We start from the raw sequence: 143,136 nt of genomic DNA, 5'->3' as shown, positions 1-143,136 counted from the left end.
GATAATTTGTAAATTCATTGTTAGAAACGAAGTATAAATACAAAACGAATGGGGCTATACAGGGTTTCCCACGATTTATTGGTTGGTTCCCATCAATTTTTGGTGGGTTCCCATGTTTGTTTGGTGCGTTCCCACGGTTTTTGGTCGTTTCCCAGAATTTGTTGGTGCAATTGTATTGATATCCAATCGGAAAATACCAATAAATTATGGGAACGAACCAAAAATCTATGGGATACGACCAAAAAATCGTGGGAACGCACCAAAAAATCATGGGAACTGACCAATAAATCGTGGGAAAGCCTGTAAGCAAGCATAAACAGGTCAGCGATGAGAAGCAGACATTCGCTCACATAGGCGACTTCCCAACACGACCAACCTCGCATCGCGTCTAGGTAGGCCAACCCAAGAAACATCCCGAGACGATCCCTTTAGCCGGGAATCCTGGATCTCCTATACCACCCTCTCACATGCAACTTAGAACCACATAAACAGTTTCAGCTTAAACAGCGACTCTGCAAAACTAATTGACCTTGGCTTATTATTATAAAATTCAAATCCCGTAAAAATATGTAATTCATGGCCACAGATGAGTAATTCTTGGATCATGAGATAATAAAGAATTCTAGGATCACGAGCCTTCGAGTAAAATGACGATAGATATCAGATCCTCTGAACACTCTCATTTCCAGATAGTGTAGCAAGTTACCGTTGAGCAGTTTATTAAAAAAATCATAGTCTCGTAAACCTCTGCTTTATTGACATCCATTGCAAAATATCACTCATGACAATTGAGGGCGTTTACCATCCTATGTAGTTATTGTATTGTTTATGGCGTTGTAATCATGGAATGCAACATGTAATGCATGGAATGCCGTAGAAAATAAAAATAAAAATTAGAGAGGTTACATTTCGTTATGAAAATCATAAGATTAATGCACCAATTAGCGTGCCAATTTATTGTGGCACTGATGTGTTTTAATGCATCTATACCAGCGATCGGCACAGTCCGGCCCGCGGGCCAAATGCGGCCCGCCGCAACATTCAATCCGGTCCGCGAAAGGTTTTGACTGATTTTGAAAGTTGGAAAGAAACTATTCGTATACAAATTACTGAATAATCTTTTAGAATAACATTTTCTACCATCGTACTCTTTCAACTTTAATTAAAGTAATATGGAATGACGGATCGTTTGGTATGTTCGAACTCGTGATCAATATCCCCGTAACGTTTACATGGAAACAATAGCCTTTTTTCGGCTGGCTGTAGAACAAAAACTAGGAGAGATAATTTCGTTATATGTACATCATTTGAAAAGTTATGTAAGTTGAAGTTATTTAAGTTATTTAGTTATTTAAGCTTCCTTAGACAAATAAATCTAAGACTTTGGGAGTTGCTGTTCATCAATTATTCGAAATTTTCTCCACGATGGACGAATACATGCCTATAGGCATCCTAAGTTTTCGCGACAGAATTGTTAGAGTAGAGCTAGGGTTTCATGTCGAAATTTTGCCGAAACTCACCAAATACGAACGCATTAAGTTCTGGCGTCACTGTTTGCCATTGCGAAATCAGTGGACGCGATTTCTGCTTCCCTGATATATGTGTTTATGTTTCCCAAGTACTATTTCACTGTTTGGCGAGTTTCATCGATCTCCCGGCCCAGATAACCCAGTAATGTAGCCACTTGTACCTCTATCTTCATTTTTAGCGTTTTTGGAACCTCAAAAATTAACCTGGGCTCCCCTTGCGATGCTTTGATGGTTGCCTAATAGTGTCAAATGTTGGTAACCAAAACGCAGAAACGTTCTCATGCAACGAAAAACTTCTGTACGCAGTCCATTTAAGACGCTACGGGGTGTCATTCGTTCATCGCGCACGCTTCTAAGTTGGTTGGTTTACTTTTTGGTCATCATGGTTAGAGTTTGACTAGAGTTTCATGGGATACTACTATTCAAAGTGTAATCAACGATTTGTTAGAACATGTGAAAATAATCCTATGATAAATTTGTCAATTTTGTAAATGCAACCGTTAATTACATAACGGTTAACATTGTTTCAACACGACAATAAGACTTTCGGAATGAAGGAAATCGCACACTAAATTTTATATTAATGAGATGCACTAAAGACTGATGGCAATAAATGTATTTAAAGTTTTGCATGCGACTTTGCAATGGGAGAGCATTTGACTTTCGCCAACGCAAAACATGCAATAAAAAGTTTTAAATATAGTGAAATTACATTTTTAGATATTTTGTTGTTGTTATGATTTAATATTTCCTCTTAATTTCACACAAATCAGTTGGTTTCCCTTCAAATTAGTTTGGAGATATTTTCGATCGTATTTGAAAGCAAAAATAAATATTTAAAAACCCCTGTTGTTTGAACGAGAACGACGATTCTACACTATTGCTGTTTACGAGCACAACGATTATCAATGTGCTTTTTCATAAGGAATCAGTTATCAATTGATCTGACATGGCATGACTTGTCCGTAAAGCATTTTTATAATTACTGAATCTATGTTTACTTCGATAATCTTTCAGCCTTTCAGACTTTTGTATCATCCCCGGAATATCTTCAATATTTTTTTATGGCGTGGGAAGAAGGGGTCTTCAAGAAGCGATATTGATCCCTTTTTGTAGTTTTTTGACTGATCAAATTTGTATCCATCTATTGCTGATTCTTAAGTGATTAAAGATTACAATTAATTTTAAAGAAGGCATCTTTAATTTTGAACTATGCTTGGATCATATAATTACAGAAAAACAACAATAATACCTAAAATGTTTCTAAAAGATTAAAATGTAATAATTTAGGCGCTATAATAAAAAAAACCGCATTCTCCTGGCCCGCGGCACTCGATCATTTACTAAAGTTGGCCCATTGCCTCAAAAGATTTCCGACCGCTGATCTATACTGTCGATAAGGTAAATATATGAAAGTTTTAACAAAAAGATATTGATATATTATCTTCATGAACACAACAGTTCTTACCTTTAAACATAGCAAATTTGAAAAAATCCCCATTTTTCTTACGGCACCGTTGTATTCTTAATGGTGGTATGGTTCCTACAGTCATCGTATTGTGGTCCTATACTGGCGTTAGTCAATGATACCTGAAAAACTGTATGTAATATAAATAGAACTTAGTTTTTAAGCTGTTTTATATGAGGAGATAAAACTATTTTCATAATAATAATTTGTGTAATTTAGTCGAAATAAATATATGATTAATGAAAATATTAACTGTATTACCGTATCAACGACTGTAGACAATTCAGACCGAGTCAATTTTCTCTCAGCTAGATATGCATGTTTTATCCTTTTTTGTATATTACTTATCGGATATTTATTTCCGTTGCTTAGTTTAGTGAAAACAATACGACTAGTGGAAAACATTTTGAGAACTTGTATAGAATGTTCTGTTTGTAATGATTTTATGACCATAACCACTATAGGAACACGATATTTTGTGTACGTATAATGGCACTGGCCGAATGAAGTTAATGGTACTATGATAAAAAGAAACTCCTTAAAATGAGAATATATAGCCAAAAGACACAGAATTTAAGTAAATCAGTAACGTTTAAAGTTATGTTAAAACATAATAACCCCTTAGTTACGTAGTTATTTACAGAGCTCATACAAATACGAGTGCTGTTAGGAAATATGTTGACATATTTCAAAAAATAGTATAATTTGTGGCTGCTTTGTAATAAGAAAGGCACTCATTGTTGAACCAGAGAAAATTTCACGCTAACCAATGATTGCAGCAAAATGAATCACTTTTCACTTTTAAATCAATTTAAAGCTGTTATTAATATTTTATTTAAAACAAAAACAAAAACGTTACTTTGAATTTTGAACTTAACCGTGAACATTTTCGATGTTTGATGTTTGATGTTATCATACTTTATAGCATTATCGTAATATGAATCAAAACAATAAGAAACTGAAAACACATAAATCAAAGAATAAAACAAATAGTTTAACTCTCTCTTATAATTAATTGTGATCATTCAGTAAATCGATACTTTGCATAGCAATCACAGTTAGCGCTTTAAAATCATAATCCATCACAAGTAACCTTAACACACTCCCAATACAAAACAAAAACACAACAACAACGGTGATAATGCGCGCTGCTGAGATGATTAGTCCGTTGTCCAATTGTTGTTAGTTTTGTTTGATATTCTTTTCATTTGTGTGTTTTGTGATTCGTTTTTATTGTACTGATGATGTGCTAAAACTCAACCAAAAACAACAACAGCAACAGATTGCTACTGCACATTCAGGCTGTAATCAAATGTTTTTGGATTTAAAGAAGGGAGCAAAAAACAAATGCACATGTTACCGCTCGAAATGTCCGTGTCCATTGCTCGAAACGAGTCCTGAGAGGGAGGTGGTGGCGCTAAAGAGGATGTGGTTTTAATAATACACCACACCAAGCACTGAACAATGTAATGGTTGGATGGATGGAAAGGGAGAAGTGGTTTTATTTTTACTCTATGCCCGAACAGAAAGCGGAAATGAAAGCAATGAGATCTAAAATAAAAATATTAACTATGGTCAGCTTGTGTACCGGTTCCATGGCATTGCATCGGGGTGTGGGATATTCAGGAGTCCTCCATATGCAACAAGTCTGATTGAGAGGAAGGGCAAACAACGGGTGCAGGTTGCTTTTCATTGTAAAATCTAAGAATCAAACGAAACAACAGCACCGGAAGGCTTCCGTACATCAGAGGGGCGTAGTAAAATTACGCCTCAGGTGAGCCCGGTACTGGGTTGTCAACGGGCCGGTTGGGCTTCATCTATCAAATGCTGCTTGTACGGCAGATCGCAGGTAAACGAAACGAACAATGAAAGAAACTCCTTTCGCTGGGCCTGATTATCCAACCAGATGTATTTCTTTTGCGCTGTTTTACGACTGTTCAGACAATCATGCAGGTTTAGTTGGTTTAAAATAAAGCAATAGAGGCAAAAATGTCAAACTACATCCACCCAAAGCATACTGTGTTTCGTTTCCATGATTACACTATTTGGACAGTTTGATGAAAAGCATGACAAAGGATTGATTACATCTTTCATTTACTTCTGTTCCTGCAACCCAATCTATCTTTTATTCACTTTCAGCGTTTGTATCTCATAAAAATGTAACCTAAAATTTAATCATGCAGTAGATATGTTCCTCCATCCTACAACAACACGAAGATAACAGTCCAAAGCCTTTGGAGATTTACCTCCGGAAAGCAATCTGAAATCAATGGAACTCGTAGAACGCGAAAAGTTACACGCTGGCTCCAAGAAACACATCCCAAAAGGTGTCCATAACATTTTGAGAATCTCATCAGATTGTGTATTATCGCGCGTTGAAGTATCATCGTCTTCAAAATAATAAAATTTGACGATAGTTTATAGCAAGATGGTTGGAACATGGGTTAATCAAGCACTCTAAAAAGAAGTTAAGAAATGAAGTTTAAATCTCTTGGCACTATGGTAAATGATAAATTATTAGATAAAAAATATGCGATCAAATTATGTTGCTCTTCTCCAAATTCTCTAGAAAATACACTAATCAATCATTCACTTAACACAAGTCTCGCAGTTTACAACGACTGCATTCCTATGCCAATACCGACAATAATAAAAAAGCGCACAGTTTGCCGTGTTAAAGAGGAAACCAACCATTCCGCTCACTGCTGTATCGCTGAAAAAATAATGAACATGGAATTTCTATACAACCAGCGAAGACTTTGAGCGTACCGGGCCACCGGGAAGACGAAAATAAAAACAATCCTTCTGTCTACCCCACAAAGCATGACCACATAAAAAAGGAGGCAAAAAAACTATTGGCAAATAAGTAAGCAGCGGCGAAACAAAATTGGAAGCGAAGCATAAAGCGCCGTAACGAAACGAGCTGCATTTTATAGAGAGTGAGCACACACAGCAAACCATCGGAACGTCCAACAATAACCGAAATTCAAGGACGATCTGGGGGATGAAGGGATGGACACAAACGGATATCTGCCTTTTCGTCCTTAGATTGAACCAAGGTTTGGTGCTCAATGGCAAATGGCGCTGCTAACAAGCCACCCACCAAACACCAACGGAATCCTGTCCCAGCACAAGCTGGATATCGGGCGCAGAGGTGCAGGATTTGCAACCGAGACTTTATACAACCAGCAAGGGGAAGGTGACTCGACTGTGTGTGTGTCTGCATCTTCACCCCAAACCACTACAAAATGGACATTTACTAGCTTCATCTATAAACAGCACACCATCATCCCTTGCTGGGTTGAGTATAGGTGAAAAAGAAAAAAAAACAACCCAAAAAACAATCTCCCAACACAAGGTAATAGCAATGGTTTCGGTTTTCGATTTCCTTGTCCTGTGCGACTCGATCCACCGCTAAGACAAACACATTCCGAGTACGAGAAAACCAACCGAAGTCGTCGCGTGTTGAGGAATAAAATAGGTTTTTTCCGTTCTGTTTTGCTGCCCCGCACCTCATCTCGTCTGAGCAGCAGGAACGCGAGCTCCAAGATGCATCGAAAGTGCACTGCCGGAGTCTCCCCGCCAAGTCCAAGTCAAAGGGCGAGCATCCGCAAAATAAACATAAAACAACCACAACACTCCACAACATTGAACCGGGCAGGATTGTACGCTACTAAATTTGCTTCCTTCCGGTTGCTGGTTCGAAACACCCGGGACAACCGATGGGCACGGTTGTGCAGTCCTCCAGTACAGGTGCATATCCATAAAATGGAATAAAAAATAACCGTTGAATATTTAAAAATATTTTTAAATTCAACACGATCCCGGGACACCTTCGCGGCGATGCGGTGATCACATTGAGAACGATCCCTTTCTTAAAACGAACTTGGAAGCTGCTACCGGTGAACAGGCAAGACGCTGCAAACGCGAATGGAATGAGAGAGAGTTTAATGGACTCACGTTGCTCACGAGTACACATTTCCTGTGCGGTCACTATCAACCATTGGGTGCAGCACAGTAATCGGCCAATCTTTACGATGGTCTCTCGTTCGTGAGTGTTTACATCCCCGGTTGTGGGTGGAATTATTTTATCGCCATCGAATGACCTTCTGATGGCTGGGTGCCGTAAAACACATGTTAATTCATCTTGCCCGTTGCCGTTTCGAGCGATTAGATTAATTGTAGGGCGGGGATCGTGTTGTGAGGCAGATGCTTTTGTTGAAATTATATGAAACTATTTCATTCTAAAATAGTACAGTCATTTTGCTTATGTTTTCTACAACTACTACTACTAATACTACTTTAATACTCTAAATTTCTTCTCTTGTTCGGTGGTAGTTTTTATCTTTCGAATTTTCCACACTTGTTTGTGTGTATTTTTCAATCTGCAATCTTAATCTAAATTTAATATTCTTTCTCTATTCTATTTATCTACTCTTCTTTTTTTTACTTTTTTTCTTCTCTTATCTCTTATGTCTTTGCTCTTATCTTAGCTTCTAAAGGACTAGGCCACTTGGCCACTTATTCGACAAATTACGGTTCGTGAGTCACGTGCGAAACTATTCTGCTTACATTATGTTTTCCCGGTTCTTTTCTCACAACTTTGTTTTTTAAAACTATCATATGCATACGCGTCTGTTGTATGATGGCCTTCGGCAGCAAGACCCCTGGCCCGATTGGAGTCCATTCAGAGCATATTTACTCGCTTTGCTCTGCTGTCCTGAGGACTCCGTGGAAAATACGACAATCGCTACGCTTTACTGAGCTTAGAGACGCTCAAACAGCGCAACCTGCAACGCACAGCGTCTGTTTGTTGCTGGAATACCCGACCACCGGATTGACTCGCCAGCACTACTTTCTAGGCTCAACCTCTAAGGTCCGCCTCGACTCGAAGGAACTCGACTAGTATTGTTATAGCATCCTTTAGGTCGCAAAGTTTGCCCACAACTAGACTAAGCTGTCATAGGCTTCATTGTTTTACCTATAGCAGAAAACTGATTCTGTAAAACAAAGGTATTATATATTACATTCTACTAGCACATAAGTATTACAGTTTAATCTAATTCAATCGCAAAATTAACCGTTTCGGTACTTTCAATTTTTGCAGTGATAATGGAAGGTTTTACAGTAGTAATGCTGGGATAATGCAAAATGACAATACAGATCGTGGGAACGATTTGAAAATATGTAATAAACTATGGATAACTCATGGAATTTTGGCAAATATAATTAATAAAAAACAAAACACGAATCAGAAAGCAACATAAAATATCTATAAGAAAGCTGACTTTTATGTCAATCGATTTTATGCCTAAACATTGACCAAAACTAGTAATAGAAATGAATCTAACAAAAAGTAAACAATTCTTTCATAAAATTAGTAAAAATATAAATAAGCGAGAAGAGCAAAAATAAGTAATCAAGCAAAACAGAAAATTAATCTGTTTTGCTTGAGCATAAAATTTTCTGTTTTGCTTGATCACTTATTTTTGCTCTTCTCTCTTATTTATATATTTACTAAGTTTATTAAAGAATTGATTACTTTTTGTTAGTTTCATTTCTATTACTAGTTTTGGTCAATGTTTAGGTATAAAATAGATTGACATAAAATTTTTGTACATATTTTTATTCTTTGGTTGTTTTTTTTGTAGGGGAAAATCAAATTTTGAATATTTTCCTGGTTTCAAATATTTAAAAAAAAACAATGTTTTATATTGTTAAAATTTTTCATTTATATCTTTGTAACTATTACACTACATCTTTTAATTAACATTATAACGTTCTTTCATAGTACTTGTTTCTTATCTAACCAAATAGAAGACTTTACTTGCTAAATGAAAACTCAATTCAGACTTTCAGACAGGGGCTCTAGTCTAATCGCCCAACGATCAGGAAAGGAAATGTACTGGTAGATCAACAAAGTGCAAAACAGTTCGTAAATAAATAATGCTCGCCAAATGTTTAACCCATAACATTCAACCGGTTAAGCATTTCTTCTCACGTAGCGAGACATCATTCTGCAGACGTCTGGACGAGTTTGAGGTTACCCACCCAAAAAAGGAATGTATCAGAAGGCTTCGTAGCATAATAAATTGTCTTCTATCTTATTTGAAAACGGCAAACTGTAATCAATTTAATTCCAGATTCTTACAAATGTTCAAGGAATGAAATCTCCTAAAGTTTCAAATAAAATATAAAAATATTCCTGCTTCTTAAAACATGTATAAAAAGACCATATTATTTAACTAACACTCGTCTGAACTTCCAAACAGTCCAAAAACCAACAACTCAACGATGGAAATGAGAGAACACGTAAATTTCAAATAAAAATGTTTATGATCTCCGTCCACCGCACAAAGCGCTAGTGCCGGTCGGCGTGCGAGAAGTGCAGTTGTGCCGTGGCCCAACCATAACATAACATTCCTCCTAGGATGCGACCGCAAGTGATTATGCTCCACCCATTAGAAAGGACTTTTCTCACATGCCAACTGGACTAAATTGCACCGACGATGTCAGGCGGATGTCGGGTGGGTATGTGACTGCTGCTCTTGAAGTGACTCTATTAAATCTGCCAAGCGAAAAGAAGAAAGTCAGAAAAAATATGGAGTCACGAGCCGGTTTCGTGATTAAAAGTCGTCCTATGTGTTTTCTTAGCAGCAGCCAAAGCAAACCCTTCGTGCTCTGCATTGGAACCGCGTGAAAACTTAAACGCCATAGCAATAGCACAGAAGGCTCTTTCCAAGTGAAAAGAGAGAGAGGCGATAAGGTACAAACAAAAAATAAGCGCCTGGCTAGTTTCTTTTAAAACAATTATTTCCCCCCACCAGTTTTATGCAGTGGCATATTACAGCCAACCATTTGCCAACGAACGAAGCAACAAATATTTGATAGACATGCACACACATACACAAAAATGAAGCAAGCACACTTGCACTCAAAACAGCTGCAGCTGGCAGTGACTGCTTACGTGACGACCAAGGGTAGCTAATAGACGACACACCGAAACACACACAGGCAAGAAACACTCGCCATTTTGCCACCCCGGGGGAGCAGGACACCGAAAGCGCAATTTGAATATTTTTCTTGTGAGATGGTTTTTGTTAGAATTTTTAGCCACTTTCAAAAGCACTCGGTACATTTCTTATCGCATGCATGAGTTTAATGGAAGTTTGGCCCAATGCCGTTGCGGGGTCGTGTGCAGGACGAACGGTTGGAATTTAGTTGCTCACGTACCGCATAAACATGTGTAGCGCTTTGGTTGATTATTAATTTATATATTGCTAGCGAAAGGAACGAAGGAGGAATGAGATAGAGAGAGAGAGAGAAAAACACATATAAAGAGTTTTTTTAAACGATGATAGCGGCGTGATGTTTGTTTTAAAGTTTCAATACACTAATTCATACAGAATATTTAAGGTGTAGAGTAAAATTGGCTGAAAAAATGCGCAATAAATATAATTCTATTTGAATAGATTCGTTGCATCTTTCCGTATAGCGGTTAATTAGTCTAAGAACAAAAGAGAACATTCATAATTCAATACATAAGGGAAGATAGTTACAATAAATGTGGAGCCTTGAAAATTATGATATTCAATAGTTCAATATTTCATTATTTAATTTTACAAGATTGACAATGCCTTTTAATTTTATTTATTTATTACTTTATATGTTACAGTTTGTATCTATATCATTTTTATAATATTTTTGTTATATGCTACAAAAACTAAACAAAAACCTTCTGCAGAAACATGTTGGCAGATAAATATTTCTTCAATTACACACCTCCACTCTTGCTTCATTGAATAGAGCATAACCTTAGCACTACCCTTAGAACTACCCCTCTGAGAACTTTACTATAATGCACCACGGTTCGAATATGAAATTGAGCCCAAGACCAAACTGTCTGATGTCTCTCAGGATATGCGAGGTTCTTAAATTCCATGTTTATTGTCTACTTTACAGCATTGCCCAGCAAACTGTGGCATACAAGGGGAAGAAAACGGCTTTCTTCCGAATGACTGTCCTCCGGTCAGAACACATTAAACCTCGTGAGACCAAATGGTAGGAAGCGGTACCTTACGAAGGAAATCGAACGCGCTTCAACCCATCTCTAAGTAGCGTTGGTGACGAAAATTATTTACACCTCCCCTACACGATCATCAACCGCGTCCGGATCATTGCAACCGGAAATATACGATCTCATACCTTTCGTTCACGACGACATCGATGAAGACGATGATGATGATGATGATGATGATGATGAGAGTATCTAGAATGATATTACTACACATTGACCCCTGGAACCGTTTCGAGATAAACGTTGCAAAATGTGGGGACGACTGCTTACACGAGAAACAATGAAATTTTTCTTCTCCCAAAAACGACACTTCAGAATAAAAAAATAAGAAAAGGAAGCAGTTCCCTTGTGTTTCGGTCCATCAGGGAAGAGTGCTAAATTTCCTCCAGCTAGACCGGTGGGCTCACAAATCGGGAAATTGCATCTTCCATCGTGTATGGTGGTCGGCCAGGGCACGGATCCATTGCTGTCCCGAGAGGTTTTAACACGTCTCGCACGGACAACGGACGACAGATGCATTCGAAAATGGGCAACGAACAAACCCGCACGCGACCACCAACAGCCTGTAGCGGGCGAAAGCGACGGGCGGGGGAAAAGGGGGAAATATTTTTACGGTCAAGTTTTACTCGTCAGGTAGCCATAAAGTAACAAAATTTACGAGCATGAGCATCAGTTTCTTCTGTTTTCCAGTCATTTGCGGTGGCAGGCTTGCTTCCCTAGCAAGGGTTTGAGAAACCGACAAGGAGTTTGATCTTTCGGTCGGTTACATTTTGTGAGCTCGAAACAACTGGTCGCGCGAACGAGCCATCAGCGAACGGTTTGGTATTGATTTTGTTGTGTAATGGAACGAAGCGATGTAAGCAAAATCGGTTACCATCGGGAGCAATGATAACGTGCATTGCAAGAATAGTTATGAGTGCTCAGCAAACCAGGCGAATGAACTCAGTTTCGATTCGACGACAATTGTGTTATGTTTTCTCCTACCACCCTTCATTCAAACATTAATAATCCATTGCTTACATACTTTATCATATTTAGTGATGACGTTAATTTAGTAATTCAAGAAAAAAAATTAAATAGCTTGATAATATAAATATACTCAAACTAATTTCTTTATGTGTTCATAACGATAATTCGATCGCTGTATGCTTTACAACGGATAGATATAGTATACTTTCAGGCGTTTAGTACTAAATGCACATCTCAACTGATAGCACACTATCTTAGCACTGTAGGAGAAAGTAAATTGGTGACATTTCATTTCAATTTTTGATTTCAACGATCGATTCTGGTTCAAACGCAATTTACATTTGTAATTACTAATTTCCTGTATTTTAGTGAATAACTCTTCATTACAAAAACATGGTATAAAATTAATTTCAATTGAACACATGCTTCACATGTTCAATATTCAAAGGTTTACGTTTACTAAGGGATTACTTGTTGATGTAACACTAAAAGATTATCATCTTAGTGTTGTGTACAGAAACAGTGCAGTGTAACCGCGACTCGATGCTGTCGTGGAACTGACAGCATCCGACGGCCGAATGGTTAAGGGCTTCGGGAGCGATCGGGCTACCGAGGGTCCGCACTCGATCATAGGCTGCGACCCGACACACACAACGGTCTTGTAGCATATATATTATTTATATTAGAATATGGTGATTGATACAGAAGAGCCGCGTGTGTCCTTTAATATCCTCAATTGTGCACCAGTCCGAAACACAAAACTTAGTACCTGATTAAAAGTAAACAAATGAAAATACCGAAATCCCAGATGCATACCTAGCAGTTTTGCTTCAAACTCACTCCAGTGTTATTTCCTTGATAATTTCTATTGATCGCGTCCACGTGTATTGAAATACATAGGAATCTATTGAGGAAGTAATTATCAACGCGAAAACAACAGTGTTTTCTTATGTTGAGCTCTGAATTTCATTCAAACACTGTTTAGTTCTGTCTGGAAAATGAAGCAATTTTTTTATCTTGTTTTTAAATCCGAACAGCCGAAGTAAGTTGTGATACAGGGTTTCCCACGATTTATTGGTTGGTTCCCATCAATTTTTGGTGAGTTCTTATATTTTTTTGGTGCATTCCCACGATTTTTGGCCGTTTCCCAGAACTTGTTGGTCCAATTGTATTGATATCCAATCGAAAAATACCAATAAATTATGGGAACGAACCAAAAATCTATGGGATACGATAAAAAAATCGTGGGCACGCGCCAAAAAACATGGGAACTGACCAATAAATCGCGGAAACCCTGTAAATTGAAGAAAAAAAAAACAGCGATAATAACAAGATAACAACGACATTAGAAGATGTATATGACAAATGCATTGATAGCAATTATTTGCAACATGAGCTCGAAACTGTTCGGAATATGAAACAAAATATCGCAGCAGTTTTATTGAATACCAATCAAAATGTAATTATTATTAAAATATTAAATGTCAAAAATGCCTTAACACTAGAACCGCCGGACTTTACAACATTACTAGAAAATTTTTGTCTCATTCGTTATGTATACATATTTGTACGTGTTTATTATTACCTATGGGTTTCTTATAGTTAAATGAATAATAAACATCATAATTTGATATAATAAATCTTGAATAGCAAAAAACAAGCAATCAATGAAAAAAATCGAATTGAGATCATATCAACTGCATATAAAGGACATCAAGGCCAGTTTTCTTTAAAGGGGTTCTAGAGATAATATTACTATATCACATTACAGGGTTTCTAGAGATAATAAATCGTTACAGGGTCGATTAACAATAAATCTAGTCTTTTAGCTTTAAATTATGTCAACAAACAAGTTTTTTATTCTAAATTGTTTTGTTCTACGCAAACGTCTGTGGCTCCCTTTAGAAACATTACTAAAAGTTGATGTCAATACAGCTCTAAATGCCCAAAAGAAGGGGACAAAGCCTTTTTTCGAAAGCAAAAGGAACACATAGATAAATTATTTCAAGCATCTATAACACATCCTTAGGTTTCTTGACATCAGGACAACATATTACATTGCTTCATCAGACTCTGGCTCACATGAAACGCATAAGTACAAAACTCTTAAAGTACATTTTTTACATACTAATCTATTGCATGTGAAGCATTCGTTTACATGGCAGCGCTGACAAGAACCTTCAGCACCTGACACAGGCAAGTTATCACCACTAGATATCTTTTATTTTGTAATTTCTTTGTAAAAGATCCAAGTATTGATTCTCGCCAAATCCAAAATATAAAATAATGATTGAACAGTCCATCTTTAAACTTGCACTTTTCACGGAGTACTTTGTACCCAGTGCTGCCAGACTTTGCACATCCGTCACCCGTTGGCAGCAGGGATAACAGCCATCACAACGCATTTTGTTCCCATATGGTGGGTCCCATAGTTCTAGGATGGAAATGATTTTTTTAAAGAACCATATGGGATACACAATTTTTTAAGGGGAACACTCGAAAAATCGTTAGAAATAAATAAAGCGGAATAACACACTTGTTTTCGAGTGCGATGGAACAAAAAAGTCCCATTGGCGGTTCTAGTGTTAAGTGTCCACAATTCGAAGCAATACGGTACATTAAAACTTTATTTGGCTAACTTTATTCAATACTCTATTTTTTTATTTAATACAACTTTTGCAAGGCCTTTGGCCTTTGGACTTTGGCCTACGCAACATAAATGAACTATCTTAACACTATGCGGTAGTTAACGATCAGATATGGTTTGTGGTGAAGGGTGGTACATAAAGATAAAAGGTGTTTTTTTAAACGTATTGATAGAGATATTGTAGTCAAAGTATAAATAGAACGACATAAAACTACATTACATACACAATATAGGTTCATTATAGTTCTAAAGTCACCTCCCACAGTCAATACTCTAGTATTCGTAGTGTCTTCGAATCCTAGTTGGAATATTTATACTTAATCTTGCCAACAGATATTGATAATCAGTATTATGTGTTACGATTTTTGCCACCAAGACACTCTGAGCTACCATGCGGCTATATTTTAACATTTTTGAATCAATTATATTCAAACACTTTGATTTAAAAAAAACTTAATTGCAACACTTTCATACTCCCTATCGAAATTAACTAGCACTAATACACTCCACCAACCAACTCTCAAGCTAACCCAGCTCAACCATTTCACAGCTCGAATCAAACGTGCACTTAATTAAATTACCAGCATTGTTCCACCCATTACAGCAATGGAGTACACCCCCTGAGGCACCTAGTTCAACTCTAATTGCCAGCATCATTCAAATGCGATTTGTACTAATCCCATGACCTGCTTGCCATCCCTGTTTCCAATCCACCCCTTAGCCCTATCGATTCCGCATGGCATTACTGTGGCGGCACGAAACTTTGCACAACACTGCTGCTAGGAAAACGGCGTCGGTCTGCGGCGAACCTCTGCTTCACGCGGAATGAATGATGGATAAATTAATAATAACAATAAAAGCTAAACTACTCACGGCCGCGGTACAATACAGCGACACCATTTTACCCGTAATCGTCGTCGTCGTCGTCGTCGTGGTGTAGCAGAAGGTCCTGTAGGAGTTACAGTGGGGCCTGCTGGTTTCTTACAGCCATAACCGCTCTACTCCTTCCCGCAGTGCCATGCCACTGCGAACGTTTGCCCGTGCTTGGGACACAGGTGAGAAAATTTATACCCTCCTGGCGCACTGATTTATTCCGATATAAAAATAAATCACTCCGGAAAGTGGAAAAGTGGGACCGCGACTTTCTTCAGAGCTGCGTGAATTGCCGCTGATGATGCTGCTGCCACTGCTTACTACACGTCGATCCAGATGGATGGAGAGATGGTAGAGAAAGTTTGTGGCATCCCGGCAGGGTAGGGATTTTCTGCGCTTTTCCCCCGGGACAGGGCGGGTGTGTGCGAATGAAATGAAGGCAGTGGTTTCCATATTTTCCTTCCGTGGTACGCGTTTGACAATGTGGCGCGTGCGGTTAATTTTGTGTAGAATTGAATGAAAATGGACGCTTTAATTAAAAAGCCATGACTTAGGGCTGATCAAAACTGTACACAAAATGTTACAGGTGTGTGGCTTGATGTGTTTGTTTGTATGTGTGTGTGGGCAGGCATTTACTTACATTTCTTTGATGCGAGGATTTTAACGGGCTTGTGGGAGTTTTTCGTGGTAATTACGCAGCACAACCTGTTGAAGCACTTAATAAGGATAAAATCTAAATTATTTAATAACCGAGGTAAGGTTAATAACAAAATGATTCAATGTGGTGCAGGTTCTGGATGAACCTACACAATTATAAAAAAAGCGTTAGTTTTTTCTAAATATAATACGTAGGTTTTTCTTAAGAATTAAGATTGGCTAAGTTAAAAATTAGTTAGATTTAAGAAATGTGGAACCACTAGGATGACAACTTGAAATAAACTTGAATTGAATTATTATTTGTTGATTGTGCTTTATTATTTAATAACGTAATTCATTAAAAATAATTTAAACTCATATGTAACATAATGTAAATTCAAACCTATTTTAATTAAAACGAATAATTTGAAAAACAAACCCTTAATAACTACTGTATAAAACATTGAGTTATGAATTTAACAAAAGTGTTCGAATTCTGACTGTTACTCTGAAATGTAACATTCCTGTGGTAAATCATTATTCAACATAATGGAATTAAATCTGTGAGTAAGATTTTTCATGTGTTTTAATTCCTTTGGACAGTTTAAACTACAGTTTGTATATTCTGTTACATGTTGTAATGCCAAACATTTATTATTTCAATTTATGAATTTCTGAGTTGAAAAATATTATAAAACATATCTCTTTTTCATCTTTTGTTACTTTTTAGTACAGGTGAGTTGGTTCCAATACCAAACTTTAAATTGTATTGTTAAACAAATAATAATTGAATTCACAGACGATTCAATGGTTGAATTCAATTACATTTTCGAAGAGAAATAGGTTATCATGCAAAAAGTTTAACTAAACTAAACAAAAAATTACAAGATAATTTCAGAACAGAGTCTAAATTGAAAAGGTTCTATAAAATATAGAGCTAATATTATAACAAGTAAAAACTAACTGTAAAAACAAAACAAATGTAGACAAAATAGAACTTTCACAATTCTAACCACAAAGTATTAAAAAAATAATGTAAAGACATGAAAGCCTATTCAATAAAATATGCCTCAAATACGAGCACTTTTTTTAATCGGCTCTATCTCACTTAAACCCCCACGCATCGTAAACTCAGAAATATTTTATTAAGCAATCGGCTCTACCATTCACTTACAAGACAGTGCTGCAACAAACAACTCCCAGGCAGCTGGTGCCGCTCGTTCACATAAAAAGCAGGCAACAGTCTTAATTTCCTGTGGCTTTTCAATTGTATCGGAAACTTAATTTCCATCAACTCAGCTTCAGATCACAGCCAATGAACTGCACGACCTGAGAGACGTCGCACCCAGCACCAGCACGTGTACAAGGGCCGCACAAGGCGAAGCACACTTTTCGGTGCTGGTGAAAGAGCGATAGGCTTATCGCACCTTGGTATAATAGTTTAGCTCACTGAAAGAAGTTTAGCATTAATTAAGGCGTGCCCGGACGGTGCAGAGGGAAACGGGTTGAGTGGATTGGCATGATTCGTAACCGTTTCACGAAAATTATGAATGTCTATTTGGAGAAGGGTAAGCACGAAAATCCCGCCGTTTGAGTTTAATTTCCCTCGTTTTCTCTTTTCTGCAACATAATGCACCTGCGGAAATTTGGTCTCTTCCCGCCGAAACCGCTACTATGGATGAATGAACATCATTCTCCACCCAAATAGTAAACCGCGTCTCAATCGTGTATGACATTGTGTCTTAATCATTGGCAAGAGAACGAGAACGCAAGCGTTTGAACAAATGCTGTCACTATTGCTGAATCCGAGCTAGAAAGTTTCACTAAAAACCGTTTCACGAATTTGCAACAAAACATGACACTCGAAGGAGCCAATAGGACCAAAAAAAAGTCACTCGGAAGTCGTGTTGTTCGGCATAGAGTCGACCAGAGATGGTGAGGAGGGCGCAAAAAGGCGAAAAGTTGTTCGTTGCTTGTTCAAGATTTTAACACCGTTTTTATGCAAGGATAGACGACAGCTTGGTGCGAGCGGCAGACCGATTTGCCTGACGGTGGAGGACGTAACAACGCAGTATCATGTAGTGCTCTCGTGTACACGATAACAAGGCGAGGACAAAACTTTGCCACGAAAGTTCGTCGAAAGTTATTCAAATGAAAAACAAATTGATTATTGTGTTCAGCGCTACCCGTCGTACTCTTTTCTTCCACTCCTGTAAGGCTGCCCGGCTGTCTGTATGTCCCTGTCGAGCCCGATCCCATTGTTTATCACAGTTTATGGAGCAGACTTGCACTGATGACGACTACAGCGCCCACGCTACCAACCAAGTTCCATCTGCTATTTTTGGCTTGCGAGAAGAAAACTAACCCTTTTTACTATTCTTTTCGACATCGCTGACGCAAGACAGAGGGAAAGATTTCTACTCAAATCTGAAAACCGTACACGATTAGCTATGGTTGCTGTTACACTCTTAATGGAACGATAGATTGCTGGTTTGCTTTAAGAAAAGGTTAGCAAAGCGATCTTTCTTCCTAATAATTAGAATAATTTTAGAAATATAACTGTTGTACCCTGTTCTACTCCATTTGTTTCTCGTTGTACTTAATATTGTAAATTGGTTGGTTGTTTACGAATAATCAACGTATTGATGATTGACCAATTATGTGTGGAAGACCTGTAGGCCATAGATCGTTGTTCGAAGGTTTTTGTATCGTGCTGTGGTAAATCATGCTGTGGTGGGAGGTAGCACAAGCAGTTTTTGTAGCAAAATTAATAAAAGGCGAAATTGATGCTCCCGAGCTTCTTCTTAAAATAAATTTGTACGCCCCTGACCACGCGCTACGTCCTCGAAATTTTCTGATCAAAATAGACCGGGCCCGTACTTCCAGAGGAACTCATGATCCAATTATTTCAATGTGTAAAGCTTTCAACAAGTTCTACTGCTTTCTTTACTTCAACATTACAGTTGCCACGTTTAAATGTTCATGTCTGTTTTCAAATATATAGCAAGTAAGGTTATTTTAAGTATTACTTTATTTTAATATTGCAAAGGCCCCTGCGCGCGCCACGCAATAATCTTCAATAAATAAATAAATAAATAAAATGTAACAAAACCCCATGAACCAACCACTGTATCCAGGAATAAAACAATAGTAGCAATTACTGCTACATTGGATCCGACCCAAATGTCTGAGTAATTTCCAAGTTCTCTTTGAAGCAATACGACCGATTGTTGCACACTTTTCATGAGTAGAGTTTGAGCAATGTGACATAGAAAGCGTCATATGCTTAACACGATTTGCTAGTATACATTATTAGCAACAAATCTCTTACATTACGTATTCAGTGACTGATAACCGTTTATTTTTAATAGCCGTTACAACCATCTAAAAACCCCGTACATTTTGTTAATCTCTGCTTTCATATTAGCCAACAATATCGCCAAAGCTGTTTTCATAAACGTTTAACGTTTAACAGCAATAAATCACCAAAACACAAAACAAACACCCTATTACCATTTTTTTTTTCTTTCAACATTGTCACATAACCGCATTACAATATGTCTTATTTATGCTACATTTTTACGTTTTTAACTCGTTGCACGTCACTTCATCCACTATGTGGATGACGCTTTTTGCTTTTAAAAAAGATCATTTTCTCGGTTTTTGCTCAATTTTTTTAACGATCAATTGATGAGCTTTGTTGGATCTTTAATATGTTAACGTTTGGTTCTATTTGGAAGTAAAACATTATTTGATATATTTGTTTAGTTTAGTTTAGTTTATTAATCGATGGACTATGAAGCCCTCTCGAGTCAAAATTGGTTTACAATACACATTAGATAACGAACAGAACATTTATATATTGTTATTGTTGAACGCATTCCGAACACTTAAAAGCGAAGTCAGTTCCGTTATCGTCATTCCAGGCTCGTAAATATCGTCAGCTGAATTTAAAAGACGGCAAAGAAGGGGGTACAAACACATACAAAGAAGGGGGTTGCGAGAGCCAAATGTTGTTCGGGTTTCAGCGACTGCCAGCATTGGTCGGCGACGAAGTATTCTGGCAGGAACACAGAGGTGGATCCTTGAAAGTAGCTCGGGGCAGTCGATGGTTCCGTTTAAGATTCCCGTGATAAATGCCAGTCTGGCGTGCTCAACACGTTCGGCGAGAGGTGGGATCCCAAGCAGCAAACACCTAGTTCTGTAGTCGTGACGACGCGGCCAATCACGAAGGGCGAAGCGCGTTGCCTTCCGTTGGATGGACTCTAGCCGCGCAAGTGCCCGAGTAGATGCTGGCCACCAAACAATGCTAGCATATTCCAGCAGTGGTCTGATAAGTGCGCAGTACAGTGTCTTGAAACACATAGGATCACGAAGCTCGCGCGTCATGTTTATGACCAAGCCAAGTAGACGATTGGCACTAGCGACTACTTGGTCTATCTGTTCTTCGAAGGAGAGTTTAGCATCTAGGAGGACTCCTAGATCCTTTACACAGTTCAGTCTTTCGAGGTTCTGACCATCAAGCGTATAATTAAACAGCGCTGGAGCTCTTGAACGACTGAATGAGATTATGGCACATTTATCGATACAGACGCTTAGTGCGTTACGCTTGCACCAGGAGACAAATTCAGTCAAAGTGGCTTGAAGTTGAAGATGGTCCTCGGGCTCACGGATTTCACGATAGATTTCAGCATCATCTGCGTAGAGTAGGCAACTATTATCCGGGAGTGCCGTGCACAAGTCGTTTATGTAGAGCAGAAACAACAGAGGCCCCAGGTTGCTGCCCTGGGGTACGCCGGAAGAGGCACCGATAGATCTAGATTGGTGAGAGCCCATTCTAACTGCATATGAACGACATCATAAATACGATTTCATCAACTTTAGGGGTGGTGATAATCCAAGTCTATCAAGTTTTGCCAGAAGAATGTTGTGGGACACACTGTCAAAAGCCGCCTTAATGTCCGTGTAAATGGCATCAACCTGCATACCATCATCAATGGACTTATAACACCCGCTAACGAATTGCATCAGATTTGTCGTTGTTGATCTCTTAGGCATGAATCCATGTTGGTTGGTGCTGATGTATATTAACCTTAAACCTTAAATAAATAAATAAATAAGTAAGTAAAATGATTAAATAAGTAAATAAATAAATAAATAAATAAATAAATAAATAATTGAAAGAACAACTAAATTAATAAATAAATATTTAAATAAATAAATACTTGTTTATTGTTGTTCTTTCGTATAAAGTATCTCTTAGTAAATGAATTACAATATTCAAATGGTTTCTACGTCAAATAAATGTGTTTTACATTTTTGCAAGTCTCTGATTAATAGATGTCGTTCATCTTGTATGTATGACATCATTTACATGCGTGACTCAACACTTGACGGATAGTGACGGATGACTGAGACTACACTGCAAACACTTTTATACTAGTTTTAAAAATTATACAGTGTGTATCAATGGTTCTTGCCCCGCTTTTTGTGCTGATTCCAAATGGAGAATTATCTTCAAATGTGTTTTTTGTTGAATTTTTGTATGCTTTTATGAAACGTGGATAGTTTTAGTACAACAATCGACTGCGAAGCGACTGAGGCAAAGAAAATAATTGGTGAATATGAGTAAAAGAAGAAGAAGAAAAATATGAGTTTATAAGCAAACGCTTTGTAGAGCTAGTCGGTGATCTGGCTAACAATTCAATAGTACTGTGGAGCAGTACAACGCGTATTACCACAAGTACCACGACGTATTTTATTAGTCCCTTCTGTTTTCACGTAATATGTATTACCCTGGTTTATGGCACAATAGATGGAATCATTAAATGTTGAAATTTCATCTATACGCTAATTGTGCATTGTAAATTAAAGTTATGAATCAGCATGAACCAAAAGTACAATGAATGGGTTCAAAGCGGCAAACTACTTTTTTTTATTGCTAAGTCATCAATCAAGGCACTTGGCGACCAATTAAGCAATTTCTATAAGAAAAAGACTTGTAAAAATTAACAAAAGCACTCTACCAACAAGAATTAAAAACGCTAGCTTTCACAATTTTTGGCATATTGTGTCGAAAAAGTCAAACCCATCTTTAGGTATACTAAAGATAGAACATTATATTTCTGAAAAACGTTTAGAAATCAGATGAAATCAGATGTTAGCACAAGCACGTGTTACTTTTGATAAGATGTTACAAAGGATATCAAGCTTTCCATTAGGCATCCTACCAAGACCAATGTGATTAGATAAACAACAGGTGGGCTTATGACTCTGATTTTAGTCACCATAATGAATGAAGATTTCTATGGAGATTGGCAGAAAGGGAATACCGGGTACTAAGGACTTGTATGACACCTTGCACTACTCTGTAAAATGAAGATCTGAAGTGGACTGAACTGCCTGTTTTAATTTATAGATTTTAGACAGCATAAGTAGTAAGAATTTGCTACATCAATTCCAGCTCATAAATATTGATAATCAAAATTACACAAATATCAACTTAACTTTACAAAATTTTCTACTCTTTATTGGAACCAACGCGTTATTCATGGTTATTTTTGCATCAAATTTTAACTTTTGTGACATAACTATCGTAACTATGAGCTTGACATGGCTGATTTACACCATAAAATCGATCTCAACTTCACCATATAACATCAACACGATCATTGTACTGCTACTACTTTACGTTTCGTTCTAATCATATCAATAATAAATAAATTGAAGATTTTACATATGGTTCTAAATAATTAATTATATAAAAACTAAAAAGAGTAATGTGGAACAAGAAATTCCTATATTGCTGGAAAAAATTAACGGTCTTGTTATAGAATTTGTCAGTATATTATGATGAAAATTGCATCTTTATCAATTTATCTTGAGTTTATTAGTTTGTACCATTTGTTTAACGTTTGCTGCAAAAGCGTTGTTTACATTACTCACTATTGTTCCTAAATTGGCTGCCACATTCCCACATTTGCAGTATCACCATCGTTCATTCGCCCAATTGCGACCAATAGTTTGTGTTTATGTGTGGATTTGTGTGTCAATTTAACATCCTTTAAACGCTATTGCCAATTGATTATCACAACAAAACTCCATCCCATACAATGCCAAACGGTTGTTGAAACTGTATTCTACACCTCTCACCCTTTTCCCTTTAGTGTTTGCTTCCCCATAGTTCCCTAGTACCGTTCCACAACTTACTTCCGCCGGGAAGAATGTGCTGCTGAAAATCGAAATCCCATCCCCCAAATACAGAGTACACAAGCGAGGAAAGGAATGGCAAGCTTGCCAGCAAAGGCACTAAATCACAGCGGAAAATTGTACCGTGCAGTGCTCGAAATCCATTGAGAGATGAAACGAATCCCACACACACACACACACACACACACACACCCTTTTCCTCGCGCTGAACAGCAGAAGCGATAGTGGCAAACAAACGGACGCTCGAAAAGCTGACCAGCTGAGTTCGGGCCCGCGTACGAAGGACGAATTTGAAATTAAGCTGCTGGTGCTGCTAGAAAGTGCAACCGTTTGCGCGTGCTGCCCCATTGTTACTTTCCAGCTACACCGTACCCTCCCCGGAAAACCCTTCCCAGTGGTGTTCCGTTGCGGGTGAAAATCATGTACGAAGAAACGGCGAGAAACGTAGCGTAAGTTTCGCCCTGCTACATCGCAAGACATAGCTTTGCAAGGCGATAGAGTGTGTTGGGTTCGGAACAGAGAGAGCGAGAGAGTTGATTGAAGAAAAAAAGCGTAACAGATTGTAAATTATTTCATTACTTCAACACCTGTTGCAGTTTGGGGAAATAATATATATTTTCGCCGCCCGAGTGTGGTGTAGCGTTTCCCGCCAGGGGATTTAATCGTGTGGGAACAGTGAATTCTTCATCTGCTTTCTATTTCAATTTGTTGAGTGTGCAATGCTGCATAGGGAAGAATTAGTTGGTTGTAGGTATTTTTTTTAAGTAACACAATTGTTAGCTACCAAATTGGATGACTTTAAGCTTGACTAAATTTTAACAAATCTATATGAAGTAGATATTTGGTAATTTATTTTTTGTAGATTAAATATTTTTTTAAACATTTAATTCTGTACAATATGTTAAATATCACTTTCATAAAAAATAAATACAGCACATTTGACTAAATTTCACTGTAGTAAACCCTTCAAACTCAAGCCTCCAATGATCTCATACCAGCGTTCCCAGTCTCTAACTACAAACATTCGCTCTCCCTACCACGGCTTGCTTCGCTTGGCTTACACATTTTATTATGCACTTCGTACATGAACTGCTCTGAAAGGTCAATAAACTCCCCGTCGTAGTTCTTTTTTTTCTCGCTAAAATGTCTTTAGTTGAAATAATCTGCTTTTAAGCTGGAGCATCAAATCGAACCGTTCCACCTCCTCCAATGCCAGCCAGAAACGTCGGCGCCAAACGGTTACGAGAGCAGGCAGTGAGTGTAGTTGGCCGCAATGCAAATATTGCTCTTCACTGTCAAGCTTCACTGTCGAGAGCCAATATAATCGAACTCAAGTATGATGAATGACCAGTGTTCACGAAATGCACTCGAACGTGGTTATGCTACCGTGATTACGCGCGACAAACAGAGGAAGACTGAGCGGTGAGAGACGGCATTCATGTAAAAGTATGCTAAATTCGGCAGTCTATGAGACATTACTTTGGGTTGAATGTTATTTTAAAAATATTTATCAACTATTAAACAAAAAAATACGCATCAAATTCTAGAAAATTCCTCCATTGCGATCCTACACCCCGCGCATACGCGGCTCAGCGAATGACGATCGAGCCGATCTTACGTAACCGCACATTTACTTAAACACTCTCACCCTCCAGTGTGACACAAGCTCAAATCTGTTGGTGCCTTTTTTTTATTTTTTAAATATTTAACTCAACCCACCGTACAGCTGCATACCAATATTACAGTAACAACAACACTGTGACACATTCGCGATGATGTCAACATTATTATTTCGGTTTGCGGTACAGAATGCCAAGAAAGTACGCGTCAACAAGGGTGGGAAATTTCGCGCCGCCAAGTATCCTTGAAGTTGTTTAACGTTCGATCAGTTGGTGTCTATGAGTGTACGACAGTGTGAGGGCGTGTTGTTTGCATGAATGCATCGATTTGTTACAGGCCTAGGTGACGAAAGTGTTTTTAGCCGGCGTTAAGCTTTCGCAGACAGTAAGCGCCGGTACGGTAAATTTCGGATTGTTTGGTCGAGTAATTGATGGCAATGATGAACGAAAGAGGCTCCTTGGTCTGGATAATGATTAATATTAAAATAACGATCTTAACCATTAACTCCACGACCGGATACCCGGCTGTGATTTTCATTTTCAAATTTATATAACATTTTACTGAAAAATAATAGCTACTTAATTTTTCATGTATCTTTAGCAAATTTAATTTTTTATAAAAGTGAAATGATGATCTTATTCTTCAACAAAATCCTAAGATTTTTTTATATATTTTTTTCATACCCCTTATCTCTACGACCGGCATACTCGGGTATCCCATACATTTTATGATAGCTAATAGCTAATAGCAAAACCAGTAATAGCTTTTAACTTTAAAACATTAATAACTTGTGATGTAATGAATATTAATATGGGAATTGTTATGTTTCATTTACTATGAAAGCGATGACAACCGATTTTTACATGAGTAGACTTCAATGCTGCACCATATTAAATGTATTAGTATGTATGTATGTATTAATGTAATAATTGTGTTTAATAATTCCGACGTCCCCAAGGGGGCGGTCCCGTGGTACAGTCGACAACTCGAACGACTCAATAACATGCTCGGGTTCAAGCCCAGAATGGACCGTCCCCCCGTAGCAAGGATTGACTATCCGGCTGCGTGGTAATGAATTAAGTCTCAAAAGCTTGTATAGGCCGGCATGTCCGTGTAGGACATTACGCCAAATATAAGAAGAAGAATTCCAACGTATAAAATGCTTTGTTTATTATTCAAACATGAATTATGTTCTACATTTTCAACAAATGTGCTTTTTTTCTAATTATATTTCAATTATAAAACATATTATCATTGCATCACTGTAGAATTAGTATTCTTCATATATATTTATGATACTGTACTTAACAAGCATCTATACATATTTAAAATATTGGTTATGAAACAATAAAAAACATTAAAAGTGAATAATCAATTAAAAATCACCTGAAAAATTAATGGAAAAGGGTACTTTCCATATATTTTACATAGAACAGCAGAAAAAACCTTCAATTTGAAAGTTAAGTTGTCAAACTTAAAAAACACGAAAAAATAGTAGATAAGATTTAAAAATACAATTTTTCACTAAAGTAAATATTATAAGTAATTTGTAACAAATTTGAACAAGAGATATTTAAGTTTTAGTTTGTTCTTTTCCAATCTAACTTCCCATACAAAATATAAGGGATACCCAAGCATGCCGGTCGTCTAGAAGAGGTTCTAAAATTTTTCATTGAGACAACGGTTAAAACGAGAGAGTAATTCATTTAATTTGTTCTGAACAAATATTGCAAGCAGACAATTGACTCAAAAATCATTTTTTTAATGTTTAAAGCCTTTTTATTAAAATGTAGAATGTATCTTCACAAAAGAAGAAAAATATTTAGATTCATATCATTCAAAATAACTGTTTTTAGCATTAATTGAATTTTGGATGATTTCATATGGTTAAATTTTAAACAACTGAAAAGCTTAAACATAAATTATAGTAAATGAGAGTTTTAAGAATAGAAATAGGAGAAAAAGAGAGGGAGAGAAAGAGCGAGATAGAGAAAGTCATTTATTTTGAGTATGATATTTGGAATATAAATTGCAAATTCCGAAACAAACACCACGTGTTATAATTTTTAGTACATGAGGACTACACACTTGTTTTTTGTTTTCATTCGAGCTATTGAATGTTTCATTGAAGCATTAGAACTATTCGATGTTTAATAAAACATACCATAAAATGTTAAAAATGCATCTATTTAAATGTTAAAAATGCATATGTACTAAATAAGCTATTACTTAGCGATTAAATAAAAATTTGTCATTTTGATAAAACCACGCCAATCCATCATGTACTGAACTCATGATCGGTATGATTTTCACACACCCTCAATTGGACCCAAACATCCACCCACCAGCCTTTTCCAATCGCAACAATGACGTCAGTGTGCAAAATACCCAATCCCTCCGGTGATTCCAACCGGACGCGCAATGGTTTATTCAACGGCAAATGGAATTCGCACCAACACGCGCCCGTACGCACGCACGCACCGCCAGCAAGGGGGACGACGTGACGTCGCTTTAAAGGGGCGAGCTCACTACGGCCCCGTTTGTGACCAGCATTAGGAAACAGTTACTCAATATGTTTACCCCGTGCCGGTAGGCTTGTTTGTTTGGTTTCGTTTCGGTGTCGGTGTGGCAGGGTGTTTTGTTCCATGGCCATCGGGCGACAAAACAAACTGTGCCAGCAGCTTGCGACGCCATTCAACCAGCTCATTCCGGGATGTGAATGCTGGGCTGGGATTTTCCCAAGTAGTAGCGAGTAAGCAGCGGTGTACAAACGAACCAGCTGATCGATCGAGCGATCGATCGATAGAGAGAAAATTCCAGCGCTTTCTATTTTCCCACCCCGGCCGGCCGCTATTTCCGCAAGTTGCCGCTTGATTGCCCACTCGCACCGTTTGGTGACAGCCGGACAGTCGCCTGTCAACCACAAATCAATGTACACTAAATCCGGTGAAGCAATCGCTGAATGGCAACATCTAAAGGCCCCCGAAAACCGAAAGCGCATAATGTGATTCACCTCACAGTGTCCGGTCAACGGCCGGTGTGGTGACCGTGCAGCATACACCCATGTCCCAGCATATCCCACCCAAACAAACATGCCAAACGGTATGCCCCTACCCGCGTGTCGGTTCGTCGCTTGATGCAACGTTGCGATCGTTTGGTTTTGCGGTCGTACGAGCGTTGCAGTCACCGGGTGGAGGGAAGTGAAAGGGTAAGAGCAGAGCACTTCTCATACCGGTTTGTCAGGCGCGCGCGCGCGCTTTCGTGCTGTCGTCATCACTTTTTTTTCGTTTTGTTAAAAAGTGGGTGCTTTTGTTACAACCGTTACGCCGCAGCATCCGTGACGTGTGGTGTCGATCGCGAGCGCAAACAAATATAAGACCGCACGGCACGGACGGACACGAGCTCAGTAGCAAAAGTGAACCGTGCCCGAACGGAACGGAAAAGAAAACAAATCAGAAAAAAGTGCGCTTAAAGTGATTGTCGTGTGGAATTTCTCTGATCGGAAGTTCGCAGCAGAAATCGTAACGTGCAAAGAGGACGTGAACATTAATACAACCACTCAGTACAAAATGATGATGTGCCGGAAAAGAAACACCACCCAGCCACGGGTGTCACTCACAGTGGCCAGTGTCCTACTTTTCGTCAGTGTTGTGCTACTCTCCCTACTGCCCGAACCATCCGCCGCCCAACCGATCGATATGCTCGATCAAATCGGTTCAGAAAGTCGACGAATGTTCTACAAAATGCTCGAATATCTGGGCGACTACGACGAGCTGGAGGACGACGGTGGGCCCCAGGAGCGGGAGGAAAACGGTGGCTCGCTGCCGCTGCAAACGAGCAATCGGGTCGAGGTGGCCGGACGCGACGAGCAGTGCAAGCTACCGCCCCGCCGCGGCGTGTGCCGTGCGCTTCTGCCCCGCTTCAGGTAAGGATCGGTCTGGGAAAATCTTCCTATCGCTCGCCTTGTCACACTGAATGGGTGTCGCGTGCTGCGCTTTCTCTCGCACGGAAGCGCTCTGCGCAGTGCAGAAGTGCAAATGTTTATAGACGGATCATATAAACGCAAAACGAAACACGGTGGCGCGTGTGGAAATGATTGTAGTGAAAGTTGTGGCCCGTGATTTGCGACGTTCCACTCTCAAGCGAATGGTGCAAATTACAGCGCCCAAATGGCGTTCCATCACTACCCCCCCTCCCCCCCCTGACGGGTCATCGGTTCCCGCGCGAAGTGGTGTTACGTGTCGGTTTAATTTGATTTGTTTGCCCGATCGATCATCACATCGATCCGGTCGGTCGATAATAAAATCAGCCAGCTTTTCCTACCCAGCCCCGGGGAATGCAGCTCAGGCGGAAGAGGGGGGGGTTATTTAATCGTTGCCAGGAGCAGGACGATCGTAATCGTATGCTAATTGGGTATTGGGATACGTAAGAATTAAGGCCGTGTGAAATGAACAATGATTCAAATGAAACAAAGAGTTGAGGCAATGTTTGTAATTAAATTATTGTATATGTCTTTCTCCTCTAATATAGATACGACCCAGCGCAGAAGGAATGCATCGAGTTCAAATTCGGAGGCTGCGACGGCAATGCAAACAACTTTATGTCCTACAAGCAGTGCATGGAGGCCTGTAAAGGAGTCTAGGCAGTGTGAGAAAGATGCCATTAAACCGGTGTTTGTGCTCGGTTCTGGAACTTCTTCAATCTTCTAAGAACTACCCGTTCCCCCCCCACCAAGTGATATGTAGTGTGTTAAGAACAAGGCTGACCGACCCGCCGGCGTAAATAGAAAAGCTAACCGTAAGCTTTCCACAATCCAGTGGAAAGATGCATAGTGGTACGATAAGCTTCTCGATCAGCTCAATCCTCCTATTGTTAGTATTTATTCAGTCAACTGTTCGAAGCGTTACATTGTGGTAATAAAGTTTTCGAACGTTTTGCTTTTATAATGAATCGTGTGTTCTTTCATTTCCATAGCATCCCTTAGGTCATCATGGTTGAAGTGAAAAGTAAAAGAAGAAAAAGACAACAATCATTTTCTAGTATACCGGCAGATTAGTTGTCTTGCCTCGTTTGTGGTTAATAGTTTATCAATTTGTGTGTTTTGTAAATTTATAACGTTTAACTTTTCTCGCTTTGCCTTCTTGCCCGTCTCTTAAGCCTTCTATTTCGATTTTTCGGCACAGCAGTACCTTTGCAACGTCTTTCCGTGGTTTACCCGTGTTCAACCTCAAACACGCTTAAAATCCATCCAACACAGCAGTTGCGGTCAAGCTTTTCATCTAACTTCTCCCTCACTTACCACCGTGACTATTCTTTTCCAGCCCGATCGCGTCGCAATCAATGCGAGGAAAATCAATCAACCCTACGAAACTAGCCATTTTGCCATTTTGTATAACTCCCTAATGGTATTCCCTTCGCTCCGGCCTTCGCTTCCGAAAACAATACGTTTCGACGGGCTTTCGATTCGTATCACACACGTACCAACGCACGCACACGCACAGTAAAGTCATGATTCAACACTCTGCGTGTTTAGGCTAAGTAATAGCGTTAGAGCCGGAGCGTTGCTTTGTGTGCTTTACATTCGCTTACTGTTATTATTGCCTGTTTTTCGTAATTCATCGCATTCTATCGTCCTCCCTCAATATCGTGTTTTGCACCTTCTCATAATTGATAACGAAAGCTAACCGAATTGCTACACTCGTGGACTGAATGGCAACTAACTGTTTTAGGTTTTTGCTAAGCTAGTGCTATAAGGGTACAGTCCGAGTTGTTTATCAACAAAACAATTACAACCAAAAGGTTGTAGTACAGTAAACAAAAATCGAGACACTAGAAGAAAAAAAAACATAACACAAATCTTGAATGTTAATTAATAAATTATAGTGCTTTGTAAAAATAATATAGCATCTTCATAGGGGAATGCATCCTTCGGGAAGAAAAGCGAAAACTAGAAAGTTGATTAGTTTGGTAGCACAACAGTTACGAGCAAACGCGCTAAAGTACATTGGAAGAATGTATCATACACTTTTAACTGATCATGTACAGTAGAAGAAATATTGCAACATTTTACACCTCTCGTATTGTCTCATGTGTTAAACTGCCCGTCGCACATGCTGATGCCACACACGCGGGCCTTTATGTATAATTAGGGAAAGAGAAGCGAATTTAGCAACTTTACCGGAAAACGTAAATCTGGCAGAGTGTTCGTGGGAACAACGGAACGGTAACGTTAACAAACGATCTCGGCGCTGACGCCCTTTATCGTTTCGGAACTGAAATGTACACAGCCAGCCTTACACACCAGCGTCCAGACGTACGGGATGAAGAACTCTTCCGGTGCGTCTTCCTCGACGTACTTGAATTTTAGATCGGGGAATTTCTGTAGAATAAAAAGAGGCGCAAATGAATTAAAATACACATGCTACGGGTCTTTCAGCAGCTTCACTCAACGTACCCGCAATCGATCACTCGACCATTGGCTGGCGCCTTTCGAAATCACCTCTAGCACTTCGCTAACGCCCAACTCGCCCCGCTGCTCCTGCACCCGTTGCAGGCGGGAGGAAAAGAATCCAACCACCTAAACAAGAGGGAAAAAGTTCGTTAGCATCTAATTTCCTCACAACAATTGAAGTTTGCCTTTCTTACCATATCTATATTTTGTATGATATCCTGAAATGCCGAATGACTTCGGAAGGCCTCGAAGACGTTGCGTTTGTACAGCAGTGTGTACACCAGATTGGGACAGTAAACTAGTTGATGGGATAGACAGGAATTTAGAATTTCCAGCACCATTCGCAGCACCTCCTCCAGCACGGACAAATCCTGCAACTGTACACGGCAAAGAACAGAAAGCGCTCTTTTAGTGGGGGGAAAACAAACAAGAGATGATGCAATGGTGCTTACCATATCTTCCGACGTTAGTCCGCAACCGATTGGTATGGAAATGTCCGGTTCACCGTTCGGATCGTTCGGTTGCTTGAGCTGCTGATCCAATCGTGCATGCTTTTTCGCTAATGTTTCAAACAAACTAACCAACCGCTGGGCCACGTACGGATGGAGCGATTGAAACTGGCCGGACATGTTAGCCAACGCGGCGAGACAGTTGGTGTGCAGGTATTTGTCTCGCATCTTGAGCATGTTGTACTGAATCGTTCGAATGACGACCAATATCAGCAAACCACCGAGCGAGATCTCACTGATCGAGCGCTCCGTGTACCAGGTAATGTTTTTTAACATCTGTTCAAATTAAAAAAAGGTCCCACAGCGAATATTAATCAATCTGTAATGCGAACGGAGTGCCATATACTCACGATCTGATGGACGCTTTTGTTAAAGTTATCATCTTCACTCAAAATCAGCAACACTATCAGCGACATATAAATGTGATGTGAAGTACTGTCGGGTGCGTTGTAAAGTGTTTGCAGAATCGGAATAACCTAAAACAAAGAAAAAGAGTTTGTTTTTCTGTTCCATCAAATTTTACAAATATTTTATCTAGCTTACCAACTGCTGAAGGTTCTGCTGTGCCATCACGTACTTCTGGAATCTTTGGTTTCGGTAGAGCAGCAGATAGAGCAGTAGCGTGGCCTGATCGATCGTCACTATTCGGCACAGCGTGTTGTACAGGGAGGAAAAGTCGATCTTAAACGTTGCCGGATCCTCCTTAGGGGAATCTGTAACCATTCACACAACTCTATTAAACACAATTCGTCCCTGGTTTGCACAAACCCACCCCACTCACCTTGCGAGTCGGAGCATCCAAACAAACTAATCCGATACGGATTATCCTTGGTCGCGTGATGGTTGGTAAGGATCAGTATCAGCAGCAAGCTTTGGTTCGCCAGCGGATAGTGCTCCCGGAAGGCCGTCGGAAGATCGTGTGCCGTAAGTATATCCGGCTGCTTGCGGGCGAACGTCAGTATCGACCAAAGCGATTCGGCAATGCCGAACACAAACGAACCACCGGTACCGAAGCCAAACATGGTTTGCGGCGCTTGGCTCATGCGGCTGAGGAAATGTAGCAGCGCACTCATCAGCGTGTTTGCGTGCTGGCAGCGATAGATCGTCCGGTAGATGGTGGACTTTTCCATCGTTTGCTGGGAAAATAGGCTCACCGAGAGCAGAATAATCATGCAGTTTACCGCCTCCAGGTGCAGGTGATATGTGAATTCTCTAAAATGGTAAACGGTACGGTTCTAGCTTAGCAAGGTGGGTGGAAACCCAAAAACATACACAAATCGTTGCCAATTGACATACTTCACCGGTATCACGACGATAATGTTAACCAGTGCCTCTAGAAACGTTTCAAACTTTGAGCCATCGACCAGCTTTGCGACGGCCGCTTTCGTTTCCTCCACCGCTCGCATGTCGATCGGAATGGCCGTGCTGGTACCTGCTGCCGTTCCGTCGCTCGGTGTCTCAACGCTATCGGCCGCTTGAACCGGCAACGCTTCAAAGTGCTGCAGCAGTTGATACTCCGACCCAGTCTCGATCATGTACTTGACCAGGCAGCGAATAATGAACAGTGCATTGAACGCGTGCCATATGTGAACGTTGCTGAAAGCATTTTAAGAGGGACGAAATTAATCATTTTGGCCGCTTTTGCACCGCGCTGTGGGGTTAACTCACCTTTCGGTGTCGGATAGCGTCAGCAGCTCAGACACCTTCAGCAGAAAGACGTTTATCAACGAGCCAAAGTTGCCGGTGTGTAGATTGTGGCTGATAAAGCTCTGGCAGAGCGTTTCCAGCCGCGAATCAAGGCTTAGCTGTTCTTCGCTGTTTTGGGAAATGCGTCAACATTGATGCGTTATTAAAAAGGTACAGGTTCACCAGGTACAACCGAACAACTAACCTGTTTGTGGGTAGATTTATGTGATACTGCAGGAAATTGTTCCAGAAATCGTCATCGTAAGCAGGGACGTGCGTTTTGCCGACGAATCGCTGCAGATACTCATTCTCCGTGAGGTCCACCTGGCGGCTCACGTTCATACCCATCCTGTGCGTGGAGAATTTATGTACCGACCTATACTTAAACTTTTCCTCTACACGCAGACACTCGGCCCGGTTAAATAAAATCGGTTTTACAACCGTATAAAGTGTATTTCTTTTCACAAACGCAGCCGAAAGTGCCACCGCAAGCAAGCTGCTGGTAAATAACTCGTCTATTTATTGCATCCACAAAAGTGACACGACGAAGATTTTCATCTGACAGCTGCAGACGTCAACAAAAAGCGGCGATGACAGTTGAGCACAAAGCTACTATTGGACGGGTTCGTTCATTCACGTACTTGGGGTCACGAAATTTATTGGTTTTAATAAAATTATTTTTGCATCGCACTTTTTTTCGGAAGATGATACGCAAACAGCAAAAGCAACGCGGGAATCAGCTTTCGATACGAAGTAAAAAAATGAACAATCGAAAAAGGCACGAAGTTCCACCGTACTTGAACCTTTGGCATTTTTTTCTTGCCAGAGAAAAGCATATTTTTCTTATGAGCTGGAGACAACCGTATGAAAGGCCTTTGAGCACAAAATTAAGAGACCAAATGTTGCTGTTTATCTACACTTTACTTCCTCATTTCTCGTGGTGAAGTTTAAATTTCATGAAAAATAGTCCGTTGAAAAATTTCAGCTGTGACATTGCATTGATTTATTTCAACGACAACAATAAACCCTTCGGTGCCATATGGCTTTGTTTATTTGTTTACATTGCAACAGCTGTTCGTGTCGGGTTATTTTATCCCAACATTTCGTGAGTTTCGATGGTCGGAAAAGGCCGTGCAGTGTGTCGTTTGTGTCTCAGTGGAACTTCGCTAGAGGATGTATTTGAGGCAACGGATATGAACGATTTAATATCCAACTTGCTTGCCATCACGGTATACTCTGAACATCTCGGTGTCACCGTCGAATCTTTTGTACTCAATCGCTCTGTTTCTATTTTCAGATAACAAAATCGGACGCCCATCCATCGAAGATCTGCCAGGGATGCATTAAAACACTTTCCGACTTCAGAGACTATCGTGAAAGATGCCTAGAAGTATAGCATTTCTTCACCGGCCTGTCGGAAGCTGCTCTCCCGGAAGCGGTTACGGAGAAGGATGATTTTGTCTCTAAACATCTCCCGAGCAATGACGAAGGCGATGCAGCCTCTTCTCAGCCAATAACCAAAGCGATCCCAAAATCGCCCTCAATTGGTTCAACTAAAAGGTTCCAAGCTATTGTAACATCTTCCTCCGGCAAGAAGCGCTACGTTTACGACTGCAAGCAAACGTACCGGAAACAGCTTGTAGAATGTGCAATTTGTCACAAAAAGCTACCCAAAACACGCCTCGATGGTCACCGCAATGTGCATCTCGGACTGCGACCATGGAACTGTGAGCGAGGATGTGAGCAGCGTTTTCACTGCAAGCAACTGCTTCTGCATCACTACAGGAACGTCCACAATGGGGAGGCACACTGTTGCGATGTTTGTGGAAAGGTGTTACGCTCAAAACGTAGCCTCGGATACCATATGAAGGATAGCCATGGGGAAAAGACACATCCGTGCAGCTTTTGTGGTCAGCTCTTTGTTTCTAAGTAAATGCCACAATTTTGTTTTCTCTTGATGTGTTTTGTTTAATGTTACGTTTCCTTGCAGTGCTCGTCTTAATCAACATCTGAAGTACCATCGCGGCGAACGAATGTATCCTTGCGAGCAATGCAAAAAATCATTCTTTTCATGCAACGATCTAAAGAAACATTTAACTTCACACGACTTTCGAGAGGACACACGAGCGAACATTGTGCCATAAGATCGTAAATAGTGAAATAGCTCATGCGCTAAATTATTGCTTTCGGAGATAATGTTTTTGATAGTTAAAAAAGAAATGACACACGATCTCTTTAGTGCCTTGCTTCGCAAACATGATAGGAGTAGTTTCATTTAAAAATAAATCTCAAACGAAGCAGCTAGAACCTCAGAACCGCACAATCGTTACCAATTCCTGCCCTTCCAGAATCGTCCAGACATTGTCAAGTAGTACACGCACTGCGGTAGTCAACGAATTGTGGAAAACATTATCAACTGAATCAACCGCAAACTCGACAACAACTAGGTGTAGTGGATTGGCTTGATTTCCCCTAGCAGGCACAAGAACGAATCCATCATCCTGTCGATTAGCGTCTCGTTAGTCATCTTGTTGACCTATATAACCATGTACAACGGCGGGGTCAAGTGATAAGGAACGACCTGTACCATGACCGAATGTAAAGCCAGAGTCGTACACTATCGGTGAATGCCATCGGACATTTTTGGAAAGGGATGGCATCATCTTACGGACCGTTACGATCGTGCCTAACAGCATCCTGGTGACAAAATTCGTTATTTATGCGTCGATTCTGCTCGCTATTATGACGCCAATGCTCGATCCGTATCACGATGGAGTTTTTTATTATTTTATTTAAAAAAAAAACTGAAACAGATTAAGGTCTTATCGATAAGATTGGTTATTGTTCAAACAATGTTCCATAGGAGTTCTATTCAAAAATCACAAAAATACACAATTTTTGGTTGCATGTTGGTGTTCTGCCCTTAATAGAGCTACTACCAATACTGAAATAAAAGCTTAAAATTTGCTACAAATACAGTTTTTCACTCAAAAATCAATTTTTCGAAGATGACCATGTACTCACCGGCATTCAGATCCATGTACAGACCGATAACCGATCCTCAACACTTGGAACGCGAACGAAGATTACTCAATCGAAGCATCGGGCAGCATTCTCTAAAACGGCCTCGACAGTCACAAGAAAATTTGTTCGAAAGCAAATATGATTACCAAAAAAAAACTTAAAGCCAAGGGGTTGAGGGCATGTGTCCCCCTTGACGTCGCACTCATTGACAGTTTCGTAATCCACAGCGATAACCACCAATCTGATGTGGGGCGGTTGACCAAACCACTGGACCAAACGATCAACAAGTATGATCGCTAAGCTTGGGTTCTGTTCTCTTCCCTTTTTTGTTCTTCTCCTTCCCCTCATCTTGAAAACCGTCGATTTCTGATTAGCAGCGTTCTTTTGATTTGGATTGGATGGAAATCCCTGCCTGCTTGCCTAGAAGTTTCCCGTCCCGGCGGGCACATCGGGAAGCTGCGTTCGAACTAATTGATCCCGGCGACAGTTCAGTAACGAATTGCGGGTCGTAGCAAGATCACGCATTTTTCTCAGCTCGTCTCTGGTTGCTGGTGCCTGCGTTTGGTTCTGTCTGTGCTGGCAATGGGACGGCTTTTAACCGTCTCTCCCAGACAGATCCCCCGGTTCGGGGGTCTGTGCTCTTGGTGTCTGGTTTTGGTGGGAGTTCAGCTGCTAGTACCCTGCTCGGTGTCGGCCGTTGAAAAGCTATGCTACGAGGAGGAAAAGTATGTGCCGTTTGCATGAGCGTGGAGGTTTTTTACACGATCGGGTTTAACCTCTTGGCGGTTGTGTTTGCTTACTATGAATTACAGAGTGCCCAAGCTGGTGGAAAACAAAACCAAAATCATCAACTACGGTGAAGGAACGTACTACTGTATGTTCAGTGAGCATCAGATGCGAATTCCGATCATGGTCGATGCGTTGAGTTGTTCTGTGAGTTAAACCCTGTGTCCGGTGTAATATTCCCTGCTTTGGGGATGATCGATTTTTATTGAGTGAGTGTTTGTGGTGTATGTCTCTTGCAGCTAGATTACGATGTACGCCGAAAGCGAACATGCTGCGAAGGCTACCATACGGTGGGGGATGAGTGTTTGCCATCCTGTCGATTGAAGTGCATCTTTGGGGAGTGTGTCGCACCGGACACGTGTGATTGCTACAGTGGCTATCAGAAAGTGAATGATCATCGGTAATTAAAAACAAAAAAACTCTTATTAAACGAGGAAATATAACCATTTAATTACTTTGATTTCCATTGGCTTACATAGCTGTGAACCTATCTGCGAGGTTGCGTGCGAAAATGGTCAATGTGTAGCGCCGAACGTGTGCCTATGCGACGAAGGCTACGAGCGAGATGGAACGAGTGGATCCTGTCGCCGGAAGTGTGATCGTGCGTGTCGTTTCGGTCGATGCGTAGACGATGTTTGCCAGTGTGATGAAGGCTATCGACCGGATGCGACCGATGGCAACGTTTGCGTTCCCCAGTGTACGGAGGAGTGCCAGAACGGAAAATGTGTACTGCCGAATGTGTGCCAGTGTGATCCAGGTTAGTGCAAAAAGATGGACTAATCCCATTCTGCAAAAGCGCTATGCATTACCTTTTCTGGAAGATCGTACTACTCTACTAAACTCTATCATTCGCTCCCCCCCAGGATACACTCTCTCAACGCAATCAAATTTCACCTGCGAACCCGTCTGCTCCGAAGGATGCGCCAATGGGAACTGCATCGGACCGGACCAGTGTGCCTGTCAGGAAGGGTACGAGCTGGACGACAGCAATCAGTGCGTCCCGGTTTGTCTAAAGCCCTGCCAGGGCGGTCAGTGTATAGCGCCGGGTAGGTGTAGCTGCGGCGAAGGATACAGCCCCGCGGAGGACGACAACTCCCTCTGCCTGCCAAGCTGCTCCGAGCCCTGCGTCCATGGAGACTGCGTGGCGCCGAACGTTTGTGTGTGCCATGCCAACTATCGCCCACGTGACGACCGTACGCCACACGTTTGCGTACCGGATTGTCCGAAGGGTTGTGCGCATGGGGAGTGCTCCGGTCCGGGTGTTTGTATGTGTGGGGAAGGGTTCGTGTACAATGAGACGCTCGGTGGGTGTGAACCGTTCTGTACCGAGCCGTGCAGAAACGGTGTCTGCATCGGGGGTAACCAATGCCAGTGTCACGAGGGCTATCAGCTCGACCCGAAGACGGGCAGCAAGTGTGTGCCGCACTGTTCGAAGCCTTGCGTGCATGGTATTTGCGTTGCGCCGGATGTTTGCGATTGTAAAAAAGGTATGTGACGTCATAAGTTGAAGGGAGGATTTGGTTGAATCTTCTGCTTTTTTTCCTCCTCAGGATACGTGAAGAGTGAGAATAGTAAGAATGTGTGCGAGCCTAAATGCTCCAAAGGATGCTCCAATGGGCGGTGTGTTGCTCCGGATCACTGCGAATGCCATAAAGGCTATATTGCGACTAGCAGCTGTAAGTAACCGTAATCCTCCTCATAAGTCCCATTTGTGTCCTATACCTTATCTTCTATCTCCTCAGCTGCAAACTCCAAATCATCCATCTGCACCCCCTACTGCAAGAACAAGTGCGTAAACGCGTACTGCATCCGGCCGAACGTCTGCCAGTGTCTTGCCGGGCATCGGTTCGCCGACAACAGCACGAACGTGTGCGAACCGATCTGTGAGGACGCGCTGGTGGACTGCTCGAACGGGCGCTGCACCCAGCCGAACGTGTGCGAGTGTAACGAGGGCTACACGCTGGCCATCCGCAACGGGCGAATGCTGTGCGAACCGATCGCCTGCCGGGAGCATTGCGTCAACGGGTACTGCGTAGAGGAGGGCCGATGTGTGTGCCATCCGGGCTACCAGCCGTCCCAGCATTTCCACTCGATCTGTGAACCAATGTGTGAGGGTAGGTGCGAGAACGGTGTGTGCATTGCACCGAACACGTGCGTCTGCAATCCGGGGTACGCGCGTCTTCCCGGCGGTGATCGTTGCGAGGCAAGCTGTGACCCGAATGTTATTGACTGTTACAACGGTGTGTGTCGTGGAGCGAATCAGTGCCAGTGTCTGGAGGGCTACTATTTGCGAGCCTCGCCGAACGGAGGACCGTATGAGTGTGCCCCAGTGTGTGACGGTGGCTGTGGTAATGGGCGATGTCTTGCGCCGAACGAGTGTCTGTGCAACGATGGGTATGAGTACAATGGCGAGATGGACCGGTGTGATCCGGTCTGCGTGCCGAGCTGTGTCAATGGACAGTGTGTGGCGCCTAACGTGTGCCAGTGTCTGGAAGGGTACGTCCCGGTGGAAGATCCAGACTCGCTGGAAGAGTCACCGTTCGAGTGTGCGCCTTACTGTGACGCGAATGTAGTGAACTGTACGTTCGGTATCTGCGGTGGGCCGAATGTTTGCCGTTGCTTTGACGATTTCTACTCCACTACCGACCAGCTCGGAAGGCAGACGTGTGAACTCCTTCCCGAGCCGGTTGATTGCGTGAAGGAGCCGGTGATAATCTACGAGGTGGAAAACACCTCCCACGGTTGCGTGTGCAACGACGAGATGAAGGAGCGGAGCGATTGTCCCAAGCTCAGCTGTCCGGAAGTGGTGCTGCCGCCACCGCCGGTGTGTAACGTCACGTGTCCACCGCCTCCTCCTCCACCGACACCCTGTCCGAAGGTGGTTTGCCCGACGGTACCGCCAACGAAACCGACGACACGTGCACCCCCGATCGTACCGGTCACCTGTCCCCCGGTACAGATGTGTCCGGATGTGATCTGCCCAACCGTTCCACCACCGGAAAGTCCCACCACGCCAACGCCGGAACCGCTCTGTGACGAGCTGTACGTGAACTGTGCGCATGGGGATTGTATCGAGCAGAATGTGTGCTCTTGCCATCCGGGCTACCAGCTCGCCGTTGGGCCCGAATCGATCGTGCACTGTCAGCCGGTGTGCAGTGGCGATTGTACGAACGGTATCTGCACCGAACCGGACGTGTGCGTCTGTCTGCCCGGGTATGTGGAAACGCTCGAGGGCCAGTGTGAACCGTACTGTGAGGAAGCGTGCGGCGAAGGAGCGTACTGTGCGCAGCCGAACGTTTGCGCATGTCCCAAAGGACTCAGCATCGATGCGAATGGAGACTGCAGGCATGAGGTGGGTGCGGATCTGTTCATCCGAAGCCGCTTCGCTGACGTGGAGGACGATGAGGATGATGATGATGAAGAAGAGGAGGAAGAAAAAGAGGACGAACCGTTAAACTGTCCGGACGGATTCCGAGCGGTCCCAGCCACTGGTGAGTGTATCTGCGATTCGGGTGCGATCGCCGAGGATGGAACCTGCATCGATTTGGCACCGGTCGAGCGGGTCAAACTGTTCGAACCACCGATGCAGCAGCTGGTAGTGGCGGACGGAAGTGAATCCCAGGGAGTGTCGAACGACGAAAACACGACCGCACAGGCCGAACCGATTCAACTCGCAGGATCGAGCCTGTTGGCAGGGATCGATCGCGACGATTGGATCATCATTGCGGCGGTAGTCGCCGCAAGCGTTGTGATCGTCACAGCGTCCGTTGTGGCGTGCAAATACTTTAAGAAAAGAAACTCGATGGAAACGGACATACAGTAGGCGCTGACCGACCGGTACGATCAAGTAGATTGAGAAGAGAGTCATTAGAATAAGAATCAAATGCTGAGAAATGATCTTACTTGTTTCTGTCTCTTGCGCTATTCATCCCTTCATACGTCACGCAGCTACCGAAATAAAACGCTCAACAAAAATGACCGATTGATCACCGCAGGGCGCTGGGGTGGTGAGTTACTAGGATTATTTATTAAACTTACGGTGAACGGAACAGAATAAAAACAAACAAAAAACTCATCCTAAATAATCTTACAATTGTTTTGTCTCGATTTCAACCATGCAGTGATAACGCTCACATTAAATTTTCTTTTTTTTTGTTTGTGTGTGAGCCATTAGAAAAGGTTCGATTTATTTCCTCCCCAAGCATACTAATTCTTATCACTAATTTCGCTAACCGCTCCAGTTCGTTCTAAATGCTAAAAGAGATTGCAGCCACTTCCTAGGAAGCGACATGGGGTGGCACATATTTACAGAGGCAAACAAAACTGGAAAACCGATGCGTGTCTCGCTGTCCAAGGAAAGTGTCCCAGCTATGTGTGTGTGTTTGTGCGTGTGTGTTTGAGCAAAAAAAGGAGGTTTTACGAATATTTTAGGTGTGTTCAGATGGTTTCAATTTCGAGATTCAATTTGGTCAGCTCGTTCGTCTTGGAGTCCGGCTTCGGCATGAAGTAGACACAGTTTTCCTTGCTCTCTGTAGGGAAGAGAACGACCAGATTGTAATCGTTATAATCGGTGGTACGGTTTGACTGCCCCTTGCGTCTGTTCGCACGCCCCGACTTGCGCCCCGCGCGCTCTGCATTACCGAGCTTGCCGACGTGATAGTCCTTCTGGCGGTTGCGCACAATCATCTTCACGATCAGCACGGCCACGATAAGTGCGACGGACGCGATCACCGGGATGAAGTAGTGAATGTAGGACATCTTGTAGTACTCGCCGCCGGAACTGCTGTGACTGTAGAGGGACAGATTGGTTAATTTTAGAGAATGGTAGCTAAATCTGAATCTGAGGTGTGGTAGGCCCCAATTGAGGAGGCAAGATGGCGTGGAGGCGTCCGCCATTAGGCTGGGATAACGGCCGGGATGTTCACCAACGTATACAATGAACATATTAGTGGTGGGAGCTCGGAATCGGACATACCCGATTCCGATACCGTATTCGGAATCAATTCCGAAGCCGATTCCGATGCTGGAATCGATTCCGATTCCGGAGCCAATTTCGATGCTGGAATCAATTCCGATTCTGGAGTCGATTCCGGAATTGTCTTCGGAGCTGATTCCAGAGTTGATTCTGGAGCCGATTCCAGACTTGACTTCGGAGCCGATTACAGAGTTGACTCCGGAGCCGATTACGGAGTTGACTCCGGAATCTATTCCGCGATCAGAATCGGCTCCGGAATCGGAATTGACCTGGGAATCGCAATTTGCCCCAGTAACACAGTCAGAACGGAACGAGAATCAGTTCTTGAATTGAAATAAGAAGTTTCAGAAACGAAATCAGTTCGGGAATCTCCATGAGAATGGACCGTTTACAAGTAAATGTTGATTCTTTGCGGATATCAATATGTAGCATCATTGGACTCAAACGCTTTTTCTTTTAGAAATTCCAAAACCGACTCCGTTTCGAAGCTGATTCGAAGTTTCGAAGCCAACTCCGATTTCGGAGCCGATTTCGATTCCAGAACCGATTCCGATTCCAGAACCAACTCTGGATCCGATTCCGATTCCGTAATCGATTCCAAAAACTGATTTTGGAATCGATTCCGACAAAAGCTTAAATTTTCTCATCACTAGAACATATCCGGGGTAGCTTGATGCTCATTGTTGCTCCTAAATGAATGTGCGTCATGACATGCGGAACGCGACTTGCGAACGTTTGAGTCCAACGCGATACTCTGACCGACAAGCTGAGCTTAATGTCGGCAGAAGCATAACTCATGACTGAAACGAAGCTCAAATCAGCTCACGTAAACAACTGAGATGATCAGAGGTAAGCCTCAAACAGTTGGTGGACCACATGCTTGATTCAATTTTGTTTAGCACCCAACTCTTGATCACTCACGTGGTCATGACATTTTGTGGCGGTGATAATCACGACATTCTTGCAATATACTTGCCGAGTGGTCCCAAGCAGCAAAATGAGCATGCTTGCTCGCTCTGTCCGGTTTGATGGTCTGTCGGGTCAAACAGAGCTAGAAACAATGCTCATTTTGTCCAATTTAATACATACTGCATACTACATACTAGCGATCTACGTGCCCCAGGCAACCGCCTAGTCCGCCTACCGTTACATCCACCACTGGTATCCCCTCTATTTATCACAATTGAGTACGTGACGCTGAAATAGATTTTGTTTCAGTCAGATTTTTTAATGACATTGACAGTGACATTTTGCAGCACTCTTCCTGAGGCAGACCAAGGCTGCAAAGCGGTTGTAAGGTAGCTGAATCTGATTGATTCTTCAAGGTGAATCTTTGTATTGAATGATCAAGGTTTCATGAATCTCTAAAAAAATATAAATTTTTGAAGATTCATGAGATTCGTGATTCATCTCTAAAAATCTCTAAAGATTTGAATCGAGATTCAAATCACTTGTCATTGAAGATTCATATAAAAGAATCCTTACGAATGATTCATGAAGCAAAACTCTAGTTAGGTTATGAGACTCATTCAAGCTCTTCTATAACTCACCTTGGTTCGTGCAGTTGTTGAATAACGCTGATCTCTCGATGACACAGTAACGGGTCGTCCTGATCCGGATAGTACCCATCAAGACAGATGCACTCATTTGGCCCCACGCAAACACCATTGATGCAGCCGTCCTCACCACAGACCGGTTCGCACGCGTTACTGGACCCGTTCACCATTGCGTACCCATCGTGACAGCGACAAACATCCGGCGCTGCGCAGTACCCTCTTACGCACTCTTCACTACAGACTGGCCCACAGACGTACTGCTCGACGAGCTCGTGGCGTGCGAGACACTCACACGTATCATTTCCGATACAGCGGCCCATCTCACACGATTGCGCACAGTACGGCTCACAGCGCAACGTGTTACCGTTTTCGTGATAGAACCCTTCCACACAGCGACATTCGCCCTGTTCGCACCAACCGTTGGTGCATTCTCGTTCGCAGGCCACCTGTCGGAGCCGTGCTGATCGTTCCTCGGGAGTTTCCTCCTTCACACAGGTGCTGCTGCCCTCTCCCAAAGGAATGTACCCACCGCGACATGCGCACTGGTCCGGAGCGACACAATCTGCATTGACACATTCCGACGTACAGATCGGTTCACAAGCATGATCGTCCTCTCCCGTCTTACCGTAACCGTCCCAGCAATGGCACCGATTGTTTCCGGCGCACGTTCCATTGACACACGGTCGCTCACAAACCGGCTGACAGTCGTAAGGATCGAGATCGGACGGCGTATAGCCCAGCATACAGAAGCATTGGTCACCGTGACAAACGCCATTTCGACAGCGCTCCGTACACCGCTCGTACGCTTCCCTCGCCAGGTCGTCCTCCGATCTGCAATGGCTTGCGCTTCCCTCGACAAACACAAATCCAGGCTTACATTCACATTGGTCCGGTCGCACGCAGGTCCCGTTTCGACACGGTTCCACACATACCGCCTTACAGCTGAGCGTGTTTCCTTCCGGTTGAGCATACCCTTCATTGCACCGACACTCGCCCGCACGGCATTTACCATTCCGACAGCTGCGCCGACATTCTGCCATCCGTTCCTGGGCCAACCGTTGGCGAGCGATCTCTTCCACCGATTCGCAGCGCGTCTGATTAGCATCGACAAACTCGTACCCTTCGTCACACTGGCACACATTCGGCCGAATGCACCGGCCGTTGATGCAACCGGCACTGCTGTAATCGTAATCTTCACCACAGATCGGTTCACACACGGACACATTGTCCAGCGATAGACGGAAGCCTTCGTGACAGAAGCACTCGCCTCCGTTGCAATCGCCGTTCGTACAACCGTTCGGGCAGGTTTTCTCGCAATGCCCATCGGTGGGATGTTTTATGTAGCCGGCATCGCAGACACATTCGGCACCGTGGCACTGTCCGTTCGTGCACTTCATCCGGCACAGGTCGTCCGGGTGGATGCAGGCGTTCTCCTCGTCCCGTATGTATCCTGAAGCGGGAGGCAGATAAATAGGCTTGATGTTGATGTGTGTTTTATGGAAAAATAGGAATCAACTTAAAATGTGTGTTTTATGGTAACTATGCTCTACGTTTAGCAAATGGTCGAAAGTGGATAGTAGGATTTAAAAAACATACTTTTGATAACTAGGGGCGATGCTACACAAAAATCCGAAACAAAAACAAAAAGAATACACATTGTCATAATCCATGAGAATGATCCGAAATGATCTGGCTCGATTGTAGATTGTGAACCTTTAGAATTCTGAATCTGATCGTTTGCTACTATACTCTGGACTTACTACTCTCTTCTTCTTTTTTATCATAGCAATCTGCTTGGGCATATCATCTTATACAGGTAACCTAGTCTTATAAATACGAGGTAAATTGATTTCCATTCCTTGTTACGAGAGAACTGCAGAATGTAAATCGTCCCTGTACGTCTTTGGAAGAACGGATTTATGTATGCAAAAGAAATCACTTATCTATGCACTGATCATTTCTTCCCCAAGACTATTATGAAAATAACGGAAAGTATTCAATAGGGGTTTGACAACGTTATAAGTTAATTTAAGATTCCTTGGAAGAGTACAACAATGTAACTGCGATGAAAAAGGTATCAAAACTTGATCAAACAGTCATCTCTATCCTGGACCGACGTGACCAGGCATTACAACGTCCTTGCACATCTTAAGAAAGGATAACATTTTGAATAAAGATTAGGTAGCGTCGCTCCTCCCTCTTTGTTAATCATTTCTCGGACCAAGAAGATTAAGAAAACGGCGAAATGGTGAGTAAATAGGATGGTAACATGAATGTTGATATTCAGAAATTAATTGTGGACACACTTGCTCCAGTAAAAGTGATAAAGATTTTATGTTTCGTTTTATCGATCATTCGTTTTCATTCGTTTTCCCGTTCAGTATACAAGAATTCTTTCCCTAATGCTTTGACCCTGTGCCTCATCAATCGAGTTTCTTTTGCTCGTGACATCGGCACTTTGAAGACTATGTCATCGTTCATTTCTCGGACTCATCCTTCTCTCATTGCAATTCTCGGTCTAATCCGTTGAATCAATCAACATAAGCGACAATGGATATCTTAAGTTGTTCTGTCGCTGCTCAATTAACCCAATTCTGGGATTAGCTTAGGTATGTAGTCCCAGAATATGTAGACATTCCAATTCTGAACTGCATTACTATTTTTAATAAAATTTTTAACGTATATAATTTGAACTTGGACGTCTTAGTGTGATCATGCATTTTAATTTAGGTTATTTCGAAAATTAAATTGCTTGATAAAACAATTAGACGTACAATCTAGCCTCGCTGGCCCATAAACGTCAGTGTTTCAGCGAAGTCCTAGCGTAGAGGAAGTTGTCCACTAATTGAATGAATAACTAGGTTCTTTAAAACAAACATAGCTTGTTAGCACGACTAATAAGTCTCAGAATCATTGATCATCCAATGTCCTCAAATCATTGATCATTAACAATTTTTCAGATTTTCGTTGAAAATGCACACACCATTTAATCCTAATTCACTGATTGATATGAAGTCATCACTAATCAAAACACACACATGCACCAGCTTCTCACTCACCTTCATTGCACTCACACCGCTGCGGTGCCACACACCGCCCATTGATACACTCCTCATCACACACCGGCAAACAGTCGAACAGTGCATTAATGTCCGTATAGTTGTACCCCGGTAGGCAGGTGCACGCATTCGGCCCAGTGCAGATCGCATTGATACACTCCGTCTCGCAAATCGGTTCACAGTCACCATCGATCAACCGGTAGCCCCGATCACAAACGCACACATTCGGCTGCACACAATGGCCGAGGGAGCACCGGTCACACAGCGGTATACACTCGTCCCCAATCTTGCCGTACTGTGCGTGACAGATGCAGACCCCGGGCGCAATGCAATCACCATTCGCACAGCTTCCATTGCACACCGGTTGACACACGAACGGGGAGGTCGAATTTTCTGACGAATGTCCTGGAAAGCATTCACACTCATCCGGCCCAACGCACGTTCCATTCCGACACGGTTCGGAACAGATCGGACTACAGCCAATGCCATCGTCCACGAATCCTTCCGGACAGCGCGGAGGTGGTGTGGTTGGCCGAACACACTCTCCGAACGGTGATAAGGTGTATCCATCGCCGCAGAGACACTCATCCGGTGCGACACACTGCCCATGCAGACAGCCTCCCTCACAGACCGGTTGACAGTAGCGTGTGGCGTCATCACGTTCCTGAAGCTGGTACCCTTCATAGCACTGGCACGCGTCTGGTAGGGAACAGAACCCGTTCACGCAGTTGTTACACTCCGGCACGCACGTGCCATTGTCGGAACGGGTGTAACCCGTATGGCACTGGCAGTACCCAGGCTTCGTGCAGATTCCATTATCACAATCGTCGCAGTGTGGAATGCATCTGTGTGCATTTTTTGTTTTGCAAAGGAAGAAAAAGGAAAGTGACGGAGTGATAAGAACGGACGTACGTTCGCAGCAAAAGGGGTGCGTAATGTCTCACCCACCATGTGTCGGGCGCATCACTTCCGCTTCCCCAAAGAGCAGGAAACGGGTCGGGTCGTTTGGGTTATCTTACTTACCGATGGTTCGACAGCCGCTCGTAGCCAGGATTGCAGGTGCAGACATCCGGTGCAGTGCATTTGGAGTTTTCACAGGGCAGGGAACAGATCGGAACGCAGCGTAGCTTCACCCGTTTGTAGCCCTTGCAGCATGGTTGATCGATCACCGTCACGCGCTTACCATTCTTGATCTCTACTCGCGTTTTTCTGCATTTAGAAAAGGTTGTTACTTATCACACGGTTTTTGTTGTTGCTAAGGTCACAGAAAAACACTTACACGTTCGTTTTCGAGCAGGCAGCATCAACGGATGCAGTTGACAGGATGACCACCAACAGAGCAGCTCCGGTCACTATAATCTTTAGATAAAGCATCGTTTTTGCTAGACGTTTCGAGCGGTTTTAAATCCACTAGAGCAAACACTCTTGGCAATCTCTCCACACCGTTCGGAGAGAGTTAAGAATGAGTGAGTTCAAAAGCCACCGAAAAACGAACACGTCCTGTACCGGTCCCGCCCGTCAGCAGACTGACGGGATCACTCGCGATCGAGTATCGGCTTTCACGGATTGTGCAGCCTACGGTTTGCTTCCTGTACACCGATTTCCGGACCTCCCCGTCTTGAACGCCCGCACTTCCAATCGATCGATGGATCGTCGAAATTTGTCGCCCCTGTAGTCCCGGAGGGGGCGAATGATTTATTCTGCTCTGGGCGGACACCGGACGGGCAATGCAACCGGACGTTTACCGTCGAACGAAAACGCGCGGACTCCGCGGTGCGGGCGCGAAGACGAACTTATCAGAATGCTGGTGCCGTTTGTGCCGCCTGCGTCGTTTGCCTACAGTTTGCGCGTGCTGCTTCTTCCGCACGGAGCAGAATAATGAGCACATACACTCACACGCAAAGCGGCAGAGAGTGACTAAAAATATAATCTGTTCTTTGACGCATTCGTCTGCTGTTTGCCTTGTTCACTTCGCTCGCTCGCCTTGTTCGTCCGCAGGGAAACAGAATCGCAGCAAGGGTGAAAGATCTTCCAAGACTGTGTGTTTGCAGCCGTGCCGTCCTGCGTTGAAGTGTGTGCTGGAGAGCAACGAAAACAAATATGTTTTCTTCTGCCGCTGTACGCTTCCCTCCCCATGCGTAGCTTTCTACCCTGGTGCTGGTGCGTAGGCAAGAACGCGATTGCAATTGTAAATGCAGCGCACGCACGACGCAGCCCATCCCGCAATCGCGTTCGAAAGGGTTGCGCGATCGCAACTTGCTCCGGGTATGGAGAGTGTCACTGGCAGCGCCATTACCATCAAAGGAACAATCGAACTGTACCACTGGCACCACAACTGCCAGTGGCCACTGGTACGGTTCGAACTTAATGGGCTGTTCTAATGGGTTGTATGGCCGAATTGGGAGAAAAAAGGCGGAAAGCAGGCGCAACATTAATAAAAAAGGTTCTCACTACTCCTCCTTTTCTATTGCTCCCAAAAGGGCCGCCGGAAGGGTGAGGTGCAGTCTTTTGTGTTTGCATATTTGATTTAGAGAGAGTGTGAGAGTGTGAAAGTGTGCATGTGTCTGTGTGCGTTTTTTGGTATGTTAATATGGTGAGACAGCATCGACATGTTTCGTGAGATTCGATGGTAAGATGTAGTGTTAATCCATGCTCTTTTGTGACTCTTTTAACCACACAAGCCACATGTTTGTGTGCGGCTTGCTTCCATTACGATAAGAAATTTCACACTGAACGAGTGGTGTGCCGAACACTTTGCGCTATGATTCATTATGCCGAGCGTGGTAAAACATTGGCCTGAGAGTTATGTTTATAAATAATGGTTTTATGTTGATTCGAAGAGGATGAAAGTTCTTTCATCTTACTACACTCGAGTAGATGAGCCATCTGGAAAAACATAACGATCTGGAGAGGGAGAGAATAGTTCTAAACGAGATCGGAATAAGAGTGTCGAAAGGCTTTAAACAGTAGTTTGATATAATGTTCACAAATATTTACGATGCACAAGTATTTCTTTTCTTATGGACCATTCTTCTTTTCGTAGAATACAGTACAATGTTATCTTGTCGTAATATACTAAAAAATAGGTAGATCCAAATAGAGAGGATATTTTAAAGTTCGGGCGTCTGGGCTGTATTGAAGATATTTTTGGTGTCAACCAAACAATAATCTTTAAATATTAAAACATAATTTTCACCGGACGACAGTTTAACAAATAAAGCTGAGTAAAGTAATTTAAAAATTGAGGAAGAATCTATAAACGGTATTCTCTAATCTCCATTCTTGAATCTTTTGGGAGTTATTACATTCTTAAAATAGAAAAATCTTTAAAAAAATGGTTATCAAAACATTCCCAAACAATCTGAACCAAGTATTAAATGAAGAAGAGCTTCTTCTTCTTATTCTTCTTCTTTTGGCTCAACAACCGTTGTCGGTCAAGGCCTGCCTGTACCACTAGTGGGGTTGGCTTTCAGTGAATTTTGGATTACTCCCCCATAGCAGAATAGTCAGTCCTACGTATGGCGGCACGGTCTAGTTGGGGCTTGAACCCATGACGGACATGTTGTTAAGTCGTACGAGTTGACGACTGTACCATGAGACCGGCTGAAGAAGAACTACCTATGCCTAAATATAATAAACGGCTTCTTCTTCTTTGGCACAACAACCACTGTCGGCCAAGGCCTGCCAGTACCCACTAGTGAAATGAGATTGGCTTTCAGTGACTTATTGTTACCATAGCAGGATAGTCAGTCCTACGTATGGGGACACGGTCTATTCGGGACTTGAACCCATGACGGGAATGTTGTTACGTCGTACGAGTTGACGACTGTACCACCAGACCGGTCCAAACGCTACTAAACGGCTACTTCCAGGATAAAGTTGGACAGAATGTCTTTGTCGATGAAGTGCTAAACGCACAAACACAACCAAACATTAAACGCAACTAAACGCACTAAGATTAAAGCTAGGATTTATTGAGGTAAATGCGGCGAATAGGCTCACATGCTGTATACAAAATAAGCAAATAGCTACAACATGTTATTCATTATAAGAAAAAGAGCCGAATTTCTCTCTATATAAGAAATTAATAATCAATAGTAAGATTCTAAACGAAATTGAAAAAAAAAATTTCATCCCATAAATCACTCCAATTTCTCAATATTTTTTTTCAATTATCAAATTCCTTTCCTGCCTCTTGACTGTCCCCTTTCCTGATCCTTGTAGAGCACCCTCAATTAATTATGATTACAAAACCATAACAATTAGTTGAATTGCCTTTCATTTATTTTGCATCCTCATCCACTGCTCCCCGTTTCGCGTTACAATCGTGTTAATGTTCACCATCCATGTTAATGTGTTTTTTTTTTTGCATCCTGAGTGCGATAAGCGCTATCAAAATCAGCAACACGCCGCCGCACTGCAATGCAAAGCGTGCGCACCCGCCAATGGAACGAATGCATAGGCTCGTTATCGGCTCCCTGACTGCCGCTGGTTATGATTTAACTCCGTCGAAGCGCTTGATGCATGCTTGACTTCCTTTGAGCGAACGATCCTTGACGTATCCTGCATTGCAGAGGCACATGTTTGGGCCAGAGCAGACACCGTTCGGACATCCGTTGGGACAGTGCGCAATACAACTGTGAAGTTGGAAAGGGAAAGGAACATATAATACCGTGCGAGTAGAGAGTTGTCTATGAGGTATACTTACTGGAAGGGATTGGCCTCGTCAAGGATGTAGCCCCGATTGCAGCTGCAAACATTCGGTCCAGTGCATTCCCCGTTTAGACAGGGACGATCACAAGTAGCAGTGCATTGATCACCGACCTTCTGATACCCAGGCTTACAGGAGCACGTTTCCGGCGCGGTACAAACACCGTGGAAGCAGCCACTGAAAAAAACGTGTAAGAAACAAAACAGTCATGTCTCACCTTTTCCCACGCTGGTAAGTTTTACTCACTTTGAGCAGATTGGCTCACATCCCATCTCCGACATCTCATAACCCGCCTCACACCTGCAAACACCTGGTTCGACACAGTGTCCATTCAAACATCCACCCTCACAGTGTGGTGCACACTTGAGCTTCGGATCGAACTTATATCCCTCGCCACACTCGCATCGCTCCACATCCACACAGCGACCCACGCCACATCCTCCAGTGCAGTGCGGCACACAGAATTTCTTGGTCGTCGGATCTAACTCATAGCCTTCCTTACAGCGACACTCACCCGTTCCAACCAAACACTCGCCATGATCGCATCCGATCGGACAGGTCGGTACACATCGACCTTGGCCGTTCCGTACAAAGTCCGGATAGCATTCGCAGGTGTTCGGTCCCACACAAAGCCCGTTCAGACACGGATCCTCACAAACGGGCTCACACTTGCGGAAGTTGTGCACATTACGTTCATACCCGGGGCAGCAAACTTGAATCCGACTGAGAGATGGATTGGACTGCGAATAGAAAAGAAGATATCGAGCAATGTTTTTTTAGAAACCCGGTTCAACTTACCCCATTACCCGCTGGCACATCTCCGCGAGGGTTATACTTCAACAGGGAAACCGTAGGCACCTCCTCGAAGCATACTCCCGCAGGAATGTTTCCCTTCGTTTTGTTCATAAAGCGATCCAGGGCACTCATCGATTCGTTCGATCGTTGCAGACTCATCACGGTCGTGTTCGTCTGTCGACCTGGCTCGGCCATCTCCACAAAACTTTGATTCGCGATCGTAACATCGTGAGAAGCAACCTGAACGCCACCGCCTTTGCGCCACGCGGTCTTTACACCCTCCTGACCGGGAGCTAGCCCAAACTGGCACACGAAAGCCAGCCCAACCAAAATGCACCACTTGAGACGCTCCATGGTGTAATATCGTAAAGAAATGGGGTCACTACAGCTTCAACTTCAATCTTACCCCACGGAAGGTTCGCGATGGATTAAAGCAAACGGTCAGTAGAACCTAATGGCGAGAACTCGTCGCGGTACGGCTGGTGACGTTCTTTGGTATGATGTGATATCGCACCGAAACGTTGTGGTGTGTGGGCGAACGTCTCGTATGATGTGATGTGCTTATTCTTAAAAGTCCGATCTCGGGTGCGATTTGAAGTGGCGCAACACAGTAAGCCACCGGGCATCTGCACCCCATCAGGCATACTCACGTTTGATGTATTGTGATGCGAGATGTTTAATGCAAAGGCATGGAAGAGGAATCCTGAATGGAATGTGTTAAGTTGCGCGCTGTAAAGCGATTGATTGATGGATGATATAGAAATTAATATTTCATGTCACCTGTGGCGCAACGGCCACAAGGAAGAGTGAGAAATACATGCCGTAGTGAATGCCAAGAGAAAACAAAAATTGAGATACTTTAAATGCTAGACGAGTTAGCTATTATTGAAGATGGACGATACTCATGCTGTAACCAACAATTCCTATTTTATGGTAAGTTAAAAAAATACATTTATTTAGTTCAACATAAGAACCACATATAAGCAAACTTAGCCCTATCCTACGCCAGAATCATCGGTTTGGAATAACTGTCTTCCTTCTCACCCGGCTGCAACGTCGGCTTATCGGACTGCGTCGCTGTACTGCTCGTCAGTTCCGCCAACGGGGGATACTGAATTTCGTCGTAGATATGCTCAAGGCTATACTTTCTGGGAGCTTGCTTTTGGTTGACCGAGAAGTTGTAGTTGTAAGGGGATGCTGACTTTGCACGATGGATGAAACTATTATTCGGCGGAACGTCATAGTGTTCTGGGAAGATAATAGTTAGTTTTAACGATTCGCCTTGCTGTTAAATTGTAGGAGAACTTGCTTCTATATACACTTACCGATATCACCGTTTCGTTGCAGTTTTGGCTTTACCCGCGTGTAGGTGACATGGGGCAGATCGGGAAGTGGATCCGACGAGCGGTTCGAATCATTCCCCGTTTGGACGCTCTCGTCAACAATCTTCACCGGCGGTGGCACACTAGCGGCAGGTTTGGCAAGCGTTTTGCGATTCAAACGCTTCATATAGATGACCACCGACATTAGCAGTGTGAGTGTAATCAGCAAGCAGGAGATCGTGACGAACGCCTGTCGATCATTTGCTTCACTCTGCACGCTCCCATCTTCGGTTATGTCCACCAGAACGGGATGGTTCTCCGATTCCAAGTACACCAGTTGGGTGTCCGTTTCGTTGGAGCTTTCGACAGACAGGGAAGCGGGTTCCTCCTCCGGCGTAGTATGGCTGATCGTGGAGGGATCCTCAATTTTCTTCACCGCCGTATCGATGAAGGTGATCTCGACGCGTGACGTAGTCGTCACCAGCTCGTACATGCTTTCGTTGCTGGCAGTTCGTGAGTGACCTTTTGTTAGCACCATGCTCATCTCGGTGTTGTTGGGAAGGTACTCGTGGTACGATTCGGCGTAGGTCGCGTTGGGTAGCATTTGTCCAGTAGCTTCGGTTGTTGAAGTGGTGGAGGAGGAGGTAGTGGAGGAAGGGGTAGTGGAAGTTACGGTGCTATTCTCAGAAGTGCTACTACTTCTGGTAGTGCTAGAGGTGGTGGTAGAAACATCAGCCAACGCCGTGGAGCTGCTGAGCAACGCTGCAAGTGTTTCATTATCGACTTTGATCCACTGCTCCGCTGATATCCGTTCGGTGCTTTCCGAGGAGAAACTGTTCTCTATCGTTCGGTTGATGTTATCAAACATTACTATCTCGTCATCAGGCATACACGTTCCAGTTTGTGGGTGACAGGATCTGGTGGTGCAATTGCACTTGCTTACACACATCGTCCCGTAAAATCCAGAAGGACAAGGAGTTTCACAGCTGAGTAGAGATTATATACAAACATATATGTCATTCTAGAAGCTGGATGATTTAACTTCTTTTTCGCTTAATACTCAACTATTTACCCATCCAGCCTTCATTGCATCGACAGTGTCCTGTTTTTGTGTCGCAGAGTGAGTAATTCTGACAGTGGCATCGATTGCGACAGTTCACTCCCCACGTCCCATTACGGCATCCTGCAAAATATTTCACAACAAAATAGAAGTGAGGAAAGATCCAACGGATCCACAGGACCATAATCGCTTACTCTGCAAGCAATGTTTTCCACTGAATCCTGCCTCACAGCTGCATACGTTCGGTGTCTGACACTCGCCATGGATGCAACCACCGCGGCATATTGGACGACACTCACCGGTGGTTCCATTTCCGGTGCGCCGTTCCTGGTACCCTTCGCAACAGAACTCCACGCGGCGTGTCTTGGTAATATTCTGAAATGGTAAGACCGTAAAGAAGGTTGTAAAACTTTCTTCGTCAGCGCCACCAACTGCAATTGCCAATTTTTGCACCGTGTTTTCAGGTTTAATAACAGTTCAATAAACAGTGATCGTTAAGTGTGATCGTGATGTTTAGAATTCAGAACCACCTTCTCAAGCAACCGGCCGGAAGCAGCGGTCCCGAACATGGTGTGACGCAATAAACACAATAAACACACGTGCATACGATCAAACGTTTGTAGAGTTTTATGACGTCGAATCGCAAAAACAAGTACCTTAAGTAGAATGAAGTTTGATGACGCAATGATACATTAAGATTGATTGCTTATGCTTTCTGTTGAGAAAACCGGAAATCGTTATGCTGTTATGTTCAAGACTTTAAGACAATACATATTATTGAATATGTTTCGATTGTTAAGCAACTGAATCACATCGATTAATGGGGGGGTGAAAATTACAACGTCCCTCGGAATCGTGTTTAACGCATTTAAATTGCTATATTTCATTGTAAACTTCCTCCTTTCGTTTCAGTACAACCCAACACGGTCTACCAAGACTTGTTATGATATTCCTTCCGATATTACCATTTTCATTTCCCAGGCTCTCGACTGCTCGCTCGATCGCTACTTCAACAAAACTCCACACATTAATCCACAACCTCAAACCCGGGCAAGATCGTCTCGTTGGTATGAAGTTGATTAAATTAAAGGCCCACTGCTCACTGTTCTGACGATCAAGAAACAAAAGGCGGACGTAGCCGAAACTTCCCGATGCTCAGAACCGAATACTAACTAAGCGATGGGAAGAAGATATTCCCTGCACGCACCGTAGCAAAGATATCAAAACCTCCAGCAAAGATTGCCTGCGTCTTGACGAATGATGGGCTTTTGTTTCGTGTTTCAAAGCGAGCGGCCGGCTCGATAGTGAGAATGTGCCCGCTCATACTGTACGCTTCCTGTTCTCGAGGGCTGCTCTGTGCAGCGCTCCGTGTGTCGTCTTGTCTGGTGGGGTTGGTTTTATCGACCGGCCTTTCGCCTTTGTGCGCCTGTTGAAGCATCGTTTTGACAGTCGTTGAAAGATGTGGCGATGCATCAAAAGACAAAGAAGCGACCGCAGCCACGTTAGTGCCTCCCCCTTCGTTAGGGAACGGAAGTGACAATATGATATAATGGACGAGACATTTTATGTTCTTGTGCCTTCGGCAGGGAGGCATGGGAGGCAGGAGAGCTGAAATCTAATAGCGGTAATTGATGTTTACGATCTGTTATGGGCGCACACTCCTTATTTTCGGGGTTTGGAATAATTTTGGCGCGCAAAACAAGCATAATGTAATGGCAGAATGGTGGAGCGGGTGGCACATTTGCATGTTTTTTGGAAGCGGCTGCCTTTATGGAATCGTGATGGGTGGGAATTGCTATTACTGCTATGGAAGGAACAGTGTAGCCATAAGTCACACCGATGTGCCAATGGTAGAATGGAAATTTTATGCGAGCTTTATACGGCAAAAACAGGTTTTTTATGTGTTTATAATTGGCCTTACCTGCTTCACAAACACTTCCTTAATTTCGGTCCGATAGGAGGTACACCTTGGGGGAATTTCCAGACACCACTGTCTCGTTAGGACCTGTACCGTTTGATTGCGTGGAATGGTTTCCGTTTCGGTGTAGCTGTAATTTCAATGACACTACATTAAGCTCTCTTAAATTACACAATTCAACAATTTACACACTCTTAACAATTTTATTTTACATGTTATAATTTAATAAAATAATTTTGTTTTTCATTTTAATCCTCTCTCCATTACCGTACCACTTGCCGTGCGAACTTTGACCGAATTTTATTTCCCTCTTCTCATCCCTTCATCCATCACCGTTGGCAGTTTCAATTGCAAATGCCATAACGAGACCGACCTAAGGTTTTGCGGGTCAGAACAAGCTCCCGATTTGCTCCCGGTGCGGTACGATGCTGACGCGCACTACACGCCATCGTCGCGGTTCGATTGCATCACTCACGATGTTCACATTTAGGCGCTCCCCATCTTTCCCCATCCCATGGCTGTTCGCGGTGGCCCACATTCGATGGATTTGGCGGTTTTTCGTTTTCCCCTTTTTTAATTGCCCGTCAGCTTCGCGCGCCGTCCGTACCCACGGGCTACCAAGTGGGGAGATAAAAATGCGTTCGTGCCGTTAAGATTTGCTTTCTTGCTGCAGCTGGAGTTTGCATTGCATCGCAACATCAAACATATTAGATAGATGAGACGATGAGACGAAGACAGGGAGCTAGTTTGAAGTGTTGGGAAGCAAGTTTTTGTTACAGCTCATATGGAGTGCAGGGAGGGATCGTGTGTTGTTTGTTTAGAGGGGAATTGTATCGTGTATGTGGGCTGTTACGATAACACACACAAAAATGTTCAATGGTTCAAAGTATCTACAGCGAAAGTAATTTACCTAACATTGTAACCGGTAGATCTTTTCAATGTTAAAGAATTTGTTGCAATGATATATTTATTTTCAATATTACATGCAACAAATGATAAAAGATAATCACTACCTCAGAACATATTAGAAATAAGATATCAACAATAAATAAATTTTGTTTTCCGGATCTGCAAATATACGAGGAGCATTTAAAAAATAATTATATTATAAAGGCATTCATTGCTGCAAGCGAATTAAGAGTAGTAAACGGAGTAAAGTGTAATATCAATTTAAAAAAGTATGTTTAAATCATGTTCATATTTCCTTATTTATGCGTATTTTGCTTTGCATGGAAAATTTAAGTAAGTTAACCAGTTTATTAAGCCTTTCAATTTATTATATGAAGGTGTAAAAACACAATGCAGAAGTCTGGAAAATTTGTTCTTTTCGTTGATCGTTAGAATTGTTATACAACGAAATGTCTAAAGTAGTGACAAATGAAAACAAATAAATAAATTGTTTAGAGAGCTAGGAATTTTGTGTCTTAGGTCATTCATTGAAACTATATCATCCGATTGAAATCTAATGATATTTAGTTAGTACTCACAATGAAGTAACATAAAGAACATATTTTTAAGAAATATTTATTTAAGGTGACTTTTCAATTATTGAATTAAAAAATGAATGAAAGTTTTCAACACATTTTGCATCAATAAGGCTTGCGCTAGAGACCCTTGCTCATGGGTGTAGAAGTGTTTTGTATTGTTCGAAAACTATTGGATAGAAAAACACCTATTATTTGGCTCATTTTGTAAGTGTGAAGTAAAATAAATTAAGGTTTATGTATATCATACACATACTAATAAAATGTTTAATTTATCGCTCTCAAACGTACTGTTTCCTCATGTATGCAATAGTTGACACATTAGTATCTGCATATTAATACACACTATTGTGATAAATATAACCATGTGCTGTTGGATATTATACTCCACAAATAATATAATACTAATTGCATTTCCATACAGATAAAGAAAGCATGAGCCACAATGTAACGTTGTTGTCGTTCGCGCAATCACACTGATTTATGTTCCCGCAAGCACCATCGCACGCAAGTCGCAAAATCGCACAGCCGCCAGTTACGCAAGTGTTTGCTCCTTTCCCGACTCAGCCTCATTTGCGCCCATTTCATCCCAAAACTGTAACACGCATCTACTCGCACGAGATTGTGTGTACACTCGCTACCAGCCGCCACCGTCCTGCTGCACTACTCCGGTGCGTACGCTCCCGTACGCTCCCTTGCATCCCGTACCAGCAATCAAATTTGACCGATTTTAGACACCATTCAACTGGTTCGTTAAACGGCTAAACCCACCATCACCGCTGGACATCCTTTCGGTCGACTCGTTAGTGTGGTCGCACGCGTAACGTGCGATGCGTTTGAAAGTTTTCTCATCAATCATTATAGGTGTGCAATGGATAGGAAAAATGACACTCACGGCCCCACGGAACCACGATGGCACGAAAACTGAGACGAGAAAAACTGCAACCATCGGCATTATGCAATATTGACAACCAGAAATACACGAACGACGGCCGTTATCGATGCGACAGGAAGCCTGTCCAGCCTGTCCGTGCGGCATCCGTCCCAAAGAATGGTACAAAAATGCGGAAACATCTCATGGGGAGCACTCCCCGGGTTTTGCCCTCTTTTTGGCGCGACTTCGACGTGAAACGGTTTTACCATCGAATGGCACGCCACTATTAGGAGGCAAAAGCACAACCCTATTCCATAACACCGCGAAGCTTTGGCGACGCTGATTACGGAGATGCAAAAACCGCCCCTGTCCCGAGGAGAAGGCCGTAACTGCACCACAATCCACGCTCCACAGCTGACGGTCAGCGGGCAGTTAGTTTGTAGCAAAACCTCAACAAAACACTACTGTCAGGTCGGCTCTCTGCCAATCGCTCTCAACCTCTTTTTTTTCAACCCCGAATGGCACTAACCGGAGCAATTGTTCGGGTGAAATGGTGCCCAGCAGCAACGGTGTCAGCCAGAGCAAAGGTCCGCAGCCCACTCGGCAGCACCGTTCGAGTACCCAAGGCAAGGGTGTTACTTTATTGCCCCTTCTGGGCAGGTGGAGCACTGTTTCCCGAAACAAGGAGAAGGTGGAAAGGTGTACAGTTCTCATAGCGAATTACGATCCATTACATTATCCAATTAATAAGGCAGCTATTGACACCTGCAGGGAAGTGAAGTGTACGGAGGCTGTACCGTTTGTAGCCGGGAGGGAATGGTCGTTGCTTTGTTCGCAGGGTAAAGACATAATAGCTCGTTTAATGAATTAACCGTTCAGATTATAAGCTTTATACTAATAGTATTCCATTTTCGGAGGGAGGATCTGTTTTGTCTCACTTGCCTACCGATTTAACGACCTTGTAAGGGTGTCTTTGAATAAAATAGCATGGCCGTGAAGCGAACGATTTGAAACACTTGTTTACCTCTCGTAACGATAGCACACATTGTCACCTTGCAAAGAGCAGACGCGGGAGGTGATCAGAAGCACCAATAGAATCGAAATTGCTCCACACTGCACTCGACTGTAGTTGAGGGGATGATGCTGCATGGTTTTTTGTTTCAACAACTCCACATTCTGAAGCACTAAACACTGTCACAAGCTTCCTTAGAATTGTCACTTTATAAATACTGGTTTAGGTTTATTTTTTCCTTCTAAAATTTGCTCTAAGCACAGATATTTTTACCTAAAAGATAACAAAACAAAAACACTGGTCGACAATCTCTCGCAACACTGCTTTCACGCACGCGCTTATCCCGTTTCGCATCGGTCAGAAGTCAACGGAACACTGATAGCGTACGGTGCGCGCTGCTTCCTTCTCCCGAGCTGAGCTGCCAATCTCGCGAAGGATCATCAGCATCATCTTGGGTCGGAAATTGTAACGAGATGAAACACGATCAAATTCAATTGAGCGCTTCCAAGTTGGATCTAACGTGGCTCGGGGCATAGTTGACGTTAGACGCATTTGGCTTGCATCTGTCACACACACACACAGGGCTGCCCATATGCGTATGCACTTGATCTTGGCCGCGCCGGGGCAGTCGGTGGTGTTCCGTGCCCTGTCCAGTCCGTGTCTGGTCTCGTCCGCTAAAGGGATGTTGTTTCCAACTGTCGCTGGGTCGATGTCACGCACGCAGGTCAGCACATGCGAACAGTGTTTTGTTGCTGCTGTCCAAAGTGGGCAACGGTAGTCCGTGAACTGGCCTTTGGAAGGTTACACATTTGTCACCGTGATTCGGATGCGATGGATGTTAGGAGTAAGGTGGTAAGGCTTGAAGTGTTATGGTTTGATTTGGATATGAAGTGTGAAAAAATGTCTCGAGTAAAACGGAAAATTACAAATAATTACAAAGCTTTGTCTATTTTTCGCCCCAATTTTGTTATGCCCCTTTGATCATCCACGATCGAGTGGTAGCTGAATAGGAGCCTAACAAGATGAATAGGAAGGGTCTTTGTTGTATATAGTCTTTTAGTAGTTTAAGTATATAGCAACGACAATGCAATGTTTTCTTTCACAAATAGTCTTTATATGTCCACATAGAAAAAAACATTACATATGTCGCCATAAAAAAAACATACAACAAAGACTACTCTATTCCCAGATTTTAAGTGGTCCGGGAATGAATCAACTCCAAGAAAACCCTACACTTCCATGCTTCCTTCTCAAGGCATGGATCCAATTGCCAAACTCTCCCTCTATTTCATCTCTACAGCAGCACTTAAGGAAGCCGAAGCAAAACGACACACCCCATCAAAAGCGAAAACAAAACAACCGCACCATCGACCCAACTCAATTGAGGCAAATTGTTGCGCTGCGTCAGTGCCCGCTGGCAAGGGACAAGTTGACTGGCCCTGTAAGTTCCGATTTCCTGGATGCAGCGACCGGACGACAATGAACTTGACGAGTCATTTTGGATCGTATGTCACACTCCAAAGAGGCAATGTTTTTTCTCTATTTATTATGATTTAACTTACGTCTAACGCTTCTACTGCTGCATTTTGTCTACCAAACTAAGCCACTTTACTGAAACGAACCACGAACAATCCTGCTCACTTCAACGACCACATCGGGCATTGGTTGGCCCATTTCTTCCCTGACCGATCTATCTTAGCCGACGATGGCGAACGCTCGCATCACGACCAAGCAGGAGCTCAGCATCAGCATCAGCCAGCTGGTAAGCTGCACCTCGACTGCAACATTGTAGAAGCCACCGAACACTTGCAGATTGGCCGTCTCGATGCTGTGCTTGCAGTAGTCACCATCGTAGATCCAGCCGACGTACTCGTTGTTGCGCAGGTTCTCATTTCGCAGCCATTCCTCGAGCGGTCGGAAAAACTCACGCAATGCCGACCCGTCCAACCGGCCCTCGCCGATCACCTCCTGCAGGACCTGCTGCCACGGTTGTGAAGTTCCGCGTTCCATCAGCTTTCTATGTATTTGCAGAAAGGGGGCAAGATGAAGAGAGAAGAAAAAAAGATCAGTGATCGGTTAAATTGAAGAAAATGGATTGTGCCAGAGCAGTGTGTGTGGGTTGTAAATTAAATTGGCCACTAGCGTGAAGCAGATCAGTTAGTGCACAAAAGGTGCGCTAAAAGGCATCGCTAATGCAAGGATAAGGAGCGCTCAATCGGTGTTCATTAAGATCTCCCCGTGTTTTGCCCGGTGGCGTTGTTCTTGAAGTGTTTTCTTATTTTCGCAAGTCAGCAGTACTTACGATCATTCTACACCGTGTGCGCAATATCTTATCCCATCTCCCTTTGCAGCACGCGCAACACCTGCAGCGATGCACTCAATGCACCCAAGTGACCGGGAGCAGCGTACTGCAATGACGACGGTACGCATTACGCAACCGTGGTAGCATTCGCCGTGGCTGCTTAGCTTCCCTGCGTTCCCAAGCGGGTGCAAATCAAACGTCAAAAAACCACAATTACCCCGTCCAATGGATCAGCCGCATGGCGCGAAACTGCTTTCGCTTTTCTACGCCAGATGATCCACTTGACGGGAAGAATTATAGTCCAACGCGATGGATGAATGGCCTTCGCAGAAGGAGGCTATTCGTTTAAAACCTGTCACAGATTCTGGAGATACCAGTTGAATATTGTTTTTTTTTTTTTTTAATTTGAAATTCATTTGAAAATGGCTATACATATGGCAGTATTATTTTAAAACTAAGCAAAAGTCCTAATAATATGTAATTATCGAATCAAAATCAATTCCGCATTCTTCCGTATTCTGAAAATATTATTACTTACTGGAAAAATTAATGATTAAATTTGAAATCTACTAAAGAGACAAGAGAACATATTACAACAATTGTGTATGTAAAAACTCCTATAGCGAGACAGTTTTGTAAGGATTTTGAAAGTTTTTGAAATAAATTTAGGGGAATTGGTAGTGGATGATTAAAAATGATTGATTTGGTCTACAATAAACTCAAACATAGTAACAGTTGATCTGTTTAAAATAACAGCGAGAATTTACTTGCACTTTTGAAAGACTTGTTTGGACAGTTTATGATGGATTATTGCGAGATCTCAAATTTACTTTGATATATCTTTGATGAACAATTATCATTTTATACTTTTGATCAATAGGAATTCTAAAAATAAATATTAAATAAAAGAATAATCATTTAATACAGTTAACATGTAACAAGCTCTGCAAAAAGTTTACATTTTAAGCCATTTTAGCGTTTCTAGGCTATCATTTTATACTTCGCTTTTTTGTATCAGATTTTCTACTTCGCTAAAAGAATTCAGATGTAACACTAAATTGTCAGCTACATTTTCAAAATCATATGGAAATATTTGAAAATGAAGGTATTGATGGCATAGTTATTATATCACAAGGCACTTCATTACCAGTTGAGTTACACCTTGATTGAGCTATAATCGATTGGCTTAGTTGTCTAATCGTAGCCATATCTTCGAACAACTTGAACAACGGGCTTAGACCACTTGTACCCAACAGGATTGGGTACACTTTCCTATGGCGTGACCTTATTATCGGGATCAAGCTCAAAAACGAATTATCTAAAACAAAACCACCCGACGCTCGATGCAGACGCCGGTGCACGGGCGTATGGCTGGATAAACTGTCAAATGACGGTAACCAGTTTTTTGTGTGTAGTTTTTCGGTCAGTTGATGTAACGGAGTACGAAGATATAGTTCACTCTGAACTTCACTCCAGGATGAAAGATTGATGTAATAAGTGAAGCGAAGCATTAGCTGACTCGTTAACCCAGACGCGTGTCTGTTTTCCCTTGCAGTATCACCCAAACATTACACCGCCCAATCATTAACTGGAGTGACATTTTCGGAACCCTTTCTTACTGACGCAATGATGTCTGTTGGTTGAACCAAAAACTGAACCGATCGAACATTTAATCTTAATTCCCTTTGGTACGATGACCACCAAGCGCTTTATGCGGGAAAAAAGTACGAAAGATTGCAACTCACTTGAGAATGTTACCAGCTGCCGGTTGGCGGTAGATGTCACACTTATGCAACGGTTTGCTGGGATCCTGCGGTACGTACTGACCCGAGGCGGTGCACAGGGCGCGATAGATCTGGAACTGTAGCACGTTGGAGAAAAAGTATCTGAAAAAAGGGAGGAAAAAACGGGAATGAAAAGCCAATAATTAACCATGTTACAAGCAGCAAAAATCCAAAACATAATCCCCCTTCAAACAGCATATGAAACCGTAAACAAAACAGATTGCATTCGTTGTCATCGATCGTGACCGGTTGATAAGCGGCTCAACGAGAAACATTTTGAGCTTTGTCTATTTTTCGCCCCAATTTTGTTATGCCCCTTTGATCATCCACGATCGAGTGGTAGCTGAATAGGAGCCTAGCAAGATGAATAGCATCGCAGTGGCCGAACCCACCGCGACACATAAGGCAAATAATGATCCGCCCAAAACCACAACCATTCACCTTACCCGTACCTCTAGAAGGAGGTTTCGGTAGTTGCACAATGTGGCATGCAACTCTGCCGGGGGCCAAGAGCTCAGGAGAGTGCATCGAAAGGCGCCATGTAGGGTGCCCCCACAACTCATTGTGCTCAGGTGGATTGTGTTCGAGAGGCCTTCTCTTAAGATCGCTGACATGTTTTCATGCTACGTTCGCTTGTTTTTGGTTTGGTTTGGTGTGCTTAAAAACACCGCGTGTACGGTTTCCCGACATCATCGAGATCGAGAAAAATGGGACTGCATACGTGCGTTTTTGGAACGATCTACATTAAGGGCCTGGTTGAAACTGAAACGATCGCATTCGAATTGGGTACGGGTGTCAAAACCCAAAGCAGAGTAAATAGTTTAATTGCCATGAGAGTAAGTGATAATTTCGCTTGTTGGTAGGCTAAGTGTTTGGAGTTCACAGTAATGGAACCCTTTATTTGGGAAGACTGAAAGGTTTGGTAATTAAATTTTGTCGCGAGTTCGTTGCGTTAGCCGTGGTTCAGCTCTTGCGATTCGTCCAAATCACGCTGGCTCTATTCGCGGGTTGGCCAACACAACGTGCTTCAGCTGATCTGATCGATTAGTGATGATTGATTACATTTCACCACACATTCGTACGGTACCTTGAACTGTGACTTAATGAACCCTTTCCGTTCCGTGGGGTGCTAAGGTCCTTTCATCGCCCATGGTCGTGGGCTTTTGCTGATTGATAATTCTGATCAATCAATTTAGCAACTCACTACGGGAGCGAACACAGGGGTGAATAGGGTTGATTGATAGATGCCGGTAGAGTAGCTGCATAAGCCCAGTAGCGGCTAAAACTCCTCCCGCCTGACTGATCTCAATCTATCGTTGAAGTGGAACAATTTCTAACCCAACATCTTTTCCTCGAACCAAGACTTTTCACCGAGCAAACGGTTTTATGTGGGATTATTTTCTCGTACGAGTTTAGCGCACCCGATCATGATGCTTATCCCAGGGCGAAAGGTAAGCGATAGAATGCGGTGAAATAATAACAGCCATTGCGGATAGTTCACTTTTACATAATAAATACCCAACCAGTGCTTCGCTACCAACTGCCGCCTGGCCTGTCCAGTGCGATAGCAATCAAGGGATCGTTGATCATGAGCATAATTTTATGCACGCCAAAGAAACGGCAGGAAAGCGCGTCGGTGGAGGCTAGTCTGCTCCTGAATGCATGGCTCTATGAATACACGGACCTAAAGAGAATGATTAAATCGCACCCGTTTACGCGACGAGCTGTACTTATCTTGACGGACAATAAATGAGGTTCAATCTTTCGCTTTCCTTCACATAAGCGGGAGAAGCAGGAAAATGATCGTGATCTCATCGGCTGTTGCTGTTTGAGGTTTATTTTTTCTCGCGAAACGAATGGGACAACACCTTGCAAGTTGTTTCGCAAATCGCATCACCCAAAAATTTTCTCATTTTGCAGCATTTTAATTTGCTCCTAATTCGGGCCCGATCATGCTGGTGTGCGCATGGGTAGAAAAAAGTAAATAAAAAGGTCAACTAATGATCGTAAGCCGGCTCGGCACGACGGGAGGCTTCAGCTGGCGGGCTCGCACCATTTCGATGAGGTGAGCATCGTGCATCGCCTCGTAACCTTGAGTGTTTCGATTCGCAAATGTGACGAAGAAAGAAATGTCATAAGCGGACACGATGCATCCCTTCGCTCGTGACGTTGCTGTTCATTGGATTGGTGCGAATTGGTGTCATCAGCATTGGTCGCTTATTATTGAGTGTTTGAAAATGACTGTTGGATTAAAGGATTGAAAGGCGAGGATCTTTTTTTACGTGCACAATTTATCTGCGCATAATGACAAAATTACTCCGAGTAGAATGTAAATCTCTTTATGCAATTTCACAAAATTATCTTAAATCGAAGGAAATTATAAAAAGATTTATACTCTGCACACTTTTAGCCTATTCTCGAAGGCGTTTGATTTTAAACGGCTATTCAAACATTAAAATAGGCGCCAATTGCTTGACTGAATAATGCTGTCACCTAGCTTGATGTGCAGTAAATGGCTCAGTACTCTAAATACCAAGGCCACAAGTGACAGTTCAATTCATATCCACTCCTTTGATTGCTATGAAATAGTGTTATCAAATCAGTTCATCTTGCAATAAAGGAAGCATCTAAAATGTCGAACCCAACAATCCCACACCCAGCCTTATATTCAATAGCTATTACTATTGTAAGCATTGAATTGAATGAAAAGCAAGCACTAAAATTACCATTCAATTTGTGTTACGCTCCTATCAACAAAATATCATGCCCACCGTGGTAAACGCAAAGATTGCAAAAAAAACAAATGTGTCTCAACCGGTGCCGCATAGAAACTGATTGATTTGACAGTGACATTTGCCGTAATTGCTTCCACTATGCCGGCTATGTGTACTGTCCCCTTAGAACTGTCGTCCGGCTGACATGAAAGCGATTGCATGTTGTAAGACCAAGAGCTACGCCGTGCAGTTGCAGCTTAAACCCATTTCGCCGTGCTGACGGATTTGTCATGAAGATTTTCGTTTTCGGACGAGTGCGTGCGGTTTTGTGATGCAAAATATAAAAACAGACAGTGACAACACGGTATGCTGAACCGATCATCATCATCGCTTCAATGGTTAATTAACCGGTGCATCAAACTATGGTCCGAATTTACGTAACACGTTGCTTACCCTTTGCGCCGTCTCGTTTTGCGGTTGCGGTACAAAACCGAAATAAAGGATCCTCTACGGTAGCTGCTTTTTGTTGTGTTCGGTTTCGATTTGTCATCGCTTCTTCGGTTGACCCACATCACCATGCCGGCTTTGTGTCCGGCTCGCACGGTCCGAAAAAAACCGTCCCTCCGTTGCCCTTCATTTATGCACTGCACACCTGCCGAGGGCTTTTTGGCGAAACGCGCGCGCGCAATGTGACGTGCTGTTTGTCGCGCATACTTGTCTACTTGAGCGTGTTTTTTTAATTTCATTTTCGTAAGGAAAGGCCTTCCTTTTTGTGCGATCTTCATGCGTCAAGTGTCCGGTGGGAGTCAAAAAAAAACAGCATACCGATGAGGTAAGGGGAACACTGTGCCAGCCAGTTCAAGGTCGTTTCCCTATTGACTTGGTGGCCTGATTTTAGTCGCGCTTCCAAACGTCCCACATTTGCTGCATTATGCTGATTGCCGCGTCCCGCTCCTCCGCTTTGCATGGGCTTTCACTTTGTAACGCGGTTGATCGTGCTTTTCCGCTCACCGATGGAATTACCGGTGTCCGGTGTGAGTACGATTGCTTCATCGTACCGGGCCAATCCGTAAGAGAGTCGATCCAATCGATCGATTGGCGTCTAGGCATGACCTCTAGCTGAGGAAGCCTCTTTTTCTGGTTCCTCAGAGCGTCACCGTCATGATTCCGTGACCGTTCCGCTTTTAGTCTACCGCCGTGCAATTGCGATGGTTGAAGCATTCACAAAAAGAGGTTTCAAAATTCACCAAGAGCAGCGTGATCAACGAGAGCATCTTGCACAGAATCGCATGAATACCATTTGGATAATAGTAATTGTCTGATCATAAATTTCCAGAAAAGTTTAATTTTAATGTGAGTAGAACAGCCTTTGCTGTTGATAGGTAACGAAGATCTTGAGCTGATACGATCAATCAATCGTTTGTGCAGTGATTATGAGCGAGCTCAGTCATGAAATGGCAAGGTAAACATGATTATAATGTGTGATGCATTTTATAAATGCGAATAAATTTTGATAAAAAATAGTATTGATAAAATATACTGTTAATTTTTCAATTCGTTATTGAATTGGTTTTTGAAGTATGTTCAAAAAATGAGTACTCTTTGCAAATGTCAAAAACATTTTTCTTAATTAAAAAAAATTGATTCAAGACAACAATGCTCTAGAACGATGCTTGGCCAACAATTTTTTTAAATGTATTAAATGCTGTATACAGTAAAACCCTAGTAAAATAATAATATTTGTTTAATTTTCTTGTCTGCTGGTTACTTTTTCGGGCTCAGAAATAACAATAAATTAAAAACAAATGACATCTTTGAAAAATATTTAATTTATCTTTAAAGGATCTTGAAATTTAACCTTTCGTACCCAGAACAAATCATTATACGTAGATGTGTCATTAGGTATTTGAGTAACTGTACAAACCAAGTTGCTTTCATAAAGTAAAGATAAAATTGTTGCTATAAAATCTCTTCTGAAAAAAACACTTTTAAATGTCCTGTATACTTTCACATCACCTTCTCAAGCGTATCGTGAGGATACACTTAGAAACGGGCACCTTGAATTAATGTAGTAATGCACTTGCGCTGCAATCCATTCCATTCCAGATTGACCAATGGAGGTATCGCTGTTTACCTTTTTTTCTGGTCCATTCCCTTTTCTTGTACTGATTAGCTTAGCCAGTGAGTGGTCATGCAAATGTTCATCCACAAACTTGAAACTATGTTAAGAAGTGCTCAGAGGACCTTGTGACGAAGCAATTGGTTGCTGCAATCAATTGCATGGTCAGCACTATGAAAAAAAAACCTTATGCTCGTTGTGCAAACGAACAATACTTCAATCTGTTGTGTACAATGCACTGCGAGACAGGATCATCTAAAGCTAATAACATTGCAAAAGAAAATTAGCTACTTAATCTTCTCCCAACTCAACCACACGTTTACCGCTCTGTGTAAAATTAATTGGCCTCGTTTGTGGTACCCTTAAAACTGTTGCTCCCGCCTGGGCTCGTTCACCATTCCCGAATGGCAGTTGATGAAATCGTTTGATGTATGCTGCCATTCCGTGGTATGATTTATGCCCGTTAATAAACAAGCGATCCTTAATCATATCACACCTTCACTACCCGTTCGCAATAGCTCGCAACTGCTCATAAATGCTCTTGTGCCCGAAAGCCGGCCTCAGAGTGAGATTGAATATTGACGATGAATTTATTACACCAGGCGCCACCCAGGGCACCGATTATCGCGAAGGGTCTCTCGTTGCCTCCAGAGTGGTTAAAGCAATCGCATAATTGTTGCTTCGTGCCACCGCTGTCGACCACAGAAGCAGTGGCGCTTTACAATGGGAGGTTCGTCGCTTATGGGTTACCTTCACGAAATCTTTTGATTTATTGTTTATTTGCTCGGCGCTTGGGGTTTTCAGCAAGGTGCTTATATCGATAGGGTGATCAATGGGAATTGTAAACCATTCAACAACAAAAAAAAAACAAAGATGATAAAATAGAGCAAAGGTAAATAGTAACCCGTCTGTGGCTCAGTAAACCAGGACACAAAGAATTGCTTGCTGGCTGAATCGGCTGAAATTCGGCGAAGGTGGCACCGTTCTCCTCTTTCTTCACTCTTTCATCTTTCATTCAGTGTCGTTCTACCATTCTGCAAGCAGCTACAAATCGCACGCTTGCGAAAATGTGCTTCCCCACACCATTACTGCTGCACTCTACGCGAACGATCTTTGTGCTGCGCAGCCTCCAACCACGCACCGTTCGGAGACTGTTTTCGCGTACACTCGCGTGTCATTAGTGCGCTAAACTTGAGCGCATTTTAAATGGCCGGTACGTTCGCTCAAGGAAATGACCCTAGCGAGTTGCCGATAGAAAGAAATGTAAGGAAGCGTAAAAGCAAAACGTGTTCATACACACACACACAGCTATACGAAAGAACGCGAGCAGCCTCGGTTGGTATGCTGTGGTGCCGAACGCTTGTGTCCTAAATGGGTTCTGTCAGCTAGTGGCGCAAAAACGGCTCCCTACATCTACACGTGCGCGTGCCTGCACAGGTCGGACAAGCGGCGAGCGTCGGCCGGTAATTAAATCTCTCATCGTGCGATCAACGTAAGCTCTACAGGGGTAGTTTTGTGTTTCGTACATTTTTTTGCTATTTAACTTCGTCTCCAAATGGTACACTTTTTCCCTCGTCTGCAGGATGCAAGATGTGTTGGGGCCCTGCAATGCACCCCCGACAGCAATAAACGTCACATATTTGCACCCGAGATGCGAGAACGGCAGGGGGTTGACAATGTCGTTAAATTTCCTCTGGCGAGGGCCTCTTGAGACACGAGCTGCACGAGAAGAAGAATGTACGGTTCGGTGCGGTTCAAGTACGTTCGATGATCGACATATCTTTCGAACGGGCAATTGTAGACTACAGTTGAAACATCCGCGTATTCCGACGGTGGACAAATATTGCCAGCAGCGCATGCGTAGGCATAAGAAATGAAGCAAGAAGAGCTGCCAATTTTCAACTGCAAAGAACACACAGTACCAGCCGTCGTTGGCGGATTCTTGCTAGCGACGGGTGACAGCGACCGATCGGCCATCGATCAGACGTGCTCGCGTTCCGGCGGGTGTCGCAGATGCTTGTACACGGCTACCGTGGTGCGACGCATTGGTATCAATCATATTTTATGTGCTCTCTTGAGCGGGTAATTATTAGGAATGCAAACACGCTCGCTGAATGGTTTGCGGTCTGTGGTCGACCGTAGGTGGTTGTGTAATTGAAATGAGTTCTTTCATCGGTCAGTGATGGTTCACTGTTCGGTGGGAAGAATCTTGCAAGATCGACCCGTTCATGCTGCTCATGTCGATTGAGACACTAACCGTTCAATGCAATGTTTATGCCCACCGGTAAGAAGGCTTCCTTTCTCCTGCTTTGAATTTAAAAACAACTTCAACATAATTAGGTAATGTGTTACCATTTTTTGTGACATTACGCAATAAACATTAGCGTAACGTTTCCAAATGCACTAAATACTGTTTTGGAAGGTAATGTGGTTACAAAAAAATATGTAAAAACATTTCAGGAAAGCGCCATTGGCAAAATGCTACTCTGCTTTTGATGTTGATCCAAAAACGCTTGTTTTCGAGAATAAACAGCGAGCAGCAAAAAAGTAACTTTAAATTCAGCTGGCTAACTAAAGAAAAACGACTAATCTTCACTGACCCTTGCATTCAGCGCTACCGTACATTGCTAAAATGTGTGCCCAAGGCTACCACGAAGATCATGACAACCTGAAAAAATGGGCTGCCCAATGCTACAATGGTTTTGCTGAACGCTGTACACAGCTTCCTACCTGCCGCTGGTCCACTGGCTGCAATCTGTTGATGTTTTTGTATCACAACATTTCGTAAAGTATGGAAGCAAGTTTTCGTCATACACATTTACCCTCAGTGGGCTGCAGACGGTGCAACTGACGGTGGTTCACGCTATTTGATGCAAGCTGCTAAGAATACAAGCAAACCAGCAGCATCATCTAGTGCCGCGAATTTTCTTTTCCATCACCATCGTCGCTGGCCGTGATGCTTCGATGCAATATAGTGTTGGTGTCGTTTTTATGAGTAAATTGAAGCCAAACTCGTGCTACAGCACGATCTTAACTAAAATCGTACTGCTGGAGCTGTACAAGTCTCTTCTGGGATAGAAGTTTTGCATGATTTTTCCACCTACCGGTTTGCCTGCAGCAGGTTCCCGTTGTGCTACTGTCCAATGTTGGAGCAAGATCTGCGCTGCAACGCGTAAGACATCATTTTATGCTTTCTATCGCCACCCGGGCAGCTGGCCCAGGCTCCAGAGGAACACCGGAGCCTTTGGCCAAAGGGGACTAGCTACAGCTCCATTATGCAATAGACTTTTGGGTTGGTTCGATGAGATGAGGAACGCTCCATATCTGGTTCGCTAAACGTTCATTATTATTAAACAAAACGCCCTACCTTCCCGACGGCGCATATCTGGTCTATGTTGGTTTACGTTATTGCTGCCACATGCAAGAATGCAGAAAACCTCTATCACTTTGAATCAAGTTAGCTGCACATTTTCAGCTGTTTCTTTACCGTACTGAGTTTGGTGCAAAAACCGTACGAAACTACAACGCTCTTTTTATTGGAACAATCGATTGTTCGTCGTTTCGGGACGTTTTTCAACAGTAAAAAGCCTTTCCTGGTAGGTGAGCGAAATCTATTTAGCAATGTTTCACCCTATCATAAGCCATCGAATCTTATAGGGATGGTGTAATACTGCGCATTGTGACACCAGTATGGCTCCCTTTGTACTTCAAGGAAAAGGTAAAACTGTCCAGATGTATGATTTCCACTGATTTCTGGGCTTGCAGCAATACATTAGCCGTCCTTAACGGGTAGTGGACAATCGAGAGTTGTGATTTTATTCCACCCGCATCTGGACCTCAGGACAGGGCGAAAGAACAGTCCGCCCGCAGTCCGGGTTCCTTTCCCATACCTTCCCCCATCGATGATTCCGTGTTCGAAATTCGCTGGCGTTTTGTCAACGAATAAATAATCCTTGTGCAAATTCCCCACACTCGGTCCGCCGTGGACTCGTGAATGTTGAAGAAAACTGTGTCATTCCAGTTATGCAATTCGTAGACATGTGAGTGTGTGTGTGTTTGTGTGTGTGCGTGCGAGTGTATTTTAGTGTCCGCGCCAGCCTTGCCCACGTCGTAAATTGATATTGTGCGAGATTTATTGCACTTCCGTGGATGTTTTTATCGCATTACAGTACATGGTTGGCAAAATAAACGAAGCAGAAGGAGGTGGGATGGGTGATGAGAGATTTCAATGTTGAATGCTTTTTATCAAGACTCTTAATGTGTTGTAGTGAGCATATACTCAAATAGAATTTTGTAAAAAATAAACAAACATATAAAATTCATTAAAATAAACCAAAGAAATAAAATAAAATGTTGACTTCAACAACGTGCGTCAGATTTGTTCCCTTCAGCTCAACCGCTTCCCAAACGGAAAGCCGACGTCAATTCATCGACCGAGAGATGCATAAATAATCAATCATGTGCGTGACCTGGATGGAATACTAAACCTGTGCACGCATATATGTACGCTTGTTTTGTGTTTTACCCGTTTTATACACTCTCTCTTTCTTTCTTTCCCGTTCTCTTCACGTTTGACCTAGTGAAGTGAAGCACCATACCGGGCAGGTGAATTCGGCAAACGACTGCGGTTTGCTGAAAGGAAGTCGACATTCTCGGAAGGCGTTGGACACATTCCACCATCCCGCCAGTGGTAAATCCCACCGGGAAGGTGAGGAAGGAATCGCTCTTCACCTGAACCAGCAGCAGCAGCAGCAGAGGGTTCGTCGTCTGCGTGGTGGTGAAATCTTTCGCCTTTGAAACTTGATTATAATTTACTTTACCGCGAAACCGTACCGATTCCGCCAAGTCGCGGGTGCCCCCGTCGCCCGCGTTTGCAGATGATGCAATGTGCATCGCTGCGATGACAGTACGGTAGTATAATATCGTACTCAATGTGGTACGCCGAGCATGTGTGTGTGTGTTTGGTGCACATCGCTGACTGCCTTATGTTGACATGAAAGAGCCGAGGAGCGACTTGGAGGACCGTTTTTTTATGCTTTTCGGGACAAGCAATAGCAAACAGTTCGATTGAGTGCATCGGATAAATGCAGAGTCGGGTTCGGTGGAGGACTGCAATTTATTTCGTCAACCACAGCTCGAATCGTACCCATTGCGCTCCGACCCCCAGGGCTGGGGAGAACATAACGTTGTACCAGAGGGCAAAGAACTCAAACTATTTTTTTTCCATTATTTTAATGCGTTTTGAAAACATTTAGAAACAATATTTAAATTCATCTGTTCTTTGACAGAAACAGTTTTACAGCTTGTAAAATATTTCTCATAACATTCCACCTCTTCTAAAACCGGGAAAGTTTATCTACCGAAACCACCGTTTTGCTTCTTCAGATCCGCGATGAACCCAACGGTGGTTCACCCAGATGACCTATGGTAAGGTAAATTAAGCAATAGATAATTAGCAACAAACTAGCAACAGCCAGACTCATCTGAACCCAAGATCTCACATTTGCATTTTACGTCTCGTTCGTTATTTGGGCTTCCCTGTCACAATCTCACCGAAAGCATATTATTATGTACAAAGCGTTTTCGATGAACCCAACGATAGGGCAGTGGAGGCGTAAAACGAACAAAAAATAACACCAGCAGCATAAGATCGATGGAACAAATAATTCGCTGTGCTGTAAAATACGAGCATATGTATAGCGAGATGTGTTCTCCGTGTGAGATTCTCGCCATTTCGTTTGTTCATTCCTGCATACATTGAAGATGGCTGCTACGAAGAAGGGGTATCGGATTGAATCATCTTCTGTGCCATCTTCTTCTGGCAGTAACTGTGTTGAATCTGGGTTTTCACGTTCCAAGTGAGTGTATCGCACTCCATGGGGTGAATCTCGCACTCAAACGTTCAACATCTTTAACAAGATGCTTGATGATGAATGAACTCATCATTGATAGTAAATTGTTTGCTGTCTGTTTAAAGTAAAGTAGTTTGTTTGAAGTATATTTAAGAATGAAATAAAGGTATTTTTTTGTTTTTTTGTAAAGCTTTTAATGCTTGGGTAACCAAATTACGTATTTTATTTTATCATTACACATCTCCAATCAGAAAATTGAAGTGTTCAAACTGCTAAGCATGTTTTTGCCATGTCTATTTGTGTTGTAGATGTTATTTCCATATTAATTGACGGGGTTTCTCCCCAAAAACCCACTACAATGTTCTCCCTCACCATTTTGCAACTTTATCTATTTCGCCTGGGAGTCGTAAAAGTAGCAACTTTAACTTTTGACACACGCCATAGCATATTACATTGAGCCTCACTTTTTCGCTCGCTTACAATTCCAGCCATACAGTACGCTCACCTACACCTGCGAGGCGGCATCGTTTGTTGATGCATCCAAAAAACCATGCAGACATACTCGCACACACACACTCGCACACATTGCATGTCAAGCCCGCTCCGTACGTAGTGCGTGAGTAGAATGGATGAGAAAACCGGTGCACTACCCTTAATCGCCGCATAATACACTTACGCATATGTTTTATCTTCGCGCATCGGAAGATACCATGACATAAATGGCAACAAAAAGCGAGAAAGAACGATAATGTATTGCGATCGGAAAACGACTGCTGTCATTTTCGATTATGCTTTCGTTCAACCGGGCGGATGACGCTTGTTTGTTTAGCGAGTAGCTGTCCGGCTGACATCATCGCAACCGGCTTGAGCAATGCATCAATTGTGGAACCACTTGGGACATGTGCGAAAGTGAGCTGATAATATGGCAAACGATGCGTGGTCATGAAGTGGTGTCTTGTTGAGACAAGTTGCACAGTGCCGAGACGGTCAGTAATCAAATCGTAAATTTAAGAACATCCAACTACAGCGACGACGTTTGAATGATTTGTTAGTTTAGCGATTGCATGAGAGAAAAATTTCGCTTAAGATGATGGATAACCTAATTGAGTAATTTATTCATAGGATTTTAACTTTCAATTTATTGAATAATTTATTAATTGGTAATATATTCATGTTAAATTATTTCCACATCAATTTGCCAATGCGATCGATCATGCGCGATAGCACGTAACCTTTCGGAAATCATGTACTAATTTGTAGTGGACAAAACAACACACCAATCTCTTCCTTACCACGCCTTGCATGGTGTAATGTTGACACGAAAACACGACCATATGGTACAGATTTCTTACCGTTGTACAGAAGCTGTTCTTTTTTTCCTTCACTTTGACCAACTTCACGATTTCGGGCTTCTGTGTTTACATGCGACACCACCATCCCCGGCTCATGAGTCATGAAGACAACAAAAGACAATTATCTCACCATTTAATTTATACCAACAACACCTTACGTTTCGCTTTCGTCCATGTGCATGCATTTAGCGTTGGCTAAAGCACGCTGAAGCCATGATCTGATTCCGGAGCAGAGATAACGATGCCGACCTCGGCGACACACGTTTGCTGAAACCATTTGCTAACCGAAGTAGCAACGCGGAGAACTTCTCACAGTAAACTTTGGCTGGCGTCTCTCTTGGCACCACCGCTGGTAGTCGTGAAAAGCAGGGCAAAAGAACGAAGCCCAGTTTCAAGCGGTTCTGTTGGGATCGCAGATCATGTGAAGCATGCATACCGTCGCGATCATACCCTAGCATTATCAGCAGTAAGGCAGTATGGAAATGCACGAGAACGTTTTGCCTGGAAAAACAAACGGTTGCGCGATCGTTCGATGGTTGAGTAACGATCGGTAGGGCGTTCTGAGTTTTTGCAGCCAAAAAATTCAACAACCTGACCCGTACCGACCCGCATGATTTTTCGTTACAGTATTTCAATCCACCGGTAAAGGTCGCTTTACCATACACGGTGACCGACTTCTCAGAGCATAGATCTCGTCGTTATGTTGCACAGAAATCATGCCATACGATGTCCTCCCACCCCATACGCGATTTGTTCAGCGTAAACAAACAACGCAAATATTGCCATTGCGCACGGGCACCAGCGACCGCTTTGATGCGGAATTGCGTGATCGCTCGGAACAATTCACTCGCTGGCGTCACGTGGTTAATTAATTTATGAATGGTCATTGGGGGGCAGTTTGAGATTATGATGCACGGTGCACGGAGAGGCAGCGAATGTGGTGCCTCCTCCATCAAATCATATCGCAATCGTGCTCTTAATCTTGAGCTAATTATGTGCGCTCGAGTGCTCGGATGAGGTGCATCACATTGTCACGAGCGCCTCCCGCTGCTGTCAGTCGATCAAAGCCGGTTCAAGGCTGAGAAATTGGACTTCGGGCCGACCATCTCCGGGCACGATGCTTGATTTATGCTGGGCAGTGGGTGAACCATTTTCACGCCTGTCATGCAAGCGTGGGTTCAGACGGCGATTTTGGGGCCGGGTGGGCCAAAGATTGTTTGTCACGCCGTTTTGATGCACCAGAGCATGCGCGAGATGACAGCAAGGGCACGGTTTAGCTTAGCGATGACCTTGTAAGATCATTGCTCGTTGGATGGGAAAATAAGATCAGCAGAGAATAAAAAAAACTGTACCACTCAAAAGCTTATTGAATGTTGATTTAACAGCAAGATCAAGCGATCCAGAGGCAACAGCGAGGGAAATTTAACTGAAATTTATTAGCACTCAGAAATTGTCATTGTAACTGGCACGATGATCTATTGTTTTCTTTGATCTTCTAAACATTAGTTCGAGTTTCTGCAACCACAGTTGACACTGACACTGATGAGATTTAAATATTTTCAACTCCTTGCTAAGGCCATACCAATTTGGAGTAAAACCCAATGTGCACAAATAGGTAAACTATGCGGTGGAATTCTTTCTGGCTCATTTACGTACACCGTGGCGGAGGACAAGACCTTCCGAAAAATATGCACCATCACTAAGTGTCATCTGTCAACGCAACTAATTGCATGTCACCCGGCAACATCCTTTGTGATGTACAGTTGATACAAATTGCTTGACAAGCAGACCTCATGTAATTACCTCATGTTGATCTTTGGCAAAGCTCGAGACACCAGTGAATTACTACCGAGTATTACGCCTGCTGCGCGATTAATTCAATGCTCTTGCTTGAATTATGGAATCTGACACATCGAAACACAATCAGAATCATGATCACACGCCGGAAACATGATCGGAAACACAGGCCCTTGGTAACTCGCGTAAACAAACCCGATTTTGTGCAACCTTTTGTGCGGAAATGAACTTCCTCAAAAGACGGTAATGAAGAAACAAAAACCCCGCACTTGCAACACTCGTGGCTTGATCGCACACGAAAAGCGAGCGATCGAGACCCTTTCAGGACCAGTTCCGCACACAACGGCGCCCAATTAACTAAGTCAACGTTGCGCCGGCAGGCAGAATGTGTTTCGCACTATTGTGTGCTCTATTGGTTCAAGGTTTACTCTCATGCAAAACAGCAACAATCGCCCCCCAAAACGGCTCGGCTGGGAGATGAGTGTGCAACAACAAAACAGCTTGGAAAAGTTGATCGGGGAGTGGAAAAGTAGACAAAGCTTGCATTGGCTATTTCCGGGAACTGGGGCTCAAGAAACGCCTAGAATGTAAAGAATTAAGTCATTAGAGCAAAGATAGTCCAGTTCCCTTCTACTGCCAGCGGTCTCCGGAACCAGACAATGTCACACCAGGGCGGAAATCGGGTGGGGTTGGTTCGCGAAAGGAACCGGGTCACGTTTTCCATCTCCCTTTGGAACGTCATCGCTACCACCATAGTCAAGAGCGTGCGTGTGTGGGGATCTTGAGCACTCATTTTCGACCGATCCAGAGCGACTGCCTGTCAGGTAACTCAACCGTCTACTCAGTGCGGGTTCATTCGTGTAGCTCACGTTTGCCGCCAGCCGCTCACCGTCTACATGGTTTTGGCGGGTTCGACCTACCCCAAGCCTACCGACGTCCGGGGAATATGAATGGGGCACTCGCGGCCCGCATTCACGCACTGCGAATGAGTGGTTTCGATTTCAGCTCGTGGTGGCCGAACGCGCCCCGGCCACAAGCGGGCGCTTTCGGTTTCAATTTGGCGGGGGGCACGCGCACCACAATGGCGGGGGGTGCGCACAAACACAGAATCGGATGAAAGTGAATTTCGTCGTTTTAAGTAGTATAAAAGCGGCGACTTAGCACAAATCAGCATCCAGTTCAGTGTCTGGAACCGCACAGTTGCGCATCGTGGTTTCGCTAACCAGTTCGTCGTTGAGTCGCAATGAAGTTTTTTGTGAGTACAGAAACGGTGAACCAAGTGTCGTTGGTGGGTTGTGAGGGTTTCTCGGGATGGTTTCGATGTTCTTGAAGTGCAAAGTTCTTGTTAAACTCATCAGTTTATTGTAGTGATAAGCAACAAAAAACGTAAAATTTTCAAGCTTTGTTGAGGTGAACTGGAATACGACAAAACGTTTAGTTTTTGTGGAACAAGTTCTTCTAAATTTAGACTTAACAAAGGTTTAACAATTACCATGTGAAATTAAGAAGCGTGTACTTAGGCTACAACTGTAACGTATTTGTAGTTTCTTTCTTAACTCTTTCGAAAGCGAATTGTTAGTTTATCGCTGATTGCTTCAACCTTTTTGTGGAATTTTGTCAAATTCTTTTAAACTTATTGAAAAAATGTTGGTTTTTGTGATAACAATCCCTTCCCTTCTCGTTCTAAACAGATCTGTCTGTCGGCGCTTTTGTTGGTTTCGGCAAATGCCGAATCAGAGCAGAAGAAGTCCGCAGCCGATAGTAAGGCCGCCGTCCCGCTCGAGAAGAAGCTGGACAAACGGGGCCTGCTGAGCCTCGGCTATGGCTACGGTATTAACGGGCTGGACGTAGGCTACATCGGTGGTGGCCATCTTGGCGGTGCGTACCATGAGGCACATGACCATCACTACGGGCATGGTGTGTATCTTGGTGGCCACACGGATGTGACCAAGACGGTAACGCTGGTGAAGGGTGTCCCGGTACCGTACACGGTTGAGAAGCACGTCCCGTACACCGTGGAGAAGCATGTCCCCTATCCAGTGAAGGTCCCGGTACCGCAGCCCTACGAAGTAGTCAAACACGTCCCAGTCCACGTCAAGGAATACGTTAAGGTGCCCGTCCATGTGCCGCAGCCCTACCCGGTTGAGAAGAAGGTGCCCTACCCGGTCCATGTTCCGGTCGATCGTCCCTACCCCGTCAAGGTGTTCGTGCCGCAGCCCTACGAAGTGACCAAGCACGTCCCGTACCCAGTCAAGGTGCCAGTCCCGCAGCCCTACGAAGTTACCAAGCACGTGCCAGTGCCAGTGAAGGTGGAAGTGCCTGTCCCAGTGCCGTACACCGTCGAGAAGAAGGTCCCGTACCCGGTGAAGGTCCCGGTCGACCGTCCCTATCCCGTCCATGTGCCAGCTCCCTACCCCGTTGAGGTGGAGAAACCCGTGCCGTACACCGTCGAGAAGCCAGTCCCGTATGAGGTGAAGGTCCCGGTCGATCGTCCCTACCCCGTGCCGGTGGAGAAGCCCGTCCCGTACCCGGTCAAGGTGCCCGTCCCGAAGCCGTACTACGTCGAGAAGCACATCCCGTACACGGTCGAGAAGCCCGTCCCGGTCCCAGTGAAGGTTCCGATCGATCGCCCATACCCCGTCACGGTTGAGAAGCACATCCCGGTGGAGAAGCCCGTCCCAGTGCCGGTAAAGGTACCAGTCGCTGTCCCAGTCCCGGTACACCACGACCATCACCATCATCATCTGGAGCATCTGCATGAGCCGCACCACCATCATCATCATGACGTGAGCTACACCAGCTTCAGCGGCTACGGACAGGACTACAGCTACCACCATTAAGAGAGGGTGTGGAAAGTAGATGTTGGTAGATCTTCTGTAACATACATCTGGTGGATCCTCGAGTACGGGGACCTCTGCACGTTTCTAGAAACACGACGCACCCGTCACAGACGTTATGGAGCACCTTCCCAATGCTCTCGGGGTCTCTCCGAATTTCGGGAGATGTTTCGTTCTTAAATAGCTATTATCACCATCGATCACCATCACACTCACACAAACACTCTATCTCTCCTTTCGCTATCCAATCGAATAACCTCAATCGTCATACTCAGTAGAGAAAAGACACTTTCTCACAAACACATACACACAAAAAACACATTCGATCGATTGGGATCGACAGTTGTGCACCGATGTGATAATGTACATGCACTGCCCTTATGATTTTTTGTTTCTACTTCGTTCCTTCTTTCCGCACTGGACGGAATCATAGGTACCGATACGCACACCGTAACAAACTGGCCCAACAAACGTCAGCCTTGTCCAAATGCACGCCTTTGCTCGCTCGTTTCCCACCAAATTTTGTGCGAGAAAGGTGCTGCTGTACAGAAACGATCGATTAGAACCAAAATTAAGGTAGTTTTGGATCGCTTTATTTTTACTCCCAACGGGGGAGCAAACAGGGGAGCCGCAACGCTCAACAACAAAGCTTTTTTGACATTTTTGCGAAAAAATAGCCAAAAAACATGATTTTTCTAGAAAAAGAGAAACATATTGCGATCCTTCAGACGACCAGCACGGCCAGTGAAACGCTCCCAGTGCATCCATCGCACCAAAAGAGTGTCATAGGCGTGCATTTGCTCAAGGCTGACAGCGGGGCACGATGTACTTTTTTTATTATATTTTATTGTAAATAAGACGAAAAATAAACGAAACAAAGATTGTTGTACAAAAAAATAAGCAAATTCTCATTCTTAATGCCTTCCGGATTCTTCTGCTTTTCTGTTCTAGGTCGAAAACACATACACACACCCTCAAGCAAACACATTTTCGTTTGAATAGTTTTCCGCTCACACAGTTCAAGGAGATTCCCTGCGCCACCACACACCGACCGGGTAACCGCACCGAGATGGACACAACGATGGCACCAAGCTGACCACTCAAGGGCTCGGTGTGACAGGTTAAGCGGTCGTAAAACTTCGTAAATCATCCTCTCTCCATAGTATCGCTGTTGTTGTTGTAGTTGGAACGGACAGTACTGATGGAAAAAACACGCTGAAAATATGGGTTCGTCCGAGACATTCGTTATAAGCGTCTTCTCCATTTTCGGTGGCAAACGGGAAGGTTTGTCGTTTGATGCGGGGTAGCAGTCTCCCTCGCCCTGACAGGCAATGGCTTGTGTTCTTAAAACTTTGCAAACCGAGCGACGAATATGTGTGTTTGTGTGGCGGTCGGTGGGCCGTTGCTTTTCCACCTCGTTCCTCGTCGCACCAATTCGCGTGTCTTGCATAACACCAATTGTGCAGCTTGCACACATGCATAACAACCAGCACATCTAGGCTGGAAATTTACGTCGGCCCACCATTCGCAGCGTTGGTTTCAACTGAAACAATCCACCACCATGGAATGTGTACCTTACGCTCATCAGAACAGCGAGCGCATCGTTTTTCCCATGCGCACGATGCTGTAGCAGAACGCGTGAAGATGCCGCACGAATGGCATGCGTTTCGATCGTAAGACTTTGCAGACCGCACGAACAAGGTGGAATCGAGTTTGTTTCTTTTTGTATTTGCTGCTCTTACCGATCGAACACATCTGTTTCTGTTTGCAAAGGTGAAACAAGAGAGGAAAGAAAAAAGATCCCACCAATTCGTAACAGTGTGCCAGCGTGGAAGGTGCGCTACGGGGTGAAAGAAGAGACCGCACGGTGGTGGTGATGATGATGGGTGCCACGTGCGATGCGGTAATGAGGGGTTGGCGTCGCTCGATCTTCGCGAGATCGGGCGTTAATGTACAGAGCCGGTGCAAAATGCCGACAAAGGTCAAGTGATAGTTTTCGGCTGTACTACACGATGTATGGCAAAAGGATGGGAGAAGGAATGGTGTATGGTTTTATTTCGGTTTCGATTTTTCCGGCTCTCCGTACCCGCATGTGGCAGAGTTCCCAGCGGAGTTAGCCATTTCATTGTTGTTTGGACGCCGAGCCGAGCGAAATGAGCCGGTTTCTCAATCGTAAATTGCATGGCATAATCATTTATTGGGTGCCGGTGAGGGTTTTGTTGTTGTTTTTGTTGTACTGGGCTGGCACGCCGCAGCATAATGTAAAATGTTTGATCGCTTTACGTGTCAATGAGGCGAAAGATAGGTAACGCGGATAGAAATGGAGGGATAGAAAGAGAAAGAGAGAACCAGACGTCGTTGATCGCAAACAAAAGAGCGATAAGGAAATGATCTTTGACAGCATCAAAATTGTGGGTATTATTTATAGCAAAATGGAGCTCATCGTTTTGCTTGATTGAACGTTTATCAATTACGCTGTATTTTCTGCAAGCGGTTTCCACATTTATCGTTATTACATGAAATTGACGGATGAAACTGGCACAGTTCATTTTTTTTATTAAATGATTATTGTATTCTCTTTTGTAAACAGATTTGCTAATTTATAAAATTTACTAAAACTTTGTAATATTACAAAAAGTTTAAAATAGTTTTATTTGAAAGCAAATAGTCACTGGTTTTATTATTATTAAAGGAGTTTAGGGAAATGGAGCAATGCTCGATGAACGATGGGAATGGAATAATCAGCCGTACCGGCGAACTCGTTCGACGAGAAACATTCGTCGCTCATGAGTGGACAGGGTTTTACCGCTAGGTTGGCCAGTACAAAATCTACACGGTTTTCTAATTTTTGATCTAGAGGGCTATGAAATGAGTGAAAATGAGCGTCGCAGCGAACGTTCCCAGGAACGAACGAGTTCGCCGGTACGGCTGAATGTTTTACTAGGCTATTTCTAAATCAAGGCTTACTTCGATCAATGATCACTTTGATAACCTAACAATTATTATAATGATTGTTAATAAAATGAAAAAAAAAAATAATATTATCGCGCGGCTACACGAGGTAAAATATACAGCAAAATGAACTTCTTAACACGTGAAATATCTGACAGATACAACTAAAGGGTTAGGGGATATGCACATCGTGTATATTTCTGTATATTTCACATCGTGTAGCCGCGCGGTTATAATTTTAATTTTAATTAAGACCTTCAATATAAGGTATATTTATCACGAGCTTGAGATGTTGCAAATTATTTTGTTTCTGCTTGAAAATTACCTCATATACGTATCATATATTGTTTAAAATTAAAAATATTTAGAGACATAACTACATCCTTATGAAGCATTGAAAAAAATAAACCTTTTAATTATTTCCTTTCATTTAGCTCTACATAATATACTTAAAGCTTCCCAATGTTTGTGTAAGAATGTTAATTGCCAACGATGCCATCAAAACTTCTGAGTGAAAATGTCGGAATGACCAGAATATTTTTAATTAATTCATTTTGCTCTGCAATCTTAAGATCAAGCGTATTTTAAAATAATGTAACACCATAAAACTCACCCAGCATGACATCCGCTAAGTTGGGCACTAATCTACCCATACATCTTCGCCCAGCGACAATGTTTCATAAGCAGTCGCATGTTAGACGTTTCGCACTTGTAGCATGAATCGAAACCCCGCACCGCCCGATCTGACCGATCGTTAAGCCGGTCGCCATTGTTTTTATTGTGTCTCATTAATATTAATGTCCGATACCAGTACCCACCCACGGCAATCCCATCTAGCACGCCCGCCCGCCCGTAGGGTCCTGTTATACAAGTGCAAGAAAAAAAGAGACAAAACAACCCAACACGCGAGCAAACAACATTGACCAGGAAAAACGTTAGAGCTGGTCAACTTTTACTTTCATCTATCCGGGTCTGAGAGCAACGTGAGGCTTGACGGTTACGTTGCTCACGACCGACCTCGTCGTCGCATCGTACAGCCCTGGGAGGAGAACCTTGCACGCCATATACTCATCTAAGAACCAGCGCAACGCCAGCGCACTACACCGTCCACTGCATTCTACTGCCAACCCGAACGAGCGGCCGAGAATCCTGTTTTAATTGCTACCGCCACCACCAGTACGGATCCGCATTGCGATCAATTATAACATATCTAGGGCATCTAGGGTCGGGTATGGATGCTTTGTTTTGCCTCAGCTCGATACCACTTAGCTGGTTCGTGCCGAGTAGGTGGGTGCTGCGATTGCGATCGCATAAGCCAATATGCATTTGCCTTGGTCAAGGTCGCACATCCTGTCGCCTCGTTTAGCCGGGGCGCCATGCCACCGCCACGTCAAATGGAAGGATGCTGTAATACACTCCCCCCTGCGAAAGGGGTAACGAGCTGTTCGGTAAGGTCCGGCTGAGAAAAATTGTACACCCTATGGTATAATTGGCGAAGGCCAAACAGTAATCTTCCGCTGCTTCCGATCAGCAAACGGTCGCCGGTTGTGAAAACGGAACCAATTTAACAACGAAGGGAAATTAGCTCCATTTAGGTACCATTTTTTATGCAGCCAGTATGGCTTCGTTACGTTCGGCGTTCGGTCACACAATTTTCTTCCTCGCATTACGTGCCGTGACCTTCCGCGTTTATGATCGCACACTGAACGGACGGAGTGGTACTTGGCCATAAGCAGCTAGTTTTGACTTTGACCCATGCGTACCGGAATCGTAACCGGCGAGCCGGTGGTAGAGTCTAGTCCCCCCCGTTTTTTGTTTTGGCTCGAGTGCGAAAGTGGCCTTGAAGAGAGACGGAAACCGCCGAAAAACACCTTTCCCTTTTCTTTTCAGTTTCTTTTCGCAGTGCAGCTTATTTTCATACGGCCTGGCTGGATGTGTTGCGTTACATCACAATGATCGATTTTACGATCACGCTCATTTACCAAAACGTAACCATACACAACGTTGACCTTGAAATTAAACAAAGTGAAAAAAAATGCTTCTCATTTCTATGCAACGCAATTTGCCACACGCTAACGTCTTAATTAATCTCGCTGTTGTCAACGAAAATCGAAATTAGTGCGTTGTTGCGTAGCTCGGCGGCGCCCTAGCGACTAAAACAAAAAGGCTTCAAAAGATTGCTTTCCGTTCCGATTTGTACGCTGGCTTTTCGCAGATTGATGCTTCCTACTGCTGCTGCTGCTGCTGGGAGTTTCTGCACCATGTTTAGATTGCTTTATTAGTCACCGATTATTAGCCTGCTCGTTTCCAATGCCCGCTAGGCACATGCTGTCAATGGTAGGTGCCGACGAATAATCAACTTGATTGCAGACCGAAGTAGTAATAATTTTACCCACATTTGCAAACTGGTTCAGGTCTTGGCTGGGATGATCGGAATCAGGTGGCACTGATTGCTGATTAGATATATTTATAGGTCGTTTTTGCTGGCGTCTTTGTTTCCTCTGCTTGTCATAAGCAATAAGGCGGAATGCGTTATGGCATGTGTGACGTGTTGCGTTAGCTGTCGTTGATAATTTGTAGTTCAATATTGCCATTTGAGTTTAGAAAGGTAGTAAAAAAGACCAAAGAAGGAATTTCGGGACAAAAACTCTAATCGAAAAGCAATCTCTGAATGTGTGTTCGTCGTTTGATAATTAGCGAGGAATTAGTTTTGGGTGGAAAGAAACCAAATTTTATAAAAAAAAGTTGCCTTCCTTTATTTTGGATTTTATAAAATTCCTCGTAGAAAAAAAAAAGAATAAGAGATGAACGAACACGAAATTTAACACCAAACAACCACAAAGAAGTGATTGTCATAGTTGAACCAGTTTTCTTTGTGGTGTGAAAAGGTGAATGATTAGCCGATTTCAATCTGCCAATCAAACAAAACCGATCAACCAATTCCCGTCCATCAACCCATTTACAAATCGTTAGTTTATCGAACTCAGCTTAGCTGACCAATATTTAGCCTGACCGATTGGGAACAATCATTGGAAAGGGAGTAGGCTACAGAGCAGTGCAGTGAGTTCCCGGTCCCAAACTCGTCAGCCACTCTTAAAACGTCAACGTTGAGCGCAGTAACAAAACCCCCGGCGCAGTAACGAAACAGAAGACTTGCGCGAGCTATCAGCACACGAACCCGTTATTAGGTCGACCATGGTCCCGAGCGCGGCTTCTGCGCGCCGGACACTGCCCCGTTTTCATCGACCGGCGGTTACATAAATTCTACCAGGGATCGATGCAATTCACATCACGTACCCGTGGCGCTCTGCCCGCCACCAACCATCCCACACAGTCTTAAAAGGGGTGGGATGGGCAGTCAACCTGATTTGAATACAGTTGGAGAAGAGTGAGAGTAAGCTCGCACAAAAAAAAAAACGACAGAAATACCCTTCAATGCAATGCCGACGTAAATCGACATTTTTACACTTACGTGCACGCTTAATCCTACAAAGGAGGATATACTGGAGTGCGCAAATACCCTTCCCTTCTGTCTGTTGGTAGCAACAGTCTAGAAGACACACACGCGCGGAATTATCTAATATCCAACAGAACACGTTTAATTTCGTTTGCTTGCAAAATGGCACCGTTTGCTGAGCAGTACGCAGACAGTACAGATTGCATGATTATGTTTCACCGACCGGGCACCCCGGGACCGTTGTGCGAAATGCTCGTGGACCCATTTATTTCATAGTCGGGTGCTCGTTAATTTTCCTAAGCTGGAAGCATTTGAAAATGAACCGCTGTCCGGGACTGGGACGGGACGAAAGAAGCACATTTAGCTAACGAGTACCGCTATACTACTTGCTTCCTTGTTTCGGGGCTCGACTTTGCAGACGGTGAGAGCACCCGCTGGCACTAGCAGAGGGTGCAGACTGACTCCGAAGCACAGGAGCAGGATAAAGCCGTTGTGACTGAACAGTGCGGTCGGGTGTGTGTTTTTGTTTTTTTTTACGTGTTTTGTTGTTTAAATGTTCTCCTCGCTACGATTACACAAGTCTGTCTTGTGTGCGTAGTAGTAGTGGTAGTGTCTTGACAATGTAAATTAGTCCAGTCCAGGAAGCAGTAAGTGATCGGTGCGTATGTGGTTTAAATCTGGATCAGCTGGCCGTACTCATTGCGCAACTCGTGGGAAAAGGACTGTAAACAATCGCTCCAGCAACGCAAAGGCTGTCGCCGCCGCGTATGTTGTCGTATTGTATCATCGTAAAGGAATTATGTAGACATTTCTTTTGACAAAACATTCCTGCGGTGATAAATGCAGCCTGGGCAATTACTTTTAAATGCACATACCGCCGTCAGCTGCACAATGAAGTCATCTCCAAAGGAACACGTAGAACGAAACAAACAAACACACAAAAAATGCTTTGCTTTTAATCAATCTCCCGTTCACCTGTTCCCTTTACCTTTGTGGCCGGCAATTTGTATTTCTTTTGCATTATTTAATGCCCTCTTGGCGGAGCGAACGCAAGTTGCAAGTGCGAATCACCGGTGGCGATAAAAATGCAAGTTATATAAAAAGTGCACAAAGTGCTGATCTAAAAGATCAAACCAATTATCGGCTTGATTGAGGAGGCTTCACGCGTTCACGCTGGAGCATATTGGCGCGCGCGCGCGCGTTCCACTCCGAGAGGGGCGGTTGCCGGTTGGTAGGGTGGTGGTGGAATTTGCAAGCCAGTGAACGGTATGATTGTGCATTGTGCTTTCCGCAGAGATGCAGGTCTTGGAGGGTTGCAAGAAAAGATGGCATCGACCCGAATGAGATAAGGTACAAAGTGTGATCGTTCAAAGCGCCAATGCTGCCAATGATGGATGATGCATTCGCACACAGGGGAAATGTGTTAATAAACAAAGCTTCAATTAACCAGCTCGGCGTTTTGATATATCATTGAAGATTGTGCTCGAATCAATTTGTGTCAAAAAGTCTAAGGCTAAAGGTCAGCATCCTGCGTAATTTAGTAATTTATTACACAGAAATAATTTATTACACTTTCAGTCCTATTTGTTCTTGAACGTTAAACTACACTATTACCATGCAGAACATTTCGGTAGCATTATAAAATACACTCTACATTTTATGTTAAAATATTCCGCATCCTCCAAAATGATGGCTTTGCCAGAAACCGGTTTAAAGTAAATCAACGCAAACGCACTTAATGACACCATCCATACCGCAAACGGCAACAAACTAGTGGTAGCGCAATCGTTTCCTCTCCGCATGCCTACGCTTGCTGAGCCGCTAATTAACATTTCAAATAAACTTCATCGGTCGCTTAAATCAAGCATCAGGGCTCCCATCGCAACCGAACGCACAGAAAACATTAGTTTATACTACACGCGCACCTCTCGCACCTTGCATCCATCCCGCATACGACTCGATGCGGAATAATGTACGTTCATGTTGGCAAACGCGTAATTACTGAGATTGATTTCGTTGGAAATGTTCTGCATCGGCCCTAGCGACACGGTCCTGCACCGGCCGTACGTTTGGTGAGCATATGCCGAAGCTGCCTCTGTGTGCCTTCATTTGGTAGCTGAAGGTCTCGGTGGCACAATACGAAAAACGGTGCGGTTTTGCGGCACATACATGTGTGTTGGTGTGTGGCTTTTGGTGATCTGGTTGGCCCCAAGTGCACGATGCAATCTTCACCCGAGCTGACCTGGGTCGATCTCCCCGGGAACGTGGGGAGGGAATCGTTAATCATAACTCGGTCGCCGGGTCGGTCGGCAATGGGCAAAAGGCATTATGTATAATAACAGTCACATTAAACGAAAGCAAATTAATTTATTGCAACACACGCGCACCGATCCGCCAGGTAGCTGGCGTGTGGTCGGTGACAGATTGTGGCGGTAGCGAGATGGCTGCAGAATGAGCAATTTGCAGCGGTGTGGATGAGTGAGCGAATGACAGACTTAGTTGTTTGCCGGCAAATGGAATTGCTTACCATGGAAGGTAGAGGCAGAGGATCGTAAGAAATGATTTAACGACTTGTTCTGTTCCAGTTTAGCACAAGAAAGTTGTCAAATATGGAAAAGAGCTCATAGACTTACTTGCGATCAGAATGATACTAATTATCTTGCAACAAGTTGAACAAAGTCTCCTTTTTTAGTAAAATCATAAATGAACCCCGCAACAGTCAGTTCAAAATTTAACAACCAATAGAAACTCGTTTGAATGAAATGTTTCATCGCTGTGTTTCTTTGTTTGAAACATTTCAGCGCCTCAACGCACCGACTTGAGACCCCGTCAGTGCGGTTGCCTACCTGCAAGGGCAAACTTTCGATCGCATGTTGTGCGAAAAACCACCCATCCATACCCAAGCCCCGATCCGCATCAGTTCGCACGATCAAAACAACGATGCACTCACGCGCTACCCGCGCTCATTGGCGCTTATCACCACTCACTCTCACAGCTCCGTCCATAAAGCTGCCGGCATCACTCACTCTCGCGCTTAGTTTTCCCCACCCGAAGGAAGACGCACCATGCTGTAGAAAATTTTCCACGAGTGGCCAACGCCTCCGTAACACACTGTACAATGGGTAGCAGCAGCTGTTCAGTGTTTTGCAGCGCCGTTCGTTCAGCTCGTCCGTACAGTACGGTGCTGGTCAGCTGGTCGTGCAGGAGGTCTGCTGCTGTTGGTGCCACTAGATCACATCCATCGATCATCGCGCTCGATCGAGAATTACATAAGCGAGTACGGTCAGCGCACTACTAACACAGTATTTTTTCCTTTTTCTCATTTTTGCGTCGGCTCTTTTCGTTCTCGTTTTCTGCACACACGCTTACCAACCGGCCAAGCAGGCGCTTACGTTCACTTTCCTCAGACGAATGTGCAGTGCACAGTAACGTGCAAACGAGTTTTGCGGTTTGTTCTTCCCTGTACATCGCACGGCTCATCATCTTCGTAGAATGGACGGAGGGCATTCCGGGTGCAAGTGAATGTAAGGCAACGGCGTGTTGGTCGCCACCTTTAAAATAGTTCACCTTTTCCAGACATCGTGATTTGTGTGATTTTATTGGATCATTTCTACCCAGTGGCCGTACCTGTTTCTTCGTCTACGCATCGGGAGCCGGTTTCATGATACTATGGTTGCAATTGATTTTTTTATTGAATCCTCACACGTTACGAGCGTGGGTTGTTTTTTATTCTCTTTTGGGCGTTGGAGTTGGGGTGGCACTGTCATTTGTCGACCGCGGTGATCGGTTCTGTATTGGTAAGTTTTTCCTGAACAAACTTGTTCGTCCAGCAGCACCCCAAGGCCATCACGAACGGGCAAAAAGCGACCGAACAGAGTGAAAGCAACAAAACTTCTTTGACGAACTGTGAGTGAACTTTGTGGGTTTGTGGTGCCTCTTTTAAGCGCAAGGTGTTTATTTTTATCTCGAATATGCTGACGGTTTGGGTACTAGCTGAGCCCTTTACGTGTTATATGCTCTACTGTAAACAGATTTCTAGCATAAAAGCAACATTACGTTCATTGTTAAGTCAGAGAAAGTAAATATTCATTATAGTCACTATCAACGTTCTGTGAATATTAAATGAATCCTAGCTAAAGTTGAGATATAGTACACAGTAACATCTTAAACTGAAGAAATTAAAGAAGCGATCGTTAAGTAATATCGAGCTCGCTTGCAATACGATTCTTCATAATTTAATTATTAATCTTTTTTTTCTTTTTTTTAATTTATTCATGTAACTGTCCTGCATATTGATGCTACGACATCTTATTAAACTATGTCATAATTACTAATACATTCGATCACGAGATCAACGACTACGATCACCGAAATTGAATAGTAATAGAAGGCTCAATTCAAATGATTCTTTAAATTGCCTTGCCATTGATAATGAAGGAACGTCCGGTAAAGTGTGAGTCTTGGTACAATATTAAGTAAACTGCGCGATTGAACGGATTCTACCATGTGCGTAAATGTTAAGGTTTCCTGGTAAGGAAGGAGCATCCAATTCATCTTTCAACAATTTGCTGACAACATCACATTTTAGAAGAATAATAAAAAAATCATTACATTTTTGATCATGTTTTTTTTCTGAATGTTCTTGTAATAGTTTCGTACATAAAAAAAAATTGAAATCATTTAATTTTTTTTTTCAGAAAACAGTATAATGAATGTAAGTTGAATAAATCAATCCTCTCTTTCTAGGGGAATTGAAATCCTTATAGTAGATTGGAAAATCATCGAGAAGCGAGTTTAGTTCAGAACAATTGTAAAAACTTTAAAGCTAATTTAACCTGTGGACCATATTTCTGTTAACCTGCTTCCAATATTGCCGTTAACTAAACTCGTTGATGATAATTTGAAGGTTCGTATTGCTCATAGATATTGGACAAAAGTAAAGATAAACTTTATCAAGGCTTCTGACACTTCATAGTACTAAACAGCCGAATAACTAGTATTGGCTACGAGAGGATGGTCCGGGTGAAAATTGATCTTGTATGGCCTTTTGCGAGTCGTCGCGGTCATCGAATAGACCAATATCACTTTCATGCTTTTAATCAGCTCTAATTTGTCTTGAGCCATACAACGAAAAAAAAAAAAGGTACATTGCATGGTTTACACATCAGGACTTAACTACTTGAATAACCCGGGCAATTAAATAATTTGTTTATGACTGTAATTTGTATAATTTTCTACATAATTCATTATGTTGTAGAGCAACTCTTTAATAAAAAAAAATATCTATCTAGTTTTATAAAATACATAATTTACAAAGCGGCTATTTTAAATTAAATATAAATATTTTTAATTTTAAATATAAATTGTTGCTGTATTTGTGTTTCGTCGTGACATTATTGTTTGATAAGATTGTTTTTCAACCCTTTTCCTTGCATAAAAGCACGGATAAAAAGATAGCCAGATGAAAGGCACCCGGAACTGTTCATAGAAGCGTACGCCTGTTATTAGGCAAAAATAAAATGAGGTTCCATTATACAATCGCATCACTCTAATAAACTCAAAACAGTAAACCTGTTATCATTTTTCCATTTTACTTGGATCCGAAACCATTATAGGTTCCTTCTATATTTTAACAAAACATTTCTTAACAACATATTTATACTTCAGTAAAAAAATAATCCTTTACGGGCTAATCAGATCGAGCCTGATATGAATTGACGATTGTTCAGATTATTTTTCAGGCTAAAATAATTTATGCTGAAAATCTGAGGCTAGTTTTGCATGCTTTTTGGTATGTAGTGTTCACATGATTGCAGCCGCCAACTGTCAAACTCCATATAAAACAGCTGGCTAGTATCGTTATTCCCCTCATATTTAAGTTGTCTGTAAGGGAAGGTAAAATTTCTACTCAACACAACTGGGAAAAAGCGAGCAAAAGTCATTTAATATATTTGATACTATACGACATTGAATCGTTTCGAATGATATTTCCCTTTCCTGGATGGTCCGAATGAATTAATAATTTATTTTTTCACATTCATACTCATTGAGAAAATCAGTAAGTAAGCAACTAACTAAAGTAGTTGTTTCCGCAACATTCTCCGCATGCGACCGTGCTTCACAAACCCACGCCAATTGGGACAGCAACCAAAACAAAAACCAGCACGCACAAAACAGTTGTCATCGTCATTGCAACGTCAAGCACGTACTGCATTCGTCATGTGCTATTTACTTCCCACCGCCGCAATACCTTGGCCCACCTGTGCTTAAGAGACACCTGAAAAGTTAAAGAAGGAAAGAAAACACACTCGTAAACCATCCCCTTTCGGTGATCGCTTTCGATCACTGCAAAAAAGGAAAAAAACACCTGACTTAAAAAAAACTGCCATCCTCACACAGACACACACACCCTGGCAGCTCGTTGTTGGTTCATTTTTGTTTGTATGAATGCATGAGAGCGGTAATAAAATGCCATTAAATTAATTTACCACCCCCGATGCCGATCAAAGCGGTTCCGTGGCACTGCCACTGTGACGGAAAGATGGACCTACCTCCCCCCTCGGGTGCACCGAGCGATGCGTCGTGCCATGAAATGTTGTCTCATTAGCTAACACCAGCACCACGTCAAGGGTGTTGTGCGAATAGTGTTTTGTAGACCTCACCGACCGGTGCTGGTTGGTGGCTTTTTCATTTTCAATTTTCCTATTTACAATCCCTACCCGAAGACGCTTTTAAAACGAACGGACGAACCATTACGAAGCTTCCGTTTTCCGGCGTACACGTACACGTGCAGCCTTCATCGGTTGAGTGAAAGAGAAAAGCAACCTTTCGAGTGGCCTTCGCGGGTTGGGATAAATATTGTGGCCGAAAATAAATCATAAATAAATAGAAAATACTGCACAGGTTCGATCGATTGAGGATTGTTATATGTAGAAAGAAAAATAACACTTTTAAGTTCCAAGAGCGAAAAGTGTTGGGTAAAAAACCAAATAATGAAGACCCTTTAATTAGATTGAAAAGACATAATGTGTAACATGTGCACGAAATGGGCTCACGCAGGGCTTTGTTTGCCTATGGCACAACTTTGTAAGAAAACGCACGAGTCAGTGAATCACACAAAGCAAATCACTACCGAACTCAAACACCGCTCAAACTGAGGCAATCGGCCAGTGCGGCTTAAAAAAAAACGGCCGAACCGCAAAACTAGACCTCCCTTTTATGTGGTGCCGGTAGATGGTGGGCTCCACAAAACAGATGCTTTATGCTCTCATTTTAATGCTCTTCAAGGCACCCGTATGGAGATGTATGTGTCGGTGTACAAACAGTTGCACGAGTAGAGGTAGGGTCAGGTCGGTGAATCGTACTTCGTTCCCTTCGCACAGAAAGTGTTTTCACAGTGCGATTGTTTTTCACCTACGCATTCCAACGCGATGCAACCCGGTGCACTGTGGCTGCGGCAAACCGATCGAGCACGACTCTCACCCCTACCTTGCGAAAAGGGAGCAGCGGGCGAAAAATCGCATCTTGTAACACACGGGACACACTTGCGCGATGTTACGATCTGGTAGCATCTGATGCTGCCCACCATCACAGTTCTGCGCGGCACAGACACAGGTCTGCAGGAATGGAATGTACGGCAGCGCACAGCGAAACAAGAAACCAAACGGAGTCAAAAACAAAAACTCGAGCCAACTGACTTAAAAACAAAAGTGAAGTAATAGGAGCACCCGAGCGGCTCCCGCAGGGAAGACACACATGCACGGTAAAGGGTGGCTGCAAAACGAGAGCGAAAGTTATGTTGCGTCGTTACAAACGATGCAATGAATGTGGGAAGGGGGATGGATAGCGGGGTGCGTATGTGAGTATGTGTGTGCAGCGTCAGGTGTACGTGCATCGACGGCACCCGACAGCAGCGAGCGTCATCGATTGGAGGTGGTGGTTGCCTAATTGAGCGGCCGAGAGACAGCCAAGGTTAGCGGACGGCTTTGGTCGGATGGACCCAATTGGGCGCAACTAATGTGTCGCGCCGTTGGATCGAATGTCAGGTGCTTTCGTTTTAGATGGTACTGTGTTTGACCGTTTGATGATGTGTTTTGTAATTCTTTTCAGTTCATTTTTCAAAGTAATATTTTCCGTTCAAGCAATGCTTGTGGACATTAAATGAAAACAAAAACAGCCTTTTTACCTTCTTGATTATTTTAACTCATACAATTTTTCCCGTTCACAGAAGAATCGTTTTGCAGCCATCCGATAAAATACTCGAATTTTTGTTTTTATTCTTTGAACCGGCGTAGTTTTAGTGTGTCGTTTTGTGTTCTTTTCTGTGTTATCCGAAAGCGTAGAAAATGTATGCTTGCGTATTCTTCTTCTTCTATTTGGCGTAACGTCCTACGCGGACATGCCGGGTTATATAGGCTTTCGAGATTTAATTCATTACCACGCAGCGGGATACTCAAATCCATGCTACGGGGTCCATTCTAGGCTTGAACCCGGTCCATTCCACCTTGGCTTGAACCCGGTCCAACCCAATGGTCCATTCTAGGCTTGAACCTATGACGGGTAAACGTTTTTTTTTCTATTTTGTAAAATTGCATGTAATTTTTGATATTTGTTGAATCGTCTAATAGCTAAGGAATAAGGAATAAATTTCAAGTTCACGGATTAACCAAATGAAACATACTAGAGAAGTTCTGTCAATTAATGATTGATAAAATAACCTTTTTTAATTAGTAACATTTAACAAAAAGGCTTAATATTTCAGATCTTATGCTACAAGCGAATAGTAATCCTTAAGTGTTTCGCAATGGTAAATGACAAAATTTTAAGAATAGAATCATGTATTGATTTGAAAAATCAGTCACAGCGGAAATATTTATGATCATGAGTTTCGAAGGATGATTATTTGTTTTAAAATAAAAAAATCCTTAACATTTATTTCGATATTCTAATTTTTACTAATACCTATACAAACCAATGCAAGATTTGGCTTAAGCTTCGTGTTAGTCCTGCATTCTTTAAACCGTTGGGTCTAGTTCCTGTTTGATGGATTTCGAAGCATCGATCTGTTTTTTTTTTCTTTCATAAAAACAGCGTGTTTCGTATCACTCCCAAACTGATCTAAGAAATGTCTCAATAACATGGTTAATGATATGAGCACAAATAAGAAATTTAAGTCGAATAAGACTAACGCGTTGAGGCTTGTGTATACAGGTTTCGGTGACTTGTTATTACTATAAATACAAATCCTACAACTACGGATAGTTGTGGGACACGGTCCGATTGGAAATCAATTCTATACTGCCTTGTAGTAGCCGACGCTACTGTTGAATAGCTCACATCAAATGCCCATGTATTTGTTTTCAGTTCAATGGATAAATTATTATAATAATTCAAACGAATTTGAGTTTCGAAGCCTACATTATTATGCAACATTTGAGCAATGTATTGATCGATTTTTTAATGAATTATAGTTCAAGTATCAATTGAAAACAGAAATAAAAATTAATAAAAAAGATTAGACTTTTTTTTCATAATCGCAAGACTGAGTAGGGGTTTAAGCCCGTTTTATAGATGTCATTGACAGTTATAGTGACGATGAAGTGGTGACAAATTAAAAAAAAACGATTAAAACAACGTCTCGAAGGTTTCCCTTACATGCATGGTATCTTTTTATAAATGGACAGTACTTTACTTAATCGTGAGGTGTAAAAACACAACATTTAACCAGTACGCATTTCCTCACTCAAAAACAAACACCATCTTTCGCGGCCAAGTCAAGTGCATTGCTGCAATTAAACTGAAATCGCTGCTTCATTTAAACGATGTCACGTCAACCTCATCGAAACCGACAACGCTCAACTCTCTCCACTTGCTTACCTTCCCCTCCTGCCAGACCCCTACGGTAACAGTGCCCTCCCGAGTTCCGTCTTGCCTTTCCCAGTGGCTTTTACGTGCATGCGTTAGGTAATTGAAAATGCAGATTGTATGCACTTGTCCGGGTCCTTGAGCGCACGCTGCTCAAAAAGAGGTTGTGATCCAATGGGTTTGTGTAGCAAAATAGAGCAACTTTGCTTTCATCTCGCAAAACGAACCGGATAGACAAATGGATAAACAGATTAAATGCCACCGCGAATCGATTGAATTCCGCACACAAAGCGTCACGAAAACTGCTGCCAAGTGCTTGTTCTTGGGCTGATTATTAAAAAGAAAACTTCTCCCATTCAACAACGTTGCTGCACGATTTGGTGCAGCGGGGCCAGAAGGTCAGCGATGCATTCTGATTGCGTCGCTGCACCTCCATTCATCTTGCTCCGCCAGGAAAGTGATGCTGCGTGTGTTGGGGATCGTATAATGAAAAGAGAATGCTTCGATTCGATTTATGTAATGAAAAGCGGAGTCCCTCTTGTCAGCCGGCCGCGTGATGTATAACACTGACCAGGCGCGAGCGATCGTTTGTCTACCTTGCTTCAGCCACTCTCCGCAAGGGACGGTTGAATAGCGAAGAAACCTAATAAATATGTTTTACAGATCGGGAGGGCGTTAGGTGGGAAACAAATGTTAAATAAGCTATAAAGAGAATCGTTTTGTGGCGGACGCGTACTATAATTTAATCGCGGTGATAGTAAGGGAAAAGCAAACGCCTGCTTGATGCTATCTGTAATGGGTTTGCCGCTCGAACATGCTGTTAGTTTGCCAGCTTTGGGTGAGAATACTACCGCAGCATAATATTCAATAAGTCGTTTAGGAATGTTTAAAGCATTGTTAAATGCACTTTCTGCAACAAGCGGTGGCCCATGATGAGAAATCTGTTCCATCGATTAATGCAGACCTTCACAGGGGTTTCAAGCATTAAAGCGCCCTCTTCCTCACACAGACAGTTAGATCATCCAAAATGCAACAATTTCCGAATATGAAATTCATATCGCTCGTTTTATAGAATAAGCCTATTTGTGTTATTTCATCGCCAACAACACCCTATAAAAAACCTTCAAATAAAGTCAGTTCAAAAATTAAATCAACATGTAACAGAAAACTACTTCCTTGTGTCGTTCCGTACAACGATATTTTGTGTCGTCTCGCGGCGGATGCGGTTGGTGGATTAGGCACACTGAGATAAGCTTGAGAGTCTTTGGGGGTAGAGTTTACGATCCAGAAAGAGACAACGCCGGCCATGAATGGTGTTCTCAGCGAAGCATGAAGAGATTCCAACCGTTAATAATCTTCCGTTTTTGTGTGCTTTGTTTGCGTTAGAGTTCTGTGCGTCTGAAAGTGTAACTAAGTTCTTGCCCGAGAGTTTGTCTTTGAAACAATGTTGTTCAATTTTTTAACAGGAAGTAAATGTCCGCATGGAAATTGCCCGATGTAACGTGAAAATAATGTAAAAAATGGTAAAGTAAACTCGTTGAGTAAACTCATCATTTTAATCGCTTCAATACCTCTTTCACAAATAATCGATCGTCACCGCTCAACCACGTCGAACTGTAAGTGGGGGATGAACACAACATCTAAATTAGTAATCATGACACAATTTTCGCTTCCCACTCCGCTACTCACTCATCTTCTCGCTCACCCGTCACCGTTCGCAGAGGATCTAGGGCGCTGTGAAAGGAAAAGTAAACAACACAACCCTTGTGGCGTTTGGGTTTAAATTAATCCACGCGATGCGATGCAGGGCTTCCCTTAAGGATCGTACTGCACCTGCAACCGGAATGCATGAGCGCGCACACAGCCACACAATTTGCAAACGATGCAAATGCAGCGATACCTTCTCTCCGCCCAGCTCGATTGAGTCCGCATTGCATTAACGATTGCGCACCCTCCCGTCGCGCGAAGGAATTCCTCTTCTGGTAATTAGTTCGGCTTTACCCATGACCGTCACCGGAGCTTAGGAAAAGCTACTCGTGAGGAAAACCGCTTCACCTGCTGTACGGGCGGTCTTCACTAGTGTTGATTATGTCATCCTGTAGGCCACCTTGCGCAGTCCTTCTCTGGCCGGGGTGTGTTTGAGTGGGACAAAACGTAACACCCTTCGTTAAGGTGCAAGGTAGGATCAAGATGATGCGGGTTGCCGGTGAAATGGTTGGAAAAATAGTTGGAAAATCTATGAAATTAACTCGATAAAAGAAATGCCCCAACCGGTATGAGGCAGTGCAGTCCGCCCGCCAATGGGGTGCCGATGGCGATGACGATAGGAAGGATGATTGATGGAGCGCGCTCAAGAGTTTATTTATTTCATTTCGTTTTGCTTTTGGCCGTACCTCTCTTTTCCCGTTGAGGCATTTTTTTTCACGTGCTTGCCGCTTTTTGCACGCGGCTTCTTTCAGTTCGTCGTTGGAACGTGCCATACTGCCCGTTGTGCATAAAAACACGTTTGCAACGAGTGTTGTTCAGAAGGCTTACAGTAGGAAATTAAACCAACGAATGGATCGAGAAAACAATTTAACCGATGTTTGGCTAATTTATGCAACCGCTGCCTATGCTTCCAAATTTTGGTCTTGGCTGAGGTTTTATTTTTTCAGCATCATCGTAGCTCTCAACTCTTGAGACACATAGACGCAAGAAGAACTATTTTTACATTCGACTCAAATACAAAAAAAATACCTATAGCTTCTACACCTATAATAAGCACCTAAAATATGGATAAAAAGTCCTTGCCGTTATTATTACCTGTACCGAAACAGGCTCACCACCTTGACAGATGCCATTTTTTAGCCCATACAACAATCTTAACTACACTGACCCACTTTGACCGCTCTGAGCTCTTGTTCGATCCAATTGAATCTTCCACCGGCACTATGTGAAAAGCATCCGACCGTCACGATCGCCACGAACTGCCAGCAAATGGGACGAGCGGTTTAGCGACACAACTCTGCTCGAGCCAGTTTCCAATTGCAATGTCACTGGCATGACAATATCAACTCACTTCCATTAGGATGAAACACGAGCGTACGTACAGTCGGTGACAGTAAGCGAAAGTGTGAGTCGGCAAGCACTGATCGGTATTCCTGCAAATAAAAACGGCACGATAGCACTGTTCGCTGTGGCCTTGGTAGTCTGGTGCATCGTATGCAGGCCATTGCAGGTGGAATGGTTGTTGGGAAAGGGTGGGGAATTATTTTTATTTAATTTAACGCACCGTTTTATCAATCGCGGTGATTCCAATAATTGAACTACGGTTTATTGAAATCCAATCGGGGGTTTCCCGTAGAAAGCGGTTTGGCTTTGTGAACTGAGCCGATTCCAATGGTAAAATAAAAAAAAATGTAAGCTCACCTTATACTTTCTTATCGCTATCGGTGTGCTTCTGCCGCACAATTACGAAGTCGGAAGAAAACCGACCAGCGAACGGTCGGGTTCGTCGCTTGCCGAACCGTTGAAGTCTTGCGATGCGCTCTCGATTGAGCGGGTGACGCTGTTTGGGGAAATTGTACGTACGCTCGCGTGGTCGCATCGTAACGCACTGACCAATGGAAGGAGGGCGGAAGAAGGAGAGTGTGAAACGCACGGAAAATGTTTGTTGTTTTCCCACCTCGCAAACCGGGTGGTTGTTTTTCCACCGCGCTGACCACCGCTGGTTGCGGTTATGTGGTCTCTGTGTGGCACCATATGGCACTTCACACGCGATGTAAACCGCAGCGACCGGTAGAGTGTGTAGGTTGATTGGTAGAGACCTCGTGCTTTTCGTGTGCAGTTTTTCCTACATACTGGGAGATTTTTCCCACAAAAAAGCGTAAAAAAACACTGCTTGCAACCAATGACGATACTCCATTCCGGGGTGGTGGTCATTCGCAAGCGTAACCCGGTTATTACCATTGAACCGAACGACCATCGACAACGCGACGTAAATCAACCAATTATGTGAGGCTTGTTGAGCTGGTTTCTTTGAGTTTTGGCTCGTTTCATTTTCATGAGTCTTCCGGTTTTGACCTGTGCTGCGTTACGTTGTAACGTGTACTCGAAACCCAAAAAATAGCCCAGATAAAATCAAGCCTGCACTGAGGGCTTTACATAATTCAGAAAGAAGCTTGCGCTCAAGAACTGTTTAGATACAACGAAAAAGAACAGATTCATTCTCCAGCTCCATGCTTTAAAGTTCTACTAAACGCCCCTGAAATTCTCACCTTTACTTCCTCTTCCGCCTGACGAGACAATAGTGCAGAGATTAATTCCATTGAGAATGGGTGGGTGGAATTAATTAACCATTTAATCCCTATACACTGGTTCGTCTTCAACGGGTGCTATTGCCACTCAAAACTAACCGCTTAATAGGTAAATAAATTGGCAGAGGGCTTATGCACTGGACTGTCTTTATTTGGAAAAATGTTAGGAATTAATGTATACATTTTTCACACACCAACCCTTTTCTAGATGTAATATGAACACTTTTTAACGGCGTATTGTATTATACCCAAACACAAGCAACTGTTATGCAAACAATCTTTGTAGCGGCAAGATTGAAACTAAATATATAACGGCTGCATTGGGTTGAACTGGCAAACCAGTTGTTAGGTTTTATAAAATGCAAACATCCCTAAACAGTCATTTTGATTGCTTCTTTGCGTCTCAAAATTGCTCAACAAATAAGTAATTTAATCGAGCTTACGTGCCCACACAATTACCATTCCGATTAAATCGCCCAAATGCGTGCAATTATTAACACCCTGCAACCCTGCAAAAAACCAGCAATCAATATTACGCAGGGCAACCGCCACTGTCAAAATAAGCTAAACAGTTTTATTTTCTATTTTCCACTGATGATCGAACACAACGATTCGCCTTGTAGCTCACAGCCCAACAGCCCCAAACACCGAAGGTCAGCTGTCGTTTTCATCTCTTGCTTTAGTGCCGATTTGTGATGCATTCACGGCTGCCGAAAACGAATTCCGAAACCAAAGCCGTAAAGTGCAAAGCTGCAGGGATGTGTCGCAAGCACACCGTGTCTTTGCGGCCATTCCCGGTCCGTGCGGCAATTTCTGTGCCAGCTACCATGCAGCGTCCTCCAACGCGATACGCTCCACGCAGGATTATGCTTGCCTTCCCTGCCCTCACTTGCCAAAGAGCCCTCCAGAATAAAAAGAGAGCTAACCGATGGCGTCTTGTGACCTTGCCGGCCGGAGGTGATCTGATGTGATCAGCACGATCAACTGACGGTTTTTCACTCCCACTCTCCCGTTGTGTGGCAGGATGGAAGTATGGCTGAAGTGACACGAGCGCATGGTGCGAGATGATTTCTAATTTTCCAACACTTCCATCGGTTTCGTATTGTACGCGAGGACTGTATTGCAATAAAAAAATAGACAATCACACACGCTCGCACACACACACACACACACACGTTCCTCCGCACTACAATACCTTTGGTGGAAAAGTGAACGAACATTCGTCGAAATCGAGCGAAATTGGCAAACGCACTATCTTAAACAACACGGCCAAAACACACATCTGCTAGTTAGCTAATGAGCAGCTAAAGATTATCGGCGCGGCCGTAACATGAAGGCGATGTTTCGCGGCACTTGTACGACACATGTCGGTGCGTGGTGCTGGAATCGTCACACGAGTGCGGTTACGCTCATGGCTACGTGATGGCATCGTTTATCATACGCCGCAACCGATTGCAGTGCGGCGATAGTGAGCGAGCGGAAAGCACATTACTTGCCAAGGATTTTTAATTAGCTAGTACGGGGACGGGTGATGTGATAATTTGAATGACGAATTAGGGGAATAAACCTGGAAAGCGTTACATCTGGCAGTGTGCTTTGGAGAGGTATTTTTTGGGTCTTTTACTTGGCCCGATGTTTCATTAACGGCGTTAAAAATAATTCAAAAAAATGTAAAAGCGATAATATTTAACCTTCATTAGATTTTATATTTTCATGCACGAATCTAATCATAGCACTTTATGTATGAATGGTCGGAAATTCTCACATTAAATTTTATGCATATTTAATACTACGTATTCATTACGATGATTAGATATAACGATTTATAACTATGAAAGTTTGCGTAGCAAGTCCTTTTAGATTCTGTAGAGTAAAAGTTTGGCAGTCGTTAGTTATCATACCAATTTACTGCTGAATTTTGATCGACTAATATTCATATCTTTTTATTTATTCTTTATGAATCCACTAGTTAGTGAGTGACCCAACTTATAAGTCTCCCATGAGGAGTGACCCCAAAATATCCTTGCTCAATGCGTTGAATTCATTCGAGTTACTTATTCGTTGTACGAAAAACTCGTTCTGCGGGGAGTTGTTTTTGTACATAATTTGTATGAAAAGTAAACAATTAATTCTAGTGTCAAAACAATTCAAGAACAAATTATTTTATTTCAATCGAAACATATAATCAATATTGATCGCTTTATGTAGTACGCATGTTTTTCGATGATTAATTTTCGATTTAAATTGAATTGTTTCCATTCAATTTATTTGTCAATTTATTGAATTGTTTTCAGTGTTTCTTTACGAGCGAGAGGCACATACGAACTATTACCAATGGCACTCTTTTGCCATATGCTTTTATTTCTACCGACTCATACTTTCGTGATACAAAACAAGGATTTATAATCAATATCTATCGGGATGTAAAAATAAACCAGATCCTAGATGCTTCATTATACATTACTAGATTCAATAAATACCAAGAACTTATTTATATTAGTTAAAGATTTTTCCGAATGTTTCAATGATTGTTTCTACCATAGAACCAGTAAATACTTTTTTAATGTACCACACATAAATAAAACATTATCAACAATAAAAATTATTATGTGCATGCCTAGCACCTTTCTATATCTACCTGTTGTACTATCTATATAACCTAATAACTTATCATATCAAACTGTCATGTAGAGGGGCGATCCCATGGTACAATCGCCAAATGGAACGGCTCAATAATAAGCCCGTCACGGGTTCAAGCCTAGAAAGGACCGTCTCTTCGTAGCAAGAACTGGCAATCCAGCTGCATGGTACTGAATAAGTCTCGAAAGCATGTCCGCATCGGACGTTACTCCAAGCAGAAGAAAATATTAAACTGTGAAAGGGTGTTGAGGAAGAATAACTGTATTGCTAAAGTTGTAATGATCTTTCACTTCTTATTTTGTTTTAACTAACGAACACAAATGAGCAATAATAAAATTTGTTAAAAATTAGCTATTTGAACAGACTTTGCTGCAACTCTATGCTGATGTCGAACTTAATATTTGAAAGATGCTGGTAATGTTTCTGCATAAAAACTTTTGTTCCTTATTTGTTTTATTGTACCTCAAATTTTTAATTTATTGGCAAAGTTGAAGTCTTTTAAAAACCACGATCAAATAATCCGTCTTTGCCCTTTATGCCAACAGCATCGCCAAAGGTTCTGTACCTACGATATGTTTGATTGAAAACTTTCCAAACATTCTGACCATCGTTAGCGTCTAAGCCAGTTTAACAGCTCATTCCATTCATGTTTCACATCGATTCATAACCCTTTACTCGCCGACTGCACAGAACCGTGAAGCATTCTTCCGCTATTAGCAAGCTTCCGCCCACGGTACAAAGCAATGAACAACCCGAAAAACCAACAACCTCAGACAAATTTTGCAAGCTGAGAATAGACCCAAGAACGACAATGTCTTCTTCGCATAATTACCCAAACCTTCGGAATTGTTTCCGAAAAAGCGCTTCACCTCAGGCAAACAGTTCAACGTACGTACACAAGGGAAGTTCTACCCATTTCAGAGCGCTTGGGCAAGGGTTTCGATAGTAGGATCACTACGTACCACTCACCATTCACAAACAACCGCACAGAGCGCAGTGGATTGAGTATCCGCTGGAGTGCCACCGGTGTACTAGTGAACACACTCTCCCGCCGCGCTGCGAGTTACCCCACATACCGACGGAAGAGTGGGGACACCCGGGTATGGGCCCGGTCGACCGAATCGCGATGCCACCGCGAAAAGCGCGCCCCCAGCAAGCCCTCAGCAAGCTGGAGGGGAGAGACACGCGAGTGAGTGAGAGTGTGGGCAACGCATAGTGTGTATCATAAAGTGGCTTTTGTATAAAAGACGTTTGCGACCCACCAACATCATCCAGTATCTTTTTGGACTCTGGTATTCCAGTATCCACCGTACAGTGAAGTACAGTTCGTAAGCGCATCACAATGAAGTCTCTGGTACGTGAGCATGAGTTTGGGTTTTGGGTAGCATTCGCAGTGGCTTAAGAGACAATCAAATCATACGAAACAAATGTGGCTAGTGTGCTCGTGTGTGGTTCGTGTCAGGACTCGAGGAAGTCATGTATAAAGTGAAATTCTTGTACTCGGATATGCATTCAAAATAATGCTAAAAACCGTAGTGTTTGATGGTCCAAAGCAAGGATATGTCCACTTAAAAAGACGTGTGCAATAGTGCGAGCAACTTCGACCCCTTTATGTGTACACCCAGGCATCATATGCCAGAGTGATTTGCATGCAAACTGCAAATTGAAATCGCATTGGCACACTGTCGCAGTTCCGCGACTGGTTGGTGAAACGTGTTTGACTCCTTCGTGTGCATATATCGGGTCGAACTTCACTTTCGCAGGGATCTTTTTGTTTTTGCTGCCGTTGCTTCAAACCCATGCCTTCAAACAAGTGAAAACTAGTCCACTCCCTGAATGTGGCAGGCTTGGGGTAGTGGGTTTAGTATGATCACTTCCGCGACGTCTAATCGATAGTAAATTAATGGAAATGATAAAAAGAGGTGGAAATTGATTCACGGTTCCGTAACGGCTCTCGGCATCTCGAAAAGTCGTTTAGCTTATCGTGACGGTCGCTTTCGATGGAAAAGTTCGCGCGGCTGCCGATGTGATTTTTTGCAATTCATATCTAACGCATAATGTGTGCGCTTCTCATTCCCTTTCCCCCTCTACCAGGTGTTGTTGGGTTTGGCCACCCTACTGGTCTTGAGTTCGGCGGCCGAGGAGAAGCAGCAGTCTGCGGCCCCAGAAGCGAAACCAGCAGCGGAGGGCGAAAAGCGCCACGATAAGCGTGGTCTGTTCGAGCACGACTTCGGTGGACATGATTTCAGCGGCCATCATTTCGAATCGTACGCCCATGGCCACCATTATGATCTGCATCCGCACCACGAGAAGACGCTGACCGTCGTCAAGAAGGTCCCGGTCCCGTACCCAGTGGAGAAGCACATCCCAGTGCCAGTGGAGAAGCATATCCCGGTCCCGGTGAAGGTTAGAGTGCCGAAGCCCTACCCAGTCTACAAGACTGTCCACTACCCGGTCAAGGAGATCGTCAAGGTGCCAGTGCACGTCCCAGCCCCGTACCCGGTTGAGAAGAAGGTCCCGTACCCAGTCCACGTTCCGTACGATCGTCCCGTCCCGGTCAAGGTGTACGTGCCCGCTCCCTACCCAGTCGAGAAGAAGGTCCATGTCCCGGTGAAGGTCCATGTCCCAGCTCCGTACCCAGTTGAGAAGAAGGTCCCGTACCCGGTCAAGGTCCCAGTGCACGTTGAGAAGCCGTACCCGGTTGAGAAGATCGTCCACTACCCAGTCCATGTGCCAGTCGATCGCCCAGTTCCGGTCCATGTTGAGAAGCCAGTCCCGGTCCCGGTGGAGAAGCCAGTGCCGTATGAGGTCATCAAGAAGGTCCCGTACCCAGTGCATGTCCCGTACGATCGCCCCGTGCCAGTGCACGTTGAGAAGCCCGTCCCAGTCCCGGTGAAGGTGCCAGTTCCGCAGCCCTACCCAGTGTACAAGCACATCCCGGTCCCGGTCGAGAAGCACGTGCCCTACCCAGTGAAGGTTCCGGTTGAGCGTCCAGTGCCGTACACCATCGAGAAGCACATCCCTTATGAGGTCGAGAAACCAGTGCCGTACCCGGTCAAGGTCCCGGTCCATGTCCCAGTGCACCACCATCACGAGCACGAACATGTCGAGTACGAACACCACCATCACTAGAGATAGCACGCATTAGCATTGTGATAACCATAGGAATACCCTTCTCCCTTCCTTCCCACGACAATTGAAACCTCCATCCCAACTTCCTTTAAGAAGAGGCAGCAGAAGAAGAACAAAAAACGACTCCCAAGTTACCTCCCGGTTAGTGTCCGGTTACGTAATAGCTAAGTGAATTCACCAACCCCATGACACAAAACATGCCACACCATTCACAACTAACAAAACACAACAACAAGCGAGACACAAATTAACCGTCCAAAACCGTTTATTTTTTTCATACTCACTCGATGAGTAGTATCGATCGTCGATTTCAGCTCGATTGATAAGCATAATGTTAGTGTGTGGTAGCAACGCATGCATGCAAATACTGTATCATCATGTGGTGACGCAGAGAGACAGTTAGAGCGAGAGAGAGAAAACGAGAGAAAGAATGAGAAAGATGATGAAAAATTTCATAATTTCTTCGTCAAAATCTCAACACATCAAACTTTAAATGCGAAACGCGCGCCCGCGCTAGCAAAACGCGGTCAGACAACGAACCCGATTCGAAACCACGAAATGCTGCGATTGATGCAGCTTTAAACATATATTTTTTGTGCCTGACAATTGTTAGGATTGTTGCCCGGTTCGAGAGCGAAGAGGAGTGTATTATACTATGGTCGAAAAGACTTAACCAATATGAAAGCTACGATGAAAGCGGAAGAAGTGATAAAACAAAAAGTCGAAAAAAAAATGAAAATAAAATCATTGTTGAAACCAAGTCGTCTCCAGCCTTTCTGGTGTGTGTGTGTGTTTTTTGTTATTTTAATTGGTGTCCGAAAAGTTATGCCATTTTTAAATCTGGGTCAAGCAAGGAGGGTTTAATTCATTTAAAAAGAAATTTAAAAAGATGTTGCAGAAATGTTAAAAAAATGTTAAAGCTTATAATGGCGTAGCTGTTGCTTTGAAAATACTTTTTTAAAATACAAAAAGATGCGAGTTTTATGCGGTTTGTATTCAATTAAAGCTGCTATTAATATTAAGTCAAGACCAGTAGGTCACTATTGTTGCTTCCACACACCGAGGGCAAGGGTTTCCATTTACCAAAAGGCAAACCCACAGGCCCGTTCTCTCGACACTTAGCGGAGGCTCAGATTCGCCTTCGCTTTTGATCCTTGCAGTCGATTGTTTCATCATTTAGCTCCACTTAAACCTATGATCGACAGATTGCATGCATGATTCAGTGCGGTTTGAAAGAAATGGTTGAGCAATGCTAAACCACAGAGACCTTGCACCATCCGCGAGCCCTGGCAAACAACGGAAGGCACCCGTTCCGAGCCCGCCTGCAGACTCACATGCACGTTCTCATACAGTGTTTCGATCCAGTTTCAGATCGATCTCCGCCAACGATCGCAATTAAGCGTCACCGCGGTGTTGCGCTAGCATTTCCTTTCCGTTCCACCGTATGCAAGCAAGCACCGCCGTGCTAGAACCACAATTTCGTAACGCATTCCCCGTGCGACCCCGCAAGTCGCCAGGTGCCTGCCCTGGTCCGGCTGGCTCGCCACAACATGTGTACCATTATGCTCACGATTTAGCATGTTGTGCTGAAGAAATATGGCTTCCTGGCCGCCGGTGCTCCGGCAGGCCCACTGGGACGGCTACCACTCCATCACGATTCACACGACACACAGCGGCGTGACATCAGAACAACGAGGAGCGTTTCCCTTTCCACTTTCGTGGCTGATCGATTCCTTTCGATTTCATCGGAAAGGAAAAAATCAATGTGCTATTCTTAGTGTGCTACTGCAGGCTACATGTGGTGATCTTTTGGAGGGTGAATTGGAGAATCTTAGTGTAGTCTAGTCGGAGTGTAGCGTCTAGTCGTGTTTGTAAGAGGTTGAAAGGAAAACATTAGAACGTGACTCTGTCTATGCCGGACTTTGTTGATGTTGGAGGTGAATTGATGGGAGGTGATGAAAAAAGCCAATGTGAAGCTCTGTTACCTTGACTAGAAACTGGTTCATCTTGTTCTGGTCATTTCCACACGTCTGGTAATTTATGGTGCAAGATGTTGTGATCGTGGACACATTTCTATGCATTAGTGCAATTATTTCGTTGTATGTTGGATTGTTGGAATAAGAAACATTATAAATTTTTCATTCATTTATTTTTATTATTAAACACGAAGAAAATTATGTTGAAAATTAAACATTCTTGAGTAAACCCCGATTTTGATTTGTATAAAAAAAACACCAATTATTTAACTGGGACTATGTTTCAAGGGGAAAAATGCAATACTTAGGTAATACTAATTTATTGGATGATGAATGTACATGGTAGAATAATGTATTTGCTTATATCTCAAAAGAAAATTTTATTTAATTAAAGAGAGTGAATAAAATAAATTATAAATCTTATTTAAACTAACCATCATATTCGTTTCTCGCTTAAAAAATTGCGTATTGCGTCGGGTTAGCAACGTCTTTCTAATTGAACTAATAAAACTTTTGGTTGCTCACGTGCTTCAATTCAAATTTGAAAGCTGAGTGAAATATTTCATAGCAAACATTTCATTGTATCTAACGCATTGCGGATTGCATACATTCAGGCTACTTAACACAGTTCATATTTAGCACAATACTTGGAGAAAGTACAGTGATGACAAATTTAAAACTGAATTTATATTTTATAACTAAGCGGAAACCAAAAGATTCAACTTATGTCCATTAAAAGATAATAGTTTTCTAATATATTTTCTTTTTTTAAACTAGTTTTTCAACCGGCATTTCGACTCGCTTGAAACATTGTGAAATCCTTAATTAGTGATTGTAAGTATAAAAAAGAATAAATTGTTGGTAAAATTGATGTTCAAAAATCGAAAACACTCTAGTGTTGCATTTCACCAACCTAAAAAGGTATCTTGCGAAAATTTCTTTCAAAAAACGTTTAGGATTAAAATAAAAAATCCAGAATTAAAAAGATATGTGTCAAAATATACACGTTTGCATTTTTTTTCAATTCTGGAAAAATGGTTGTAAGATTGGTAGGGTGATAGTTTGAATTTAAATTTATTAAATAATTAAACAAACTCTAACAATTATTGTACATTATGTGCAAGCCTAATTCATCTACTCAAACCCAATTACGTCCGATGGACTGCAGCAATACTGGCCAGGAGAAGTGACTAGTAAGCTGGAAAAGGTACCAGCGTTGATGAAAACCATCTGAGTCATTTGCATCTGCGCCACGGTCTCTGCTTCTCCCTGTCTCCCTATCGTGTTTGCTCCGTATCTCGCACACTCTGTCATGCCATCGTCCAGTGCGGTATGTGATCATATTTACCTATGATCACTCGATGGTAATTGCATAATTTATGATCACTGCCGCAAGATTGTATTTCACGCCAACACCATACATGCGGCGGAGCGCGGATCGATCGGTACCGGGGCGATTGATTGATGGGCGTTATTTAGAGGACTCGTGTCATTATTACAGATAGCATTTTACCTTGATGCGAATCGATCGACAGCCCGGTTCGGTGGAAAATGTTTTTCTTAGTTTAAAGCAAAACGTTCAACAGAACGAACCACTCGTTCGAGCCTGATCTGCATGTGCACGGCAGCTTGAGCGAGTGCAACGGGCATTTGGATTGCACGGGAGACCGTTTTCCTGCTGGACGGCTGTTACACTCGCTCGGTAAACACATATGCAACGTGAATCGATGCAAAAACCACAACCTTCGTACGGGATGAAAGTGAATGAACGAGTAGAAAGATCGCACACGCGGTAGCACAGCATTAAAAACATGGCAGCACTGTTGTGGTGGGGTTTGTTTGTTCGTATTTGTAATAATGACTGCATTCGCACACAACAGAGATCAGAAAAAAACCGGGGCGCCATCAGCCATCACTCTCCTTCCACGCGGGGCAGCTGGATGATATAATCGAACATTTAGAAGAGCACATAATTGTCTAGCTTACCGTCAGGTCGTCAGATTGGGCGTCACTAATCGATACCGAGGCCGGGCAAGTGTTTGCAGCTCCAGAAAAGGATTACGAGCCCAAAAACGGGCCCCTCGCGCCGTACCAGTTCGCACTTTTGCATGGGTTTTGTTTTACACCGGCGGGGCCATTCTGTGGAATGGGGTCGATCCGCTAGTCGGCATGATCCCGGTGTGCGGTAGTTTCGGTTTGTTGCTGCACCTTACTCTCTCTCTCTCTCTCTCTCTCTCTCTCTCTCTCTCTCTCTTTCTCTCTCTCTCCCTCCTCTTTTGATGCATTGTGTGTAAGCGTGTGGGGAGATTTCGCAATGAGCGGTTGGATTTGTTGTGCAGCGTGGAAAAGGAAAAAAAATGGAACGAATCGAGAACGGTTACGGTTGTAAAATTTCCTTTTCACCATTAAGAATCTTGTTTGACGATTGCACCCTCCTGCCCGTCTATGGTTCGTCTTTCTCCTCTCTTTCATGCAATGCCCAGTTGCCGCTCGGCAGGACGGGTTCAAAAACCCGTACTCTATGGGGAGGCACACTGCTTAAGCGAGAGTGCAAGCCAAATGACCACCCGGGACGGGACGGGTTCGCAGTTCGCGAATCGTTAGATAATTTTGTGTATGATCTCTGGCGCAGGTGCCTTGGATTATGTAACGGTGCTCCTGCACCGGTGAGCAAGTACGGACCGCGTGTGTATGCATACCCGGTCTCTTGATGCACACTCGAGCGTAAATGACGTTGCGAGCGTTTGGGGCGAAAGAAAAAAAAGGATACCGAATGGATGCGTGAGAATGGCATACAATGTCACTGGTGTGATGGAGCGTGTCGGATTGTGGGACGTTTCGCTGAGACAGTCACTAATTGGGACCTGGGCAAATGTAGATCATGCTGAGAAGAATTGGGCAAGAACTGTAAGGGCGTTTAGCAAGTGATGTCGTTTGAGCTAATTGCGTAAGATATCTCATCAAGTGCGTTGAGCAGCAAGTGTACTAAGAGATCAATTGTTAATGAATTGTTTTATGAATGCAGCTGTATGCTTTTATGTATGATGAAAAGTTGTAAACAAATGTAGGTTACAAAAAGTTTTTCAATACTTTCATTTTTGAAAAAAAAAACATTTGAGTGTATAAAAACTCAAAAATTTATTTAAAAAAAATCTCAACATCTGTACTAAAATGACATGGCCATCCTTTCAATGGTTTCCTTCAGCAAGACTCTTTACAATTAAAATACCGCACAACGATGTCACGGTAAAATTAGAAACACACACACAGCACGTCGAAAACTAATAGACAAAGATCTCGCTAATCAGTGGATAGCTTGGTTGTCTCCAGATAAATTTGCCAGACACTGTCCTGACTACACATTTCGAGCAGCTTTAAGACTGAGTCTCAAGTAAGTCATTTTAAAAGTTGACATCGAAGTCAAATATGTTTAAAATTATGAAAAATGAAGAGATCTTCGATATTACGCGTTGTTGCTTTGTTTTATTCAGGTATGCTAGGTTTAATTATCATATAATTAAATAATAAAAAAAATCTCTCAAAAAATCAATCAAATGCTCAAAACCACAATATTAATAGAATACTACAGTCTGAATTGCATTTCAGTTGCTCAACACTGTACATGCGTTATGTAACGGACGCTTCCTCCGAACGTCCACTTTTATCTGTTCGAGCATGGCAGCTGTTTGATAAGCTGCACAGAGCCACCGACAGCAGGAAATTCGACAATGTGCGAAAAACCGGCCCCACCCATGTATCATTACGTACCCGTATTTCGCTACACTCCATTCGCTGTTTCATTCTCTCGAATGTATGTGTGGCCTCATTTTGCACACATACACAAACACATCAATTTTTCGCACTCACCGATGCTCGAACGAAAGCCAATACAGTTTTCCTGCTCATTATGGTAAAACGAACGAAAATCCACCGGGCCTTTTCCCCTAACCGTTTTTCTATCGTGTTAGGTGGATAAGACCGATCGGATCGGACATTGCTTGGCGCGAGAATTAACTAACTTTCTTGCCACAGGACTTTCCCGCCTGTCGTTTACCCATAAAGCTGGCGGTCGGCTAATGAATTCGATAGTTGAACGAATTTCACCAAACGCATTGATCGAATGAAAGACGCCGATTTCCTGTCTCAAGTTTGCACCACCGCGTCGCTACGCAAGCGGCAAATATTGCAGCGTCGTTGTAATGTGCTCTGTGGGTGTGTGTGTGTATGTGTGTGTGTGCGCGCAAATGTTTTTCGATTTTCCTTCGCTTTTCTTTTAATCGGCCGTGGTTTTATTTATAGCAGGTGCGGCGGTGCAGTCGTGCGATAACGAAAAAATGGGTGGTCGAAACTGACTAGACGGGGCCAATTTTCCACCATAAAATCAGCCACTAAATCCAAAATCACGGGCCTTACCAGCGAGTTGGCCGGAGCATCTTTGCTAGCTGCTCACCCGTTCGAGGTGTAAAGCGAACAACAGCGAAAACTATGTTACTCCGTTGACAGAGCAGCTAAGAGCTTGAGAAAGGCAGCAAAAGCAGGGTCGCCAGTAGTGGTGGAGGAAGAATAGGAGGAAAAATAATAAATTTAATTGACTTGCGATGCGTTGCGTGAGTTGCTTACATCGAATCGAAAAGTGTGCTTCGACAATTTGTGCAGATACAATCGTGCAGTCACTTGAGCAAGTTGAAGGAAAAGAGATGGGACAAGATGCGCTGCGGAAAGGTGGTGGCAATGGAATAGAGTAGGAGGGAAAAGGTTTTTGCTTTTTTTTTTGGTTTTGGTTCGTCGGCCTACAAGGGATGTCGATCGTCAAGGCAACAACCGTACGAAGAAGAGTTACTAATTCTTACGGACAATTGATGCTGACCGTGGTGTAGTGATGAGTGTGGAAGCATCATCTATCTGCATCGAGCAGCGAAACCGCTCAGCCGTAGCAAGTGAAATTTTATACTGACCTCTGTCAAGGAGACTGTTGATTGGGCTATAATCTACCGGATGATTTTTCGAGGATACGTCTTAATTTTCGTTTCTTCTATGTTTTTGCTTAAATAAGTTAAGGTTTAAAACGATGTTTGGGGAAAGCAAACCATTTTTTACAGCTATTTAATAAAATCTATTTTTTTAAATCACTTACAAAATAGCATTCCAATTTCCTGCACAAATTCTCCACTCAGTCAGCTAAAGGATTGTTGTTACGGTCATTGTTTTATGTAATGATGCTAGGGGGGCATAAATTCGGTCACTCGATTTTTGAGCGAAAACAAACAAACAGAAAAGAAACCGCGAGCGGAAACCACATTACTCAACCGCATCAACCGCGTGTGTGCACGTGCGGTAGTGCTGAGGGATTTGATGTGTACCAAGTGCATCCGTACAGGGACAACGGTCGTATAGCGGAGGTGCTACATTTCACTCATTGATCGGATGACCCACTCAAGGTAGTCCCACACCGACATTTGAAGGACTTGTGAAGAGGAAATTCGTAACAAATCTTTTATTGAATCACACAAAGAAAAACAAGGTGCTGCAGCAATCATTGGCACAAAGCATTGGCGCCGAAAATCTGGCGTAAAGAAATCAAAGCTTTGTGGCACTGTTTTTTTCTATATCACTCTCCCTTTTTTTACATTCTACACAAGCATTAGTTGCAAAACCTTAAATCGCATCCAAAACGCTGTCAATCATCGACCACGCCACGATGCTACCCAACAACCCACCATAATCCCTTTTTGTTTACGTAAGCCCAAATAATAGTAAACATTGGCCTACAGCCGCCGCGTCGAAACGAAAGACTTCAATGCCCGGGTCGCAACACATGCCACCAGAAAAGCGACGAACCCTACCCAATTCATCAAGTCGGTGGGTCGCCGGTGGTTCCATTTCATGCCATTGCTCCAAATACTGATCGACCTAGTTTTTTTGTGTGTTTATTTTCTGTCTCATCTCAGCTAGCGTTCCCAACGGCGCTAAGCACGGCACTAGACACTAAGCAAAGGGAGGGAGGACAGACTTTGCAAACACGGTGCCGCGCCGTTCGTCATGTCGGGTGGGCTTTATGCTACAGACCAAACCTCTCTAGTGTCGTGTGCTCACAGCTTCCAATCCACTATTTCCCCGAGGCAATTGAGGCTAGGGAAGGTTTGACGACAGCTCTTCGCAGCAGCCAATGCCGTTGAAACGTGAAACGTAGCTTCGGTGCCGTTTGGGCTCGTACAAACTTATCGATTAGTAGCTTCACAGTCCCTTCCGGTGCGGCACGGGTGAGAGATGTATCACAGCGATGGAAGGATTGTGCAGCTCATGAGCAAATAAGAACACATACAAAAATCGAGTTTAAAACAAAAAAGTAAAAAAACACAATTAAGAGCAGAACTAACACATTTATCTACGTCCTTACATACTATGCATTCTTCTTTGCACACACTCAACACTCTGGTTTATGGAATTGCATGGTAGGAATGCATTTTTTCCGCCACTTCTATTCGCCCACCGTGAAAAGTGAAAGCATAGCAGGTCAACGCCATTTGGCCAACTTACCTAGTGTTCGGCCCGCTCGTACGTCGCACGCGTGCCCTACCACTTGGGCGCACGTTTATTATGACTTCATGGCTTCATGATGCCCCCCTCCCTTGCCATCTCGATAGTCTCCCCAACATGATAGCACGCCAGCGATTGACCTACGGCCGACGGTAGCATAATGTGTGCCAGCGTCTTATTTTTTGCGTCGATTTTCTCACTGTTGGGCCACAGTGCGGCCTCGAAAAAAAAACAATACTGATCTTGCAGGCAAAAAGACGCTTCGTCGACAAGGGAGATGAGGTGGGCAGTACAACAAAATACGTATTGCAAGAAGTAACCACACTAGCGCCGTCCTGCAATAGCCCCCCGGGCCGGCGGATGGCCGCATGCTGTGCGTGCGCCCTCCAGGACGGATGGGAAAGGTATAAAGCCATTAGGCGTGCGGGGCAATGAAGAGTGTTTGGCTGGCCGAGCCTGGGGCAAAGTGGATGTACAAAAAAGAAGAAGGAGGTGGAGAAGTAACAAAAAGTGCAGAAGCAGAAACGCAACCACAACAACGACCACCGTTTGCAGCAGAAATGAAGAAAAGGAAAATACGCTTCGGCATTGTTGCATAATAAAAATCTATCATCAAGACCCATAACCGTATAACCTATATCTTACTAATTAATCGTGCAAAGGGACACACAGGCGGCAAGGCACTGGTGATGAAAAGACAGAATGTGTGAAAGCTCACTTAAAATGTACGGTAAATTGTGTGTGCAATCAGACAAATTATTAAATTCACGTAGCAGCACAAATACACAAAACGCGACCTGCAACCGTGTTGGAAATTGTTCAATTTTAGCTCCCTATTAGATCAGCTTTGCGCGTGTTCAGGTGTTGGTTTTTCACTGGAGATGATATGGGAAATGGTTCGTGGGCAATGTTTCACTCCACTGTACCTCTATTGTTCTGCAACGCCAGACCGGTATGCATTAGGGTTTAATTCTTCACTTTAGCTGTCGTCAGATGCAACTAATTGCATGATGGTTTCGTAGTTGTTTTTGACACTCATCGCGAGCATTAGTATTAGGCAGCCGAGACATGGGAGGCTTTGGTAACGCATATTTTTTTCTGACTGCCAGTAAGAAATCTCAATTACGGTGGAAGCGATACAATTGGGTCTGTTGTAAAGTTGCTGCCGTTTTAAAGATACATACATTTTGTCTGCAAAAATAGACGCACCATTCGAACGTGTTTGCTTGGGAGGATAATCTTGGTGAGATTTGAAATTATGTTCAATATGATCGACCCAGTCTCATATTATCCACAGTGTCTACCTTTGCGATGGTTACTATAAATATTAACACACTGGTGATAGTACAGTTATGAAGTTATGATAGTACAGATTTATGAAGAATTTAGCAGTTCAAACTATTATATTTTAATAATAAACGGCTGTTATTTTCAAAGCGGTAATATGTTGTCTCTCTAATTTACGCTATCGCCTTTTATGAGTTGATGATGATCGAATACTTTTTAATTATTTATTTATTTATTAAATTTATCGAAACATTTGAAATATCCATTAAATTTCAACCTTTTGCAATTGGTTGATTGACCGCCAGATATTTCAAATTATTCATATGATTTCTATTAATAAGGAGCAAAAAAAGAAGATTGCAAATAATAATAATAGATCTCTCTTTTTGGGAGTTTTAACCCATGGTAAAGTAAATCTTAAACCATAAAAAAAAATCTTATACAACTCCATCACATTTGTGACATCCTACAGTAATCCTACAGATCAAATTCTCTCTACACTCTACACATAAAGAAACTATACTATCTTACTGCAACAGATCTTGAAACAAGTCGTCTCTGGAGCACACATCAAGCTCTCCACCTTCAAGTCAACCATCACATTTCCACCGACTACTCCATGCTAAGGCCTTGCGGGGTAGCACGAAGTATTCCATCAACAGCGCCAGCAGCGAAACACAATAGTAATTATGATGATTTATGTGACACCTCTGATGGGCAGCACCGAGTAATGATGTCTCGCCATGCACCGATCGACATCTGTGCACCCGTCCCATGCAATTCGGAGTATGGTGCAGCAAACACAGCGCAACACGAACCATACTCGACCAGTGCAGCCGTGTGAGATAATCAAATCAATTAAACATACATTCTGCTCGGTGGAGGTATGTCACAGGGTGAACCATGTCGGTCGGTTGATGGCAGCGTAGCGTAACCAACAAAAAAAGTATGAATTTTTACACCGCTGTGTATTATGAGATTTAAAGATTTATATCAACACCCACCCACGGAATCCTGCTTCCTCACGATGGATGCTATCACTGTTGTATCACCGATGATGGTCGAAAATCAAGCTACTTTATCAAGCAACCTCTTTGACTCCCATGAATTGCATGACGATGTAAGCGTGTGTTAACCGAACAACACGCATAACCTCAACAGCGATTACCGTCCAACCATTCGGCCCGCATGCATGTTTGGTTTGCTCGCCCAAAATTGCACCTTAAATCAATTACGCTTTCTTAGTGTTGCTGTTGCGGCTGTTGAGGCCCGTAACACATTAACCATAGTATGCTGGTTGCAAGCTAGATCATTACTAAACTTCCGTAGGATTTAGCCGTCCTGTGGTACTAGCCGAGGTCCGGTTCGTTGACACGCGTGTATTGGGCGGAAAAGGTAACCCACCACAAGCAACAATGCTAGCAACAAATACGCACACAAACGTGCACGCTCGCGCTCGTTGGCAGGCAGTCGCGGAAAACTGTAGGCAGTTTGCCAATTTTTTTGTAGTTGCATTTTATTTTTTTTTTTCGCCATCTTCGTTCCTCCCCTAACACACACACAAATACATATTGACTTGGCTTCCTATTTACTCGCAAATCGTAGGTTTTTTTGCTCCTCTGGTACCGTGCCTTATGTACCTTGCAAGGCTCGATCGGCAAATCGATTGCATACATCACCGGTGGATACATTGGTCGCATCAGCTAGCCGCGTGCGGTACGAGCTTTTACACATTTCTCTTTATTGTTGTACTTTTACTTAACTTTATCGAAGGGAAAAGAGAGAGAAATGGATGATTATTTTACTTTACTTTACTCCACAGCGTCGTAAAAAAAGTAACCATTTTAGATCGGTTGGCAGCACTACACTCTGTTTCAGCTCGTTGTTTGCTTGCTTTTCTTTTATTTTGCAAAACCTCAGCCATATTTTCGCCATTAATTTATCTATATATAATTTACTCCTAACTGCATTAGCTCGGTTCTTTTTTCTGTGTTCTTTTTCTTCGCGCCAGACGTCTAATTGCCGGCAGGTTTGTGTAAGCCGCATCGTGTTTGGGCCTTCTAAGGCGATCCTCCCGAAAAGAGTGTTTCACCAGCCGACCAAAGCCCACCGCGCTAGGGGACGCACGTTTCTTTGATCGAAAGCTAGTGATTGCATTAAACGCTGCGACTGGCGCTGGTGGTACGCGCTGCTCGCTCGTTGGAGACGGGGGTTTTTCAACCGTCCAACGTTTCGGAAGGCCGTTGGCTTTCCTGCAATCTCGCCGGTTGCGGAAAGCAATAGAATTCATAATCCAAGACGGATGCGCTCGGCCGAAGGCAAACGCGCAACCAACAAAAACACACTACAAAGAGGCGAACAAAAAAAAGCAATACCTTGACGCAATCGGTTCAGGGGGAAATGGATTCGGATGTGAGGCCGGAAAATAAGAGAATTTCATTTTGTGGTGGTTTAAACTAGAAACCAATGTGGCGCAAACCGATTGAAATTGTTTAATTATTGTTTTCATTTTGGTATTTTACTGAGTTTTTTAACTGGCCTTACGTTTACTGATTGATTGATTTTTTTCAATTAAAACTGATTTAATTCCACCGAGTCGAAATTTTTCACGCGAATACATTTCTTCTGCGTATTCTACGTTATATATATATATAAATAATAAATAAATAATAAATATTGATTTCCTTTAAAACAACCCAGCACAGTGTACTGAAGAATCAAATTAAGCCGAACCTAATGATCGATCGATTAATTATACCGGTAGATGATCCCCCAAATGCACGATTGAAGTGAATTTTCCTCCATCATCTCGATGAGCATGCACATGCAGGAAGCCGTGCGCATCACGGTGGGGTGTGAGGTGCAAAAATCACTACTCAACACTGCCCACTGCACCCCGCAGCACCCGCAACAACCCGTTTCTACCGGGTACAGCTGTAAAAATGCAACCGTCACTGGCAACCGTCACAATACCTTACGCGACCGCTCGGTCGGTTCGGAAAACTTTATGCATACGGCCGGTTACGACGGCGTGCTGCAACGAGGGGGAGGCTTATGGGCTTGGTTCACTGCTCAGTTTTACGTATGTTTTCCCCCTCCCCTCGCCCTCCTACTCCCCCATCAGCCTAGCCAACAATCGCGGGATGCCCGTTCCGCGGTTCACCAACAGCGCGGTCAGCCATGGATCATATGTTTCGTCCGTCTTTCTCGAAGGCTCCAAGGCTTTTCTTTGCCCTCCCCTTGTGTGACGTACCGGAGCGGGCGAGGGTTGAAATCATCAAATTTTACACCAACATGAACGAGTGTAATAGGGAGGGGGAGGGGTGATGAGAAAATGCGGGGAGTAGTACTGAATCGTAGAATCAGCACACTGCCCCAAACCCAACCCACTGCCCAATAGCGCACTCGCCAGTAGGAAAAGCGAAACCAAAGTGAGCGAGATAGTTGCCGGGGCAACAACAGCAACAAAAATGTATCAAAAAATCATTCACACACACAACCGTCCGTCTACGGTGTAGGGGGTTGCCCGAGGAAAAGAAGTCGTCACCAAGGGGCCGGCCGTGCGCTTTCGGGTGTACGCCTGGCGGACGAAGAAGGCAAAGGAAAATGGCCACACGGGTAATGGGCTGGAAATGGCGCTACCGAGGGGCAGCGGGGACTGAGGAGGAGGATGGAAAAAAGGGGGCCAACCGACCGGTGGCGTGAAAATGACGTTATTCACTCTCTTTCTATCGGTAGATCGAAAAAAAAACAAGCAGCGACGTTTGGGAGGGAGGTGTGTCGGAGCACTATAATCCACATTCACCATCCCTGCCACCAGACCCGCTCCTCCAACCGTCTCCGGTGGCTCGGGAAGCGTAACGCTTGAAGCCACCGAACGAACGCGAAGGCTCGATCGGAACGATCCGAACTACCAGGGGGAGATGGAGAAAGAAGAGTGTGGAAAAGATGCGATGGTGGAGGTGAACTAGTGGGGTGAACCTGGGCGATGAGCTGGTTGGCTTCGGAGTGGTGCCCGGTGGAGAAACCCGTCTGTATAAAAACCATCGGCAGCGCCAAACTCACCATCAGTTGTCTACTTGCTTGTTTTACAGAACACAGTTCGCTCGGATTAAATATGAAATTGTTGGTAAGCAAAACAAAAACACAGTGAATTCTTCAACCCTTCTAAAGGAGGTACAGTTTCGTGAAGGCACTTGATTCGCTGCAGTGAAGTTGTAGTTGCAAGATCATTTTGGGCAAACATTTGCCCGTCCCAGTGCAGCAGTGTGATCGCAAAGAACTTTGATAGGTTGCAAGAAAGTTGAAGATGTTTGATGTGAATTCGTGATTACAGTGTACAATGATTGTTCACAGTGAAGTAGTGCTCCAGGGAGTTGCCCAGTCGGGAACATAGATCATCGTACTAGCCTCGTATTACCTCTACAGAGTGCATTTATCAAAAGTTTTTGAGCTGTTTTCCGAATACATCCCGAATACATCTTTGCGAATTTGAGCACTCCAGGCTCCGTTTAAAGAACGAGATTAAATCTCCTGCCCAAAGTAGCTTGCCCGCTTAAGCGCAGCACAAAACCATTCGGATGAGTTTGCACACTCTTTTCTTTTGCCCAAAACTTTCGAAACGAAATGAACGCAGGCATCTCTAAATTGGCCTTCTCGTTTCCCTTTCACGCTTCCGTGCCTGCTCGGTGGTGCAAACACAACTTCAACTTTCGTTTCATTTGGAACGGAAACATTCCTTTCCATTTAATTAACAGGCATTGCTCTCTCGCTCTCCGTCATCTTCGCATCATCGTTAACTCTGCTTTGCACCCATGTTAATCTTCTTGAGGAATACTGGTGTTGTTGTTTTTTTTCGTGCCTGCTTCAAGATAAACATTGTTTGAGCAGTCTAATTGAAGCTTGATCGTGTAAACATTACCGATTCAAGCAAGGTCGTTGGGCTTCCGGGGGCTCTTTTTGCGGGCAAAGTGTTCCATTCAACCTATTATTGTAGAAGATGCATTGGGAAATTAGTCCGATAGTTCCTCCGAATTCTGCTCAGTACATCTAGCTAACGTTTCCATTCTTCAACGCTTCTTTCCTTCCCCTGTAGGGCGTTGTCTGCCTGCTAGCCCTGGTGCTTTTCGCATCGGCTGAAGATGAAAAGAAACCAGTGGCTGAGGCCAAAGTAGATGACAGCAAGGCGGCCGAAACTCAGGCGCTCGATGACAAGAAACAGGACAAGCGTGGACTGCACGGCTGGACCGGTAGCTTCGGTGGATACGAGGAACACCATGAGGTGCCTCACTTCGAAACCCACGAGGAAAAGACTCTGACCGTCGTCAAGAAGGTCCCGGTCCCGTACCCAGTGGAGAAGCACATCCCAGTGCCAGTGGAAAAGCATGTGCCCGTCCCGGTGAAGGTTGGAGTGCCGAAGCCCTACCCAGTCTACAAGACTGTCCACTACCCGGTCAAGGAGATCGTCAAGGTGCCAGTGCACGTCCCAGCCCCGTACCCGGTTGAGAAGAAGGTCCCGTACCCAGTCCACGTTCCGTACGATCGTCCCGTCCCGGTCAAGGTGTACGTGCCCGCTCCCTACCCAGTCGAGAAGAAGGTCCATGTCCCGGTGAAGGTCCATGTCCCAGCTCCGTACCCAGTTGAGAAGAAGGTCCCGTACCCGGTCAAGGTCCCAGTGCACGTTGAGAAGCCGTACCCGGTTGAGAAGATCGTCCACTACCCAGTCCATGTGCCAGTCGATCGCCCAGTCCCGGTCCATGTTGAGAAGCCAGTCCCGGTCCCGGTGGAGAAGCCAGTGCCGTATGAGGTCATCAAGAAGGTCCCGTACCCAGTGCATGTCCCGTACGATCGCCCCGTGCCGGTGCACGTTGACAAGCCCGTGCCAGTCCCGGTGAAGGTCCCAGTCCCGCAGCCCTACCCGGTTGAGAAGCACATCCCGGTCCCGGTCGAGAAGCACGTGCCCTACCCCGTGAAGGTTCCGGTCGAGCGTCCGGTTCCGGTTGAGATCGAGAAGCACGTCCCCTATGAGGTCGAGAAGCCAGTGCCGTACCCGGTCAAGGTTCCGGTGCACGTGCCGGTTCACCACGAGGAGGAGCACCATCACCACCACGAGGAGGTCCACTCCGAGGGTCTGAGCGAACATCACGACTTCGGTTCTCATCACTAAGCGAAGAAGAGCTCCCATCATTTCATTATTTATATCGCAAAACTTGTGATCTTAGTTGCTAGCATACCTCCCCAACTCCAACATCTCCCCCCAAGCAGCATAATCCGTCATCTCGACTGCTCGACTGACAACTGACAACTAGCTCAAAGATTCATCTAGCACAACAGCAAGCCAACCAGCTCTGTAAAGTAATGTCGAAAAACTGATCAACTGAACGACCATCTACGAACATCTGCTGGATGAGCCGGAGAGTGCGTGATTGTGCGATCGCTGTTCGCGTGGGCTGTACAACGCTGCTGGAGCAAGCCTCAACCTTTCGCTGCTTTGCTGGAGCGTTTCAGCACAGATCGGGGTCAACTTGACGCCTCGGTTTGGCGGGAAACGTCCCGGTCACACTGATTCATCCGGTTGACCCGTCCAGCGAAAGAAGGAGCGAGCTTCAGCTGTTGTGCCCTTTCACACAGCGCGCAAAATCACACAACTCTGGATCGTTCTACCCTATAACAATGGCGGGAAGGAAAGGAATTGGTGCTTTAGTCTGGTCCCAAGAGATAGAGAGAGAGAAAAAAAATCACTGCCCATCACCGGAAAGCGACTGTTCAGCTCAAGTGTTTCACATTAACAGAAAAACACACAACGTTCCTACATCTGCTACAGGGGCAGATACAGTCAACTTCCGGAGACGGGCAACGATTTTTTTTTTTGGTTTCATTTTTGGACAGAGAAAGCCCATCCGTCCCACTGGCATTAGCCCGCCAAATGCTCATAGACGAATGTGTTGTGCGGGAATGCGGAGCAAACCAAAACTAGCAATTCTCTGCAACTGCACCATCCATCCCACATTCAGCATTGTTTTCTTGTTATATAGATTTTTAAAAACCCGCGAACAACAGTAGCAAACTGAAATACCAAAATGCTTAGCTGCGCAACGAACAAACTAAAAAAAGGAAAGGAAGGCAAGGGAAGTGCCCGGAAGGAAAAGGCTAGGAAAGTTGGGCGACCGGTGCTCTGATTAGTTCCTGGTTCCGATTCACCACTCCACCCCTTTGCCGGGGCACTTCTCCCTTTTGGGGAAGCAGAACAAGAAGAAGAAGAAGACGAAGATTGGTGTAAATATCGAAGTGCCGAACATTTCAAGATTTTTTGTTTTATTCTAGCCACCGCCCCAACTCCAACGCAAACTCGTTCGAAGTGAAAAAGAAGAAGAAGTAGAAAAAAAGAGAAGGAACGCCGCTTTAGCTACAGCAGCTGCGACGAAGCAACGAAGCAGTAAAAGTTATAGAAAAACGCATCCCAAAATCAAACCACAGGAAACAGGCCAGCTCAAATGTATACTGATCATGGTTTTTCTTAGCTTTGCGCTCGTGCTCATACGCATTGATTGTTGTTTATGTTTTTTTTTTGTTTTTTAAAAATGTTTTTCTTTGCTCTGTTTACGACGTAAAAAAGAAAGGAAAAAATGAAATAAAAAAAATGTGATTATAAAAAAACCACCACACCGTGCAGCCTTTAATGATCTTTTCACGCTTCCATTGCTGACTTTTACTCCGAACATAGGCGAGCTTAAGAGGGAAGCAGTGTTGGTGGTAGCATACAACCACAAAGGTGGAAAAAATTAAAAACAATCTTATTAGCTATTTTGTAGAAGAAAAAAAACACAAACAAAAAGCCTCCGAAAATGCATGGCGCGCTTTTCCTACAAGAGCACCCGCACAACCGATTGCGCAAGACACAAGCATCCCGTGCCCGCGCTTTCGTCACCAAACCGGCACCAAATTATGCGCATTATGATTACACCACAAACAACTCGATGCGTTCGAGTGTGTGTGTTTTTTTTTTATCTATCTCTCTTTTTCGTCTCACTTATCGCCCCGTGGTTGCTTCAATTTTAATCCGGAACCTTCAAGCTCTACCAAATTGCACCCATTTCAAGCCAACTATGAAGCAATACCGTACCGTATAGCTATGATTCACTAAAACTTCCTATCAATTTGCCCCCATCGGGCGTAACAGTCTGGTCAGTGAGGCGAAATGTTGAAATTTTGGCCGCCAAGACACGCAGCACACCTCTCTGTGCCTCTCTTGCTCACACATTACCTATCGAGCGCAGGAGCAATTTTGCGCAAGATAATGAGCAAATGTTAGACATCGATGTGGCGATTGCGCGAATTCGAGAAGCCCGGCAGCGATCGGGTTTTGTAACGCGGCACCGCCATACTCCAACGTATGGACGAGAAAGTGTATGCACATGCAGCGGCGGACGATTGATGCAACCCATCCAGACACGAGCGTAGCGATGCGCATCGTATACGGTAATAACCCGTTTAGCCCGGGCCGAGTAAAAGGGAAATCCTACAGTGCAGCGCGCTGCTGCGCCACGAAACCATTCCCCTGGACGGGTGGAAAGCTTTCGCAAGGAATAACGGGGGGGGGGGGGATTGGCCGTCGGTCGGTGCTCCGGCGATGAGTCGGTGAGCAAAATGATCATTTTTGACAGCTCGCTCAGTCGTGTATGCTCCGTCGTTTCGAAACGAGATCGAGTTTCTGAGCGGATTAAGCACGGCCGGTCGGAGTTACAAAACATCCGTGTTTTATTTTCATGCATCACTCTACTAATACAAGGTTTGCTTAATTAAAAGGGATATAAATGACTTTATAATTGATGAGGGTTTTTCTTTTATTTGGTAAGATTTGGTATTGAAAAAGAGCACAACAATTCAGAAATAGGATAGATGTGTCGCAATCGATCATGAATTTGATCCACAGTGGTGATTAGTTTTTCTTTTACATACAGGTAGTCAGTAGGACAACATAAAATTAAAACTAATACATCAACTTCGTGAATAAAACATATTTTTTACCTATATAATGTAACTTTGCTTTTAGATTCACCATCCAGATCGCTCCCTAATGATTGCTGATGAAAATTTACACCATTATCATCCTCAAGTGTATATTTATTTGCAAGGCAGCAATGGTAAATTTATTATTTTTGCTCACATAAAATTGAGTATATTTGCTGCAAAAAATGTAATTCAAATGTTGAGGATTTTGATAACGTACAGCTATTAATGTACGTAAGGTATAAAACAATATACGTTTTGAATGTCCAGTTGAACACTTTCGAAGCTGATGTGATGAGATACTTGACTGCAGTTCAGTTTCCATTTGGACTGCCCCAAGTAAACAAAATGTACCTATGCAAACAATATCAAAGAATTTGCTTTTTTTACGTAACACACATAGGCCATAATAGTCAATCTTGTAATATTTTTTTTAATCGTACCGTATTTTAGAGGGTATTATGACCTTCGCCATAAACTATTCAAATTAAAAAAAAACTTTTTTACTATTAGCTTTACAAGATTTTATCTGTTAAACACTATTTAAATTAATTATTTCAATTACAAAAATATTCAATTAGGTATTTATCATCATTATTTTTCCGTAAATTGCATTTCAATTGAATTGTTTTTACCCATCTATCTAATTTTGGTGTTTTTTTACAAAAAAGTGTCGTTATTCGTTCTCAAATACAATGTTTGAACAATAATAATTTTCCATCGGACAGTTAGATTATGCGATGTATACGCGATGAAATGAAACAGGGAAAAGGAAGAAAAACGCGAGAATAAAAAAAAGCGATAAAACATCCAAGCGAAAAACAAAATACAAGCAAATAAAGTTGTTGCTTACCTAGTAAATCACTGTCAGTGGAACAATAAACGTTATGTACAGTATTATTCATTGGCCTAAGAAGGTCCGCCATATTGAATTTAGAGCAATTATGTACAACAGCTCTAAATTTTGGCCGGTCTCGTAGTACAGTCGTCAACTCGTACGACTTAACAACATGCCCGTCATATGGGTTCAATCCCCAAACAGACCGTGTCGCCATACGTAGGATTGACTATCCTGCTATGGGGGGGAATCAATTAGTCTCTGAAAGCCAAGCCCACAAGTGGGTACAGGCAGGCCTTGACTGACATCGGTTGTTGAGCCAGAGAAGAAGAAGAAGATGTACAACATAGACAGATTTAAAAATTGTTTTGTTTTTTTTTTCTGTTTGAATTGAACAATAGTACCTTTGTGAAACTAAAACATGTCGATCAAAGCTATTTTTAATCTTTCTTGACGTAATATTTATACTTCAGTGAAATCAAAATTAATTCTTCATGGACTAACCTGATCGCGCCCGCGACAATTTGACATTTTTTTACATATGTTTCAGGCTGAAATAATCTAGACTGAAATACTAAGGGTAGTGTCGAGTGTGGTTTTGTATGGAGTGTTGACATGATTTCAGCCGCCGAGTGTCAATCTCCAAAAAACAGCTGACTAGTACCGTAAAAGTCAATAGTACACAAAAATCATTGCTAAAATATGTTTAATTTTTGTGTATTTACCAATACATATTTACATACTATATAAACACTTTGAATGTGCAATAAATGTATTCGGTGAAGGGTTTAAACGGAATTGTGAGGACTCGGTCGGCCCGCTCGGCCGAAGTGTACCGAGTGGGCATGTAATGGTATTGAGTGTCAGTAATCCAAGTGAATAATACGAATTATTAAACCACATAATTATGCTTTCAGCGACAATGTGACTATATATAATGATCCACTATCTTTAGAAATGACGGAAACACACAATCATAGCATTACATTAAAATAATTTAAAAAAAAAAATTGCACTTACTTGATGTACGGGATGTTTGCTGCCACGTGATACTTTGCACCAGGGTCAAAGTCAAGTTCGGACCGAAGCACCGGTGGTTTAACCCCGCCATACTCCTCCCTACCAGCGAGTACACGATTGCAATGAAAATAGAGAGCAGTTAAGGCCAATTAGTCCACTACCGGGAGAGGAAAAAGCACACCAAGCTCCACTTCCACAACAATTTTCCTTTCATGGTTCCATCGCAAACAACTTACCTCAGCAGCCACCAGTGGCAGTTGTACTGCTCCTTGCGGACGCGCTTGCTGAAGACGTCATACCGCCACGCTTCAAGGGCGAGCGCAAACGGTAAAAACACTACCTTTTCCATCGCGAGCGAAAACAGGAAGTTTATGTCGTGCGCCGTATCATCGACGGACTTCTGGACGAGGCCCAGATTTTGCAAATGCTTCGGCGAGGCGACAGAGAGCGAGATTGCATCACCGATCGCTTCATGGAAACCTGCATCGAAAAAACAGCGCAAATCATTAAACCGTCTGGCAATGGTCTGGTCTGGCATGTCACTGTCCCCCGCGTCCCCTTACCTGGATTAGCTCCATCACGGAACACCTTCGGATTGTTACGATAGTTCAGAAAGTACTGTATGTGCGCAAGCTCGTGGTGCACGGTAATGAAATCTTTGTGCGTCACCTGCGTACACATCTTGACGCGGTAGTCCTTTCCGGTGCAAAAGTCCCACGAAGACGGTTGGCACAGGATCGGTCGGTCTGGCGGTTGCGTCAGGATGGACGACGCCCAAAAGTCCGGTGGCATTGCGGACATATTCATCGACACGAAGAACTCTTCCGCGATCTGGAACATAACCAGCGGATTGTAGCCCTGCTTCTGCATTTCCGGCGTTACCTCGAGAAAGCTACGGCCCGGGTACGGTATCACAATGTCCAGGATGTTCTGCCAGCTCTGCCCGTACATGTCACCCAGTATGTGGTCCGGGAGGGGTGCATTTTTGTTGATCTTATCCGGACCGTAGAATTCGCGCAGCTTGCGGCGCACGTACGCATGAATCATCTCGTACAGCGGGAGTATCTCGCGCCACACCTGTTCCATTTCCTCGCGAAAATTGCGTGACTCATACGGGAACGTCCAATAGGCGGCGGCATCAGTAAAGTCTACGGTACGTCATTAAACGTAAAGTGTCCTCAATTACAGCCTGCTTCTATCGATAGTTTAAAACCGTGCTACTTACTATTAACACGCCCAGCATCGTTCGTAAGGTCGACCAACTGCTCGAAGAGATCTCGCATGTTGCGACCCGATTTTCGACGCCACTCGAGCCAAGTGTACTGCAGCTCATTCCAATCGCGACTCTTTGCCATTATCTACACAAAACAAGCAAAAACATAGTAATTGACTATTCTATTCTCACGTGACCACCAACGCTTTGTTCACTCACATCTTTCAGATGGGGTTGAAGGCGTAGTCCACACTCGAACGGTTGCTCGTACGCGCAGATGGTGGCACCGTTAAAGATGGCCAGCATATCGTTCACGATTCTATTGTACTGCACGCGTGGGAAAAATGCGATTTTAGGATTGTAAATCACGCTTTTGCACACGACTGCTAAAATAACTTACCCGATCGAGCTGATCCGGGGGCAGCGCACTTGGACCAATGATTGACATAAGACGCACCTGACGGTACAGCTTGTCGTCGAAGATTTTCGTCTGGTCTATTCGGCGCATTTGATCCCACAGCAGGCGCTGGAAGTCGTTGTACCGTTGCTGAGCAGCAAGCTGCAAACAAGAGTGACACAAATATGTTTAAATTGTTAATTCGGTAAGGTTTGTGTTGCAAGCGAACGAGGTCATTGTGTACTGATAGCTTTTCATTTGGCCTTGAACTGTTTTCAAAAACGTTAAGACTTTTTTCTTTGAGAAACCAGATACATTTTAAAAATGCCTTTACAATTCAAACCATTCCGTATTTTTAGAAGCAAAACGTACGACAGTTGAACTTTGCCATTCAAGCTCAACTTCATTGGTTGGTTTGTTTGGTATGATTCAAACGCCATGCACTTGTCAACAGCCAAACAATGCTTATTTTTGCATCTTAAATAATCTCAACCTTAAGGGGTACGGTCATAAACCAACCGCACACTAAACCACCTTCTTGATTACTTGTGAACTACCTCCCCTCCCACCCAGATGTCACTAATCGTCGCCCTATGTCAATGTCAAATCTCGCGCACCACAACAGACCACAGTTTTCTCACATCTCAATTCCTCTCTTTTTCTGCGGTATTTCGCTGGGAAATTGTTCACCTACCAACCGACGGACAGCTATCTTTCCGCAAAACAAAAACACATTCAAGCGCTACCGTTTACTGGGTACCGTTGGATTTCTGTTTGACCTTAGAACGTACGCACACACACCCACACTCCTTCAGCCCCTGTGACTTACCGCTTCCACCTGCGTTGCATCGTTGATGTTTGTCTCAAAGTTCCACTGCGCCGCCACATTCAACGAACACTCCAGTGAGCTTTTCCGATCGATCTCCGTGAGAAACGCGCGTAGCTTTTCTGTTTCCGCTCGAAACCGCCGCTCGTTCTCGATGCGGAATCGTTCCTCTTCCGGGCTGCGGTACGGATAGTTAGGATCGTCCGCATACCGGGTACGATCATCGCCCGGAAACCGTTGACCAGGCTCTCGGAACCCTTGATCACGGTAGTTTGGATCACGCTGCCCTGGCCCGCGATAGTTTGGATCGGGTGGATTGCGTCCTCCAAAGCTAGGATCGTTTGGATTATACGGTCTTGCGTTGGGATTGTCCCGGTTACGATCGTCATCGTCCCGGCTCGGATTGTACGGTGTCCGATCGCGGTAAAGCAGTGGATTCTCCACATCGGACACGTACCTGTTCCGATTGCGATCGCCTCCATCCCGATACAGCAATGGATTGTCAACATCAGAAACGTACGGATTTGGACTACGATCGCCTGGATATCGTTCACGGTTTTGATTGCGATCGTAGCCACGATCCCCACCGTACCTGTTGCGATCGTTGTAGGAGTAAGGCTAGAGTGGTGTAATAAAATGAAATGATACACTAACATCTTGATTCTCCAATCATTAATTAGTACATCACGTTAAAACAAAATGATGTCTTACCGAATCCTGACGATCTCGCCGATCGTAATCATTCGCGCGCCCTTCCGGTTGCTGGGCGGGATAGTTCGGACGTTCGTCTTCTTCATCGTCATCCCCATCGTACGGTGGACCAAACCGCTCACTTCTACTCCGATCGTGCACACTGCTGCCATCCCCACTGACGACACCATCCACACCCAGCGGTACACGCGTCGGCGATGCATCCCCGTTGGGAAATGTCACGGGCCGACGCCCTTCCAGACCCGGCGGTGCCAAAGGTGGAAGGTTAAGCTGTGGATCAGCCTCACAATGGATCGATTGTAGGGCAAACAACGCACCGATGGTGCACTTTATCAGCAGCTTCAACATTGTGTAATGTCGTGCTGTGTGCATATGTTAAGACGGCAATTTAAGGGCGTTGTTTTCGGGCGGATTATGCTAATTGCATGTAGATAAGGGTTTCTGCAATGGTTACGTTTTCACTTTCACTTGGTTTTAAAATATTCCTCTACCCACATGAACTGTAACACTGTAGGTATACGTTAAAACAATTCATAACTTATATTTCAAGAAGAAGAAAGCTGAAAAAATGGAAAGCCTAAAATTTATATTTCCTTGCTTTTACTCCATTGAACTCTTTGGAAGTAACAACTTTTGTTTCTAATCCAACATTTCTATGTTATCAAGCAATGCACATTTCATTCATACACCTAACTTAATTATTCTTATAAGCATTCAAACACTTTTAACACTCTTCGGTGCCATATTTAAATGGAAATTAACTAGATATTTCACAGTTGAAGACACTTGTTCATTAATACAATAAAGCACCCACTTTCGATTAATAACACACAAAATCAATGCGTAAACTATAAAACAAAGTTCTACGGAACACACGTACCCTGTAATCTGATGACTATTAATCCTTCATCCTTTAATTCACAATCAGCATCATGTACTTCCACCACCGAATAGGGATTCTTACGAAATTGTCCATCCGCGACGAGCTACCGAACGAAACTGAAAGCTCCCGAGTTTGCAATCCTATTGGTTCCGCGTCATACGTTGCAAGCCACCCGTGGTCCACACCTGCCCCAGTCGGAAGTCAGCAGGTCCCAACCAAGCAATCAAACCAATTGTGCTGTACTGTTTACAGCGGGAAATTTTGTTTTTCAACCCAACCCGCTAACCATTTCCCCTTCTGTGCACGTTCGCTATCCCCCCGCTGTGTAACGGAGTTCCCTCTAATGGTATTCAAATTAAGTGTCAAAGTGAAACGGCAGTACCTCGGTGGGGCATACTCGTTCGCTTCCTAGCCTCCCTCGTGCCAACCTCACATGGTCATTTGTCGCGTTCTCACTTGCACACGAAAGGGGGATGGAAAACAATTACACTGCCAACCGTGCATTCAGCACTGCTGATAGACACTGATACGACACGGGAGATGGCAACTTCTAGCCGCCGTTCTTACGAATCAGCATGTGTGTGTGTAGGTTTGAGTTGAGTCAGTACCGTACTCCAGGGAGGGTATACTTACGCACCACCGTCTCCATCTCCATCAGTCTCCACACACCATGGTCGCGAGGGTAGATGAGATAAGAATGGAAGCATTCAGCATATGGAGAGCGCATGTTAATGAAAATTAAACCTAACCGCTCACGGTGCGCATGACTCAAAGCACAAAAGAAGAAGGGAGGGGGAGGCCAGCAAAACGCCAGTACGAACTAACAATATACACCGGCTCCCCCAGCCCGACCTACCCGTATCAGACCGTTGTAGATACAGGTCATACGCATGCGGGGGCTTACACGCGTGGGAAACCGCTGGGAACCCGGCCGGTGTGCGATACGTGATAGCAAACCGACCTATCCCCACCGGAACGCCACGGAACAATGAGATTCTTTCTGCGGTTTTAAACAACCACAATATCGGAACTACCCCTTGTGTCTCGTGTGTGCTTCCACGTTCGTCGTGGTCACAACAACGAAAACTGTCAACCAATTTTTATGACCCTGCGGCATGTACACAGGCCCAGATCGGCCAGGCCACAGGAACATTCTTCCGAGTGACCGTGAAACGGTTACACTGTCCGGCGAGCGCGTGCCAAGGGCCATCCACGGGGAGTGCGAGAGATATGGTTGCAATTGTAATTTACACTCCGGACACTCTTCCAAATGTGCTTTTATGCAAAGTGGGACGAGATGGCGTTCGTTGCAAATGAAGCTGTCAATGATTCACGCTATTTATAGGCTTAGAAGTAACGACGTGGCGGGACTCGGTACGAAAGGATCGCATTTTTTTTTTGTAAGCGCCTCGGTATGCTATTGTTGTCAAAGCGCACAAGTTGCATCTCAAATAATCGGCATAGTTCGGTATGAACAAACAAAAACCCTCCTTTCGCCTTAAAATAGAAGGTTTCCAAAGGCATATAAACCAATTTGGAGACAATTGTACATACAGCAAAGTGTTACTGCCATGCACAAAGCATCACTGTATTCGCTGCTAGTGCTCTGTCTGGCAGTACACTATGGACATCCCTCGAGCAGCCTACTTAACTCATGCTGTTACGCAATCGTCAACAACAAAACGCATGAATTTCTGGTCCCGAGCGAGATCGTCGATCAGGGCGAAAACGACAACCGGTACGTGGTGGCATCGAAGAGCAGCGGCTTTGCCAGTACCTGGAGGCTGGCTCAGCGACAGGTGAACGGAGAAACGATCGTTACGTTTCAGAATCTTCAAAGCAAACAGTTCCTGTTCACCGGAGGATACAATCTCCTATACACCGGCGACGTGCCCCATGGAGTTGATTCGTACTATTCACTTCCGAAGGGCGTCCAGAGTGGATTGATTGGTCAGCGCAATACGTTCGGAGGGTATTTTGAGTATGTGCGAGCGGAAAAGTATCCCGGGTACAGTCATGGATTTGTGAAGCTTGGCAAAATAATTGAAAGAAGCTACTGGACATTTATTCATCGACCGTGTATTTGCTAGCGTTGGTTGCTTTTGATCGCAATAAAAACGTTTTGCTTGCCATAAAGCACATCTATCAGACACGATCAATTCTATGAGACGCACACTGAAAGAAAGATACAATTCGTTCAATAAAATACAAACCCTGCTAAAATTTAATATGGTCTTACTTGTGGTATTTTCCCATCCGACATGTGCTCCAATGCGTTCGTTTTCTACCACCAACCAATCGTACAATGGCCGGAAGTATTCAATCAACGCATCGGCACTCATGCGACGCTCCCCAGTAAGGACCTCCATTGCATCTGGCCACGGCTTCGATGATCCCAGCTCCAGCATAGCCTTGATGGCATTACCCGCCTCAACACTCTGGTAGATGTCACAGTTGTTCAACGTCTTCTCGGGATCACCCTTCACATACTCTCCCGCCTTTTCGCAAGCAGCTCGGTGGAACTGGAACTGAATGATGAATGACACGAAATATCGCAGATACTCAACATCAGCCGAGACGTGGTACTTGGCCGGTGCATCCAAATCTGATTCCGAACGAACTACCGGAGGCTCAACACCCGAAAACTTCGAGCGCATCTCCCAGAACTTGCAGTTGTACTCCTCGGGCTTGATATCGCCACGGAAGATTCCCCACCGGTACTTATCCAGGGTGTAGGCAAACGGCAGGAACACCAGTTTGTTCAGTGCAGAACCATAAAACTGGTTCAGCTTCGATTCCTCATCTTCAACGTAGTCTTTCAACAGTCCAATCTTCTCCAAATGTTTCGGGGTGGAAACAGACAACGATAGAACATCACCGACGGCCTCATGGAACCCAGGATTGGCTCCATCACGGTACATGCTTGGAAGGTGCTGGTACTGTAGGAAGTACTGTACATGTCCCAGCTCGTGGTGCACCGTGAAGAACTGTTCCATCGTTACACGTGTGCATTGCTTAATGCGCACGTCATCCGTTTTCGAGAACTCCCAAGCACTGGCATGACATACCAGATCTCTACCATCGTCCGGCTTTTCGAGAATACTTTTCTCCCAGAAGGTACTACGATTCAAAAGCAATTAATTTTGTAATCTGGATGTCTTATGATTTGATACTAGATACTTACGCTGGCAGCTTGGTCATATTCATCGATTGGAAGAACTTATCGCCCATTTCGAACATCTGAATCGGGTTGTATCCTTGGCGTACCATCTCCTCCGTCACATCAAGCAGCTGACGGTCGGGGAACGGGCTGGTAATATCTGCAATGTTGCCCCACTTCTGTGCCCACATGTTGCCTAGCAAGTGCATCGGAATTGGTCCCTTCTCTGACACCACATCCTCACCATAATACTTTCGCAGCTGGTAACGAACGTTGGCATGAATTTGTTCGTACAGTGGACGCAGCTCCTCGATCACAGCATCGACTTGCTCTTCAAACGTATCATCTTCGTACGCGCTTAACCAATACTCAGCACCCGATGCATAATCTGAAGTAATCAAAGAGTTTATATAATTAGATTTTCAACATAATAATGAAATGGTCATCTACACTCAACTGTTCATTCTTGCCGCAACTCCATTGAGATCAACGTATTTCTGAAAGTCTTCTCTCGTTGGTGCACCAGCCGCATCGTACCACTGCTGCCAATAGTACTTCAGCTCCTCCGGATCACGACTCGTAGCCATAATCTCGGTCAACTCCGGCTCGAGTGCCAAATCACACTTGCTGTTATCACGATAGTCACACACCTTTACCTTTGCGTAATTTTCCTGCATTCGATTGATCGCGTCCAACATTTCGGCAAACGTATCCTCCGGCAGCACGGAATAGCCCAGCTTGGTAAGCTTACGGATTTTTCGCTTCAAATCCTCATCACTAAAGCTTTCATACTCGTACTTTTTTAGCGTGTTGGCCACTTCCTACACGAAGACAAAACACACCCAAATTCTATCACTTATGCAACCAATCACTGATCTACGTCACTTACTTTCAGGAACACAGCATTCGCTGCAGCAACCTCATTTTTCACCATCAAATTGTCCTCATTGATATCGGACTCATAGGCCCATTCGGCTTCCGTGCCGACATTTCGACGAGATAAAATTTCTTCATCTACTTGTTCGACGTAGCGACGTGCTTCGAGTTCATCATCGCTAACGGACACAAGCTTTCCACCGAGGGCACAACACACTAAAGCGAACGCTAATATCACTGCTGAAAAGAATCTCATCTTTATGATGAGGCGTGATTCGTATGTAGATCGAAACTGATCGGAATAGCCGTTTTGCACCTGCTTTTAAAGTGTGCTTCGTCCTATATCACATCTTTCCCATCGCCAAAATCGTTCTCAACGACAATGAACTTGTTGTTGATGGGCTCAACCCATTGGTGACCGGTTTCGAAATACAGTTTGGTGCTATCGTGGTATTGATTGGAGATGTAGCGTGATTGACATCTAGGAGATTGTGTTTCATACATAAATTAATGAACAAAAGCTTATTATCTTTTGAAGAGTGAACGATTTAAATTAGCGAGAAGAGAAGAGATAGCTTATATTTCCATTCAAAGCTGCGATATTTTCAGTATCATCTATTGGTGCGCTTTTTGGGGGCAAACTTGTTTGTTTGGCTTTTTTTGCAATGATAGCAAGAAAGGCATGAGAAGCCAAAGAGGAAAATATGTATGTGGAACATAATAGAGTTCAGGGTCTCTATTATGTTCCACATACATATTTTCCTCTTTGGCTTCTCAACCGTTGTTGACCAAGGGTTTGGCTATCAGTAATGTGTATGGCTATCAGTTACATAATAGTTTATCAATAGAACGGTAGACACTACTATGTTTGAGAGGCAGGGTCCATACTGGATTTGTACCCATGTCGTGCATGTTGATAAGTTTAGTAAGTTGACGACTACACCACGGGAACGGCACATATCCATTTTTTCCCTAATTCTAGCAACGCGCTTTTTTACTATTCCTATGTCAATTTGGCACATTTTTATATACATAATCGATAAACGAAAAATAATGTGTCTTTGTGCTAAAAAATGGAATCACTAAAGCTACTAAACTTCTAAATAAAATTACTAAAAGAATTATTTGAAATAAGTAATTGAAGGCACATAAGTACTAAAAGTAAATTAACTGTTTATTAACCATATTTTGACTGGAAAAGGTGATATTTACGCAAAAACTTGAGTTCCGTAAAAGCCTTCGGAACGCATTATTCGTGTAACTTGAGGAAATACTGTACTCTATTCCTTGACAATTCTACATTAATGCTATGGCGTTAAAAAGTAAAGTGTGTCTTAAAACTTAAAAATAATTCAGACAGTAAAATTGAAAAAGAATCTTAAGATAAAGAAAGAGAAAATTATAAAAATATTAGCGTGTTGATTTGTGTATATACATTAAAAAATCAGCTATTGAAAAAGCCTAAATAGCCATTCCAAAATACGATGTTTTTTAACCTTGAATGTCTTTTGTTTAAGATACAGTAGCAATTAAAATATATGTAACTTTATTGCTGGCAACTGTATTTCAGCCCTAACCAGTTACCAACAAATACCAACAGAAGAAGCGGCAAAATTTAATCGTTTCAGTTGAAATAATAAAGACATTGAAAATAATGAAAATAAACAATAAATAAATAAAACATGATTGATAACTTGAACCAGGAAAACTCGATAGTCCATTGGTAAGACAAATCGGTTCTGACTAGTGATGTAAGATCAGATCCTGATTCGTTCAAATGATCCGGATCAGTACATTAACCGAGTGAAACACGCATCACTTTTTTAAAAATCCGGATCATCGTTTCCCAGAAAGAAACAGAGGCGAATGATCGAATACGCCAAATGAGCTAGTGAGCAAGTGAAACATCAGTTTCAGAAAGATCCGGAGCATGGCTTCTCTGAAAGAAACAGGACGAATGATCGAATGCGCTAAATGAGCTAGTGAGCAGGTATCATTTTCGGATCAGCATTCTTCTCTCTCCAGATAGCAGAACAGATATATCTTACGAATCACATACGTTCTTTATACCAAAACGGGAAAGCATGACTGGCCACACCGCTCCTATCCGACTAACGCTTTCAATTCAACCACCCATGTCTTTTAAGCCGTGTATACACAAAAAGCATATTTGTTCACAATCTATGGAGATATCTGCAAGCGAGGCGTCAATTCCGTACAAAATTTGACACATTAATTTGTTGATTTGCCCCAAAAAAAATATGGGTAACGCCCAATAAATAGTGAGAACGACCCAAAAACTATGGAAAGCATTCAAATAAAGGGAAACAACCAAAAATCACGGTAGAACCCTGTAAAAGACCCTGTCATTTAATGCATTATCTTTCTCTTTGGCATTAAATGGCAGGTTTATCAAATAACGCACGATTGAATGATTGGTCCGATTAAATGATCCGGATTACCTATATGAATGAACCGGAACTGAGTCGATCATCAAAAAGATCCGTTTTAAATACCACTACTTCTAACAATAGGTTGATTAACCAATGCAGACTGTCTACCTAAATGTAAAAATGACTATTCTAAATATTTTCATTACATTCGAATAAGTAATCACTACTTGTCGGCCATAAAGGATTCGGTTCATGATTCGGATGAAACTGCCACAAGCATCTTTTTTACGATTGAAAAAACTTTTTTATTGAAAATATACCTTTTTACACCGATACACACTCTGAAAAGTAAAAATATTATTAAGACCAAATAGTCAAAAAAGTACCACAATTTCTTTCCACTTAATACTTACTCTCAGTTTCTTCCCATCCGACATGTGCTCCAATGCGTTCGTTTTCCACCACCAACCAATTGTACAATGGCTGGAAGTATTCAATCAGTGCATCGGCACTCATTCGACGGTCCCCAGTAAGGACCTCCATTGCATCTGGCCACGGCTTCGATGATCCCAGCTCCAGCATAGCCTTGATGGCATTACCCGCCTCAACACTCTGGTAGATGTCACAGTTGTTCAACGTCTTCTCGGGATCACCCTTCACATACTCTCCCGCCTTTTCGCAAGCAGCTCGGTGGAACTGGAACTGAATGATGAATGACACGAAATATCGCAGATACTCAACATCAGCCGAGACGTGGTACTTGGCCGGTGCATCCAAATCTGATTCCGAACGAACTACCGGAGGCTCAACACCCGAAAACTTCGAGCGCATCTCCCAGAACTTGCAGTTGTACTCCTCGGGCTTGATATCGCCACGGAAGATTCCCCACCGGTACTTATCCAGGGTGTAGGCAAACGGCAGGAACACCAGTTTGTTCAGTGCAGAACCATAAAACTGGTTCAGCTTCGATTCCTCATCTTCAACGTAGTCTTTCAACAGTCCAATCTTCTCCAAATGTTTCGGGGTGGAAACAGACAACGATAGAACATCACCGACGGCCTCATGGAACCCAGGATTGGCTCCATCACGGTACATGCTTGGAAGGTGCTGGTACTGTAGGAAGTACTGTACATGTCCCAGCTCGTGGTGCACCGTGAAGAACTGTTCCATCGTTACACGTGTGCATTGCTTAATGCGCACGTCATCCGTTTTCGAGAACTCCCAAGCACTGGCATGACATACCAGATCTCTACCATCGTCCGGCTTTTCGAGAATACTTTTCTCCCAGAAGGTACTACGATTCAAAAGCAATTAATTTTGTAATCTGGATGTCTTATGATTTGATACTAGATACTTACGCTGGCAGCTTGGTCATATTCATCGATTGGAAGAACTTATCGCCCATTTCGAACATCTGAATCGGGTTGTATCCTTGGCGTACCATCTCCTCCGTCACATCAAGCAGCTGACGGTCGGGAAATGGGCTGGTGATATCAGCCACACCTGCCCAATCTTGTGCCCACATGTTGCCTAGCAAGTGCATCGGAATTGGTCCCGTCTCTGACACCACATCCTCACCATAATACTTTCGCAGCTGGTAACGAACGTTGGCATGAATTTGTTCGTACAGTGGACGCAGCTCCTCGATCACAGCATCGACTTGCTCTTCAAACGTATCATCTTCGTACGCGCTTAACCAATACTCAGCACCCGATGCATAATCTGAAGTAATCAAAGAGTTTATATAATTAGATTTTCAACATAATAATGAAATGGTCATCTACACTCAACTGTTCATTCTTGCCGCAACTCCATTGAGATCAACGTATTTCTGAAAGTCATCTCTTGTTGGTGCACCAGCCGCATCGTACCACTGCTGCCAATAGTATTTCAGCTCCTCCGGATCACGACTCGTAGCCATAATCTCGGTCAACTCCGGCTCGAGTGCCAAATCACACTTGCTGTTATCGCGATAGTCACAAACCTTTACCTTTGCGTAATTTTCCTGCATTCGATTGATCGCGTCCAACATTTCGGCAAACGTATCCTCCGGCAGCACGGAATAGCCCAGCTTGGTAAGCTTACGGATTTTTCGCTTCAAATCCTCATCACTAAAGCTTTCATACTCGTACTTTTTTAGCGTGTTGGCCACTTCCTACACGAAGACAAAACACACCCAAATTCTATCACTTATGCAACTAATCACTGATCTGCGTCACTTACTTTCAGGAACACAGCATTCGCTGCAGCCACCTCATTTTTCACCATCAAATTGTCCTCATTGATATCGGACTCGTAGGCCCATTCGGCTTCCGTGCCGACATTTCGACGAGATAAAATTTCTTCATCTACTTGTTCGACGTAGCGACGTGCCTCGAGCTCATCATCGCTAACAGACACAAGCTTTCCACCGAGGACACAACACACTAAAGCGAACGCTAATATCATTGCTGAAAAGAATCTCATCTTTATGATGAGGCGTGATTCGTATGTAGATCGAAACTGATCGGAATAGCCGTTTTGCACCTGCTTTTAAAGTGTGCTTCGTCCTATATCACATCTTTCCCATCGCCAAAATCGTTCTCAACGACAATGAACTTGTTGTTGATGGGCTCAACCCATTGGTGACCGGTTTCGAAATACAGTTTGGTGCTATCGTGGTATTGATTGGAGATGTAGCGTGATTGACATCTAGGAGATTGTGTTTCATACATAAATTAATGAACAAAAGCTTATTATCTTTTGAAGAGTGAACGATTTAAATTAGCGAGAAGAGAAGAGATAGCTTATATTTCCATTCAAAGCTGCGATATTTTCAGTATCATCTATTGGTGCGCTTTTTGGGGGCAAACTTGTTTGTTTGGCTTTTTTGCAATGATAGCAAGAAAGGCATGAGAAGCCAAAGAGGAAAATATGTATGTGGAACATAATAGAGTTCAGGGTCTCTATTATGTTCCACATACATATTTTCCTCTTTGGCTTCTCAACCGTTGTTGACCAAGGGTTTGGCTATCAGTAATGTGTATGGCTATCAGTTACATAATAGTTTATCAATAGAACGGTAGACACTACTATGTTTGAGAGGCAGGGTCCATACTGGATTTGTACCCATGTCGTGCATGTTGATAAGTTTAGTAAGTTGACGACTACACCACGGGAACGGCACATATCCATTTTTTCCCTAATTCTAGCAACGCGCTTTTTTACTATTCCTATGTCAATTTGGCACATTTTTATATACATAATCGATAAACGAAAAATAATGTGTCTTTGTGCTAAAAAATGGAATCACTAAAGCTACTAAACTTCTAAATAAAATTACTAAAAGAATTATTTGAAATAAGTAATTGAAGGCACATAAGTACTAAAAGTAAATTAACTGTTTATTAACCATATTTTGACTGGAAAAGGTGATATTTACGCAAAAACTTGAGTTCCGTAAAAGCCTTCGGAACGCATTATTCGTGTAACTTGAGGAAATACTGTACTCTATTCCTTGACAATTCTACATTAATGCTATGGCGTTAAAAAGTAAAGTGTGTCTTAAAACTTAAAAATAATTCAGACAGTAAAATTGAAAAAGAATCTTAAGATAAAGAAAGAGAAAATTATAAAAATATTAGCGTGTTGATTTGTGTATATACATTAAAAAATCAGCTATTGAAAAAGCCTAAATAGCCATTCCAAAATACGATGTTTTTTAACCTTGAATGTCTTTTGTTTAAGATACAGTAGCAATTAAAATATATGTAACTTTATTGCTGGCAACTGTATTTCAGCCCTAACCAGTTACCAACAAATACCAACAGAAGAAGCGGCAAAATTTAATCGTTTCAGTTGAAATAATAAAGACATTGAAAATAATGAAAATAAACAATAAATAAATAAAACATGATTGATAACTTGAACCAGGAAAACTCGATAGTCCATTGGTAAGACAAATCGGTTCTGACTAGTGATGTAAGATCAGATCCTGATTCGTTCAAATGATCCGGATCAGTACATTAACCGAGTGAAACACGCATCACTTTTTTAAAAATCCGGATCATCGTTTCCCAGAAAGAAACAGAGGCGAATGATCGAATACGCCAAATGAGCTAGTGAGCAAGTGAAACATCAGTTTCAGAAAGATCCGGAGCATGGCTTCTCTGAAAGAAACAGGACGAATGATCGAATGCGCTAAATGAGCTAGTGAGCAGGTATCATTTTCGGATCAGCATTCTTCTCTCTCCAGATAGCAGAACAGATATATCTTACGAATCACATACGTTCTTTATACCAAAACGGGAAAGCATGACTGGCCACACCGCTCCTATCCGACTAACGCTTTCAATTCAACCACCCATGTCTTTTAAGCCGTGTATACACAAAAAGCATATTTGTTCACAATCTATGGAGATATCTGCAAGCGAGGCGTCAATTCCGTACAAAATTTGACACATTAATTTGTTTACGCCAATCATATGGATGCAGCTTTAGCAATATGTTTAGCGTATTGTCTTCTCGACAATGACGATGAAAATATAATCAGCTCTCCCATTTGTTCGCTCGTTAACACGTACTGCATCTTTTCGCCTCGTGCTTCGTCTCAGTCAGAATCACAATTGATTGATTGATTCTTGTAATGTTTAGAGTCCGTATCACGATTTATTCACCGTTTCCC

At 43.3% G+C, this 143,136-nt stretch overlaps 12 protein-coding genes across 16 annotated transcripts; 6 read left to right on the top strand and 6 right to left on the bottom strand.

Annotated features, from left to right (window-relative positions):
• The first annotated feature begins 28,414 nt into the window (after nt 1–28,414).
• LOC120902598 (amyloid-beta A4 protein) lies at nt 28,415–29,978 on the top strand. Its single transcript, XM_040311453.1, has 2 exons — nt 28,415–28,953; nt 29,559–29,978. Exons 1-2 carry the CDS (start codon nt 28,598–28,600, stop codon nt 29,668–29,670), a joined length of 468 nt encoding a protein of 155 aa, XP_040167387.1. The 5' UTR covers nt 28,415–28,597; the 3' UTR covers nt 29,671–29,978.
• Nucleotides 29,979–30,060: 82 nt separating this feature from the next.
• LOC120902597 (dymeclin) lies at nt 30,061–34,205 on the bottom strand. Its single transcript, XM_040311452.1, has 10 exons — nt 33,880–34,205; nt 33,657–33,803; nt 33,285–33,584; nt 32,770–33,200; nt 32,532–32,701; nt 32,339–32,464; nt 31,932–32,264; nt 31,674–31,856; nt 31,483–31,605; nt 30,061–31,407 (listed from the first exon to the last, which is right to left on the bottom strand). Exons 1-10 carry the CDS (start codon nt 34,020–34,022, stop codon nt 31,258–31,260), a joined length of 2,106 nt encoding a protein of 701 aa, XP_040167386.1. The 5' UTR covers nt 34,023–34,205; the 3' UTR covers nt 30,061–31,257.
• A 530-nt stretch (nt 34,206–34,735) lies between these two features.
• On the top strand, nt 34,736–35,187 carry LOC120904239. Its single transcript, XM_040314083.1, has 2 exons — nt 34,736–34,903; nt 34,972–35,187. Exons 1-2 carry the CDS (start codon nt 34,790–34,792, stop codon nt 35,068–35,070), a joined length of 213 nt encoding a protein of 70 aa, XP_040170017.1. The 5' UTR covers nt 34,736–34,789; the 3' UTR covers nt 35,071–35,187.
• Nucleotides 35,188–37,213: 2,026 nt separating this feature from the next.
• LOC120904352 (fibrillin-1-like) lies at nt 37,214–41,366 on the top strand. Its single transcript, XM_040314269.1, has 7 exons — nt 37,214–37,423; nt 37,511–37,631; nt 37,724–37,884; nt 37,964–38,241; nt 38,348–38,971; nt 39,035–39,160; nt 39,227–41,366. Exons 1-7 carry the CDS (start codon nt 37,281–37,283, stop codon nt 41,305–41,307), a joined length of 3,534 nt encoding a protein of 1,177 aa, XP_040170203.1. The 5' UTR covers nt 37,214–37,280; the 3' UTR covers nt 41,308–41,366.
• Nucleotides 41,367–41,461: 95 nt separating this feature from the next.
• LOC120899840 (cell death abnormality protein 1-like) lies at nt 41,462–53,038 on the bottom strand. Its single transcript, XM_040306107.1, has 9 exons — nt 52,584–53,038; nt 52,032–52,525; nt 51,783–51,962; nt 51,568–51,711; nt 48,354–48,473; nt 48,098–48,283; nt 47,075–47,919; nt 44,010–45,465; nt 41,462–42,273 (listed from the first exon to the last, which is right to left on the bottom strand). The coding sequence occupies exons 1-9, from the start codon at nt 52,932–52,934 to the stop codon at nt 41,922–41,924; spliced, it is 4,128 nt and encodes a 1,375-aa protein (XP_040162041.1). The 5' UTR covers nt 52,935–53,038; the 3' UTR covers nt 41,462–41,921.
• Nucleotides 53,039–53,228: 190 nt separating this feature from the next.
• On the bottom strand, nt 53,229–60,638 carry LOC120904357 (cell wall integrity and stress response component 4-like). The gene is made up of 6 exons (XM_040314277.1): nt 60,263–60,638; nt 56,884–57,010; nt 55,157–55,337; nt 54,968–55,085; nt 53,906–54,888; nt 53,229–53,828 (listed from the first exon to the last, which is right to left on the bottom strand). The coding sequence occupies exons 1-6, from the start codon at nt 60,385–60,387 to the stop codon at nt 53,581–53,583; spliced, it is 1,782 nt and encodes a 593-aa protein (XP_040170211.1). The 5' UTR covers nt 60,388–60,638; the 3' UTR covers nt 53,229–53,580.
• Nucleotides 60,639–61,746: 1,108 nt separating this feature from the next.
• Nucleotides 61,747–132,541, bottom strand: LOC120904353 (angiotensin-converting enzyme). Of its 5 annotated transcripts, none has more exons than XM_040314273.1 (11): nt 132,427–132,541; nt 131,162–131,669; nt 130,454–131,068; nt 129,628–129,786; nt 129,447–129,554; nt 129,240–129,372; nt 128,578–129,162; nt 128,251–128,494; nt 128,015–128,113; nt 64,298–64,438; nt 61,747–62,267 (listed from the first exon to the last, which is right to left on the bottom strand). In XM_040314273.1, exons 2-11 carry the CDS (start codon nt 131,531–131,533, stop codon nt 61,946–61,948), a joined length of 2,778 nt encoding a protein of 925 aa, XP_040170207.1. In that variant the 5' UTR covers nt 131,534–131,669; nt 132,427–132,541; the 3' UTR covers nt 61,747–61,945. The 5 variants fall into 5 exon arrangements, with proteins under 5 accessions (XP_040170207.1, XP_040170204.1, XP_040170205.1 ...); XM_040314270.1 differs by lacking the exon at nt 132,427–132,541 and adding an exon at nt 132,042–132,263 and having other exon boundaries at nt 131,162–131,721; XM_040314271.1 differs by lacking the exon at nt 132,427–132,541 and adding an exon at nt 132,042–132,263.
• On the top strand, nt 79,327–81,907 carry LOC120904358 (MAGE-like protein 2). Its single transcript, XM_040314278.1, has 2 exons — nt 79,327–79,425; nt 79,862–81,907. The coding sequence occupies exons 1-2, from the start codon at nt 79,414–79,416 to the stop codon at nt 81,008–81,010; spliced, it is 1,161 nt and encodes a 386-aa protein (XP_040170212.1). The 5' UTR covers nt 79,327–79,413; the 3' UTR covers nt 81,011–81,907.
• Nucleotides 105,475–108,107, top strand: LOC120904360 (skin secretory protein xP2-like). The gene is made up of 2 exons (XM_040314280.1): nt 105,475–105,569; nt 106,310–108,107. The coding sequence occupies exons 1-2, from the start codon at nt 105,558–105,560 to the stop codon at nt 107,345–107,347; spliced, it is 1,050 nt and encodes a 349-aa protein (XP_040170214.1). The 5' UTR covers nt 105,475–105,557; the 3' UTR covers nt 107,348–108,107.
• LOC120904359 (skin secretory protein xP2-like) lies at nt 121,184–123,875 on the top strand. The gene is made up of 2 exons (XM_040314279.1): nt 121,184–121,276; nt 122,243–123,875. Exons 1-2 carry the CDS (start codon nt 121,265–121,267, stop codon nt 123,311–123,313), a joined length of 1,083 nt encoding a protein of 360 aa, XP_040170213.1. The 5' UTR covers nt 121,184–121,264; the 3' UTR covers nt 123,314–123,875.
• A 1,548-nt stretch (nt 132,542–134,089) lies between the features above and the next one.
• Nucleotides 134,090–136,355, bottom strand: LOC120904356 (angiotensin-converting enzyme-like). Its single transcript, XM_040314276.1, has 5 exons — nt 136,094–136,355; nt 135,662–136,025; nt 135,229–135,592; nt 134,284–135,164; nt 134,090–134,219 (listed from the first exon to the last, which is right to left on the bottom strand). Exons 1-5 carry the CDS (start codon nt 136,334–136,336, stop codon nt 134,206–134,208), a joined length of 1,866 nt encoding a protein of 621 aa, XP_040170210.1. The 5' UTR covers nt 136,337–136,355; the 3' UTR covers nt 134,090–134,205.
• Nucleotides 136,356–138,754: 2,399 nt separating this feature from the next.
• Nucleotides 138,755–140,958, bottom strand: LOC120904355 (angiotensin-converting enzyme-like). Its single transcript, XM_040314275.1, has 5 exons — nt 140,697–140,958; nt 140,265–140,628; nt 139,832–140,195; nt 138,887–139,767; nt 138,755–138,814 (listed from the first exon to the last, which is right to left on the bottom strand). The coding sequence occupies exons 1-5, from the start codon at nt 140,937–140,939 to the stop codon at nt 138,798–138,800; spliced, it is 1,869 nt and encodes a 622-aa protein (XP_040170209.1). The 5' UTR covers nt 140,940–140,958; the 3' UTR covers nt 138,755–138,797.
• Between the last annotated feature and the right edge of the window lie 2,178 nt (nt 140,959–143,136).

This window comes from Anopheles arabiensis, chromosome 3 (assembly GCF_016920715.1).
Source record: "Anopheles arabiensis isolate DONGOLA chromosome 3, AaraD3, whole genome shotgun sequence".
Taxonomy (NCBI): Eukaryota; Metazoa; Arthropoda; class Insecta; order Diptera; family Culicidae; genus Anopheles; species Anopheles arabiensis.
This window is presented reverse-complemented; position numbering and strand designations above follow the sequence as displayed.

Coding starts and splice junctions, on each gene's coding strand:
- LOC120899840 (XM_040306107.1), bottom strand. CDS start 52,934: ATGGAGCGTCTCAAGTGGTGCATTTTGGTTGGGCTGGCTTTCGTGTGC. Junction 52,526..52,583: donor ATGTGCCAGCGGGTAATGGG/GTAAGTTGAACC, acceptor TTCTATTCGCAG/TCCAATCCATCTCTCAGTCG. Junction 45,466..47,074: donor GCGGTGTGAGTGCAATGAAG/GTGAGTGAGAAG, acceptor CTCCCGCTTCAG/GATACATACGGGACGAGGAG.
- LOC120904239 (XM_040314083.1), top strand. CDS start 34,790: ATGGTCGGAAAAGGCCGTGCAGTGTGTCGTTTGTGTCTCAGTGGAACT. Junction 34,904..34,971: donor CCAACTTGCTTGCCATCACG/GTATACTCTGAA, acceptor TTCTATTTTCAG/ATAACAAAATCGGACGCCCA.
- LOC120904353 (XM_040314273.1), bottom strand. CDS start 131,533: ATGCACACAGCACGACATTACACAATGTTGAAGCTGCTGATAAAGTGC. Junction 129,163..129,239: donor CGATGCTGGGCGTGTTAATA/GTAAGTAGCACG, acceptor GACGTACCGTAG/ACTTTACTGATGCCGCCGCC. Junction 62,268..64,297: donor GCAGCTGGTAACATTCTCAA/GTGAGTTGCAAT, acceptor GCAAATACATAG/AAAGCTGATGGAACGCGGAA.
- LOC120904357 (XM_040314277.1), bottom strand. CDS start 60,387: ATGCAGCATCATCCCCTCAACTACAGTCGAGTGCAGTGTGGAGCAATT. Junction 57,011..60,262: donor GTGTGCTATCGTTACGAGAG/GTAAACAAGTGT, acceptor TTGAAATTACAG/CTACACCGAAACGGAAACCA. Junction 54,889..54,967: donor GAAGGCTGGATGGGTAAATA/GTTGAGTATTAA, acceptor ATCTCTACTCAG/CTGTGAAACTCCTTGTCCTT.
- LOC120904356 (XM_040314276.1), bottom strand. CDS start 136,336: ATGAGATTCTTTTCAGCAGTGATATTAGCGTTCGCTTTAGTGTGTTGT. Junction 136,026..136,093: donor CGAATGCTGTGTTCCTGAAA/GTAAGTGACGTA, acceptor GTCTTCGTGTAG/GAAGTGGCCAACACGCTAAA. Junction 135,165..135,228: donor AATATGACCAAGCTGCCAGC/GTAAGTATCTAG, acceptor TTTGAATCGTAG/TACCTTCTGGGAGAAAAGTA.
- LOC120902597 (XM_040311452.1), bottom strand. CDS start 34,022: ATGGGTATGAACGTGAGCCGCCAGGTGGACCTCACGGAGAATGAGTAT. Junction 33,201..33,284: donor ATCGTCGTGATACCGGTGAA/GTATGTCAATTG, acceptor TTACCATTTTAG/AGAATTCACATATCACCTGC. Junction 32,465..32,531: donor AGCAGAACCTTCAGCAGTTG/GTAAGCTAGATA, acceptor TCTTTGTTTTAG/GTTATTCCGATTCTGCAAAC.
- LOC120904352 (XM_040314269.1), top strand. CDS start 37,281: ATGGGACGGCTTTTAACCGTCTCTCCCAGACAGATCCCCCGGTTCGGG. Junction 37,885..37,963: donor CAGAAAGTGAATGATCATCG/GTAATTAAAAAC, acceptor TGGCTTACATAG/CTGTGAACCTATCTGCGAGG. Junction 38,242..38,347: donor TGTGTGCCAGTGTGATCCAG/GTTAGTGCAAAA, acceptor GCTCCCCCCCAG/GATACACTCTCTCAACGCAA.
- LOC120902598 (XM_040311453.1), top strand. CDS start 28,598: ATGATGATGTGCCGGAAAAGAAACACCACCCAGCCACGGGTGTCACTC. Junction 28,954..29,558: donor GCGCTTCTGCCCCGCTTCAG/GTAAGGATCGGT, acceptor CCTCTAATATAG/ATACGACCCAGCGCAGAAGG.
- LOC120904355 (XM_040314275.1), bottom strand. CDS start 140,939: ATGAGATTCTTTTCAGCAATGATATTAGCGTTCGCTTTAGTGTGTTGT. Junction 140,629..140,696: donor CGAATGCTGTGTTCCTGAAA/GTAAGTGACGCA, acceptor GTCTTCGTGTAG/GAAGTGGCCAACACGCTAAA. Junction 140,196..140,264: donor AGTTGCGGCAAGAATGAACA/GTTGAGTGTAGA, acceptor TGATTACTTCAG/ATTATGCATCGGGTGCTGAG.